Source organism: Parasteatoda tepidariorum, chromosome 2 (assembly GCF_982258835.1).
Source record: "Parasteatoda tepidariorum strain Cologne lab strain chromosome 2, Ptep-v5.0, whole genome shotgun sequence".
NCBI classification, from domain to species: Eukaryota; Metazoa; Arthropoda; class Arachnida; order Araneae; family Theridiidae; genus Parasteatoda; species Parasteatoda tepidariorum.
Genome location: NC_141756.1, coordinates 60,108,695 through 60,252,873, shown reverse-complemented (window position 1 = coordinate 60,252,873; position 144,179 = coordinate 60,108,695). Strand labels below are relative to the sequence as shown.

At 28.6% G+C, this 144,179-nt stretch overlaps 5 protein-coding genes and 1 long non-coding RNA gene across 8 annotated transcripts in view; 3 read left to right on the top strand and 3 right to left on the bottom strand.

Annotated features, from left to right (window-relative positions):
• The window catches only part of LOC107446192 (phospholipid-transporting ATPase ABCA3), a 65,817-nt gene extending 13,405 nt beyond the window's left edge, over nucleotides 1-52,412 (bottom strand). The window contains exons 1-19 of one of the 3 annotated variants that reach the window (XM_087157402.1): nucleotides 52,136-52,412; nucleotides 47,575-47,696; nucleotides 34,014-34,392; nucleotides 31,815-32,048; nucleotides 29,126-29,220; nucleotides 27,181-27,336; nucleotides 24,279-24,516; nucleotides 23,340-23,531; nucleotides 22,751-22,929; nucleotides 22,528-22,662; nucleotides 20,874-21,003; nucleotides 18,994-19,148; nucleotides 14,691-14,846; nucleotides 13,282-13,492; nucleotides 12,635-12,884; nucleotides 12,021-12,100; nucleotides 9,525-10,394; nucleotides 7,101-7,226; nucleotides 435-683 (exon numbers count right to left, since the gene is read on the bottom strand). In XM_087157402.1, the coding sequence (XP_087013528.1) occupies nucleotides 435-683; nucleotides 7,101-7,226; nucleotides 9,525-10,394; nucleotides 12,021-12,100; nucleotides 12,635-12,884; nucleotides 13,282-13,492; nucleotides 14,691-14,846; nucleotides 18,994-19,148; nucleotides 20,874-21,003; nucleotides 22,528-22,662; nucleotides 22,751-22,929; nucleotides 23,340-23,531; nucleotides 24,279-24,516; nucleotides 27,181-27,336; nucleotides 29,126-29,220; nucleotides 31,815-32,048; nucleotides 34,014-34,392; nucleotides 47,575-47,622 (3,883 nt within the window). In that variant the 5' untranslated portion in view covers nucleotides 47,623-47,696; nucleotides 52,136-52,412. Of the gene's footprint in view, nucleotides 1-434; nucleotides 684-7,100; nucleotides 7,227-9,524; nucleotides 10,395-12,020; nucleotides 12,101-12,634; nucleotides 12,885-13,281; nucleotides 13,493-14,690; nucleotides 14,847-18,993; nucleotides 19,149-20,873; nucleotides 21,004-22,527; nucleotides 22,663-22,750; nucleotides 22,930-23,339; nucleotides 23,532-24,278; nucleotides 24,517-27,180; nucleotides 27,337-29,125; nucleotides 29,221-31,814; nucleotides 32,049-34,013; nucleotides 34,393-40,498; nucleotides 40,624-47,574; nucleotides 47,697-52,135 lie in introns of those variants that run through there. The other 2 variants (XM_087157403.1, XM_087157404.1) reach the window with 2 other exon arrangements.
• An 8,292-nt stretch (nucleotides 52,413-60,704) lies between these two features.
• LOC147815799 (uncharacterized) lies at nucleotides 60,705-62,734 on the bottom strand. The gene is made up of 2 exons (XR_015431395.1): nucleotides 62,276-62,734; nucleotides 60,705-61,529 (listed from the first exon to the last, which is right to left on the bottom strand). It is a non-coding gene; the product is annotated as an uncharacterized LOC147815799 (long non-coding RNA).
• Nucleotides 62,735-63,563: 829 nt separating this feature from the next.
• On the top strand, nucleotides 63,564-68,264 carry LOC147815798 (NADH dehydrogenase [ubiquinone] 1 alpha subcomplex assembly factor 8). The gene is made up of 3 exons (XM_087157406.1): nucleotides 63,564-64,028; nucleotides 66,916-67,014; nucleotides 68,124-68,264. Exons 1-3 carry the CDS (start codon nucleotides 63,963-63,965, stop codon nucleotides 68,151-68,153), a joined length of 195 nt encoding a protein of 64 aa, XP_087013532.1. The 5' UTR covers nucleotides 63,564-63,962; the 3' UTR covers nucleotides 68,154-68,264.
• A 9,419-nt stretch (nucleotides 68,265-77,683) lies between these two features.
• On the top strand, nucleotides 77,684-87,366 carry LOC107444644 (ragulator complex protein LAMTOR1). The gene is made up of 6 exons (XM_016058856.4): nucleotides 77,684-77,890; nucleotides 80,818-80,878; nucleotides 82,891-82,964; nucleotides 83,047-83,127; nucleotides 83,396-83,597; nucleotides 85,229-87,366. Exons 2-6 carry the CDS (start codon nucleotides 80,831-80,833, stop codon nucleotides 85,319-85,321), a joined length of 498 nt encoding a protein of 165 aa, XP_015914342.2. The 5' UTR covers nucleotides 77,684-77,890; nucleotides 80,818-80,830; the 3' UTR covers nucleotides 85,322-87,366.
• Nucleotides 87,367-92,414: 5,048 nt separating this feature from the next.
• Zw10 (Zeste-white 10 kinetochore protein) lies at nucleotides 92,415-125,843 on the bottom strand. Its single transcript, XM_087157405.1, has 8 exons — nucleotides 125,667-125,843; nucleotides 120,409-120,611; nucleotides 117,218-118,126; nucleotides 99,071-99,231; nucleotides 97,564-97,739; nucleotides 97,286-97,483; nucleotides 94,566-94,837; nucleotides 92,415-92,841 (listed from the first exon to the last, which is right to left on the bottom strand). Exons 1-8 carry the CDS (start codon nucleotides 125,701-125,703, stop codon nucleotides 92,611-92,613), a joined length of 2,187 nt encoding a protein of 728 aa, XP_087013531.1. The 5' UTR covers nucleotides 125,704-125,843; the 3' UTR covers nucleotides 92,415-92,610.
• Nucleotides 125,844-126,116: 273 nt separating this feature from the next.
• On the top strand, nucleotides 126,117-141,617 carry LOC107446981 (ras-related protein rab7). The gene is made up of 4 exons (XM_016061774.4): nucleotides 126,117-126,395; nucleotides 128,712-128,909; nucleotides 134,600-134,818; nucleotides 139,874-141,617. Exons 2-4 carry the CDS (start codon nucleotides 128,730-128,732, stop codon nucleotides 140,093-140,095), a joined length of 621 nt encoding a protein of 206 aa, XP_015917260.1. The 5' UTR covers nucleotides 126,117-126,395; nucleotides 128,712-128,729; the 3' UTR covers nucleotides 140,096-141,617.
• The last annotated feature ends 2,562 nt before the right edge of the window (nucleotides 141,618-144,179 follow it).

Here is a 144,179-nt window from a genome sequence, read left to right as displayed (position 1 = left end):
TGTGAATTTTAATATTAGGGCTGGTATACACCAGTGGTTAGAAAAGTGGACTCCAGTCCAAAGGAGCTGGGCTTTGATCCTTGACTAAGACCCACAGAGTACAAGGGATATACGAGCTCATGAAATCTCTGGAATCAAAAGTCCTGTGGTCGGCTGCTTAACAGCACCTTGGGTACAAGGATTTGAAGAAAATCCTTCCTCTTCAGAACTGTGTCTAAATTGAGGAAGTGGCCTCACGAATGAGTGGTGCTGCCATCTATTCATGCAGCTCTGAACTAAGATGTACTTTCATCTTTGCGGTGCTTTTGTCAAATGAAAGACGCACATTCCTAGATTAATTCACAAAACTACCAATGGCTTATTCACGTGCTATTATAAACGTCAACATAATATAAATATAAAGTCTAAATACTAAGTAAATGGATTATAATTACTTTTGCAGCATTTAAATAAAGCGTTTTCTGGCCCTATGTTATCTGCGTTGCAGTTGTAATCAAGGTCTTCTGGTGATATTCCTTCACAAAATGCGTTTTTGAATGCAATGTTAAACAAATTGGTGATGCTAGATGCTAAGGAATAAAATGGGAATATTCTAGCGATCCAAATAAATATGCCAACAATATCTTGTGTTGATCCTGTCGTGATTCCGTATACAGCAGATAAAATAGATGATAAGGCAACACCTAAAATAATTTATTGTTAAATGCATCAATAAAGAAATGATAAAGACAATTTATTTCAACAACATCTATCTGCATCAATTTAACTTAAAGTAGGACTACAAGCAAGATTCAAAGATTATTTGCTACAGCTGATGTTCTCTTTTGTACTCTATGTGGGTTTTTTCTTTTTTTTCTGTGCCATTTTTGTCTGCAGATGTCTTTTAATCTGTGCTATAAAAATGAAATAAAAATATCGATAATGTGATTTACAGACAAACCATCCAAGGCGAATTAGTGTATAGTGTTCGCGCATGTGCGACTGCCGCGCCACCCTTTTTTTGTGAAAGATTTATATATACCTTGAGAACTTCATAAATGGCGGACGTAGTCCGTGTGTCTTGAAAAATAAAGTACTACAGTCCATTGAAGACCAGTGTTCTTCTTATTTACGAAATAAACTTAGAGCTATCGACTAGAGTGACCACAAACATGTGGTCCAGTCACCCGGAAGCGAATTAGTGATTTGTGGAGATCATTTACAGTAAATAGAGAAACAAAACTGTGTGTACAATGCTCGTGTTATTTAACAATGGAATTTATATTAGTGAGTGACAATAAAAAAGAAGCCGAAATTCTGAGGTAAGAGCAATTTCCCTTGTTTCATTCATTGTGCAAAATTTACTTTGAGTTATTCAGTTTGTCTATTTACATTGAGTTATTTTAGTGTGTTTAAAAAATGTCCCTTAATAAACTAAAAAAAGACAAATTAAAAGTCGTCGCGGACGAGTTAAGTTTAAAAGTTGAAGAAGGGGCAAGAGTTATTGATATAAAGAAGCTAATTGAAAATAGTGAGATTTATAAAAACGATAGTGATTTCGTTCAGAGTTTGATTGATAATATTCTTGAGGAAAAGAAAAACAATTATGAGTTAGAAAAAACTAAATTAGCTCAGTTAGAGAAAGATAACCAAACAAAACTAGAGTTAGAAAAAATTAAACTCGCTCAGTTAGAGAAAGAAATTGAATTATCTAATGCGCGAAAAGAATCGCACAATTCTTCGAAATCGGAAACTATTAGCGAGCTAGAGCCGCCGCACCGTCTCGAAGATTTAATAAAAAGTATAAAAACCCTTACCATATCCGTTCCCTCTAAACCTGAAGCATTTAATTTGTTTTTCCAATCCCTCGAGAAAGCGTTTAAAACGAAAAATGTGCCCGAAGAATTAAAATCCGAAATACTGCTAAATTTGTTAGGTGAAAAAGCGAAAAATTTAATGATTTATATAAGTGAACAAGAATTAGCAGATTACGATAAACTAAAAGAAATCGTGTTGAAGGAATTTCAACCAACACCTCGAGAATGTATTAACAATTTTAATAAAATGCAAAAAATGCCTCATGAAAGTTATCTTCAGTTTACTTCACGATTGAGTGCAGCATTCGAATACTACTGCCAATTACGCAAGGTTAGCGATTTTAAAACATTATGCGAGTTAATTATTTCTGATAAGATGTTTGGTCTACTTGACCGAGAATTAATGACTCATATTGCAGTAAGGCAGGGAGAATCATTTTTCAAACCACAAGAGCTAGGAAGAGAGTGCGATATTTATCTTTCTTCCAAGGTTAAATCAAAACAAGATACTATAAATTATCATTCCCAAAGGAATCGAGACTTCCGTTCTAATAGAAATATTTCTAATGTGTTTTTATCCGAAATAAATTATCCTAAATGTGTCATTTGTAAATCTAATGAGCATGCCTTGTATATGTGTTCGAAATTTAAAAATATGTCCATTAATGAAAGATTAGAAGTAGTCAAGAGTAACAAATTATGTTTTAAATGCTTATCCGCCAAATGTTCCGTTCAAACGTGCAAATTTAAGGATTGCTTTTGCGGTAAACCTCATAATAAAATGATCCACTTTCCAAGAGTAAACAGAAATAATAAATCACCCGCTATTGTTAACCAAGAATCACAGTTGAGTTTTGAATATTCCATCCCCCCTTCCTCCCAAGACGGCGCCAATGGAAATATGTCTGTAGTCGCCACCAGTTATGAAAAAAATAAATTAAACACAAAAACTGTTCTTTTGAGTACGGCTAAGTGTTTTATTAAGGATAAAAATTCCTTATGGCAGGAAGTTAGGTGCTTGCTAGATTCAGGCTCCCAATCATGTTTGATTAATCGCAATTGTTTACAAAATCTTAATTTGCCTTACGAAAAAATGAACACACAAATTCCTTGTTTGAATGATTCAACGATGAATATAAATAGGTGTGTTAGGACTTCGATTTCAAATAAAGATAAGAGTTTTGAAAAGGAATTAACCTTTTTAGTAGTTGAAAAAATAATTGATTTTACGCCGTCGAAATTTCTTAAAGCAGCAGTTAAGGTTCCTGTTAATGTTAGATTAGCTGACGAAACCTTTTTCATTCCTGATAAAATTGACGTATTGTTAGGCGCGGGGATATTCTATGAATTATTACGGTCGGGACAAATATATTTACACGAATCAAAATTAATTCTACAAAATACCGTTTTCGGATACGTAGCGAGTGGTAGTTTAATTGATTCGCGTACAACCAACGTGCATTGCGGATTAATTTTAGAGGATGATTTAAACAAAACATTAAAGAGTTTTTGGGAAGTTGAAAATTTAGACGTAGGGTTAACGAAAAGTAAAGAAACGACCTTTTGCGAGGAACATTTTGAGCAAACACATTTCCGTAATAAAGAAGGTAGATACGTAGTAACTATACCCCTTAAGGAAGAACCCTCGTGTTTAGGCGAGTCAAGGGATATTGCTCTTAAACGGCTGAATTCTCTGTGGTATCGGTTATCAAAGGACCAAGAACATTTGAGACTTTACAAAAACTTTCTTGATGAATACGAGAGGCTTGGTCACATGAGTGAAGTTAAAGATGAAGGAGAACCGGAAAGTTCCTATTATATGCCACACCATGGCGTGTATCGTCCCGAGAAGAGTACTACGAAGCTTCGCGTAGTATTCAACGCTTTTAGCTTGACGCATAATGCTACCTCATTTAACGCTATCCAGTATAATGGTGGGGTGATACAGGAAGACTTATTTAGCTTAATGACTAGCTTTCGAAGGCACACATACGCGTTTCAAGCGGATATAAAGATGATGTACAGAATGATTTTGGTGAACCCTAAACAGCATTGTCTTCAAAGAATCCTTTGGAAGGATCATGCGAATGGCCCAACAAAAGCTTATGAATTGAGAACTATCACGTACGGCACCGTGAGTGCTAGTTTTTTAGCAACAAGGTGTTTGAATCAGCTATCTCTTGACGAGGGGATAAATTTTCCTTTGGCAGCTCCTCTTCTACGTGACAACTTCTATATGGATGATGTGTTGTATTCAGCACCCTCTCTGGATGAAGCGAAGGAAACACGACTGCAACTGATTTCAATTCTCGATAAAGCCGGTATGAGTCTACATAAATGGTCTGCTAGCCATCCGGAACTTTCACCAAGTAAAAACGATTATGACTTTTCGAGCGCCGATGAAACAAAAACTTTAGGAGTCATTTGGCGACCATCAGAGGACTGCTATACCTTCAAAATATCAGTGGATGAGAACAACACTTTTACCAAGCGGTCAGTTCTGTCCACCATTGCAAAACTTTTTGACCCCCTAGGGATAGCCGGCCCTGTAATAGCCAAGGCCAAAATATTTATGCAGAAATTGTGGAAATTGAACTTTGACTGGGGTGATCCACTTCCTGCTGCAGAATCTCAGGAGTGGAGCGAATTTATTTCCACGTTGAAAGATGTGAACAACATTAAGGTTGATAGGTGCATTACAATAGAACAGTCTAAAACAATCGAATTTCATGGATTTGCTGATGCATCGGAGAGTTGCTATGGAGCGGTCGTTTATTGCAAATCTTTCAACTCTGCAGGTGACATAAATGTGAAATTAGTTGCTAGCAAATCTGGAGTTGCCCCACTTAAAGCCCTAAGTATCCCCAGACTGGAACTTTGTGCTGCAGTCTTGTTGTCCAAGTTAATGAAAAAGATACTTTCCGCATTAAAATTGCAAACAGACAAAGTTTACCTTTGGTCTGATTCCACGATTGTACTAGCATGGATTCAAAAGGGGCCAACGAGTCTTAAGACATTCGTGAAAAATAGAATTGCACTCATACAAGAACTGACGCTAAAGTCCCAATGGAATCATGTGCCATCCGAGATGAATCCCGCGGACTTGATATCCCGAAGATTGGACCCTGCGAAACTTTTAGAGACAAATTTATGGTGGAAAGGCCCTAATTTCCTTTATGACAATGAGTATCCTAGCCAAAACTTTCCTGTGTCGCAAGAACTGAGTGTCTTCCAAAGTGAACTTAAAAAGCCTTCAAGCTTAGACATTGAAGGTCCCTTAAAAGCCTTTACATTAACATCAAAAAATTTTGTGCATGAACTAATTGGCTTGAGTAACAATTATTTTACTATAGTGCGTGTATTAAGTTATATTTTTAGGTTTTCTAAGAATTGCAGAAATCCTACTGAAGGAGCTTCAGGACCTCTGAGCAATGAGGAGATCAACGCCTCCGAGCAGTTCCTGTTGAGAGTAATGCAAAACGAGGAATTTGGATCAGAAATTCGGAGTCTCAAACTGCACGGGAAGGTGTCTCCTACGAGTAAGATAAGAAATTTGAACCCTCTTTTAGATTCAAATGAAGTTTTAAGAGTTGGAGGACGATTAGGTAACACTGAATTGAATTTTCTTAAAAAACATCCTGCAATACTCCCTAAAAATAGTCCTTTAACTTCTGTTATTATTTCGACATATCATCTTAAATATTTGCATATTGGTCCAAATGGTTTATTAAACTGTGTAAGAGAAAAATTTTGGCCCTTGTGTGGCCGTTCTCTATGTAGAAGAATTACTCATAATTGTGTTGTTTGTGTTAAAAATAAACCCATTGCTGCTACGCAAATAATGGGAAATCTACCTAGAGAAAGAGTTGTGCCAGATTTCGCATTCAATTGCTCTGGTGTTGACCTAACTGGTCCGTTTATCATTAAATGTAAACATCAAAGAAAAGCAATTTCTCTAAAGGTGTATATTTGCTTATTCATATGTTTTGTATCTAAAGCAGTGCATATAGAGATAGTTTCTGATTTGACATCCGAGTCTCTAATTGCCACGTTAAAGAGATTCATCGCGCGTAGAGGCAAATGTGCCAAACTGTTTTCAGACAACGCGACGAATTTCGTTGGCGCTAACAAGGAGTTAAAAAAATGTTTAAATTTATTCAAAAATCCTGATGAAAAATTGGCTAACTATCTATCCGCTGAAGGAATAGAGTGGAATTTTATCCCGCCTAGAGCCCCCAACTTTGGTGGTCTCTGGGAGGCAGCAATTAAGTCGTTTAAATACCATTTTAAAAGAGCTGTAGGTAATGCCTCTTTAACTTACGAAGAATTGCATACTATAGCCACTCAAATTGAAAGCATTTTGAATAGTAGACCGATATCTCCACTATCCGCGGATGAAACCGACTTAGAAGTTTTAACTCCTGCGCATTTCCTGATAGGGAGAACAATGAACGCCATAATTGAACCGGACTTGACAAATTTAAAAGAAAATAGGTTATCCAGGTGGCAAAGAATAACCAAATTAGTACAATTAATTTGGAGAAAGTGGCAACGAAGCTACCTAAGTGAACTGCAGCAACGTGGCAAATGGAGATTCGAAAAGGACAATGTCAAAATCGGTAGTCTAGTCTTAATTATTGAGGATAATTTACCAGCTAATAAATGGTTAATGGGGAGAATAATTAAAGTGTTTTACGGCACTGATAAGAAAATCAGAGTTGTAGAAGTGAAAACCCAGCACGGGACCCTTAGGAGGTCTATTTCTAAAATATGCTTGTTACCTGTATCATAAAAATATTCTTATGTTTAATTTTATTTTGAATTGAATATTTGTTGTATGAGAAGATCGGTTGCAGTGTAAAGTATCATTAATTTGTTTTTTTTTTCTTATTTGTATCAATGTTACTAATTATCATCTAAATGCTTTGTAAAGATTTTTTAAATAATGCAAATTGTGCTTTGTTAAATTACATATTAATTGAATGTTGAAACATTGCAATGCCGGGCGGCATGTTCGCGCATGTGCGACTGCCGCGCCACCCTTTTTTTGTGAAAGATTTATATATACCTTGAGAACTTCATAAATGGCGGACGTAGTCCGTGTGTCTTGAAAAATAAAGTACTACAGTCCATTGAAGACCAGTGTTCTTCTTATTTACGAAATAAACCTTGAGCTATCGACTAGAGTGACCACAAACATACACTTCCATAAAATCCAGCCAAACTCGCAATTTTACTTTAGTATGAAAAGTTCCCTTTTAATTTTCAATTAAAAAGAATTTATAAATGAAATATCCAGCTCACCTAAAATTACACTCATACCAGCAACTATTGAAAATCCAGTGTTTCCTTTCTTAAATACCAATGATACTAAATAACTAAGGGGAGTAGAAGCAAATCCATAGAGCCAAAACACCAGAAGAACATTCACTGTTTGAAAGAATAAAACAACATTTAAAAGATTAGGAATTTTTTTTAAAAAGAAAATTGCATTATGGTTATTGAAGCAAATTAATTACAATTATAATTTGCATTTTTATTAGAAATGAAGCTGAGGAAGATTTAATCTGTTTTACAGCTTTTTTATGAGGAGTCACCAAAAATAACATGGGATGTCACCAAAAAATTTCTTATTTTTGCATGTCTTACAACACCTTATTTTTTGGATTTATATAATTTAATTAAAATGTGAAAAATATATTCAATCTTTACAACCTGTTGTGTATAGATACTTCGTCAAATAGGCCTGCACTTCCGGTGAAGTTTCGTGCGCTAACATTTCTACATTTGTTTTTAGTTTTTTATAGCAAAACTAGATTTCATTTTTAACAAACTGCTTTTTAAGCAACATATATATTGGTTCATCAGAAAATAATGACGTAACTAATGATATTTTGTAATTATGGTTACATAATTTAATTTTTATTACATTCTTTAAATAACGTTATATTTTCGTCTATATATATATATATATATATATATATATATATATATATATATATATATATATATATATATATATATATATATATATATATATATATATGGGTCATTCTCACAAAAACAGTCATTTTCATGTCCCCAGTATATTTTATGTTTGTTTTACAGCTTACGGAAAAAAAAATTCAGGGAAAGTGTCCTTCAGAATGCAAGCTAACAAAAGAATAAAAATAAAATTATCAATTTTTATTTTTTATTTATTTTAGGTAATTAAAATATACCAATATGTCATTCCCTCACTTGTCCCCACTGCTGATTTAAAAAAAGAAAAAAATTGTTTCTGAAATAATAATTTTTTTTTTACAAATTCGTGTTTTTTATTTCAGAATACTGAAATATAGAATTCAGAAAATCAATTTTAAATTTAATTTCTGATAAAAATATTAACACAGCACTATTTTAAACTTTGTCCCCAGTGTTTCGCGTCATTCCCTCACAACTTCATCGAGAAAGTGGAAAATTATATGTTGCTTTCTTGTATGAATATAATTGTATGTGATTGACTTCAGAAATTAATTATGCCTAACTGTTATTTTTAAATTTTATTGAATTCGTCATTCCCTCACTAGTGTATAAAGTGAGGGAATGACGCTGATGTGAGGGAATGATTCAAGATGAGTATATTATTAAATTTTTTTTTGTTCAATCGTGCCAGCCAATTTTATTTCCCTAACAAGTAAAAACTATTAAATATATAAGACTAAATTATAATAAATATTAGATATACATAGTATTTTATCATTTTCAAACTTTAGGTGGATATAACTTAGATAAAAACATGTATTAAAATAAAATATCATTCCCTCACTATTAGTGTCATTCCCTCACTTTTTAAATAGTGAAAATAATTAATTTACTTATTAATTAATTTGAAAAATAAATTAAAAAATTTATAAATTAATTTATTAAATTAATTAATTAATTATTATAAATTAATTAATTATAAATTAATTATTTAAAAAATTAATTAATTTAAATATTAAGTATAATTTATAGGATATATACTTTCTTTATAATGCCATTACATATTTCTATTAATATAAAAAGTTTCAGAGCTTTTTATTCACTTTACTTTTTTGGGATTTTATGAACTGAAAAATGACAGTTTTCGTGAGAATGACCCATATATATATATATATATATATATATATATATATATATATATATATATATATATATATATATATATATATATATATATATATATATATATATATATATACTAAATAAGCTGACTTTTTATTTGTTTTTCTACTCAGCAGTTTCGTGTTTACTGTTATATTAGTCAACCTATTTTTAACTTGTTTCTTATTTAATTACGTGGATTATGATTACATTAGCTGGAATTATATTATTATGTGGAACAGCATGTTATTATTTCAAAATCTAAAAAAGATGTTAAAGTTGAAAAAAGATGTATCACGAAAATTTAGAATGTAATAATCAAAGCAATCTATGGAACTATTCCAATTGATAAATAAAAAGTGATAGTTAATCCGAAAATTATATTCATTTTTATGTATAAGTGTTCAAAAATTAATTATTTAAAGATGGTATCCGAATCAAACCATCAACCATCATCTTAACTGCAAATGCTTGGATTATATTATATTATTTGCCTAATAAACAGATTATGCTAAATCAATATAAACTACCCTAGTATTTTAACTATAAATATTTGTTAAAAAGAATATATATATATACTTTTTTTTAATAAGATATACTTACGTATAGCTTCAGAATGTTGCCCAAAAAAGACATAGTTGTAAAATATGGCAAATGGTATAATAAGAATAATCGACACAATGAAGACTAATATGAAGTCCCACAAAAACATAGACAGCCAATATAACACATTTGGTATTCCAGTCATAAGTTGCAGCAGCTGCGCTTTAGTGGTTCGTTCATGAATGGGCACCAAAACAGCGCATGCTGACACAAAACCAAATGCTATTGTAATGAAGACACCTGCCATTGTACCCTCCATTCCAAAATTTCCTGTATTAATTTGATCCCTGTATCTCGACAACGGTGCATTTGTCAACGAAATAGTTGCTTCATCCGAACTGACTTGTTTTAAAAGAGCAGTGTGCGCTAACAGAAGTGACATAGGAAGAGCATGGTATGGTTCACCATTGTACCAAGCTGTTAAATTTAGAGTTCCGTTCGAAAGTTCGTCCACACTTGCTCCTACCATCATTTTTTTTAAATACCTTGTTAAATCTAATTTTCCAGTATCAAGTACATAATGCGTTGGGTTTTTGACCTCAGGATCATCCACATTGTTTGCTTTCAGTACTCTGTCAACTTTGTGCACGACATCAGTGTAATTGGTTGTGTGGGAATAGTAGAATCCATCCGTATTACCATAAACGCTGGTAACATCCAGTTTAATGGGATCAAAGTTTTCATTAAATTGATTTTGGATGCCTTTTATGGAAGTGAAGCAAAAGCAAATAAATAAGAAGGGTACAATCAATTGATTAATTAAAATGCTCCAGTGTCGTTTTGTGTAATGGAAACGCTTTTCAAGAAGAGCAAAGAATTGGTTTGTTAAGCTCTTGTTCATTGATAGCTGTCTAGCAGATCCATATACATCTGCAATAAAATAATTTTCATTAGAATAATTTTGTATTAGAAAGTATTCTCATGAAAGATTCACTTTGTAATGTATATAATTCAAATTTCAATCGAACTTATATGAAAAACATTTATTTAACCTAATTCTATTTATCAAAAATTATTTTTCCAATTTTTTTTCCGTTTTTATTTGGTTAGAAACATTCTGCAGTGTATCATAAGAAATTTTTTTGTTCGATTGCCAAATCTTTCATACTCTTTAAAAGAATTTAATTTAATATATAAACAATTGAATGAACAAATATATTTAATTTCATATTCAGGGTTGAACATACTTTATAAAACCAGTAACAATGTTTTATAATTCATCTGAGATTATTACTTATTTCCTGCTGAATGGGTCCCGTTGTCACACAAATACTCGAATTTTATGATGGAGTCTATACCAAACTTAAAAGCGGAGGCACTACACGTCCATGCAAAATTGAGTTTTGCTAATAAAATGCTAAAATATATTTGAAGCATATATGGCGTTGAACATTAGCACAACATTAGAACGTAAGAAAATAACGTGGAAATGCAAAGTTCTTGAATGAAATGTAGGATGCACGTAAACTGCACGCAAATGGATCAACGCAGAAACCAATCTCTAGATCCACTATGGATTTTTGATGTGTATTTAATCATATTTCGATAGTAAATTGACACAAAAGAGCTATCCACATCTACAAAACAGATGCAGTAGAAGATTTCAGATGTAGTAAGATTAATTGCACTCCTAAACAATTGTATTTTTAAAATTTGTATTATACTATTGTTGGGTAAAAAGCAAAAATGTTGATCAGCTTAATATTATTAGAATTCAAGCATTGAACAAAATTCAAATTATTTGGGACCCAACGCCTAAGGTACAGATAAAAATGATTTAAACTTCACAATAATTGAAAAAATATTGAAAATTAATATTGATTATAATATTGATAAAATATTAATTGTAAAAAAATATTCAATCATAATAATTGGAAAATCATATGATTTGTGCTAAAGTATCTGATCCTCTTTCGATGGATTTTTTTAATCCCTCATCCGAAACATAAAAACTTGCTGCAATCTGGAATATATTTTCCCATATTTAGTCTCTAGACCAGTCAAATTCTCGATTCATATAATTATTTTTCCTTTTTACATCATTCGTTACATTTGCCCCCTCACATCAAAAAAAACTTGACATCTTTAGAAAGCTCGTTAAACCCAAGATAATTTCAGATAAAAAAATTAATGTTTAATAAATTCGTGTAGTCTTCTATTTTTTCATTTGGAATGATGAAAAAGTTTTGAATTAAAAGGTATGAGCAATTTACATCCTCTTAAGAAGCAAAATTTTTAAATGATAAAGTTAGAAATTGAGTGAAGTAGATAGAATAATTTTTAAGATATAGTAATACAAAAAGAGTCTTTACATCTTAGTACATAGAAATAAGAACAGAACGTTTCGTTTTAACTAGGCTCTCTGAACAAGGAATTGCAGCAATGAGTAATTTATATTATCTGGAATGCAGTTAAAACTAATATTTCCTCAATTCTAATTCATGAAAGTTTAAAAATGAACAAAGCAGAATAGAAAGAGATGACATAAGTTTTCACCTTCATATTCAAAAGATACTCCATTTTGCAAACTTCTTTCACCTTTCTTGGTGTATTTGATATCAGACATATTTGAAACTCTGTGAACACAAGCAAATTTATGATATCAATTATGATGGTATGAATTTATTATAAAACTTATTACGTCATACGATAGCATCTAACTAAATTAAACATTACAACGTAAATTTATTACAACACTTTGCATCACATGTACAATAATAATTGTAATACAGATGTATTATTTTAAACAAACGGTGAAACTAAAGATATTACAAAGGTGTAATCAAGATACATAATTCAGTCTAAACTAATTTAAAACTCATATTTATTTTAAATTTTAGGTTATTTCTTTTGTTTGAAATTATTAATATTTATCTTTAAAATGATGAAAAATCATTTTTTATGAATTAAAAAGCATAACATATTTCGGTGAAGTATGGTTTAGGATTGATAACTTTCAAATTTTGTTACCAAATAAAACAAAGTAGTGTAAATCAGCGGAAAATGCATTCTACATAACAACTTAAAATATTTTTACTAATGTTTAACAATGCATTTGGGATTAATATTATTTTAATTCAAAAAACAAATAATAATAAAATACAGCTCACTTTAAAAAGACATCTTCCATTGTTGTTACAGTAATTCCACAAGAATTTACACCAAGTTTCTCTTTACCGTTTTCCAGTTCTTCGAACATTTCTCCCAAAACAACTCCAGAATTGGATGGTAGGTTATAAGTGATTTCGTTTTCCAGTTCTTTTGTTACTTTTATTTCTGGAAGATACCTTGTCAACATATCATTGATTTGTTCCACTTTAAAATCGGGATTTTTTACCATGTGTAAATGATATCCAGTTCCTAAATTCAAAAATAGAATAATTGATGTAAATTTTTATTAAGTAGCTACTATAGTCACAATAATGCATTGAAGATACCATTAATAAGTAATGAATGTGAGAACCGTGAAAGATTACCATCCTGTTATTGCCACCAATGATGCATAGTTACATTTGGTAAATAAAATTGAAGTAAATTGAAATATTAAAAAAAGTATAATACTAAAAAACTAGATTAATGAAGAAAAAGTAGATACTGAGAAAACAAGTTTATTACCGCCCACTTAAATTGATGAGTATCGGAGAAAATTGTTGATTATAGTTCTACTATTGTTAGTAATAGCATTATAGAATGAATTATGTCAAATGATACTGAATGATAATAAGCTAGTTATAGGTAATATAAAAGAGATTATTACCAAACTTTTTCTTTAAAAATATGGGTGATCCACAGCACTGTACTTCTCCTTCGGCCATGATGGCTATTCGATCTCCTAAAATATCTGCCTCTTCCATGTAGTGTGTGGTCAGTATGATTGTACGCTCTTGTCTAATATTCAACAAGGAATCCCAAACACTGCGTCTTGCTTCGACGTCCATTCCTGATGTTGGTTCATCCAGAAACAAAACCTTAAAAAATGAAAGCAAAATTTTAGTAAGGGAAATTTTCGTAAGGAATTGTATTTGGGTCGGTTGCTGACGTCGCACTATAGATACACTAATGGGCTATTAGCAATGGTCTGCTATTCATCTTTAATGAAAGTCCGTAGATAATAATGTCGCATGCGCACACTGCACTACCACGATTTAGAACCGGAGGACAGAAGGTATTTGCAATTACTATTTAGATATTTTGCAAGAGAGAATTCTCGGAATTTTTTCGCTCTAAAACCGCCAAGGACATTACATTAGTGTGGAATCTGAACCACAAAAACAAAATCGGACAAAGTGCAGTCCAATCAGACACCCAGCCCTTAAAACAGAGAATCGAAACCCGGCTGAGGTTGTGGTGTGCTGAAGATTAAACTCCCCTCACCACCGTGGTAACAACTAATTTATGCTAAATTATGCGTGGTAACAAGTAATTATGCAAGCAATTTATGTAAATTATGCTAAGGTTAATTAAAAATGCATAGATAATTAAAATACTTTTAATGCATATACATGATGCTTGGGTAGAATGCCAAAAAGTATCTGAATTCTTGACGCTGGGCTTGAATACCGGTGATTCTTATGTTGCGTTCGGCCCGCACTGATCACAATACTATCGAAAAATGTCAGAAGACAGATCATAAGTTAGAGTCTTATTGTTGTCGATCTAACCCTGTAATTTTCTAGTTTTCCAATAAATGTTGGGTGACTTAGTTTCTCTCTATATTGAAAAATCGTGAAATCCACCTCCACCGCTGTTTTTGGGTTTAAACTTAACGTTACATTTTATTTTAATAATTAAAAACTATAAGACCGAGAAGCTAGGAACTTGTTAGGTATGTACATAAATGTACAGAGCGTACAATGGAATAAAAATTTTTGCAGTTCACTATTAGTTCAAAATAATTCAATGTTAAGCTTGTAGGAAAAAAAAACATGTGGATTACTGTGAAGGCCATAGGAATGTAACTGCAGTGTTGAAATTTGGCATGCTTTGTAAGTTTATTATTATATTTACGAATGAAAATGAAAATTGGCTCGAATGTAAGTTGCTAATGAAAAACATCTACAAAATTCTCTATCTATTTTACTAACAATATTTTGATGCTCGTACAATTCCAATTTAATTAAGTCTCATTTATTTATCAGTCAGTCTTACAAATTGAATAAAACTTACATTTGAACCACCAACAATTGCATTTCCAAGACTCAATTTCCTTTTCATTCCACCTGAGAGATTTTTTACCAACTCATATCTTTTATCGGTAAACTTCAAAATTTCCAAGACTTTAAGAGCTTCAGACGCAAGATTTCTCCATGGCACCCCTTTTAACTAGACAAATAGATTGGAATAGCTTTAATTTTCATTTAAAAAAAAACAAGTAAAAATGTAACTAAATTCGTTCAAATAACAATAAATGTTTTTTCACATAAAATTTAATTATGTAATTTGCATCTTTCCAAAATACTACAATTTTCAAGATAAGAATTAAATTAATTGCTTATCTAGCCGAAATTTCTTAATTTTAATGATTATTCTCAGATAAGTTGTTAAAACTAATAAGTTTAGCAGCTTTTTAAATAATTGAACTAATTTTGACTACACTTGTCTGAAATATAAAATTTTCTTTTCCTTATTACCACCTACATTTTTAGAAAATAAGTCTAGTTAAGTTTTATAAGCTAACATTTTTCTCATGAATCTCCAAAAAGCTACGAGAGAACACTTAAAATAGATTTGGTGTGGAATAATTGCTCTCATAATTGAAAACAACATAAGCTACGCATCTACATAACATCTAAGAATATGTTATAACGTCTACACTCTAAAAACTGTACCTCTTAAATAAAAGGCACAAGCTAAATGTACCCTTTATTTTCTCGCGTTAGAGGCACATAACTAATGTGCCTTTAAAAATGAGAGGCACTACAAGAAATGAAAGGCACCAAAGCAAACGCGAGTCAATGCGCGGTACGAAAGGATTTTACCGGTTCCCTGTGCCTTTCAAATGGGCTTCCCTTTTTTTTTCTTCGGTACGATGTAACGGAGAAGAAGCGCATGCGCACATCAACGAAATATTTTATGACGAAATACAAATAATAAAAGCAGACGATAAAATTAGAACACAGAAAGTTGTTGATTTTTTAGAATTAGTTTTGTGTGGAATTTGAGTTTTCATATTACCCGTTACGGGTTTATCTAGTTTGTTTTATGATATTTTATCTATCCCGTTACGGGTGAGTTTTCATATATCTCGCTACGGGCACTTTATCTAGTTTCCTTTGTAAGATTTAACTATCCCGTTACGGGTACTTTATATTTGTTATTGTATTTGTTGTGGTGTGAAATAAATGCTTTTATAAAAAAACTGAACAGTTCTTTAATATAGCTTGATACGCTACAGCTATGTATTAATTGGTGGCAGCGGTGGGATCCGTTCCAGAAATGTTTTATTAAGTTTTTGACAGAATTGGTGACAAATATTATTGTTATTAAGGATTTCCTACTTTAGAAAAAATTAGTGAATGAGATGTTTAAAATTGATGCCAAGAAATGTGGAATTCGACGGTACTTCGAACTCTTTGAACAGAAAGCGAAGAGATTTAGTGTGAATTTCGATCTTTGGTTTTCGTGTGCTTTACAGCTTATTCCTGCTGAAAGGTCTGAAATTTATGATGATAATTATAATTACTTTAAAGAAAATCTCATTGCCAATTTTCAGTATGATCCACAAGCTATTCCGTGTAATAACGATCGCCAGAAAGAACATTTTAATGAGAAATGGAATTCGCCAAGTATTGTAAAGAAATTCAGATCTGAACGTGAATGTTTCTATTGTTGTGAAATAGGACATTTTAAGAAATACTGTAGACATCGAAATTCGGATTATAGAAAAGAGAATTATATCCGATTGTTGTAATCAAGTTTAAGCGCAAAAGTAATTTTTATTTTAATAATATTTATAAAACAAATGCATGTTTAATGATTGGGGCAAAAATGCAGAATTTCACGTTTTTTAAAATACAATAAAATAAAAAAAATTCTGAAACAAGCTTTCCAAAAAAATTGCAGAAGGCTTTTCATATATTCTGAGCTCAAATAAAATCATCGATTAAATAATATTAAGTACAGTTACTTCTAAAAAAATTGAAAGCTAATGTTCCCAAAATGGGAATGATGGCGCCTAACGGGTTAATATGTTTCGCCAAAATCTGGATTTTAAAAAAAATTCATTTCAATGGAAAGAAATCTTTTATTTTACACTTGTTAAGTCATTTGTTTAAGCATATTTCATGTTATAAAATATCCAAGTTGTCAAAATCTACATCTATCATTTTAAAATATTCCATGTTTTTCCAAATCTGTGCAACTGTATACATCATATTGCAACTGTTACTAAATTATGTAAAATTGTTCTTTATGTGTGAAAATAAAAGATATTAGATTTCATGATATTTAGTGTTTAATTTTTGATCCTTATAAAACTATTTTATGAAATCTCTAAATATTTAAAAAAATATCTAAATTTATAATAAATTTCCATTTTGAGGATGCTTTTTGGAAAAGAAAAAAAATCCATGAATTATATTGACTTGGCTTAACAGAAATAAATATTATCTTTTTGTACCTATATCTGATTAAAAAAGCATCATTGTAGTTGTTGAAGTATCATTAAACGCTACATAATTAAAGAAATGGTATAAATTTACATATTTTATAATTGTCTATGAAAAAGCCTTAGATGGAATCCCTTGAAATGATCACTTTCAAGTGGCCAATATTCAAAGAATTGAGAAATATTTTTCATTAAGAATTATTATAATTAATATCTTGGTAATAGTGTAAACCAAACAGAAAGTCCCTTTTTGTATAAAGTGCTAGCAAATTACAAATAGGTGAAAAAAAATGTGTTCAAATCTGGTAAATAACAGGTTTTGGTATCACTAAATGCTTGTTTCAATGAGCGGTACATAAAAGCAAAATCTAAGGTACAATGTACCTTTCAAGTTAAGAGGTACATCTGATTTTGCCTCTGAAATCAGAGGTACATTGTGCCTTTCATTTTTAAAGGTACGTTGTGCCCTTAAAATTCAGAGGCACAAACGATCCAAATGTGCCTCTGAAATCAGAGGTACATTGTGCTTTTCATTTTTAAAGGTACGTTGTGCCCTTAAAATTCAGAGGCACAAATGATTCAAATGTGCCTCTGAAATCAGAGGTACAGTTTTTAGAGTGTACATAAAGTTAAAAATTTCAAGAAATATCACAACTTGATTTTTAATTGTTGTCCATGAAAATTGCACATATCATACCTTAACTACCCGGAATCTAAGCATATGATACGAAAATAAAAAGAAATTATTTCACGCTTATAAACAATTCGATGATACAGAAACTAGTTTGAGAAAACCACCGGTACCAATATACATGTTGGGCTCTGCGAAAATAAGGCTACTAGAGTTTTTATGAAATTTTAAAAATAAACATTTAAAGTATTATAAAATAAAATAAAAATGTTTCTCAAATCAATTATTTATAGCTGACGAGAGTAAAAGAGGGTGACGAAAATCCATACAAGTCCCCAAAAACTTGTGATTTCAAACCAGCAGTTGGATTGGATGTGCAAAACCGTAAAACTTACGAAGTAAATCCGTAACCAAAAAGATTTCTTACTCATACATGAAAAAAAATTTCCTGCAAAACTTACAAAATAAGTCAATAGTAACAATGCTTTTAACAATACAAAAACAAGTTTCCTTCGCAAAAAGTACAAATAAAATTAGTAGTCTCAACGGATTTTTACCATACAAGTTTGCTCTGTCAAAGTTATGAAATAAATCTGAATTCGCCTTAGATACGGATATTTTATGTCTCAGCATTGTGGTCTGAGTGAGTCGGGAGCAGAATTCGTATGTCCTGTCAAAACTAGGATTCGAACTAGGAGTTTGTTCCATCCCCTTAGTCGAGCAGCTTGATTGCTTTTTTATGAAGAAAAATTTATCTTTAACGCCTTAATTATTGAAATCATATTCAAATGTAAAACGTTTTCAATATATCTAAAGAAACTATAATCAATATATCTGTAATAAGGTCATAATACCAATTTGACAATGAAATCGGATTGCAGTTATCGAATTATTTGATTTATTTATTTGCAGGTTCAAAACCATGAAAGAATGTCTGAGAAGAGCAAATATAGAACATAATTAAAAAAATATTTGAATAAAGGTAAAGTTATCAGAGGGTAAGCAAAACTGCAGGGTAAAAACAAGAATTAGAACTGGTGGTTTTAATCTGTTAATTATCAAGGAGAAAAATTGAGAAAAACCATTTAGTCAACAAAACAGCTTCAAACTGTCAAACATACAGAGAAAATCCAGAAAAACAGAGATATTTTTAGTGTATTCTACTCATTACAGCAGCTAATTTTATTTATTATTTACTCTATCATGTGAATATAAAGAAGCTTTATATTTACCCCAGCAAATATTTTTAAATGTTCATCTACAGTTAAAGTGTCAAATAAAACATTGTGTTGTGGGCACACACCAAGCCCCCGTCGAGCACCATGAGTATCAGACAAAATATCCACGCCGTTAATTGATGCTGAACCACTAGAAGGGGTATAAAGACCTAAAACAAGAATAAATAGTTAGGAATATCTAATTAAAATCCAAAAATGAACCTGGATACATGATCCATTTGTGAATCCAAATGGGAATTGAGTTTTTATTTATGGCATTAAAAAATACTAATTAAATACACGAAATGGGATACATGAATTAATTCAATACTAAATGTAAGTACAGTACGAATTAGTACAAAGAAAAACAGTTTTACGAATCATTTAATTTAATAATAAAAAGGGGTGGCGAAAAATACTCAAATCATTCATAGAGATTTAAAATTTGTTGCAAGTTTGACTTCAACTAATATTTTTTTTTACGTATGTAATCTTATGAAAACACAAACTTATGTTATTATTAACAACAAGATACAAACAATAGCAATTTTGAAGAAATATTATTTACACTAAAGCCCCGAATATTCGATTGCCGATCATCAAATCGTACGATTATTCGATACCTCTTTCATTGTATGTCATCCCGATTCACGTTTCCTTAATATTAGCTAAAGTTATCCAATTACTGTTTCATCCCAGATTTTGTGCCATAAAAACCCTCATTCAATTCAATTTAATCCAATTAACAGATACTGTGACGACAATTCCGAAGGAAAAAAAATGCATCAATAATTTATTTTCTTTTTTTACACATTATTGTATTTATGATAAAAAAATAAAAAAGCAGTGAGGTTTTTCTTAAATCTATTACTGTCGCTGATTGTTTTGAGTAATTTCGATCTTAGTTTAGAATATCGCTCTTGCAAGAGCGATTTAAAAAGGTCCCCTGATTATTCTGCTTCAATTTTTCGAGTCTTTGGACGTCGTATAATTGGGATTCTACTGATATGGTAAAAAGAGGCACGTGTGAAACAAAACATGTTTTACTTACTTTATTAAACAAAAATTGTAAATACGTTGCAACTTTTTTTTATCTATATACTAAACTAAACTCAGTGGCGCGACAGCCCATGAAGGGCCAGGGCCTACTTGCGCCCATCTCTGTTTTCTTAATCTTGGGCTCTGGGGTGCAGGAGCAGATGTTCCGGTCAGGTGGTCCGCCGAAAGCGGAACCCCCAGTGTTTAGTTCCCAAGCATGCTTAGTACTCATTTATCGACCCACTTATGGGATGAAAGGCTGAGTCAATCTGGCCCGGCCCGATGATCGAACCCAGGACTCGCGGTATGGGAGAACAAAGCTCTACTACTCAACCACGGCGTCTTTTTATGCATATATATATATATATATATATATATATATATATATATATATATATATATATATATATATATATATATATATATATATATATATATATATATATATATATATATATATATATATATATATATATATATATATATATATATATATATCACTCAAAAAAGAATTGAATCTTGTTCTAGAATCTAGAAGTTAAATGTTACTTAATAATGATGCACACAATTCAAAATTCAATCTAAGGAAAGAAGTTCAATATTGTTGCTTTTAAATTTATTCTCAAAGAATATTTTCAAAAAAAAAAAACATTTGTTTCATTATTCAGGGCAAAAAAAGAATTTTTTTTTTCAAATTTAGGCTTAAACTGGTTGAAGGAGACCTATGGGGACAAACATATTAAAAAATAAAAATATTTTTAGGTTAATATTACATAAAGTGTTTATTAATTCATAACCAATAATTACAGTTTATTAATTTATAACTAATTGGTTAATTAATTCATAAACAATCTTACCAGTAAGTATGTTGATGGTGGTAGTTTTTCCTGCCCCATTATGTCCCAGTAAAGCTGTTATTTGTCCTTGGTATATATTCAGAGACAAATTTTTGACTGCCATCTTCGTCTGAAAGTTCACTTGAAATCCCTAAGAAACCAGTTGACGAAATTTAAATAAAGTACGATTTTGCTGATATTAAATATATTCAATAAATGACGTGATAAATGATTTTTCACAATATTTTTTTTAAAAAAACTCAGATCTATTGACCAGAATCTTTTAGTGCTGCAATATTCCATTAGTGACGCATTAGCCATGCTCGTAAAATTCCTTTGCTCATAACTCAAATCAATCGTCAAATTCTGTCCCACACACTATTGTCTTGTTTCAACTGTTATACCCAGCGGATATTTTTTGAACCCCTGAAAGATTTGGATGTCACGAGACGGCATGTAAGAAAGAAGAATGTAAGAAAATATGGGGCTGAGGTTCCTGCAGATTAATCCATACCAAACCCCATGCTTCAAGTACTTTTCGATGAGTTTCTTGTGCTCAATCAAGCTCATTGGTACATAATTTTTTTAATTACATTATTCCATCCAGTCGTAAAACAATAATTGATTATACACTTCCAATTCGTCAAAAAACATTTGCTGACACTTCAGTAAATGAAAAATATCCATCTCACCTCGATAGTGTTGACCTACCATCTTCAATAGACTTCATTTACTTGATAAGTTAAAAAAGCACTGAGACCAAAGGTTTTAAAACGGATGGAATCAAAAATGCATCTCAAGGAGATACAAGCCAAAATAATATTAGACGGCAGATTTGAATTTAGTAAAACGAATAATAATGTGTGATAATTTTTTTCTACTTTTTATTCATTATACTGAGAACAACAGTCATTATACCTACATTTGTTAGTACTTATAATCAGTTATTTTTGTAACAATATTAACACTTTATCAGCTAAACGAGTAAAGTTTGAAACCACCCATTTTTTTAACTGCTATAACTTACTATTGTCAAACTGGGATATCTCACCGATTGGTCGAGTACTGATGGTTTACAAATCGAGGAGATCTCACCGAGAGGTTGGCAAATTGTTAAGATATTTGTATAACACCAAAACGATTGTTTTAGGGAACGAAAAATATAAATACTTATTCTTTGATTATTTATTTACTTACATAAATAGATGGATAGATGGGAAACAATTAAGAAAAAATTTTAATAAATAAAAATTTTACTTGACATCGGAATAATTAATTTTTTTCCTAATGGTAGTAATTTTATACATACCAAATTTATTTTATTTATACCAAATTGATTTTATACATGAGAGAAATTACTTTAGATATGAAGTATTTAAAAAGAATGATGTACGATAGGCATTGACTAATTGTATTTTATGCATTTTATTCAAATAACAACGCCAAATATACCATCAGTGTAAAATGCGCGAAGCTAGCACTGAATTAGCTTAAAGTCAATTTAGTTGCAAAATTATTGAAATACATTCGAAATGAGAAGGATAAAATGCTTAAAAACAGAATTATGGAAAAATAACAATAGAATGCATAAAATAATAAATTTATTCTTTACGTTCGGTATAAATGTAACAATATGTTTAATTAGTTTAAAAATTTATCTTGTAATCGTATTTACCTTAGATAAATTTCTAATCTCCACTCCCCGGGAAATTCCAGTAGGCTCCTCTTCAAAATATTCTTCATCCTGATCTTTCCCTTTCATTGCGTCTAAATCATCAAATTCAGGTTTCACACCACACCAGTAACTTTTCTAATAAAAATAATAAACCGTTAGTTTCCCTGAAATAAAGGAACTTCATACTTCTCAAGAATGTTTATAACTAAATATTACACTTAACTGTAAACATAAAATAAAAGGGCTGAGGAACACCAGGTTGCCATGGCCAAACCTTGTCAAAATACCAAAGCATAAAAGTATACAAACAGCACGACAGTACCATCATTCCCAAAACCATTGCCATATTTATATCAGGACTGATTGCGTAATCTGTAATATTGGACCAACTAAAACCATCCCCTGTAAAAAAAAATAATAATAATAATTTACTTCAATGATTTCAATAAGTACTTCAATGAAATCATTGAATAGCCAATTTTGTGGATTTGCAATAGATTTTAATAACAGGGAAAAAGCAAATTTAATAGAAACTGTTGAAAAAGTCCAATCATTGCTAAATTCAATGCAAAATTTTAAGCCACTTTGTTTAAAATAATAACAATTGAATGGTTAGCCATTTGCTTTGCATTACAACCAATCACGAGTTTGAAACTCATTTCAACCTCTTTGAACAAATTTATATAGAGAAATACGCAGCGCTGTTATTTATGATATAGTACTAGTACTGATGATAATAAGTATTAATAAATTTTATTAAGAATACATAGAAATGTGTTACACAATATTTTAAAGAAAAAAATCAGTCTTACCCCATTGTTTCTGTACAGATATCATGCCAAACACAGTTAGTAAACTGCCAGTTGGAAGCAAGCACATCGCCAGTTTAGCAGACAGAGACAAATCAAAGTAATTTGTTTGTATATTCATCAAGAAATACTTTTGCATTAATAAATTAAATGATGTATCCCATAAGATTATAAATGCTATAATTGCGAAGACAGCTAAAATTAGAAGAAGAAAAATCATCATCATAAGACCTCATTAACAGGAAAATAATCATTTTAAACACAGAAAAACTTTCAATTTTGAAAAAAAAATATTGCTTTAAAATAAATAAAATATTTATTATTAACATTAATTAATTAATCTTAATTAATTAATCTTAATTAATTAATCTTAATTAATTACTCTTAATTAATTACTCTTAATTAATTACTCTTAATTAATTAATCTTAATTAATTAATCTTAATTAATTAATCTTAGTTAATTAATCTTAGTTAATTAATCTTAATTAATTAATCTTAATTAATTAATCTTAGTTAATTAATCTTAGTTAATTAATCTTAATTAATTAATAATAAGAATTAGTGCAGCATTTTTAAAATTGAAAAAAAGTCGTACATATTTAGTTCACTTACAAAATAAAAAAGTCATAAAATTTGACAGATATAAGAGAGCTATGTATAAAATATTTATAAAGCATAAGTTCTCAATACATTCTTCTACGAAAATGTTTTTCATTAAATGTGGATCAGTAGCGAAAGGAAAGAAAAAGAAAAACTCTTGATTACCATGAATGAAAGGCCATGATTACCCAATCCATGAAGAAGAATATATTCTGTATATAATACTTTTTCATGGTTGCATTTGTTACAACAAAACTTTTGCCACACTAAGATTGAAAATATCTTAAAAACTGCGCATCTTGTAAAACAAATTTTATATCAAGAAAAAAAATGTTTCATACCTCGATTGAAGAATATTGTGAATGTCATGCAAAAAAGTATCACACTGATTATATAAAGCAGGAGTATCAGAAATATGAGAAAGAAATCTGTATTGGCTAAAAAGACGAATCCCGTTTTCAATGGAGACTTATAAATTATGGTGATGCTGAAAACTGTCAGTAGACCCACAATAAAATAGTTTAAAAATGTGCTTATCCAATACACTGTGTCTGTCATTCCCATCATCTTCATAAGTTCCTGAAAAAGTAACACAATAAAATTAATAAATGTTAGATTTTCGAAGTGAAATGTAGATATGCGTTAGAAGGTTTAATAGATAGTAGCGATAGCAGCACCACCCATCAAATTTTAAGTAAATGTAATTTGAAGTGCTCCAAAAATTAAATATAAGTGATCAATCTGTTAACATAGGATAAATAAAAGGAATTCAAAGCCATACTAAGATAGATGCATCTGAAACAGAACAGTCCCGCAGTGAACTGATCGTTAAGACTCGGTTCCCAGCAGATCACCGAAGTCAAGCATCACCGTCAGTGTGCGGGTGGGTGACCACTTGGATTAGTCTGCGTTGGGACGGAGGGTGTGCGGTATTAGTCCTCGTTAAACTGTTCTACCGTAAAGTGCTCGACTTCGCGTGCAGGTCGTCGGAATACCGAAGCGGGGATGCCATCCCCTCTGCAGAGGATTAAAATTGTGATGGTATGTCTTCCGATCATCCTCAGGGATGTTTCCCAGACCGTCGCCAATAGCCCATAGTGTAGCTCCAGTGTGACGTAAATGAACTAAAGCAACAACAACTGAAACAGAACAATGTATAATAGTACGACTTTAATTGGCAGAAGGTGAGGATAGTGAAAAACAATTATGGTCAAATTAATTCTGTTTATGGCACACATTATCCAGGAAAAGCAGCTGTGAACAAATTATGTAAACATTTTCGTGTACAGCCGTACATCAGTACGAGATCTGCCAAACATTAAACTCCATCATCTCCAATAAATCCATTACTGTTGTTAATGAAAGGATTAAAGATAATCTTAAGAGCGATTCACACAGCATTTGATTACCACAGAAGTGCGTGTGATTGTTTAGAAACTACAAGTTATATTAACTGCTCGTGCATGTTTCCCTCGATCTAAAGCATGTTTTCAAAAGGTGATCAGCGGTCATGGCTCAAAATCGAGGTTGACCGTGGCAAAAATGATGCAGAATGCAATCGAGGTTTTGTGGAAGCCTGTGGCGCAAATGCTTTACAATATAGGGCAGTAGCACGATGGGTTCAAGCATCTACTCTATTTTCGTCATTAAGCCCTTTGAAAACATGCTTTAGAGCAATGGAAACGAAACTCCTCACTTTAACGCCACACAACAACTACCCTTCTAAGCAAATCGACTGTTTTTTGCACTCTGCACATCGACGACAGCGCCACCTTACCACTCCCATATCCTATTTGCGCATGCCTGCCCTTCTGTGAGTTTCAAGGTTAAGTTGCCACTATTTAATTTACAATCCTCGTATATTGGCTGTTAAAGAATATAGCTCTGAGGAAAAAAGCTCAAAATACCAACATCAAAATGATATTAGAATCAATAGAAATGATTCCAAAATCAATGTAAACGTATAGGTAATTTAAAACACGGTATATAATAACACGGTATACCATAAATATTGAATCTTGGTATGGCATCATAATGGAAATGCTGAAATACGATAAGGCACCATCCGAGAAATTTTAAAATTAGCTTGCAAACTTACTGGAAATTTGGATACCAATTGGGAAATATAATAGGAAGTATTTAAGGTTCATACTGCCTTAATTTTAAAAATAATACCTTTTTTGAAATTCGGTATCTCAGAAACTTTTCAACCAATTTCGCTTATATTTTGTATTTCGCCATGTAAAATTACAATGGCCATGTAAAAAAAAATTATTTTGTATTCGCCATGTAAAATTGAAATTACAATAAAATGGTGTAGAAAATTGTATACTATATATCTATTCAAAAAATTTTCGATTATTATTAAAGAAAATAATAAAAAATAATGATTATTTCCTGAAATTTATTTTGAGCCTAAAATTAACTTTGGATAAATAAATTTTATAAGTGGGTAAAAGAATGTTTTAATTCGGTTACAAAAAAGTCCAGAGATATGGCGAAATACGCACAAAGAAAAGTTATTATTAAGGAGTAAATTATTATTAAGGAAGTTAATTATTATTAAGGAAGTTAATTATTATTAAGTAAGTTAATTATTATTAAGGAAGTTAATTATTATTAAGTAAGTTAATTATTATTAAGGAAGTTAATTATTATAAAGTTAGTTAGTAAAATTATTATTAAGGAAGTATACTTTGAACCGTTCAACTGACCAATCTATTAAAACCATATTTCTGAGATTGCGGCTACCCCCTAAATTTTGGGTGTCAGAAATCCGAATCCGTTGAAAAAAGGGTATGTTTATTCAGAGAAAATACGTTTTTGTGTCTGATTTCGTAACTTAAAACATCGTCTGCACTAATTAATTAGCATAACTGAAATCACCCTCTAAAAGTCACCAAAATCTAAAATCCAATCATTAGCCAATCATTTACCAAAATGGTAAAATCCAATCATTAGATCAAAAGCCATTATTCATACTTATAAATTTTTTTTAGAACTGTACACGGTGCTTTGTATTCCTAAAAATTTCCTGGTTTTGATTTTATAATTTTGCCTTCCTCACTAGTTATTCGCCAGATTTTGATTGTTTCTTTTACATGCTTAATATTGATTAGCAATCCAACTGTTCATACTCTTCAGTATTTTATTTTGTGAGGATTCCAAAAATATACATTAAGGGTGGTGATTAACGAGAAAATAATGATTAATAAGATATTTCTAATGCAAATAGACTCTTACTTTCGAACCGTTGGACTTTTCCTCTATGACTCTTCTTATCAGATTTAACATAAAAACAAAGTATCCATAGTTAATAAGCATAGGTGTAAAAGCAACAATATCTGGGCCAGATGAAGCTTTTCTGTGATCTGGAAAGGGAAATCTTTGCAACTTCACCTAAAAAGATTTAAATTAGAACTAAAATATGGACAGTAATTAAAACGTTTATGATACATTAAGTAAATTAGACAATTAAGAATAAGTAGTTTTATATCATTGGATGGAAACTAACAAGTAGGCAAAATTATAAAGGTAAAATGAGTAACCTTAAACCTATAACACAGAATTTTTTGAAGCATATTTTTTTATACTTCTTTCCTTATTTTGTATTAGTTTATCTCAAAATAAGTGAAAAATGTTATATTTAGCATTTTAATAATTTATGGTTGTAGAAAACAGCATGAAACATCCTTTCTTTTTTTTCGTAAAGATAAAGTTTTCCAAGCACGGCTCACTTCCAAATAGCAATTTTTCAAATGTTTACTTATTTGCAGTTATTTAGAGCTAAAAGAAGCAGTTATTCATCTGTAAAATTTCTTCAATATACAAAAACAATTATTGTCAAATTTTTGAATATGAATAAAATAAAAATAAAAATTTCAAACTTTTTTTTTTGAATTTTATATTTTAGTACAAGCGTAATTCCGAAAATATAACATATTTTTCAGTAACTATTGGATTGTTTTTATATAATTTTGCTTGTAATATTGGTGTCAGAAAAAAATATATATAAAAGGGACGCCAATGTACAATCTACGTCAAAGATTTAAACATTATTAACCTACACAGTATTGATCAATTTTAAAATTAAACAATATAATTAATCTCTTTAGACACTCTCATTACTCTTTAGACAATATAATTAATCTCTTTAGACACTCTCATTACTCTTTAGACAACATAATTAATCTCTTTAGACCCTCTTATTACTCTTTAGACAATATAATTGATCTCTTTAGACACTCTCATTACTCTTTAGACAATATAATTAATCTCTTTAGACACTCTCATTACTCTTTAGACAATATAATTAATCTCTTCAGACACTCTCATTACTCATTAGACAATATAATTAATAAGTTCCACTTTTTACAAACTTGGAATTTTTAAAACAAACTGAACCTTAGAATCGTTTCTACATTGACACTTTATACGCGTTCGGATACACTGGAACAATTCACTGAAACAATACACTGGAAAATTTACTGTTTATATGGGAATCACAGTGTTTTAAACCAAGAAGGTGAGTAAATAACACTCTTCTAAACAATTTGAAAGTGAAATCTATTTTCCATTGCGCATGTAATTCATAATATAAGCTTTTCGCACAAACTTAACTCTTTCTTTTGTACATTCTGAAAAAAAGTGTCTGTACCAAAAAAAGGAGTCTTCCTAGTATAAAGGAGGTTACTTTCGATGAGTAATGCTTAATTCGTCCTGACACTGATTAAATTTTTAAAATATATATATATATATATATACTTAGAAATAATTTGCGTCAAATATATGTCAAAAAAGGAACTTTAGTGAGCTGATCTAAAATTCTGAGCTTTTTTAAAACTGTATTACTTGATCTTATTTGCTAGATTACAAACATTTTTGAAAAAGCCAATAAAAAGAAACATCAATGACTAATAAATTAGGAGATGAATGGTTAAAAATTATTTCATTTTTATTTGCAATTGGTTTTACAGCTACTTGGATCTCATATTAAAGAATTCAAGATTACCTATATTGTTTAGTTTATTGTTCAGTTTATTACTAACTTGTATGTTTAGTTTATATATGTTCAGTTTACTGTTAACTTGTATATTTAGTTTATTGTTAACTTGTATGTTTAGTTTATTGTTAACTTTAAATGATTTTTATTATATAAAAACGTCTTATATTTTTATTGTAAACAAACCTTATAATCTATCGGGTTATTTGGATCCATTTTTGAATCGATAAAAGTTTCTTCAACAGATGCTTGCCAAGTAAGGAAAGTAGTACTTTTATAATCTGTAAAAATTATGAAAATTTTCATTAGTGTGTAAGTAGTGAGTTGATGCTGTTGGTATAGTACAATAGTAAAAATATCAGTAAATTTCATCAGTACATAAAGTAGGTAATCTATAATTTAAATAAAATCTGAGAAAATATTGATTATAATCAGTCGGACCTCTATATAACGAAATCGCTAAATCCCGATAATAAGTTCGTTATATGGAAAATTCGTTAAATGGAAAACAGTCTTCTGAAATACTTAAACGACACAAAACTGGTTATAAATTCATAAATACTAGAAATAATTAAAATAGCAATAACCTTTATAATGTTAAGTAGTATCTACTATTTATTTTATAAATCTTAATCATAGAGTTTGAAATTAGAAGTTATTTTAAAAGCCTTTTCCTACCTATCGCGAGCGGCACTATATATTTCCATATATTTTCATGAATTTCCTAAATCTAAATCTATGAAGAGAAAAGAATTATTCCGATTTCATGAAAGCAGTTCTCAAAAGGTTGCCGCATAACACAGTTCAAACCATAAACAACAATTAAAGTCTATATCACAGCAAAAATTTAGAGAAAATTATTAGTTTAATTATAAAATTTATTATAATTATAATTTATTTTTAATTATTAGTTTAATTAAAAATAAATTAATAATCACTTAATTATTTTTAATTAATTATTATTCACTAAATCATTTATCAACATATCAAATATATATCACAGTGAAAATTTAGAGAAAATTTATAATTTTATTTAGAAACAGGAATTAACACATACAAATTATAGTAAAAGTTTTCTGCAAATATCTTAAAAAATAACTTTTCCAGACCATGCTTTGAATTCTCCCCAGAGTCAATGTAAAACCAAAGAAAAAAACTTTTAAGTATATAGATGTTTAAAATAACTAATAAAAATAAGAATATAAAGTTTAAATAGGATTGTTATTTGATAATATTCTAAACAAACGGCACTCGCAACAATGTATAAGTTATATTTTACAGCTTAAGACATTTTTAGCAGAAGCGTTTTAGTGTTTTGAGCCTTGATTTTTCTTGTTTTTATGAAATTTTTTAATGCATGACTGAAAAAGAAATATACAAAATCGCACTATTAATTTAACAGTAAAAAAATGAAAGTAAATTCGTTAAACTTGTTAATCCATTCTATAAATAGTTTTTTTTTTTAATATTTTAAGTATTTTATCATGTTTTTAAGATATTTTTTCTGGAACAAAATGCTATTTTCTTTCACGTGAACTATAGAATCGTTTCGCGCACAAAGCTGACAGTTTTGCTAATAAATTTGTAGTTTAAGATAATATCAAGATTCCTGTAACTTGATAATATTCTTAACAAATGGCAGTCATAACAATATATAAGTTATATTTTATGGAGCAAAAGTTTTTTTAGAAAAAAAATTTTAGTGTTTTGATGCATGATTGAAGAAGCAATGTACAAAACCGCACTATTATTTTTACAGAAAATAAAATAAAGTAAATTATTTTAACTTACATATACATTCTTAAAATAGTTTTTTCTTCTTATTTTTAGTACCTAAGTATTTATTCATGTTCTTCTTAAATTTTTCTTGCAGAAAATGCTACTTTCTATCACTTGAACTATAGAATTGTCCAAATCTTGTATTGTACCTAATTCCGACAGTTTTTCAAATAAATTTATTGCTTAAGATAATCTGATGTCTTGGAATTCAATTAAAAGGTTTTAAAAATGTGAATTTTATTCACGTAGAAAAGTAGTGAATGTTTAGTGCATTTAGTGCATACAATACGAGAATGGAATTCAAAATTAGCTCTTTTTATCGTGCTCACCTTTTGAGAAGTGCCAATAACGTTAATGGCGTCAACGTTAAAGAGCAATAACGTTAATGATAGTCTTTACTAATTAATTAGCCTAATTAATTATCATTTTTCCAAAACCTCGAACATATGTAAAAGATCAATCATTAGATTAAAAATTGTTTCGAATTCAATACTTTTTATAATGTACAATATGAAAAAAACTAATTTTTTTTTGTCTCATATTTAACTGCTACAACTTTTTTTAAAATTGTGATCGCCTTACCTATTAGCAAAATGGTTGTTGTCTAATTTTTTTTTCCAGTTTGAACTATAGGTTAGAATTTCTGATTCTTAACTAAAGCAATAAAAGCAAAAATATAGTTCAAATGAATAAATTATCTTTTATTCACATCTGAAGATGTATTTATGGGATCTTTCTAGTCCCATATCTCAAAAATAAACTCACCAACTTAGTGCATAACAAAATTAAAAATGAAAAAAAGAATTCTAAAAAAATTATCTAGCAGCAGCGATCGCCATAGCAACGCATGCAATGACGACGCATGCGCACTGTTTACTATTACTCTTGAACATAGCTGAAAAGTGCGATGACGGCCAAATAAGGTGCGCGCGCCATCAAACCCAAAACAACTCTCATTTTGCCAATGGGTAAAACGGTAAAAAAATGCATTCTGCTTGATACAAAAAGAAAAACTTTTAAAAAATATACATTTCTAATCAACAGTTAATGACAATAAAATATTGTTCTTCATATAAAATTAGAAGAAGAAACTTACTTTCTTCGTGTGGACTATTATAATCTAGAGCTCGGTACTTCTTTGATGTTTGAAACCTATTCCAATTATTATAATCCGCATATCTAATTTTGTAGTCTAGTGATAAAGGTAATTCTTTTTGAGATGGATGAAAGCTGTTGAAAACTGTTCCTAGAATATTCACACTGTTTTTACCAAGTAGCAGATTAAGGCAATATTTCTGTAGTTCTTCTTCGCTATCAACACCTTGAGTTACTAGAATTGTAAAAGAAAACTCAGAATTTGAAAAAAAGATTTTATAAACATTTTTGTTTATAAGTTCATAAGCATAATGTTTTTGTTCATAAACACTTTTGATGTCCTTTATGAAATACTTTTGGTAACTTCATCGAGTAAAAAATCCTATTACCACAATACCTACAGTAGTACCTGCAGCAGTACCTATGTTTATATATTTGGTACTTATCAAAAGCCTCACAAATTTACATAACGGCAGACACCAATTATAAAAATTAATTAATCATGATTAACGTCAATAATAATATGGCAATTATATTACGATTCCTCATTTAAATTTGCTTTCTAGTGCAAATCTTATTTTTCTTAATGTCAATTACTGTTCGATCATTTTAAATTATTAAGTTTAGTTTAATAAAACACGTTTTAAAACTCAACTAAAGCAAAATAAGCACGTGATGTTAGAAGACTTTAAGGATACTAAGTTGCAGATGCATCCCTCATATACCATCTGCGTCAATCACTGAACTCGTAAAGAAATAATTAAAATTGGATAATAAAGAAATTAAATAATAAACTTGATAGTAAAGAGAGTACAGTTAATATTTTTATAGTATTTATAATAGAGCTTTAAATTAGCAAACATTACAAGTATTATCTTTTAAATATTTCAAAGAAAAGTAGAATTTCCTGTAGTGTTTAACAATCGCTAATATTGTTAAAAGTATTAGATTTTATTTATTGGCTATTTGAGTATATGTAAGCTGTATCATCGATTGCTATGGTGATATTATAGAATAAAATTTTTGTGCAAATAAAAATGTCATTATACCTCCGAAATCTTCATTAATTGAATTGAAAATACTAATTGAAAACAATAAGCTCATCAATTTAGTTAGCAGTTAAGCTTTTTTACCGTAGCGTGGCGTTAAGATCGTTTGGACTAGTATTACAATTATTCGAAAAAAAAGTCTGTGTTATGAAAGTCTATGAAAAAAAAGTTATATGCTCGCAGCGGAAGCTCTTTATATATTCGAGCGGATCCTCTTTATATATTTCCTTGTGTTATTAACGCATGAATATAATGAATTGTATCATTTAAAACCATAATCACATATAAATGAAAACAGTGAGTTATTTTTACTTTAGCTTTACTTTAGCTTACTATTACAATTTTCATTTTAAAATTACGGTGAAACAACCGGCAGCTGTCTGTCTTTCCATTTAACCATAAAGTTTACAATAGAGAACTTTTTAACCTTTACGGTTTTGAAACCGTTTACAACAAGTATGGATAAAAAAAAAACATTAATACGAAACATAAAGGTTTTAACCATTTACAACTAGCATGGTTTCAAAACCGTAAAGAAGTAATTTAACCGAACATTGGAGCTAGGCTTTTTGTTAGATAATAGTAATTAGAGTTAGGTTGTGGTTGAGTTGTGTTTCCTCAAATGAACCGAAAAGTAGTTTAATTAATTTATCTGGTTGTTTCATCTATCCTAAGAGATGGGAAATACTAAATTTTTTTGTTCCAAGCAGCTTTATGTTGCTTCCATTTATGCGTGAATGAGAGCATTGCACTTTAATAGTCCAGTGTCACAAATTAGGGGGTGCAGAACATTGGAAACTCGTCATGTGTTGAAGGGAATGGAGAATAAATTGCAGTGCCACCGCTGGAACTCGGACCCCCGTTCTGTGGGCCATGAGGGTGGCAGATTAGCCCTCCTGGCTATAATATACACCCAGCTGCTAGGAACTGTTTAGGTGGGGCTATTTGAAACGATAAAATTCTGGTTACTTAACAGTAGTGGGGAAAGCAATTAATAAACGATTTTAAGCTAACAGTTTGCGTACTATTTTATTTCTGGTTATTTGGCTGTTTTGTTTAAATATGGTAAAATAACAATTAAATAGATTGTTATTTAACCATTTTTCTGAGAAATTTCTAACAGTGTACACTAACGACTCGTTTGAACTTACCCAATTTCTGTGTCTGTGAATAATATTTAGGAGTACTTTCATTGTATTTTCTTACAGCTCTTTCCACAAAATCTTTCGTCACATTGTCTGCTGGAGTATACACGAAGTAAATGTCATAGTAGCCAGGAAATTCGAAAGGAGAATAAGGACTGTAAGTTCTGCCCTCTTCCCAGTCTCCTGATTTCTTGAATCTATCAAACTCTGTAAAGATATCTGGATACGCAGCTCTCTGTTCGGATTCTATCATTGGAAATATGCTTGCGATGAACACAGGAATGACGATTTCGAAAAAAGTGACGATATAATGTCGCTTACGTAGAAGAGCTCCTTTGTAAAGCAGTACGAGGAACTGCCGGAAGCTGCTTATTTTAGCCATTGTCTGAAACATAAATTATGATTAGCAAACTGTAAGGCAACTTCATAGTTCAATTACAGTACAAAATGAATCCATTAAATTATTCTAAAAAAGACAATAAATGCAAGATTTACATTGAGTTTTTGGTGATTTTTATCAGATCTTAAAAGCATACTAAAAGTTTAAATTATTTCATTTTCTAAAACGAATATCTAACAGTTTCTGTTTATTATTAGCACTTTCTCGCCCGACAAAATAATCACTTGTTATGACAATAAATGAACATAAATCCATACGCTTTTAGCTGTCATCAGCATTAAATAAATAGAAAGTTCACTTGTTATTAAAAAAATTGATTATTAAAAAAAATTAGAACCTCAAAAATAAACGTAATGTTTCTTAATAAAGCTTTCAATTCTGTCGGGATGAAATTTAAATCTAATCATTTTGCTCAATCACCGTATCAATTTTTTAAATTCTTTTACGTTCAATAAGATTTATCCTAAAACAATGATAGCGGACATTCAACAAAACGGCTGTAAAAATTAATGAAGTGTTTTTTGACAATTTTGAATTATATCTATTAAAGAAATTACTAAATTTGGTATTTTCAGTATGTAGTCTTCCATTTCAATCAATAAATGCCACTTGAAGCATTTTTCATTTCAATCAACATATATTACCTGCCCTCTAAGCTCAATGACCCCCACTATTGCTTCTAAATCATTTTGGTTTCTTGATAATAAACAAATTGTTGCATTAAAAGTATTATGCATTATTCTATTTTTAATTATATTTGTTTTATTTCATTCGCAATATATTTATTTAAATCCAAATTTTCTGAACAAATTAATGGTAAAGTAAGTAAATTTATTTTTATATACAATGCAGAAATTATATCGAAAAAGTGTTCCAATGACGATCCAAGGTGTTTTTACACAAAAAGCTTTATCTTTTTGTAAATGATGCGTGCGATCTTTTCTACTCTCCTTTAAACGCTTTTTTTTTTTTTTTTTTTCTTTTTTTTTGTGAGTGTGTGTGAAGTGGGGTGATTCTTTAACGGTGAAATCTGAATTCTTTCTAGACAGGCTAGTGATGCATGGTTAACGATGTACGAGGGGCATCCAGAAAGTAAGTTTCCCTATTTTTTTATAAAAAAGAACTCACTCTTTCAGGAGCATATTTATTGGCAACAAGTACAGGAATGTTTCTGCTATTTTTTAACATAGCCACCAGCAGAATTGAGACATTTGTCGTATCTAAAAATCAACTTTTGTATCCCTCTGTCGTAGAACTTTGCCGCCTGTGAATGGAACCAGCGTGTGACAGACGTCTTCAGCTTTTCATCGTTGCCAAAACGCTCATCGGAGGACAAGAATTTTGTGAGGTGCAAGAAAACGTGAAAATCGCTGAGAGCAAGATCGGGGCTGTGGGGTGGATGGTGAACTACTTCCAAGCAAATTCCGTCAAAACAGCTGCTATGCGTCGAGCCGTATGCGGACGAGCATTGCATGGAGGAGCACAACACCTGCAGTAAGCATTCCACGCCTCTTGTTTTGAATGCCGCGTCGCAATTTCTGCAGTTCCGTTGAAGACGTCTGTCACACGCTGGTTCCATTCACAGGCGGCAGAGTTCTACAACAGAGGGTTACAAAAGTTGATCCCACGATACGACAAGTGTCTCAATTCTTGTGATGGCTATGTTGAGAAATAGCTGAAACTTTGCTGTACTTGTTTCCAATAAATATGTTCCTCAAAGTGTGAGTTCTTTTTTTAGAAAAAATAGGGAAACCTACTTTCTGGGTGACCCTCGTGTATTGAATGAAATTATATTCAGAAAAAATTGGATTAATACTTTAGAACTCATAACATGCACAAAACGTACTATTTTGTATTGGCATTGCTGTCTAAACAAGTGACATTGCTGTCGCATATGACATTGCTATCGAAGCAAATGAAACATTGTTTCCTATGCATTTTTAATGCTGAGCTGAATGAGACTGTACAAAGTTGCTGAGGTCAAAATAACAAATAGTTAAAAAAAAAAGTGCATGAGTTTTAAAAAATATACCTATTTAAAAAATATAAAAAGTACTTCTTTTGACGTGTACTTAAGTACACACTTTACTTATTTAGGAACTATCTGAACCTATAAACTTTTGGATACAATTCTTACGCTAAATTGAATGATGCAGAAGAGTAATCTATAAGACAAATAGTTAAGAAATTATTAGGGTTTTGTGTAAAAAGTACACTTTTGTACTTTATCTAGGCATCATTTTAATTTCTTACGCTGACTGAACTCATTGTAAAATTTGTTATGAAAGTCAATATAACTTATTAACATGTAAATACAACTTATTTATTGTCCGCTTAAAAGTCTCAAAAAGGTAAATAAATATCATAATCATAATAAGGTAATATCATGTAATTACTTTATAATATAACAAAGTAACCTTACTTTGACTCTTAAGCCTTGAATTTTGTGTAATGAGAAAAATTGTAAAGGCAACAATAACAGATAATTTTATTAAGAAATATTGATAGATAATATTACTGGTAAATACCGTTAAACAATAGGTAAACGAATAATTTATCGATCAATACCGTTATTACTTTTACAAATGTTATGCTGATAAATGCATTTGTTGATACCTACACTCTAAAAACTGTACCTCTGATTTCAGAGGCACATTTGAATCATTTGTGCCTCTGAATTTTAAGGGCACAACGTACCTTTAAAAATGAAAAGCACAATGTACCTCTGATTTCAGAGGCACATTTGGATCGTTTGTGCCTCTGAATTTTAAGGGCACAACGTACCTTTAAAAATGAAAGGCACAATGTACCTCTGATTTCAGAGGCAAAATCAGATGTACCTCTTAACTTGAAAGGTACATTGTACCTTAGATTTTGCTTTTATGTACCGCTCATTGAAACAAGCATTTAGTGATACCAAAACCTGTTATTTACCAGATTTGAACACATTTTTTTTCACCTATTTGTAATTTGCTAGCACTTTATACAAAAAGGGACTTTCTGTTTGGTTTACACTATTACCAAGATATTAATTATAATAATTCTTAATGAAAAATATTTCTCAATTCTTTGAATATTGGCCACTTGAAAGTGATCATTTCAAGGGATTCCATCTAAGGCTTTTTCATAGACAATTATAAAATATGTAAATTTATACCATTTCTTTAATTATGTAGCGTTTAATGATACTTCAACAACTACAATGATGCTTTTTTAATCAGATATAGGTACAAAAAGATAATATTTATTTCTGTTAAGCCAAGTCAATATAATTCATGGATTTTTTTTCTTTTCCAAAAAGCATCCTCAAAATGGAAATTTATTATAAATTTAGATATTTTTTTAAATATTTAGAGATTTCATAAAATAGTTTTATAAGGATCAAAAATTAAACACTAAATATCATGAAATCTAATATCTTTTATTTTCACACATAAAGAACAATTTTACATAATTTAGTAACAGTTGCAATATGATGTATACAGTTGCACAGATTTGGAAAAACATGGAATATTTTAAAATGATAGATGTAGATTTTGACAACTTGGATATTTTATAACATGAAATATGCTTAAACAAATGACTTAACAAGTGTAAAATAAAAGATTTCTTTCCATTGAAATGAATTTTTTTTAAAATCCAGATTTTGGCGAAACATATTAACCCGTTAGGCGCCATCATTCCCATTTTGGGAACATTAGCTTTCAATTTTTTTAGAAGTAACTGTACTTAATATTATTTAATCGATGATTTTATTTGAGCTCAGAATATATGAAAAGCCTTCTGCAATTTTTTTGGAAAGCTTGTTTCAGAATTTTTTTTATTTTATTGTATTTTAAAAAACGTGAAATTCTGCATTTTTGCCCCAATCATTAAACATGCATTTGTTTTATAAATATTATTAAAATAAAAATTACTTTTGCGCTTAAACTTGATTACAACAATCGGATATAATTCTCTTTTCTATAATCCGAATTTCGATGTCTACAGTATTTCTTAAAATGTCCTATTTCACAACAATAGAAACATTCACGTTCAGATCTGAATTTCTTTACAATACTTGGCGAATTCCATTTCTCATTAAAATGTTCTTTCTGGCGATCGTTATTACACGGAATAGCTTGTGGATCATACTGAAAATTGGCAATGAGATTTTCTTTAAAGTAATTATAATTATCATCATAAATTTCAGACCTTTCAGCAGGAATAAGCTGTAAAGCACACGAAAACCAAAGATCGAAATTCACACTAAATCTCTTCGCTTTCTGTTCAAAGAGTTCGAAGTACCGTCGAATTCCACATTTCTTGGCATCAATTTTAAACATCTCATTCACTAATTTTTTCTAAAGTAGGAAATCCTTAATAACAATAATATTTGTCACCAATTCTGTCAAAAACTTAATAAAACATTTCTGGAACGGATCCCACCGCTGCCACCAATTAATACATAGCTGTAGCGTATCAAGCTATATTAAAGAACTGTTCAGTTTTTTTATAAAAGCATTTATTTCACACCACAACAAATACAATAACAAATATAAAGTACCCGTAACGGGATAGTTAAATCTTACAAAGGAAACTAGATAAAGTGCCCGTAGCGAGATATATGAAAACTCACCCGTAACGGGATAGATAAAATATCATAAAACAAACTAGATAAACCCGTAACGGGTAATATGAAAACTCAAATTCCACACAAAACTAATTCTAAAAAATCAACAACTTTCTGTGTTCTAATTTTATCGTCTGCTTTTATTATTTGTATTTCGTCATAAAATATTTCGTTGATGTGCGCATGCGCTTCTTCTCCGTTACATCGTACCGAAGAAAAAAAAAGGGAAGCCCATTTGAAAGGCACAGGGAACCGGTAAAATCCTTTCGTACCGCGCATTGACTCGCGTTTGCTTTGGTGCCTTTCATTTCTTGTAGTGCCTCTCATTTTTAAAGGCACATTAGTTATGTGCCTCTAACGCGAGAAAATAAAGGGTACATTTAGCTTGTGCCTTTTATTTAAGAGGTACAGTTTTTAGAGTGTAGTCAGAGATATCGATATTTTCTTTATCTAAGCTTCCCTTCAAGGGAAATATCTGTAATAGTTATACAACAATTATCTTTTTTTACGATGAATAAAGATATATGTATCAGGATATGTAGAAGTATGTGTACTTCAGTGGTTGCCTTTTTAAAATATCCATATAATATACTATTTTAATGGGTCATTATGCGAGTAGTTGTATCTATCTGACAAACAAATAACAAAGATTGGTTTGAATTAAATAAAAAATATAATAAATTAGAGTTGATTTAATACAGTATTTACCTAATAAAAGTGTTTATAAATTTTATTCATAAATTCACTTATAACTTTGTGACAGTTATTCATACTGACTTGCAAACAATATCGTTAAACTGATCAATTAAGAATACAGGGTAGATAGAAAAAAACCATCCCAATAAGGGACTGTATTATCTCGAAAATAACTGAAATCGTTCGAACAAAGATATCAAACTTGGGATTTCATAAATTTAAAACATTTTCTAATTGGAATGCAGCATGTTTATTAATCTTTTTTTTTTCTTTTTCCATTTTATTTTACTTTTGAGCTTTTTTTTTCGGATCACCCTGTATTTTCAAATGATTAATTAAAACGTTATCGTTAGCAAATCAGCATGAAATTAAACATTACTCTAATTGACATATTTAAAGAGATTAAAATACTCAAAAATTCGACACCTTAGTTTGTTTTTTTAATTTATTTGCAATGCACCAAATGAGAAATTATATATTTTCGTAAATTATTACTAAACAATGAAATTAATAAAATTCCCATTTAACGACAACTTGTTTTAATTATTATATTAGCAATTTATATGAAAAATGTACGGACAGAAGCCAGAATGTAAAATTTTTGTTTTGCCTAAATTTTAAAAAAATGTTATCTTAAATATAATTTTTTTTTATATTCAAGTGCAAATCTTTAACAAACCATTCTTTATTTATTTACAATTATTTAAGTTTCTTAAGTTATTTATAAAAATTTCTTCTTAATGCACGCCTAAATTATATTTTTATAATTTATAAGTCACTTACATTTTGAGATGTATTTCTGCTTCCAGCAAAAAACACAGTTCGAAGTTTAAAACGAAATGTACATAATCACAATGTATTAGGTTGTTACATATGACTGCATTTCCGTCTTGTCACATGCGTTATTTTTCTCTTTTTAAGTATTACTTTCACTTTGTTAGAACTGCAACTTGTCACGTGAGCTTAAATGAATAAAGTTGTAACCGGATTTCGGAAAAGCCAGCAATGGAAGGTAATTGTTTTGTAAAATTATTTAAGTTGTTTGACATCAAAAAATGTATACCATGAGTATTAAAGTATTAATAATTTTCTGTTAATTCTTTTTAATAAAAAAAAATGCGTTGCTTTAAGTTTTCTGCTTTTATTATTTTTCTTTTAAAGAAACATTCCTCTATTTATTTTATTCTTTTAATTCTGGTTACTTTTTAAAAACTGTAATTTATATAATCGGTAATTGTATAATCGATAATTTTGCAATCGGTAATTTTATAATCGGTATAGATTTATACTTATCAATTGTAATTTCATAATCTGTTATTATATTTATCACTATTTAAAAGAAAATTCTCATGCTTTTTGAATTTATAGGTACTACTATTGTTCGTCAATTTTTATCATCAATATTTATCCTAAAAATTAAAGAAAACTTTTAAAAATTGCTAGTTACAACTATTTTTGGATAATGAAGAATTTACAAATTTGCTAATTTCTTAAGTTTCAGATAACAAAAATTACATAAGATATAAAATTAACTTTACTTTCGTAATTAAAAGATCCCACATTAATCAGAAAAAATAATGGAAATGCATGTTTGCCTAACTTTTATTATAAAATTATATTCAATTCATCAATAACAAAAGAAGGGGAAGTTTAAAAAAGGCTATCACTCATTAGTCAACTGGACGGAAAATGAAAAGCGCTGAGTTTTAAGTAATTTTGCAAAAATTTTATACGAAGTTCTTTGCGAATACACGAAAATTCAGGATTAATCTACTAGATATTGCAAGACAAGAAAATACAAGAATAATGTTCACTGCTTAAAAAAACTGGTTTAGTTTTTAATTTTGGCTATCATACTCTGAAGGCAGTGGAACAAAATTGGCATCAATCGGGTTTAAATCGGAATCAATTGACTGGCCACCCTCTAATGAATGTAAATTACTCCATGTTTAAAAGTTAGTGTCACTTTTTTTTTTTTTTTGAAAATGAGACAACATACATCGAAGCATAACAATTTAATTTTACAGTTGCTGCTGAAAGAAAATGCTGCTTCTTGGAAGTTAACATTGAATTTTGTTTTAAAAGTAATTTCATCTAAAAAAAATTTCATTAATTCTCTATATATTTTCTAAGATTTCAAATTAATAATTTCTGAGAAATGTGAAAAATTAGGAAACATAATTGAAAAATAAATTATTAATTATTTTGATCATTTTTGTAATTAATTATAAAAGAATGTATAACAACAAAAATTCGATTAATTTTAAAAAATAACTTTTTGATTCTTATATGTATTTAGAACAGTTCTTGAGAAATGATGTATGCAAATTTTGACTTCTTAAGAGCTATTCCGTCGTTTCTGAGGGGTAAAAAATTTATCATTTAAATTACGTAATTAAAAATAATTTTAAATTATCTCTCTATATTAGAAAATCGTAAAGACAGCCACCGATGCCGCCATTGTTTTGTTCGTTCAACTTAATGTTACATTTTGTTTGCAGCACAAAAATTGTATGACTCCGAGACTTGAAACGACTAAGGTGTTACAATGAACTAAAAAATTTACCATTCAATAAATAGTTCGAGATATATCAACTGTTAAATGTATTAAAAACAAATACCATTCACCCCGTATTACAGGCACCAAGAATGCAAATACACAGATGAAATTTGTCATGCTGGAAGGGTCACTTTATTTTATGAACCTAGTACTGAAGGGTTTTTTTTCTTTTAGTGCTTTAATTTTAATTTTTTTTTTCTTTTTTGCGAAACATTACATTTTTCTTGCTGCTCAAAATCTATAAGACTTAAGAACTTGAAATCACTAAGATGTGTTGAAAAATGTAGAAAGATTTCGATGGAATAAAAAAAATTGCAATTCGATTGTTCGTTCGAGAATTATTAACTGTTAAATTTGTAGTGAAAAAAACATGTTGGTCATTCTATTTCCCTCTATAATGCATGCAATTACAGAGTGGGAACTTGATGTGCTGATAGGACTATTTTGAACTATAATTTTTGTGAGAGTTTTTTATTTTTTAATTCCTATTTGTTCAAAAATTATTGCAAATTTAAGTGCTTTTTCACGATTTATTTTTCAGATTTTTGCTTTATTGACTGCTATCAGATATTTGCTTATCAATCCATTGTTGTGGAAAATTTATTTTTTCCACCCAATATCTTTTTTTTTAATTTTATTTTAAAAGCTCGTGCACCTACCAAGATTAGCAAAAAGAGAGAGAAACAAATTACTTGTTGTCTGATACAGATCTCAAAATTCATAGTGAAATTTTTAAATTAAAAAATTTGTTATGAGTAACGATCAAACATATCCCTATTTGAATTGTTCTAATTCTTTTCAACGAGGGAAATTACTTCTCATTAATTACCACTAATTGAATTTCACAATCTGTATTCCTTAGGTAAGTTTTTTTGTTTTTCAAGAGCAGATGATTATTTATAAAATCCAGGTAATCGTTTATTTCGTTGAAATGAACAAATTTTTTTTCTTAAAGCTTAAATAATTGCATATTTTGAAACTAAAATCTTCTCTGTTTTTTAAAGCTATTGACGTTTAAGAAGATACAAACAATAATGAATAAGAATTAATTACGGGGGTGGGCGAGCAAAGCGAGCAAAAAGCTGCCTAGCAGTATAAAATAATGTAAGGTTCAGGTCAGTCTTCGTTAAATTGTATAATAAATAGATGCAAAAAAAAAAAATTTGTATTTTCTTCAGATAAATATATTTTACGATTGTGCGCAAAGAAAAATTTTATTTGCCTAAATAGTTCTAGAAAAATAATAAATACGTGATCATTTCTTACAACTACAGTGTGTATCGAAATGATAGGTCAAACCAAATTTTTCATATTTTCCATTCATGATTAAATGAGAAATTTCGGTAGAAATGATTATACAATAGTCGTTACAACTATTCCGGATACATTTTTTTTTATGCAAGTTTTCATTTTGATACTGCTTTGAAAAGATTGGCCATACTTATGTGGGTAAATCATTACAACCTAACGTTTATCTCAACAAAAGTTCGATATATGGCATTGTTTAATCTAACTTGCAAAGACATTTGAATATGTTTAAACATTGTATTTAAATGAACTGGATCATCTTTTATGCCATTTGCTGTTTGAGCTTTTGGATATTGATGCAAGAAGTATGAAAAAGTATAATAGAACAATAACTAAACTTTTGAACAGATCGCAATATGTTGTAAACATCATTACCGTCCTTAAATCATCTGGGCACCCATTAAAAGGGACATCCTAACAAAAAATATCGTAGAAAGAATCGTAGTTTAGAAATACAAAACTGTCTACTTCAGAAGGACAGCAAAAGCCCCCACTATTAAAATCTACAATCCATGGAATGGTAAATAACTTCGGCAATATAAATTACTGAAAGCGACCATCGGTTTCTATATTGATTCACAAAGAAAAACTATTGGAACTTGCACACTAAGTGATGTTTAGGAAAAAAGATTGGCATCTTATAACATTTAGTGAAGAAAAGAAAATCAACCTGGACAGTTCAGAAGGCAGGCACTGTGTATATAACATTGAAGCGATATTCTCAAACAAACAAGCTGCTGGTGGTTGTTTGAGCCGGATTCTGAAGAGCAGATAAAATGAATCGACAACTATAGTAAAATGTATAATCCATGAAAGGGTAAAGAACTTCGGCAATACAATTTACTGAAAGTGACCATTGATTCTTATATTAATTAAAAAGCGCAGGGCAATTCCATGAAAGTGTCAACTTTCAAGCGAAATTTTTTTTTTATGAATCGCATATTTTGATTTTAAAAATATATTCAGAAATAGCCAAAGTCTACTTATTCATGTTTCATTTTTGATAATTTTAAGTTTTTTGAATCTAGCAGTATTCTAAAGTAATCACATGGCTGACAAGTGAATTGTTCACATTTGTGCTGAAATTGTTTTCTTGAAAAACACTTATAAAATAAAATAAATGTATCTCTCTTTTGCAATATTTTGATAAAATTATGCATATAGTACAAAATTTAAACATTTAAAACATAGTCATTTCAAGTTTAATATATAAAATAAAAGTAACTTTTTTTGTGTAATCCCGTCACATGTTTTAGTATTTTTTTTTAAACTGCAACTAAATTTCAAAATGAAGCTGTGTATATTTTGGAATATAAAGCAGATACGGCGTAAGAATCAATGAGAGATTATAAAATTTTATGCATTTGATTATTAATTTCCAATAATTAATGTGACGGAATGACACATCCTCGGCGATAGAATGACAAAACGAGTCCTTGAGAAGCCTATTCAAAAATTAGAGAAAATTAGATTATTTACTTTTCAATTAACCTAATGGCTAAAACAACTGTTGAAAGACAGATAGAATATTGAAAAGGAACAAGATCCCCATAATACGATGGAAAAAAAGTCAGAGACAGAAAAGCAGATAAGAAGGCTTCCGCCACAAAAGCTGAACTTAAAAGCTTAGATGTTGTGCAGAGATTGTGTAAACAAAGAAAAAATCTCATTCTACCAACCTCTTCACATACAAATAATTTAAATTCCCCCTAAATCTTTGTAAAGCCGTAAAAAAAAGTTGCACACTCACTTCCAAAATCAACAATAAAGTTAAAAAAATTAATTCAGTCTTAATGTGAGAAGTATTTAACATTCAACTCAAAAGAAACTAGATTAAGTGAATGTCGATAAGCTGTTTATTTTGGTTAAAAAATTTAACTGTCAAGATGATATTAGTTACAAGCCCCCAGGTGGCATGAAGGATTCAGTCATAATACAAACTCTGACAGAGTAACGAAGAGTGCACTAAAAGAGGCTTTTCATTTGTTTAAAGAAGCAGATAATGATGTAAAGTGTGTTTCATTTTTGTTAAGTGTATTTTATTAATACCTCACAACACATGCGCCTATAAATACCACGTAAATGTGAGGTTGTTTTAAAAAGCCAAACAAGGCGTTGGATGCTTTAAAACGGCACCTAATATGCAAAAGAATTTTATGATTTCATAAAGTCGAAGCAACAAATTGCTGAAGTTTTGTTTTTGTCCAGCTATTCTATTTAACCCTTTCGCGCTGACTGTCACAAATACGTGCCAGTATAAAACCGTATCGATCAGGACAAAAGGATAAAACTGGTAATCAAAGTAATTCTTTAGCAGTTTATTTGTGGGCGGAGTTATAATTGTTTGATTTATTTAATTCACCATTACTTTGTTCAAAATAAAACTATTTAGTTATACCTTGAATTAACATTGATTATATATGTGATTAAACTGACAATAATTAAAGTAAAAGCAAAGTAAGTCTGTCAAATTAGAGACTCTTTAATCACTGTCCCATATTTCAGAAAAGGAACATTTATATGGGGCTCAAATTACTTTGATAGACCATTTAGTTGTTAAAGTTCTAAAAGGAAGACGGGACAAAAATTGATTTATGCATAAATTTCCTGAGAAAGAAGATAAGATGTGTAATTGGCAAGTTAGATATAAAACCTCTTCAGAGACAAGCTAATTTTCAAATTGTTGAAATTTTTACTAATTCTGTTTATCCGTTACATACACATTAATCCTGTTTATCTGTTACATTCTTTTAATCATTTGCATATTAATAAAAAAAATTTAAATAAAAACTTTCTTCCACTAAACTTTTTGTCATTCTGTCACGGTCATTCCGTCACAGCAAATAGATGCTAATAACTGCTAGCCAACCTGAGGTTAATTTTCCAAATTCAGATTTTACATTGCTTACACATTATACTAAAAGTAAAAAACAGTTCAGAAAAATAATAGCTGCAAAATTCACAGAAACTACCAGTTTTAAGCAGCATGCCGAAAGCTTGGTTGCCAAAATGTCATTCCGTCACACAAATAAAAAGTTCGTAAAATTAAAAATTAAAAAGATAGAAAATCCTTTTTTTTTAGTTTATGAATCGCATTATGCCAATAATAATGCCGTTGCATGAGAAAAAACAATGTTTACTTGAAATTAGATGCATAGAAACTTAAATGAAATGTTATTTTTCAAGTCAAAATGTCATTCCGTCACATATGGAATTGCCCCGCAAAGAAAAGCGATTGGAACTTGCACGCGATGGATAATAAATTTTCTTTCATGTGATGGTCATGAAAGAAAATTGGCCTCCTATAGCATTTAGTGATGAAAATAAAATGGACCTGAACCAACCAAATGACAGTCCATTATGTATAGAACATTTAAGCGATACTCTCAAAGAGGCAAGTTAGTGGTAATTGTGTGAGTTGGATTCAGACGTGCAGAAAGAATAAATAGACAATCGTTTGCTCAACAGCTGTTAGAACAACATTTTCTTAATCAAAGCACATTAAAGCCATTCTTTGTATGAAAAAGCTCCTATGCTAACCTCAAAATCTATTTTTGAATGCTTTCAGAATAATGACGTACATATCATAGACTGGTCCAATTACAGCCTAATGGAAATGTGAATAGTCATATGGGCCAATTATCTATAAGCTGAATCTATATCAGAATATATTTTTACTCATTATCTATAAGTAGAAGACAGTACAACTGTAGTAGAGGCTTAACAAAAGCTTTTTCCCCGAAGTCGGTAAAATTCGAAACAAATTGTATACAAAAACATGCAGAACCATGATAAGTAGGATTTAGGAACTTATTATTAAAAAAAAACTGGAAAAATGTCTTACTAATTGAGCCTTAACTTGTTTGTTTAATTTGCGGCACTTTCTACAAAATAAAACCATATTTCCTAGCATAACTTTCGGTTTTATAGCCCTAGCATTTTGATACACACTGAACTAAATAGATAAAATAGCATATGATATGATATTAACCTTTGACTGCTGTCGCGCAGGCACTCTGTCGTTTAAAGGTATTTCCATGCCTTATAAAACCTCACATGAATTGTGTCCTTCTTACGTGGAGGTTTAAGGGAATGTCACACCGGGCATCTATCCTGAAATGATATTTTTAACCCTTGAATTTGAGAATTAGACAGAACGGTTGTTTTTGTCAGTTTTTTTTTCTTTTTTTTTTCAAGTTACTTTTGTCTTAATGACTACAAACTGATGAAAAATTAAAAAATGATTTTTAAAAAAAACATTTTACTAGCCACAGTCAAATAGAAACAAAAAATACTTCATTTTACAACCGGCGTTGAACAGCTGACCAATTCTGAGTTAGTGACTTTCAATCAAAGCTTAACCCCGTTCCGCGCCCGTCAGGAGCCATCCGGGGAATACTGTAGACTCAAAGTACGCGCAGGTGACTACTCAGCGGGGGGAAAAGAGGATACAAAAAGGAAGGCTTGGTGACTATCCATGGCAACACCCCAGAATAATTGGAAAGAGAGGCAAAAGCAACTTCAGGGAAAACCCTGGTTGATGTCAGGGCTAAAGAGAATACAAGGGCTAGTTCACTCCGCTCTTAGAGCTGAAGCTACGATTTCCCTTCTCATGACGTCACTGTGTCCACAGATCTCGGAGATCGCAAGCAAAGATATGATAACTTTGCATCTTTCTCTTTGTAAAAATAAGTTAGACTTTTTCTGGTTATTAGCCTTCAAACTTTACGTAATTAACACATTATTTCCGTTCATAAACATAGTTCAAAAAAAAAAAACTTTCTTGGTTATTATATTAAAAAAAATACCCTTTTAAACTTATAAAAATGTTTTGCTAGTTGGTGAAAATGACACGATAAATACTTTATTTTAAAAAGTTCAGTTTTAACTTTAACTATTAAGAAAAATGAAAGCATATATCGACACTTTTTTTATCTACATATTCTTTTACAACGATAAGTTAAGTTAAATTTAGAATCCCTGATTTTAAAATATGTCGTTAATAGCAATTTGTTCATACTTAATCATTAGGAAACATCAACCTTAAACGCTAATTACTGAAACAAAATAATAATTTAGGTTCATAATGACATTAGAAATTTTGCAATTGTTTATAGACATTTAAATTTACGATGATATAATTTATAGAAATTTAAATTGAAGAGAATATAATTTTTAAAAAAATCATAAATATTTAGAATAACTACATTAAAAAATATGTTATGAAATTAGGAGAATTTCAACTATATACTATATATTTTATTTATACTTTTTACTTACATTTTAATTTTCTTTTAACTATTATTTAATTCTTTTCACCTGCCTTTCTTTATGAAGCAACGAGGCGGTTTCTATTTAGATAATGAATTTTTATAAAAGTTCTTTACGACAGAATAAACGTATTGCTGTTTTATATTAACTGTGTCATTTCGGAATCCATTCTTCACATAGTTGTTCATTTACTTTAGGGAACACGCGAAAAATTATACTTTTTCCTTTTGTTTTTATATCAGAATTTTTGCAAGTTGCAATCGCGCAAACTGGCATTTCGATAATAGTTTTATATTCTTGTAAATTCACTACAAAAACTGAGGAAAGTCATTATAGAAAATAACAAATGTCTTAGAATATCTCGCAAAAAGAAATGATCCAATATTAGTTAGAGCTAGTAAGGCCAAACGCTGCGTTCTTGAAGTAAAAGTGTGAGCTTTGTGCCAAAGTGACGTCACTAGAGTGACGTTGGAGGATCGGCGCGGCTAGAGATACTTCAAAGGAGTGAACCAGCCCTTCTATTCTCTTTAGCCCTGGGTTGATGTAGGCTGGGCGCCACACGCGCAGAGCAGCAACCTCACCAAGATCCAAAGATTCTCTACCCCCAACCAGAAGGCCGCAAGGAATTTAGTGAATCCTCAAAATTAACAAAAGTAGTTACTCAATAAACAAAATTTAGGAGTTTGAGTGTTCAGACATGCAGGCGATGCATCAGACAGAGAACAATAAAAACAGTGAAAACATTGAATAAAAGTAGCAAACTTATTGCGATGTTAAAAAGTGCGACAATTTGCACATAGCCAATGTAAACAGCGACAATTTCATATAGAAGAGTTACAGCGACGCAGCCGTGAAGAAATATTTCGAACGAGGGGAAATTCAAAACATGAAGAGTTAAAAAATTTGACAAAATTTTAACAATAAGTTAATTGAAAATCATTTCCAAGAAACACAAGTACAGTATTTGTAAAAGGTTACAAGATGGCAAAAAAAAACATTTCAAATGAAATTAAAATACTAAGAGCACACAGAGAATTGTTAGCAGTGAGATACAATTAATACACCTCATTAACAAAGACTAGCCATGGGACCCAGCTAATGCCGTCTATTCAAGTTCTCTCATTCCAATATTTTAATGATTCCCTGTTTGACTTTCTTCTGATTCCAAAATAATTTAAGTCGATTATAATTTAAATGTCCAGGGAAAAAAATTTCCCGAAGGTCTTTGTTGCAGTTTATGAAAATATTCTCCAGATTTTCAAAAGTATTGCAGGAGACACAGAGTGCTCCCTTGCCAAAAAATCTCACCTGGTGCTCTCCGTGAGACCCGTGGTTTGTGAGGAATTGATTTAGAAAAAAATTTGCTATTAATTTGTTGGTGTTAACCTCTGAAATTAATTAATAAGTATGTCTACCCTTTTCCTCACTGTCCCATCTTCGCTGCCATTCGTTGATCAATAGTTCTGTTATTTCCCTCCTAGTAGTCCTTTTCGTTTCCCACGTGCGCTTTTATCCAGTTAAAAGGGATGTTTGATCTGTATACGAGCATCTTTTTAATTGCATCAGTTATGTCATTATAATTGTCGGTGTACTCGAGGGCCTGTAGACCTTATGGTGAATCTGTAAAGAGTGTTACTGTTTCTGTTAGGTTTTGATCTAAAATCCAAGTTATTCACTGGTAGATAGCCCATAACTCAGCTTGGAACACTGTTGCAAAATCAAAGAGTCTAAAGGCATGATTTTCCACTACATGTCTGTCGGAATAGACGATAAAAGCGCATCCTGTTCTAAATTCATTTTGAGCCCTAAGTTAGGATCCGTCAGTGTATATCTCGATTACCTTTCCTGTTGGTTTGTTGTATTCGAAATTAATAATTATTATCTCCGCTGGATGTCTTATATTAAGTTTCGGAATAGTTTGATACTCGTAATCTTCCTCTTCATGAAAGTAAATATTGGGAATTCTTGTTTCAAGTTTTACGGTTAAATCAAATGGTAAAGTTCCAGCAAGGATATGGAGTGCTGCAGTTGGGGCAGTTCTGTAACATCTTGCGATTGAGATTAGGAGAATTCTTTCTATTCTTCTTTATTGTTAATTCTTACTTGATCTTGATACCATATTGATCTTGATACCATATTATTAGGCCTCATCCATATAGGATGAGGCGTAATACACTGTTCAAATAAATAAATTTTCAGATGTTTGGCGTGATTCCCCAGTCGATTCCAATGACTCAAGGTGACTTTCAACGTTCAACTTCATAGTCTTGTAATTTTGAACCCAATCCAGAAAACGTGGGAACTTTTGGATCAAGCATTAAGACAAACTAACCATCGTAGAGGAATTTATCGATGGAACCTTGGCATACAATGATCTTATAGAACTATCTCACATTTGCATTACATGGAGAGGAAATCCACGAAAACCTCCCACGGTTAGTCCGACGGGAAGGGGATTCTAACCCACGATCCGTCTATCACTGAGGATATTTCATGTGGTCGGTACGATCCGGGAACAAAATTTGTATCGACCAACCAACGCTGGGATTCGAGCGTGGGTCATCTCATTGGTAGGTAAGAGCTTTAACTCCACGGCGTAAAGAAACTTATTTTCTAACATTAAATTATCAGAATTGAAATTTTAAAAAAAAAACAGAGACAGATATGTATACAGCTAAAATTGCTCATAATTATAGGGGAGATTTACAATATGTAACGAAAATGCATTTCTATTTGGTAAAATAATTTCCATAGAATAATAAAAGGTTAGATTTTTTAAAAAAGTAAAAATAATTTTATTTAAAAGTACTGCGGAAAATTTACTTAGCTGTAATTTAAGACAAATGAATAGTGTAATTTAGATAGGACTTGATATAATTCAAGAAATGGGCTTCACTGCCGTCTACTGCGACTTGAAATACGCCCATCATAGTTCAAAGGTAAAATTATGAAAATGAACTAATAAGCTCAAAGCAATTTTTCGAGATTAAACAGACATAAAGGGGCTATAGTTGAATGTGAAATTTTTTTGTGGAATCCATTTTTGAACAGATATATGGCAGAAAATAATAACTATTTTTAAAAAAAAAAAGTATATAAGATTGATTGAAAAATAAATACTGATTAAAAGAAATGTTCAACCATTATTGCTTTGATGAGTTCTTCAAAACAATTAAAACTGCTCAATTTATGCAAACATATTTATAATTACTGCACACACATTAGTTAATTTATATTGGAAGTACGTTTTAAAATCAGTAAACAAAATGCTAAATACTTACGTTTTGAGAAGAAAAAAAATTTAACAATGCAATTGCAATCCTATGATTTCTTTAGCTATTTAAATGTCACACTACATAATATACATAATTTCCGGTTAAATAAGAACTTCTGAATTCAGTTAAACAATGAAGTAATCTTTGTTTTATTTTTTGAACGAAAAGGATCCTTGAATCGTGAATCGATTATTTAAAAGAAGCGTTATCAAAACTTCAAAGTATAGTGGGTAGTGCGCATGGTTTACTATCTTTTATCGGTATCAACGTGTTATTTCCAAACAGTTCTGAAATATTTTTTTTATTACAGCGAATCTAAAAATGAAGCAGCTTAGTGTGATAAGTTTCCATGGTAACTGATAAAATTTTATACATTTTTTAAAAGAAAATGAATACGATTAATGTTTACTTCATTCCCCATTCCTAAAAATATTACTAAAAAAATCACATGATAATTTCATCCATGCATAATAATGTTTGATAGGTTAAATTACAAATTGAAAGGAAAGAAAAATGTAATAAAAGGCAACACTATATTTTAACTCATCCTAAGAATGCTATCTAAGTCAGTAACGAAATTTATAAGCATTACTCAACGATTATTTATTTTGATTAAATTATTTCCTTCGCTTTACTAGCAATCACGTGTCACAAATTATATTTCTTCTTGAATCAAAAATATAGCTCGAATACAGTAATTCCTATTTCAACTACAATAACCTTTTTGGCAAGAAAGAAATACGGGGTCTTTTTAATTTTATACAAATTGCACATGTTTAACACTTTGACGCAGAATTTTTATCAAAAATAATCTTCATACTTTTTTCGTTATTTTGTATTAACTTAGGTCAAAATAAGTAAAAAAAATATTGTATTTAGCATTTGAATAATTTATAGTTAGGAAATACAACATGAATCACAGGAGTCTTTTTTTTTCTTCTTCTGCGTTAAAGGTAAAATCTTCCAAAAACAGCTCACTTCCAGTCAATCTCAATTCCTTTTTTTTTCAAATTCACATTTATTTGCAGTTATTTAGATCTAAGAGAAACAATTTATTCATCATTGAAATTTCTTTAATTTACAAAATCAATTGTTGATAAATTTTTGAATATCAATTTAAAAAAATTCAAACTACTTTCTTAGATTTTATATTTTAGTACAAATATAATTCCAATAATCTATAATAATAACGGACATATAAGGGACACCGGTGTCCCGTCTACGACAAAGGGTTAAGCTCCTAAAAATTGTAAGTATAACTTTTATCACCTCTTGTAAACTTTCAGAACAATTTTTAAAATTTTCAGACCTATTCATAAAATAAAATAAAAAGTGATGCGATATGAATGACATGTGATATGAATCCTTTAAATTTTATAACTAAATTTCACAATGCGCAGAAAGGATCTTCCTATTAGCCAATAAAAGAGGAGAATTAAAATTATTAATTTTATTACGATGCAATTAGGTACTTACTTATTTAAACATGAAAATTTCCATTTTAACGCATGTAAGATTTTTTTTTTCATTTGAAGTTTTAAAAATACGTGTTTGCTTTCAAATTATGTGCATTAAAAATTTTCATTATTAAAAAAAAAAATTCCTCCACACTGTAAAAAATAATCGATCAGATTACGGTAAAAAGTACCGGCACTAAAGGTACTAGTACATTTTACCTTTAAATTTATTTTTATCGTGAAATTTTTACGAACAAAAAATCTGGTGCGACATTATTTTTACAGTATTATTTACTGTAAAATTATTGAATAAATATAATTAAATTAATATTACTGTAGAAATTACGGTATAAGATATTACGTTATAAAAGGATTTTACTGTAAAATGGATTTTACAAATATACTTTTTACAGTAATTTGATTAAATTTTTTTCAGTGTACAGAAATCACTATGTTTACTAGCAATCACGACAAAAACCGCATGTAGAGATTTTAAAAATTATTTTATGTGATTCTTACTCTTTAAGTGATACTTACGTTAAAGTACAACCAGGGTCTTCTTCATTTAACATCGTTTTACAGGGTCCTTTTCGTTCGTTTCGAATAACATCAATATCTTTTTTAACTCGCTTAAATCCCATTTCTCAGCATTTTTATGAAAATTTCACATCAAATCTTTAAAAGATGCCGAGACGAAAACGACCCTGGCCGTGCTTTATAAGGGTAGAAACTTGCCTAGACAGAAATATCTAAATGGCATTGTACGTAAACTACGTTCATCACGAAATTCTTGATAGATTGACTCAAAATATTCTTTAGCACACTGCACGACATTTTCTCATTGCATATCTGTGGCAAAACCAAATTCATTGTCACGACAACATGCTATTTTTATTGGTATCAAAATTTTGCGTGATATATTGACACAAATTTATTGACTCCCTAGGTTAATTATTACAAGAGAGTCGAGAACAGGAAGTCACTTTTTCAATTTTCTTTAATATTTTATTAGAAACTTAAAAATCCCTTTGATATCAAAGTTCGAATTGTGAGCTTGAAAAAAAAATGAATTACCAAGTCGCTTTTCAGAAGAAAGTCGGGTGCGTGTAGTTATTTTTTAAGTTTCTTAAATTTTGTATATGAAATACATAATTTTTTGGATATCGAAGTCCTAAGTAAAAGTTCGAAGAAAATTTATAAATCACTAATAGGAAGAAAGTTAGAAATAGAATGTCATTTTTTAAGTTTCCTAAATTTTGTGTAAGAAATGTAACAATCCTTTTGATATCAAAGTTCTAAAAGTGCGAAAAAAGTTTTTCAATAGGTTCGTAATTGGAAGAGAGTTGGAAATAGGATGTCACTGTTTAAATTTCTTAAATCTAGAATAAAAAATAGATAACTCCTTTGGATATTAAAGTTCTAAATGAAAGTTTGCTATAAATATATATTAATAAATCACTAATTAGAAGAGAGTTGGAAACAGGTAGTCATTTTTTAAATGTCTAAAATTTTTAATACGAAATTTAAACACTATTTTAATATTAAATTCTTAAGTGAGCATGTTAATTAAGTCGAAAGTTAGTACAAATTTGGGAACTGGTAGTTACTGTTTCATAAATTTCTTAAATTTTTTTTAAAAGAGCTTTAAAAAAGATTTTTGTCTTAAAAAGTTCCTGAAAATATTTCCTACATGTTTCCTACCTCAATTTTTTAAACCATGCCTCTTTAATCATTTTTAATTTAAAAAAATGTGAATCAGGCAGGAAAATGACGATCCACTTATGAATTAAAAACTCTTTTAATATAAATATAAGTTTTTTTCGCTCTGTATTTATTTGTAATAGTTACACTTGTTGTAGTAGGTTTTCTCCAATATATATTTTAATTATTTTGCTTTCAAAACAGTGTTCAATATTTCAGAAACTTGTATCATTTACTGTAATTTTTAAGTGGAAAAAAAATATCTTCCATCTGCTAAATATGTCTAAAACGAATCATATTTTTTAATTTCTTGACTTGTTTTCAATTTACTATTTTTAAATCAATGATGATCATGAATTTTCTTTATTGTCTGATACCAAGGGGTGGAACTTTTTGAAATCTCTAATTTTTGAGGGAGACATATCTATCCACCTTCTACAGCGTTAACAACATTAATGTTCAGGGATTGGCGTATCCGTCAGAATTAAAAATACAGAAAAAGGTAATTTTATACGCCTCCAGCCGTAAATATATATATATTATTAGTTAACGACGCAGAATCAAAATACTTCTACGACAAGTGACACTTGATTGCCAACTTATACACACTTATACATGCTGTGTTAAAGACGGAGCAAGAAATTCCCACTATACATACATTTTATCTCTTTACCAATTTATGCGCAATTTCATTCATTCAATGTAACTTTGAATAAAAAGAAAAAAGGTTGAGTAATACATCAAATATACTCCCTAAAAAAATTAAACTCTTTCGTTTCCCGCACCTGACATTTATTTCTCTTTTATCAGCAATTCTTATCTCAGAAGAACAAAAAAAGAATCAAACAATTGTATCTCCATTATCTTTCTGAGTAAAAAAGAGAAAAACAAAAGTATTAAAGTTAGTCACAAGATAAGAATAAAATGTAACAGTGGTAATTTCTAACCTTTTTAATGAATGGGTTAGAAATTGTATAAAATTGATATTTAATTCTACAATAATATTAAAATATGAATTTTTCAAATTTCTCAACTTTGTGCCTTTTAATGTCAGTTTTAAAATTTCAAGCCTCACTTCTCTTATCTACAATATTTAAATATCACCAGGGAATCAGTAAAATGTAACTTTTGCAGTCATTGAAAATGCAGATAATTATGCGATAGATAAAATGTTTTGTTCAGTAATCAAGCCGAATGCACACTTAAGAACGGTTTAATTTTAAAAGTTACCTTAATGTATCGTTTTAGAATTGTTTAGCTCTTATTTTTTTCACGTACTTCTATGATCTATCTTCTGCTGATATTTTTTTTTTTTTTTTGTATAATTTAATGAGAGGCTTTCTACAAACCTGCCATATCAAAATTGAAAATGAGTTGATACCAACAGTTGCTTCAGTTGACGCAGAAGCATTTGAAAAAAAAAAAGTTTTTTTCAAAAAGTATAAAATTTATACAACGAGAAACAACTGTAGATTTGTTTCAAATACCTTCTCTCATTTCAAATTCAGTCATTTTAAATATTATTTAACCTTCAATAAAATAAATACAGTTTACTAAATAAATACCATAACTTAAATACGCAAAATATAAAAATTAATGCAAACTGACTTTAAAAAATACTCAATTCAGTATATAGAGAAGAAGAAAAAAGCAACATGTTTATGATCTTCTAAATATTCAAAAAAATATAATTTCCAAAAATCCTCTCTCAACTAAAACAATACGTAGAGCATCAATTAACGATCGTTCTCAGTTAAATTTAAATCGTATTATTATTTATGAATATGTTTAAGAAGTAAATATATTGTGACTAAATATTTTCATAAAATGATTTTGAGAGAAGTAAAAGAACTTCATTGACAATTGCAAAAATTTTTGAGAAAACAAATCTGAAATAATTATTAAAGATATAGTTTTAAAAATTAAAAAAAAAACTTTTCTATGGTTTTGTACTAAAAAGTTTAAATTATATGAATCGAGTTAATAGTGTCAGGTAGCTTTCCAGACACTATGTCTATTTTGTATAAATTTTATCTTAAAATGTGTTGCAAGAATTTTCTGTAAAACTTTTATAGAAAGCGATGAAAAGTCAGCTTTTTATTTGATTTTATTATTATTATTCACAAACCACCGCTTTCTTCATCTGCTTTCTTTAAAAATTTTACAGGAAATTCTTGCAGCACATTTTGAGATAAAATTTAAATAAAATGGACATAATATCTGGAAAACTAACCTAGACTATATCAACTCGATTCTCATAAGTTACATTTAATATTTTATTTCTTACTCTTTCGCGCAAAATCATAGAAAAGCTGTTGTTGATTTTTTGTTTTTTTCAAATTTTTAAAATTGTATTGATTTATACTTTTTTCATCTTAAGGATCCTCGACTCATTAAAAAATATTGTTCTTTGTTTTTGTTTTAAAAAATATTGTGTGTGATATATATATATATATATATATATATATATATATATATATATATATATATATATATATATATATATATAAGAACAAAAGATAGAGATTTTTTAAATATTAAAATATAATCGAATTAACAGTTAAATTATTGGTATTAATTAAACTGTGTTACAAAGAAGATGGTTAAAGATGATGTTGTAACAATTGATATTTTCCTGGAATTTGGTAAAATTTTAATTGAGTATGGACCAGAAATAGAATTAAGTTCTCGGGAAAGTACGCAGTCGGAGTTGAATTCGAATATTTCAACCACCGACTGCATAGCTCTAATCAAACGCTTCAAAATCGTACCAGAGATTGAAAGACATATATCGTCACAGTTAGTAGAGCTAAAATTTTTCCATTTATCCCCCTTGCCGATTGTGTAACGCCTTTTGATGAAGCATAACACTTTTTCAGCAGTTCATCTCAGGAAGAAAAAAAAGATTAGCTGTAATCACTATCATTTGACGATCTTTTGACGATCGGATTTCGTATAATCTAGATTACTGGCAATCCAGATTATCTACAGCTAGTGGTAACAGGGTATAACAGTTCTGGAGCTGTAAGAGTATCGATATAGCGTTCCGTGACTAGTACAGACAAAAATACTAAGTAAACATAAAAGAAAAAATTTAAAAATATGATAGATATTGTGTTTATACACAAAAGTAAATACAAGTATGCTAATTTTTAAAAAAAAACTATAGAGAGAAAATTTATAATGCTGCTATTTCAATGTCAGTAAAATATAATAAAAATAAAGATTTTTATGTAAAAAACAAATTATGTATATCAGTGGCGTACAGAAAGGGGGAAAGGGCAGCTACCCCAGGCTTCAAGTCGAAAGAAGCATCCAATTGTCGATACACTAAAACTCTAAATAAACTCTAAATCTAATATTTTAACAGAAAATTAATTTTTTAGGTAAATACCATGGAGTCTAGATGATACTCAAGCGAAATGGATGGTTGACCATGTAAAGATACGCGCAGGTGGCGCTAGGTGTTAAAATTCATCGTAAGACTTCCGGGTTACTACTTCCGACTGATTTTTACCCCTAATCTTGAAAAAATCACCATCGAATATTATTATACTTGTAGTGTTTTCAATATAATACGTTCTTTCAATCTTACTTTTAACAAAACAAACAACAAATGAATTTGGAGGACTCCGCAAGCTTGCTATGATGCTACCCAAAAATTTACCGATGTTGCTATTTTACACAAATATAGTCAAATAAGGGATGACGCTCAAATTATGGCAAACCTTACACTTTATTTATGCTGTGATATTATTTTGTTAAATTTGTTTTAGGCACTTTTAATTTTGTTTCTGCAATTTATAAATTCTAACGGTTTGTTAGAATTTATAAATTGCAAAAAACTCTTATGAATGGTAAAATTACTCGTAAATTTAAACGCAAATCACAGTAATAAAATTTCCTAGAATATCAAGCCTGTTCACACACCCCCTCGTAAGTATAACATAAGCGGAGGGATACACCGTAGGTTTTCTAAATCTCTTCCGGTTCGAGGAATCTCGTTATTGTTTACATTCAGTCATTCATCCATATGTTATGTTGAATAAAATATGATTTTCACAAACCAATTCAATAATTGAGATTTAAACCATTAATATTTAAATACTTTTATTTCTCTTTTTTTTAGTTTAAGAGCATTTTAGATTATTTTATTGAAAATTAAAAAAATTTGCAAAAGAATAGCTACTTTGTATAAAAATAAGCCAGTTATTACATTATTTCTCCTTTCGGATGCATCTCATAGAAGAGTTTTCCTAGAGAATCCACACACCTCTGTTCTTTATCAACATAAAAGTTGATACACAACAACGTTTTTATTTGGTTAAACTATTTATCCAAATTGCATATCAAAACTTTTTTCCTTATTAAAAACTATCCCCTTTCAACGGTCAACTGGAGTGCCGTTTTAAAATTCAAAATTTTAAATTCTTTTTCACCAGCATGAGTAATTTAAAGTGAGTTCATGTAAACTCAGAGTAAACAATGCGGTTTCAAATGCTGAAAAAATTTCAAAATATCAATATGCAAACAAATATAGCAAGATTACTTAGAATTATGCAGTAGGATAGTTATCTTGCAATAATTGATTGGCATTTTGATATTTCGAACACATTTTTTCTGCATTTGAAATTTCCTGGTTTACTTTATAGGTTTTAATGCATTCAATAAAAGCAATAACAATCCAAGGAAAAAATTTTAATTGATGTTAATTTATCAATTATTTTCTTGATTAATTAGATATTTTGGTTATTAGGCTAAAAAAAAGGAAAAAAAGTTTGAAATGCTGACGTAAACAATAGGCGATCGCAACACTCCAATACGCCATCTGGGCAGAGACAACACCTCCTAGAATGAAGGCCTCAGCACGACACACCCCTCTCAATCCTTAGTAGTCCAACGAGAATCCTTACCGCGTCTTTTCAGAAAAGCTTCGATCGGATACTATATATGAGTTTGTTTTTAATTAGAAACTTACCTTTCAAAAAATAAAATTTTTTAAGCACTTTTCGTCTCTACTGAAAAGAATGAAATTTATCGAACATATACTAACATTCTGAGAAAAATTATTTTGATTGCATTATCAATTGAAAAAAAAAATTAAAAAAAAATTGCACTCTAATATACCTTTTGTAATTTATTTAAAGGAATGAGACAATATTATTTGACAATTTATCTATGTAAGCATTTATTATTATTCTTTCATTTAAATATATACATAAAACAAGCTATATATAATAAATAATTTCATCATTGAGTAAAATTTTTTATGAAAACAAATTTTCATTTTTAAGACAGCTGATATAAAGTTATATCCTTAACTTTATTGAAATTTGAACACAATTTTAAATTAGTGTAGTATAGTAAAATTATTTACAAGTTACTAGCTTTTCACAGCTTTCAAAAATGAAAAGTGATGAAACAAGCAACAAAACTGTTTATTTCAAATACAAATATAGAAACAATGTAAGATTTCATTTTAAATCTCTTCAGCTTATTAAAAATATGACCACTTAAACATTAATTTATTAGTCTAGTCATACAAAATATTTTTCAAATAAACTCAAAAAGTATTATAATGCTACTTGTCTTAAAAGTTACAAATAAAAAACAGAAGCTGTATCAAAAATTGATTCTATATTTTAATGTTGAAAAAAACAAACAGCTCCTTTATTTTAATGTTTGTAGTTTTCTTTTCTTAGTTTCTGGTTCAATTTTAGATTGAGTTAATTTTAAGTTTAAGTTAGCTTTCTTTTTATTAAGTCGTTCAGTTAAAATTGAATCATTTAGCTTTTTACAATAATTGCTTAAACAGGTGTTAATGGCTCGAGTTACCAAAAATTTAACAATGAAACTGGAATCATGAGCAGAGCATTGATTGTCATTTAAGAATATTTCCTTTCTTTCCAAAACATTAATAGTAGTTTCAATAGACAAAACTTTATGATTATGCATTTGTAGAAATGAGCTTTCAAACTCCAGAAACTAATTTTTGAACTACTACATATGCGTACAAGATTATGTCAACAATTTCTTGCTTAGGGTAAACCAAACAACCTCTGTCTAATGTTTGAATGTAAGAGTTTTCAACATCATCTATCACATTAAATTTCTCTTCGATATCCGTTAATGTGATAGATTTCTCACAAGATGAACAATTTTTGTTTTATTTCACCAGTCTTTGGGTCAGTTTTCACCGTTTCTTTAACTATGACATCCGACGAAAAATGTTTCTCACACACCTAAAAACAAGTATACATTTTAAGTATTTTGTTTTTATTTTTAACTATTTCTTCAAAAAATATTATACTAAATAATTTATAGTTTTGATGTCATAAGCTTTTTTACATATTTGATGTAAAAAAAAAAATTATGTTCTTACATTTAGTTCTCACTCTTAAAATGTTCTCATATTTTTAAACTCAACGAAAAAAAAATTTCAGAAAAATCAAAGTATTTGTTGAAAGTCATATTTTACTCAATGAAATATGAGATTCAAATTAAATTTTCGTTTACAATTTCTATTTTTTCTTCACAAAACCAAGACTTCTAATGCACAATACCCAATGAAGTAAGAGACGCATATTAAAATTTAAGTAAAACTTTTAATTTCTGGTAAAATTTTAAATTATCACTCTAAGAAAAACAATATTAAAATACTTATAGAACTGTTGTAATAGAGGTTTGTGATTTTTTTTTTTGAATGATTTAAATTTTCGGTTTCATATTGTTTGAATTTTATAGCCTGCATTATGTTTTCACATTTTGTCAAACTATCTCACACAAAAATGCAATTAAAACAAATTTTAAAACTATGAAAAATTTGTACTATCTTGCCTTCTAAATTTAATATATATTTTTCTCCAAAATAAAAAAATGAATATAATTTGATTTAACTACCTGAATGATTATTTTAAAAAAGAAAGTGTTGATTTAAATCAACGAACCCCGATTTCAACAGAAATAAACAATAAGTGAGAAAACTTACTCCAGAATTCTTAGTGATGATAAAATCCTTCCGTGAGAGTGCTTGTAGCCAACGTCTTTGTTGAGCTTTTGGGAAAATTAAATACGGCAACTTTTGGACCGTTAGCATAATTTCCTTTGCAGTTTACTGCACAGCAATGGTAAGTCATGACACATTAATATATATTGCAAATATGTAATCCAACAGTAGCTATCATAACTTAAAACTTCACGAAAACGAATTAAAAATAACAAAACACGTGGAAGGGGAAGAACCGGCGCCAAAGGGAATGACTGTTATGGTCACCGGAATTCCATTTCGCCAAAATCAAAGCTATGAATGACGCCAATGCTAATGGAAGAATGTGGCAGCCATTCAGGTCTACTTCGTTGGACTACCAACGGATCGGATTTTTCATTTATGTTAACCCGTGCTGAGGCCTTCCTTATTCTAGGAGGTATTGGCAGAGACCGGTTTCATGCCTTTAGCCCTTCTCCCTTCCCTCTCCTCCTCTTTTCAGTTGTATGGATGGTGTTTTCAAAAGAAATGTAAACAATAACAATCTCGAGCTCGGCACCTACTCTAGTTTCGGTTAAAAAGTTTGCAGCTGCTTACTGCATGTTATTCTGATAGGCGATGTTTTCAAACGGATAATTTTGTTTTCAATAAAAGAAATAAATTAGATAATTTCTGAGCTCAAATCTGCCATATTTCGTAAGATATTAACGTTAATATGTAATTCTGGTGAGTTTGAAGTGAAAATTTGTTTTAGTTTTTTAGAGATATATTGTTAAAAAAGGTGACATGGTTGTTAGATTTTGAATAACTCGCTTTTTTCGCAGTATTGATAAGGCCTCGTTCCATAAGTTTATTACTGTTTGTTCTTGTTGCAAGCTGTACACCATCTTACGTTAGTGTTAACACTTTTAGCATTGTAAACACCAGTATTGTTAGCATTGTAAACAAGTAATAAGTAATCAAATACATTGTTTACAAGAATCTCAAAACACAATCATGCCAAATGGCTTTAAAATACAACGGAAACAGTAACCCGGAAATTTAGGCGGCACCGAGCTTGCAGCGCTCCCTAGTGTAGAAAACACCATCCATAGGAATGCACTACGATATTTTCCCTTTTCTTAATATCTTTCCTTTTTATTTAATAAAAATAATTTTTAAAATTTCCGTGAAACTTTTCTTTAGAACTATGTTTAAAATAGTTTTTAGTTCCATATAGTTTTCCAACTTAAAAGATTTTAATCAATATAAAAATCAGGAGAGAAGCTAACGTACTTCCTTCCTCTGTGACTTTCCATACGCTAATGGGGAAAACATGGGAAGTGTTGCCATAGGCAAAGAGTTCTGCTCTACACCACCTGCAGCCCATTTCGATCGCCAATGCTGACAAAAACTTTTGGAACCAATTTTTCAGTGCAGTTCAGTGGATGAAACTCGCAGATGAAAACAACAAACTGTTTAAAAGAATATGGTAGTTTAGGTTAAAGCTAACTTTTATTCCACAGAGATATTAAACCAAAGAAGATTTTTGTTTATATTTTAAAGGTTAAAATTTTGTGAATAATTTATGAAATCAATTTAAAATGCTTTGAGAATGTGCAGCTGTTTCTAATTAAGTAACCGTTAGTTATTTTTGATATACTTCGTGTTAATATTCTTCATTTCTCAATAATCGATAAATAAAATTCTGATGTCGAGTGGAAGAAATTTAAGATTACGTTCATATCCTCAAGCGTTAGCGTCCTGTTACTCAGAAGTATGTAGAAGTAATCAAAGTTTATGATTATCCAGAAATTATTGATTAAATGAAGTATTAGAATTGTATGCGAGTAAAAAAATGTATTGAAGTAAAAAGTGCAGTATCTAATTAAATAAAAGATAAATTTACTAATACTTTGTTATAAAAAAGATTTTAACAAGAGAAACAGCATTATACAACATGCCATCGCTAATATCAACTTAATTTTTAAAACATCAAATAAGTAATTGAATATATAGGAACAATAATTATATAGGTATAAAGCATTGATTTTATGATAAACGTTTTTTAAAAAAAATCAGTTGTATATTTTTTTTCAATTTAAATTATTATTTCATAATATTTTATATTTCATAATATCTATTATTTCATAATATTTAATGTGACATTTACAACTTAAATAAATTGTTTTTTAAAAAAAAGGGAAGAAATCAAGAAAAGCTTCACATAAAATTTCTCACTCTTCAAAAAAATGAACAGCTGGTTAATTATAATTCACTTAGTCAGAAATTTATTTCTGGAAAGGATCAGAAATATAAGACAGTGAAATTATTGTACAGTGTGCAAAATTAAAAAGTGGACATCCAGAATAACTTTTTGTCTAACGATGGTATTTTCAAGTGCTAAAACTCAATCTTAATGGTTCAAATACCTAACATTGAATATTCTATTTAATTAGAACAGCTGCTACATTAAGTGACAAAATGAAGCACGAAAATACACTTTCTCTAAATGAACAGGTTTATTTATTTATTTTATCTGCAATATAATCCCAATAGTTTAGGCAGAAGAGCACTCTTAAGTTTGGACCTCTTAATGTCAATTTCAAATTTAGCACATTCGATTAGATATTGAGAAAATCTTAAGTGAATGGAAAAAAATTTGCTCATAATTGTAATATTTATTTATATCCAACAATAATTTCATGAAAAAAATATTTCAATTCTCAAGAAATATTTAACCAATTTTGTTTAATTTTTTTTTTTTTTTTATTTATTTATTTTTCAGTTTTGTATCAATTCACACATTCCACTAGTAGGGTTTACCAATTGCTAGTTTAAGTGAACAAACAATGACCCAATGTTCTCCTTAAGCATTTTCAGAAGGGTGGCCTGCTCTGCTCACCCTTTGATCTCTATAAATGCATCCTCCTTGCCCCTTTGGTAAAAATAAGCTGCCATCCCATAAAAACACTTCCTTTTTATTTCATTTTTTTCAAAAAAAAAGGTTGTTTTCTCAACCACCTGTTTTAATGAAAAGTCCACTTCTTATTTATTTAGTGACTGATAATTATTTAACTTTTGACTTGCCTATATTTTGTTCCTTCATTTTAGTAATACTTTTCTTATGCTGTCTACTTATATAGTTAAAATTCACATGATATTCAGCCCCCAGAGATATTCGCATAGTTTATTTGATGAATTTTTTAATGATTTAAAAATTTTCTAATATTATTTTTTTTTTTAATAAACATCTTTTATTTAAAAATGCACATTTAAATGTTTTTTTTTCTCATAATTTTCAGTTTAAAATGAAAAAAAAATTTCTTCAAAGTTAGTTGTTCATCAATTAAATCTTTTTTCAGCTTACTTTTATTGAATAAAATTTATTATCTTTTAGCTTGCCTTTCATTATTTTTCAAAAGCTTGACATTTTTCTGTTATTTGGATAAGGCGTGAAAATTACTTTGTGAAGTATACACATAAAATAGTATAAAAGGGTAATTTGAAAATTGAGGATTAAATTAAGTTATTACATATTTTAATCAATTTTAACAGTGGTAAGTGAGTGCCCTTTTCTGGGAGAAAGCATCCTGCCCTTTTTTATTCCTAGGGAGAACTCTGGATGACCCCTTCTCAATTCCAAAAACAAATGCACTCTCTTCAGTTGCCCAGTTTAGGAAAAGTAATAAACTTGTTTTAGCAAAGAAGTTTACAACAACAATCATACAATGAGGTATTGGTTTTCATTCGACGCAATATTCACTTTGTCTTAAAGAGGATCCACTGTATCAGTTTAATTTATTTATGCCTCTGTTTTTCCTAACCGCACCAATATTTTTACCTCTTTCAAATATTCAGGTTTAATGAATAAAGCAATAAGTTAAATCAGATTTACTGTTTGTTTTTTTGAAAGAAATATGTCATAGCTAAATCAATTAAAGTCACATATTGTGCTCTTAGATTTTGCTTTAAGTGTTTCTTAATTTTTCAATAAAAGATAAAAAAAATTAAAGATTTGCATTTTTATATATTGTTTAAAGCAAAAATTTATGCACATATGCTCAACTTATAAAAAAAAAATTCAAACAAAATTTTATGTCCAAGAAAAAGTTACTTTTGTGTGTGATAAATTTAGCCACTTTTTGATTGCTACATTTCAACTATCTCACTGGCCTATAGAGACCCTTGTATGTTAAACCTTTTATAAATTTATCAATTAATATCACTAGCATGAAATGTCCAGCCAGGTGTTTTATTTAATTATTTCTCTATCATGAAATTTATATTTTTTTATACCTGTGAAACAAAATGTTTTTACTGCAAGAACTTTTCCTACTGAAACAAAATGTACCACAATGACACTTAAAAGATTGTGGTATGAATTTTTTTTTTTTTCATCAAAAATAAAATTAACATTACAAAAATGAATGCTGTTTGAAACAAAGTGTAGACTTTATTTGTTTAAAATTTTATATACTCTAACAATGGTTATTCATGAAGGAAAAAAAATCTTTAACTTGAAACAATTTTATTTTTATAACATTCTAGGTACTATGAATCCAATGGAATTAGACAAAAGTAATAATGATTGTAACTTTTGTTCTAAAATTTTCTAGCCTTTGAAAAATATTATTCAGTAACTTGTGTTTACTATTTTACAGGCCTCAGCTTATGCATTGTGTGTTTCCCAAAAAGATGATATAAAGAAAAATGATTGCAATTCAGAATTCCAATTGCTGAAAAAGTGCTTTCATAAAAATGTAAGTGATGCCTTAAAATATATTCACATTCATTTTCAATTCTCTTTGCAATATCTACAAAACATATAATGTAGATGTTGAATGAATAATGATTAGAAATGATTCATTATTCATCAACATGATTATAATGATTCACAAACCGATTAAATACTAATGTTTTCTGACTTTTTGTAACTTATAGGGTTGCCTCTTTCATATTAAAAATACTTAAAAATATTTTATACATTGTCAAACGTAAACTAATGTATGCATCTTAAAATAGTACCATAATTTTTTTGCATATTTATTGCTTTTTTATTATTTATGTTAACTGCAATATTGTTTTTAAAAATTCAGTAATCAAGCTACTTTATTATGATTTTCTTATTTTAAACCAGTGACAATGAATTTTTAACTTAGCTCATACTTCATGAATATCAACAAATAAAATTTTCTATTTCAAAAAAGTATCATCTGAAATTGGTAGGTTTTAGATTAATAAGTTATGAATATTGGTATTCTAATATTTTAAGTTAAAATAAAAAAAAAATTAATGTTCTATCTGAAGAATCAAAATTTAGAATAACTTTATAAATAAGCACTTGTATTCAAATCAAATTATATTATTTGCAATTAACGTTTGACTAGCAATTAAAATGTACTTTCATGTAGTATTTTCACACTTTTAGCAAATTTTATATATTATTTCTTCACATTATTATAAAAAAATAGAAGCTGTACCTATTTGATATGATTTATCTTTCAGTGTCATATTGTTTTTATTTGATAAATATTTTTAATAATTATTTTATTGTTGTCATTAGTCCCCTTTATATATTTGATGGCATTAGATCTGATAGATAGTCGCACACAGAATCTTTGTCTCTTCTCTGAATAGTGTTAGTTGAAACGAAATTCACAGCTGTAATTAATTTTGGTACTCATAGTTTTGAAGGAAAAAAAAAATTTTTTATACTATAGTAACTGACTTACTGTCACTTTCTGTATATGAAATGTTTTCTTCATTTGTTGAATAACATTTTGTGTTGCACGAAATTTATGCTAGTTTTTGTTCTGAATTATTACTTTGCTCTATTTTCTCATATTAGTAATTTGCTTCTTTTATTTAGATTAAAAACATAGTTTCAAAGAAAAGTTGATGTTCTCTAAGAGTCAAGAATTATTTTATTCTTTTGAAAGAAAAGCTTTCTTTAGTGTAATAAATGTGTCATAGCTGTTGGGAATAAAATACTGTATTCTTTTTTAAACAATTTTACTGAATTCATTTTTGTATGTCTTTTTATATGTTGTAAATATGTAAACTGAATTTCTGATTTTTTTAAAAATTCATCTAAAATGCTCTTTTTTATTATCTTATCTTAACGACAATAAATAAACAATTTTTTACTTGTTTTAATGTTTGCACATATACTGCAAATTTTTTATGTAAGTTAGTGAAAGCTTAGAAAAAAAAATAAACATTATTTAAAGCAAAACGAATATTTAATCATTTTATAGCTTACACAGTAGATAAAGCGAGTTATGGTGAGCAGAGAGTGGTAGATTCTTGACAATTTTTAAATTATGCAGTTTTTTTTTTCAAACTAGTTACAAGTGCAGGCGTAATCAGTTTAATGAAAGATTAATAAAATAATGCTTAAAAATAATAATACTAAATTCTTAACTAACTATTACGTATGTAGCACTCAATTTAAAATTACTGTTCTTCGTAATACAATTTAAACTGCAATAATAAGTAGTTTCCATTTTCTCAAAAGTTAGAACTAAATTTTATTTTAAAAGGATTCTTTCATTTCCCCTATGTTGTTGGATGTTTCAAACTAGTTATAATTTCCTCATTAAACTCCTACCTGCGACATCAATATTAACATTCTTTGATAAAAGATATAAGGTATCATCCTTTGCCAAGTCTTCATTCCTGTAAATTCGTCAAAATATCATAACTGTAAATTTGATTACTGCATATGATTATCTGCTATTTAACCTTCACATGATAAAATAAATCTAAAATTTATTTTTGTTTCTGTCAGCATTTGAGTTTTGTTCGCCTTTTCTTATTGTTTCTGTTACTATACTCACTTATGGTTTTTATGATTTTCGTAGTGTTATGCCTTCATCAACATAACATGAAAAGTTGTGTCCCATGTCCCAATTTTGAATCCGTTTTATTAAAAACAAATACTAAAAACTATTTTCGTATGAAGGCAGGTGTAAAAGGAACCTATTTACGGAAAATGTCAATGCACCGTTAAATTACGAAATCTGAAACAAAACAAAAAACAAATTGTAATATATATTGTTTTCTTAACAGGAAATGTAGATGCACACAAGTCATACGACAGTCCTCAGTAATTTAAATAAAACAATTTGAGTGGCTAGAATTTACTGCACAGTACAAGTATGTGATCTATGTTTTCTTATTGTCTAAAAAGAAATTTAGAGTAAGGAAACAAAATTGAAATAACAATTTTAATTTTGAAGGAAATAGAAAAACGAAATTAAAAATATGTGAATGAAGAAAATATTTGTGTTTTCTATATTAAAGGTGACATATAATTGGCACAATATGATACTTAACCTTATGCTTACGACAACCATTTGCTGTGATACTAGTGGACCTGAATAACAGGCTTCACTCTAGTAGAGGTTGTAAACAAGGCTTAACCTTTTGAATCATTATTATTATTTTAAATATTAAAGCAGCTGATTAACAGCTTTCAAATAATCATACATTCCAATTTACTTATTAAAAATAATTGCTTTTTTATGCTTAACTAAATAAATGGCAGAAATATTGAATAGTATCTGAAGTATTAAAAAGTTATAATTAAAACTAAATTTATTTGTAAATGGTTGTTTCTCAGGAATTATTCAACTAATTTTTCCCAAATTTTCTCAGGAAACATCAAAAAGATTAACAAAGATAAAGATTCCACTAAATTTTATTCATATATACTTTTTTTTCTTTCGATTTACTGGCAAAAAAATGTTCTTTTGAAACCCGTAAAGTACAGTAAAAGTTGCTTCTTTTTTACTTAGTCTACAAGTTTGTAATTTTAAACCTTTCTTATAGTACAGTGTGTTGGAAAAAAATAGGACCGCCCAGAATAACTTTTGATCTAAAGATCGGATCTTCATGTTTTAAAGCTCAATCTTATTGGTTCGTAGAAGTGACCTCAAATATGCTAATTAATTTGTGCAGACGATATTTTAAGTTATAAAATCAGACACAAAAACGTCTTTTTCTGGTTAAACACACCTTTTTACAGTCGGATACGGATTTCTGACCCCCAAAATTTGGGGGGTAGCCGCAATCTGGGAAATAAGGTCCCCATAGTTTGTCTATCCAAAATTTGAGCCCCTTAATATTAATATTACTTTTTGCATATTTCGCCATATCTCGTGAACTTTTTAAGCAAAGTGAAAAAATTCGTTTAAGAAAAGATAAAAGTATACCCTTTCGATTGATTAAGATTGAGTCCTAGAACCTGAAGATCCAATCATTAGATCAAAAGTTATTCAAGGTAGTTCCTTTTTTTCCCCTTTGGCGCATTGTACAACAATTGACTGTCAATCAAAATTTATATGAGTTTAGTCAAACAGTGTCTTTATGACTAACCTTTCTTAGAAGATTTATTATAAGCGTCTGGTAAGATATAAAAAGCCAACCATGATATTTTTTTTTCCTTTAAATCTAACAACTAGACTTTCACAAACTACTTCGAAGTCCTACTCAGAAGTTTTCTCTGGGTCGTACCACCAGGAAAAATATTCATTATAAAATTTCATGAATCGCGTGTAAATATTTATTTTTCTTTTGGTATTCCTGCGAAATATTTTTATCAGCTACTTTCAATAATGGATGGTGTTTTCAATAGAAATGTAAACAATAACAATCTCAAGCTCGGGACCTACTCTAGTTCCGGTTAGAAAGTTTGCAGCTACTTACTACATGTTATTCTGATAGGCGATGTTTTCAAACGGATAATTTTGTTTTCAATAAAAGAAATAAATTAGATGATTTCTGAGCTCAAATCTGCCGTCTTTCATAAGATATTAATGTTATTATGTAATTCTAGGGAGTTAGGATGTGTTTTAGTTATTTTCTTATTTATTATTAAAAAAGGTGACATGGTTGCTAGATTTTGAATAACTCGCTTTTGTGGCAGTCTTGATTTGGCCTCTTTCCATTTGTTTATTACTGTTTGTTCGTGTTGCAAGCTGTGCACCATCTTACGTTAGTGTTAACACTTTTAGTATTGTAAACACAAGTATTGTTAGCATTGTAAACATAAGTAATAAGTAATCAAATACATTGTTTGCAAGAATCTCAAAACACAATGATGCCAAATGGCTTTAAAATACAACTGAAACAGTAACCCGGAAATTTTACGCAGTCCCGAGCTTGCAGCGTTCCCTAGTGTAGAAAACACCATCCATTGAATTAACGCTTCTAAAGTAATAATTTTTTTAAAAAGTTTGCATTTTTAACAAAATTTAAATTTCATCTTTTATAATCTTAAATTTTATCGAATAACTCACTGAAATTAGTAGCATTTCCTCTTTACATTAAAAAAAAAAAAAGATTTTTTTTTTTTTAACATATTTAATTTTGGTCATAAACATCGCCGTGTTCGGTTTTTTATTCTGTCGATTGGCAAAATGAAAAGAAAAAAATAAAATTTTAACGTTGCTGTTCAAAATGAAATTCGAAATGCTGCATTATATTAAATGCAGACGAAAAAATTCTAAGATAACCATTAAAATAACAGTTCGTTATTATAGAAGCCTCTTTTTCAAATAGAAAAAATAAAATGGTACTTTTTACACCTTTTTTTTATGTAAATGTGTAATTATCAAACTTCTAAAAAATTTCTATTCTATGGATAGCCTAATTGCAATAAAATCCATGTACGTAACTAACAATACTTATTAATATTTTTGTTTTGTTCATGATATAGATGGGATAAAAATTTAAATCTAATAAACAAATGGAAAGAGGTCAAATCAGGACTGCCAAAAAAACGAGTTATTCAAAATCTAGCAACCATGGGCACGTTCCAATATTCGCACCGGTGTAACCGGTTGCACTGGTTTGCCGCACCGACCGTTCCAATATTAAAACCAGTTACACCAGTGCACTGCACCGATCGTTCCAATATTCAAACCAGTGTCACCAGTTACGCACGAAGTGCACCGGGTTTCTGGTCGGTTTGGTCAGTTCGCATGACGTCATTACCCTTATTTGTTTACAAACTTTATTATACTGCTGTTGAGAGATCGTCAAAATTTTGCTGTATTTTTGAATGGATTTTAATATAAATTTGTTATAAAAACTTGTTTTATCATTGAAAATAAATTTTCTTGTAATAAGTTGAAATATAATAATTATTATTGGAAATGTATTCTGTAGATGAATCGTCTTGATGTTGTTTATAGCAATGGATATCATTCATAAACGTGTTATTTCTGATAATAGTATGTTTTTGTTTTCAAGACTAAGAATTCATCTGAATTTTAATACGTGTGGTGATTAGATTTACTTGATAGATTCACATCGAAAGAATTTTGACTTGTGATTTTCAATAAACATATCGTTTTGTAAATCAAACAACTATCCAAAGCATTGATACATTTGTAATAGCGATAGAACTTTAAAATCAGTAAAATATTTATTGCTTCATATGCATTCATAAACATTTTCGTTCAATGTATATTGTTTTTAAAATAAACAAATCCAATCAATATTTGATTGTTAAATACATTTCTTTTGTGTTATAAATTTTTCTTATATCCTTTCTATATTCCATAAAAGACCTGGAACGATGAATATTATCCTAGCATAATAACAAATTACGCTTTTAGTTTTTACTGTATTATACATCATATGAGTTTTATTAAAGAGACTGACCTAAGTTGTTAAACTAGGCCTTCAATGTATTATGCTTATAATTTGTATTGTATGTACTTCTATTTCTTTTTATAACATTAAATCATTTCTGATAACCACAACATAGTAGTGATGATATGGAAATCTATCCTGATCTATACCTCCTTCAGCACACGTGCAAATCAATGTCTTAGATTAATAACAGATGATATTATATAAAAGTTTAGTCTTTGTAAAAGGATCTTAAATGGAGCCCACCAACAAAGGACGTTCATTGGCCTGTGTTATTAGAACCAGACTTTTAATGCCAAAGGTTTTTAACATTTATATTTCTTTCATAATTGTTAACTAAAATAAATTCTGAAAATCACAATATAATAAACATTTTAGTATTATATTATGACATTATAATTTTGAACAATATGAAGATTTTATATGTTATTGGTAAATTTTTAATTTAAGCTTTGATTCTGTTTAAAATTTTAAAAAAATCGACTTCTATTTAAATTTCTTATTAGTTCATTACTTTTGTTTCAAGATTTCTATTTCTTAATGATAATTATTTTTTAATTCAAGGTATTTATTACGTGATTATTGATCTATACGTAATATAAATATTTATTTTTTATAACACTAACTTGAAAATTTCTGAAACACTTATTAATAACTGTTGTTTTGTATACTTTTTTTTTGAATTATACTACTAAATCTAATTTTTGGCAAAAATTTTTTTAAAAAAAGACTGAAATAAGTGAATTATTGACTAGCTTGTGTCATCTTAAACTTTCGGGTTAATATTTGAACTTAGTTTAAAAGTTTGATTTAAAACATTTCTGACAAATACAACTTAATAGTTATGACAGGGAGATTTAACTTTATGTGAAACATCTTTGTATACACCATTATTTCACACTAGTTGCAAACAATAGTTAAGTTTATCTGAAACGATTTTAAACTTGATGGCAAAGGTTGCTGTCACTATGTGTAATTATATTACTACAAATTTAAATATTTCTGTCCAACATGGAAAATTTTTTATTACAACAATATCTGCAGATTAAAATATTAGTGAATTTCTTATTTTTGAATGTAAACAAATAAAAACGCTTTAAACTTTATCATTACTAGTTCATTTCTTGTTTTGTTGCAACATTTTTGTTTCTTAATTTTTTTAAAAAATTTAAGTTTTATATATATATTTTACAATAAAATGATATTGTTGTGTTAAAACATTTTTTTTACTTAAATACTATAATTGTATAGTTGTGATGGAATACTAAAGCTCCCACTTGTAGCAAAATTATAATAATATCTTTCTCTCTTTTTAACACAAACTCATTTCAGGTAAGTATGTTATCTATTTATAAATATTTCTCCCATGTGGCACCATGGTATTTCTCTATATATTAGCAACACTGTTTAGTGTTTCAAAGTAAATTTTAAACAGCATAAGTGCTTCACAGTAGAATTCAAGAAAAGTGGCTTGACAACTATTTTCTTTCTATTGCTAATACTATTAATGCTAATATAGAATTTCAAATAACTGGTAAAATAAAAAAAAATTTTGAAAAAAATAATTCAACAAGTAGCTTTTCATACCGAAATGTTAACTATATAAAAACTTGCAGTGCCTACATCGCCAAGCTACCACAGCACCTCCACATACCAGGCCAGTGATTCTCAAACTTTTTTTTGTTGCGGCACACTTATAACGATTTCGAAATTTGACGGCTCACAATGAAAAAAATTAGATTAAAAGTTGTTTAATTACCTATTTTACTCTGTGTTATATAGTTTGTGATAATAATTTTGAATGTGAAATAAAATATTATGTGCTACAAAATCACATTTATTAAGGGATTAATTATTTCTTTCGACCAATTTTTTATTATTTAGTAACAGATTTTTATTTTTTTGCTAGTTATTAATTGTTTGCTTGTTTTCTGTAGTTATTAACTGTTATTTTTTGTGGTTTCTTGTGAACTAGTTTTTTTGCTAATTGTTAGCTTAATATTTGTTGGTAATCCTTTAATTTTTTTTTATATGTTTGTTTTTTTAGTTATCCTTTGTTAATTTGTTTATTAATTGCATAGCTTACTTTAATGATTAGCTCTTACAACATTTTTTAAAATCACGTGTCATTTACAATTTGAACACTTCCATCTTATTTTAAGATTGTCAGAGACAATATAATCACCGACAAAGATGATCACACGGTTAAAGCGTGGAAAAATTACAAAAAGTATATATATACACTTTTCTTAAATTTAAACTTTAGTCATAATAAAAAAAAAGCATTATAATTTTTATTGTATCATTTCTAATATTAGGCGGCACATTTTAAGAATTTGGCGGCTCACAAAAGTGCCGCGGCACAGTGGTTGAGAATCTCTGTACCAGGCAGTGGATGCTCAGACTTTAAACCGAATGGCCCTTTTTTTTTCTCCTCGTAATTAATCAAATTTGTTTGTCCATGTGCTATTTGTAAATTAATAAAAATATTTGGCACTAAGCTTTACAGTTAGTTATGCATTAAATATTTATTTAGAGTCATCTTGTAATTTTATAGAAATAAACACCATAAATAAAATATGGTTTTATTATATGTAATTAAGTTTGGTAAAGTTTAATAATTTTTTCATGATACCTTAGAGCATGGCCTAAAATTAATTTATTCACATAAACCCGCTTTTCAGTTAAGTATTTTTTATTAATTGTGTGTGGGTAATTTTGAAAACCAGAATTTTCAGAAAATCGTTATCTTGTGAATGGGAAATTGAAGTGAAATATATAAATACTATATATTTTGGTTTTATTATCCAGTATTTGGAGGGATTTTTTTTACCATACAGTAATCTAATTTTTTCCTCTGTGTTAACTATTTTGCTAAAATTGTGATCAAAGTACATTCAACTGGGGCAACAGCTAAAAGGTGAAAAAAATTTGGTTAATATATTTTTTAAAACTAATTATGCTGTTAGGATTGGAGGTGGGTTTGAAGTATTAAAATATTTAAATACTGATGTGCTCTGCATTCGACTTGATTACCGTTAAAGTTTATATATTGTACAAGATAATTTTGAAAGGTGACATAGCTTCTCGCCAAAGGTGGCTAGTATAAAAATATCTTACAATATGTTCACTAATAAAAATTACCTAACTTCTTTTTTTTTTTTTTTTTTTTAAATGCTTAAACTGCAGCTAAGAAAAAAATCTCACAACTGGATTTTGATCTTTTTAGTCCTATCTAACATATGGTTATTTTTAATTTCTGTTAGAGGAACTGAGGAAGTTTCACTTTAAAATTTTTCATGTAAACAAATTAGCTTTCGTGAAAAATTTCACTATGAAAATATATTCATTACACAGTTGAAGTCAATTTGCTCATAAACATTGCACCACATACCATCTCTATCAAAATTGAAGCTGTGCTAATTTTTCTGAATTCTGGCAATCAAATTTTAAACTTATTTTGACTGTTTGTCATTGACATTTAAGCTTACAATGAGAAACATTTCAAAGATGCCATCTCATGTATTTGAAATGCTATCAAATTTACATTTTAAAAGATCTTATTATATTAAGATAAAGTTTCTCTCTTGAGAAAATTCATTATGAAAGTAAGTTTATTATATATTTAAAATCAATTAATTACGCTATTTACATGAAAAATTAAGCTTAAAGCAAGCTAAATATTTTTTTTTTTTAAGTTTAAAACAAATCAAAACTCACTCTGGGCAAGGAGGAAAAGAATAGTGTATAACGATTAATTTTTCGAAAATATGATTTCCAAAATATTTCAAAGAAAAACAATAAAAATTGTACTAAGCAGATTTTTATTTTTCTCTTTAATTTTGTTAAATATTTAAATATAAAACTTACTGAGATGATGGATGCATTTTAAAATAAACATTTAAATAGGAAAAATATGCAATAAGAAACAGAAGTTTTACTTTCTATCAACTAAACTTAAAAAATAAATAAGATGAACTGAAACTAATCATGATATTTTGCTTTATTATATGAAACAGCTTTACAAGTCTAGAAATATATATTCTTTAACAAGTAATGCAAAAATAGAATGGCCAAGAAATAAATACAATAGAACAAAAAATTAATTTGTTATCACTAATATATTTTTCTCAAAGATTCCGAAAGAGGAGAGCGTCTGCTTCTGGTTGCTAATGGCAACCAGAACTGACCTAACCGCACCGATCGTTCCTAAATTACGGTGTGAACTGAGATCACGTGACTAGTTCGCTTTCGTGTAACCAGTGTCACCGGTGCGAATATTGGAACGCAACCCATGTCACCTTTTTTAACAATATATCTATAAATAACTAAAACAAATTTTCACTTCAAAATCACCAGAATTACTTAATAACATTAATATCTTATGAAATTCGGCAAATTTGAGCTCAGAAATTATCTAATTTACTTCTCTTATTGAAAACAAAATTATTCGTTTGAAAATATCGCCTCGCAGAATAAACTGTAGTAAGCAGTTGCAAACTTTCTAACCGGAACTAGAGCAGGTATTGAGCTCGAGATTGGTATTGATTACATTTATATTGAAAACACCATCCATTAAAGGCATTCATATTAAAATTAGGAAATCTAATGAGAACCTAATTTGTGAAAGATATTTGTCCAAAAAACTCGTCATTCAGATTCTCGCTTAAATCTCTGAATTCGCAGATGCGATTTTTGTATACAGTGTGAATGGCATTTAAAAGAAACAGTCTATTGAAAATAATATTTTGCATATTTAAACATACTCTAACTGCAACTCTAACATTATAAGAGTGAAAACAAAGTTTTGTTGAAGAAGGAAAATAGCAAGATATTCAATTCATTTTAGTAATTAAACAAGCTGATGTAATGTATTAATTTATGCTGTTATATTTTTCATAATCTTCTGTTTTGAAGTACTTTGAATGCCTTGCCATTTTATGTAGCAGTTCTGAATTTATAAGGAAATACTGGGTAAGAATCACTGATGTTTTTATTTGCATGTCGATAAATTTAATAAGGTAATTTTATGCACGGAATTCTTTTGATTTTATACATTATTTTCTATGCTTTGAATTCCCATATAATCAGTTTTTCTGTTTGAAAGTAGATAAGTATATTAAAAAGGTAAATAATTTTTATCAATTGTTCTGTGACTATTTTTTTTTCTCTATTTTTAACTTGTTTGTGCCAGATTTTGTTATAACTTCGACTGTCAGCATTTATTTTTTTTGCTTTTAACTGCAGAATTATTTGTAAGACCTTGAACTAAATGAGAAGTATATAAATTTATTTAAAAGTTGTTTTATATATAATTAGTTTAATATAACTTTTGCACATATTACATCTGAACAGGTTTGTACAAGAATTGGAGAATAATTTCACTACTAATATGGTTTCAAATTAACTTTGTATCCTGAAATAATGGACTGACTGGTAAAGCTCAGTTAAAAATGTCATATTTACATATTTAAAAAAGAAAGATTTTAAGGTTCACTTTTAAGGTTAGGAACCAAGTTCACTAATTAAGTCTTAAAGCGTTTTCCCATTAGTATAATATGCAAACAATAATACAATATGTAATAATAATATGTAACTATTTACCTTTTGTAACTTTGGAAAAACAGTTGACTGCAACTGTTAAAAACCACTGTTTCATTAATAGTTTTTAAGCTAAATATTTGCGATATAAACGAATGGTGTTTGCGAGCATTTTTGTTAGTATTACTAAGAAGGGGCAAAATTCCCTTATCCTGTCTTGCAGTTCAATGCGACAGAAATAGATGTAAGAATTTGTTTTTTCTGCACTTTTACCGTGATCATATCATTGCATTTGCCTTTTCAAAGAAAGATTGTCTTCTTCAAATTCCTGATGAAGAAAAGATTTGATTTTCCTACTTATGCAATTGCAGTTTAAGGTCTCACCTTGTGTTTCACAACTGTGCAATCTTATATCAAATATTTGTGTTTTGTATTCACTTGATTTATTAAAACCCACTATTATGAGTAGTATTAAAGACTAAATTATACATTGGTATGCATAATCATGCAGATTTAAAGTCAAACATCTAGGTTCCTATTCACACAGTTTTAAATTCCAACAACAAGATAAATAATCGAGTGATTTCAGAGCTTAATATTGAGATTCAGATTTGTGTAATTTATAATTCATACAATGATAATTATGTCTCCACAATTTAAATAAAATCTTACATCAATATTTTTATTAAGTTGTTGATAACATTCTATGGATAAATGCTTCCCAAATATGCTTTTTTCTTGTTCAAAATTCAGGTATTTCTAAAATTATTTAAAAAGTAATTTTGCACATGACATTTTTTGATTTCTATTTTCAACTTCCTTGGTTTTTTTGCCATAATTCATTCTTGTGGTATAAATCAATATAGAGTTTTAGAAAAATAAAATTGTCTTAAAACATTTTTAATTTTCAAACAAATTTTGCCAAAATGAGGTAGCGATGAAAAGAATTGAAACTAAATGCAAGAGTCAATCAACTGTTTGCAGATAGTTTTTAATTTTATCTAAATCTATTAAAAGCTGTTAAAAATGAGGATCCTCAGATTATATTTATGATAATGTAATAAGAAATTAAATATTGTCTGCATCTTCCAAATATTTTTTTTATTTTTCTGTAATTTAAATAGTTTTATGTAATGTAATAATGTGTAATTATTAGTAAAAGAAATATTTCTGCAGGGGTGTGTCCAGACATTTTGTGAAAGGTCCGTTTTTGTAAAATTGTGAAAAAATTACTTGTAATTTGTGAATATAAAATAAATGTTAACTCACATTCTTTCAACCAGGATCCTGCTTTTGTGAATTTGTGCAAATAGCGTCCTGTTATTGCAAAAAAAAAATTTTAAAGGAGTTTTTAAATTGTAAAGAGATACAAGATTATGCTCAACACTGTAAAATTATAATAAAAGAAAATTAAATTTTAAAAGATGAACAGCAATTGCTGCTACTAAATTAGAGCTGCAACATACAAAAGCCTATACTGCTGAACGTGGAATATTTATTTTGGACGAATAAAGGAAGAGCTACCTGTCAAAAACAAAACTTAGTTCTGTTACACCTGTCTTTCTTCTCCCCCCTCCCCTAGGAAGGGTTTATTCGATTAACAAAACAGTAAGGATGATAAACAAATTTGTGAAGGGTCCGATTAAAAGATAAATTATATTGTGAAGGGTCTGTTTTTAAGTTAAAATATTTTGTGAAGGGTCCGTTTTTATGAAAAGATATCTTGTGAAGGTTGTTAACGGACTCAAATTTCTTCTAAACAGACCCCTGTTCTGTTAATGCAATTGTATTATTAGAAAAGCATTTTTTTTCTTTTTTTTTTCAGACTCATATGTCCTTTAAAAAAAAACTATACTAACTCTTAACTATTAAGAGCCTTGAAAACATCCAGTTACAATGGCAGTGTTTATATTCCTTAGGAGAAAAACCTGGAATGTTTTAGATTAGCTTAAAAAATGGTATACTGAAGGAAAATGTGGATAGAACTCAGTACCTCTGTTTCACCATGGCAATAACTCTAACTGCAATAACTACATTGCCACATATCATAGCATCCTCCTTAAAAAGAAACATTTTATTTTTTTATGCTTTTAAGATTTTATTGGTATTTTTTGTTCAATATTTAACTGATTCATTGCATAAATGTGTGCATTATATCAGGATTGTTCCACTAGTTAATAAATAAAAAAAATCCCATAAATTAAGTATGAATCATGTATAGGCCACATGTATCAATATCTGTATTCTGTTTTAGTAATGGTGCAAAGTGTTAACTTTTATTAAATTTAATTCACAATATTATTACTCTTAACTTTTTATTTAAATATGAATAATATTTTATTTGTGTGTTTCTTCTTTAGGATGGAATAAAATATGGGAGGTTGTTTCAGTTGTTTTAGTGGAGATGATAACAAATCCCTGGTAATTTTTATCTAACTTAAATGTTTCCAAATTTTTAACTTTTAAAGTGTTTTACTATTTGATTGTATTGATCATTGTACCATTTCAATTGTTTTGTGATATAATTCATCAATTTCTTATTTAAACAATTATTGTCTATTGTTGTATTTAAACTCAATTATTTAAAGTGGATTGACCTATAGTGTTTGTTTAGTAGATAGAAACATACTAGAGCTTGGAAGCTTAAAGTATCCCTTTGCCTAGTAAATGAAAGTTAATTAGAAATAAAGCTAATAAAAAACTAGCTTAAGAAATCTCATAGCTGTGTTTCAAATTAATAAAATTCAGTCATTAAATTTCAACATTATAACTTAGTAATTACATTGTAGTAATACTAATTCGTTTCAAGAAACGTAAATATTTTTCTTTTTAATTTAAGTTTTCTTTTTAAATAAAATGTTTTTTAACAAGGCATCTTCAAAATTAAATATAGTTCAAGGATTTATTTTAAAATTGAAAATGTAAGAAATTTATATGAGAAAAAATACATTTTCTCACTGAGGAACTTGAAAACCCTGCTATAATTTAATTTTATTGGAGAAAACAAAGTTTACAAAACTAAATTCTTTGTAATCTTCATCCCTCTTCCTTTTGTAGTCCGTTTTCAAGAATGGTTGCGCTCCTATAGTTGCACAATGTACAGCAATCATTAAACTTGTTTGTAGTCACTATAAAGTGATTATGTAGCTGTTAGCATTAATTTTTTGAGTGATTCATAATATGTTTATTATCACTACAGTAAATTCTTATTTTAAATTTTGGTCACGAATTTAGCCACTCAGTCTGTAATAATTCATTTATGTCTCTGTGACTGACTTAAGGTTATATATTACATAGTACCCTAATTATTTTGATCTTGATTGAATACTAAACATCTGTTGAACTGATTATTTGGTTGCTTAAGACCAATTATTCACTATTCAATTATCAAATTTTTTTAAATAATAATTTCACTTATTTTGAAGTTGACTTAAAAAATCCTAAAGCTGTAGCTCTTAAGAGGAAGCCATACCATGAGAGAAAATTTTCATCTCAAATTCTCTTTCACCTCCATTACTAATTTAAAAGTGAGTTCAAGCAAACCTAAAGTAAACCTTGAAGTTACACTCACTGAAAAAAGATTTCAAAATGCGAAAAGAAAAGAGAAAATATTGATTGGGAAAAACTTCTCCATTTAGTACTCCTAAGTTATCGTCTCATAATTGATTTTAATTTGGATATTTTAAAAATTTCTTTTTAGTATTTGAATCTTCATGGCTTACTCTAGGTTTGTTTCCATATTAAATTTTAAATAAGTTACGATAGTGAAAGAGAATTTGCTACGAAAAGTTTCTCCCGTGGCGCCCTCTTAACCAATGCAGTGGTCCGCAAAAGTGTCCTTAGTGGTTCAGCAAGCAAGTCTGTATTAAAATTCAATCTGCATTTTAAATTTAAAACTAAAAAGTCTTATAACCAAATGTGTCATGAACTGCACAAATCATGATATTTTTTAAGTTATTTCTTTAATTTTCCATATTATTTCCTTTAATGTTCATTTTAAATGTACAGTACAGAACCCGTTATCGGGAAATCAGAAAACCGGAACGAAATTCGATAAATTTTCCGGCCATTAAAAAAAATAATAATTTTTTCCTCATTAGATTTTAGGATTTTTCTTTCTTTAAGGAAAGATGTTTACCTTACTATCATTTTGGAAATAATCATTAGTGAATTACTTCGTTTTAAGATTATTTCCAAATATTATTTTTTTTTTAGTTGGGTTTAACAATAAGAAAAAACGGCTTTTGTATGCGATTCAGAAAATCGGAAAAATCAGTTATCCGGAATAGCGATGGTCCCGATCATTCCGGATAATCGGTTCCCTACTGTATATATCGCTGTTAAAAGGTGAAATCGGTTATTTAATAGAATAACTATGTATTTCATGAAATAATTCAAATATTTTTATTTAATAACTCTTATTTATTTTTTAGTCGGGTGAGCCAAATGAAAGATCTCAGTTGCTTGCAAACCCAGTGAGTAACTCAATTACTCGTCCTGGTTTCAGGTAAAAACTTTTTTTTTTCCCCTTTTCTTCTCATGTACAAAATGGAGGATTTTAAATGAATTTTTCCTTTAATTTTTTTCAGTCACGATATTTCAGATGTTTCATTTGGGCAAGTTGGTGATGAACAAGCTGCACTAAATAAAATTCTTCACCAGACTGCTATGTGAGTACTACAGAATTTTAAAATGTTAAAACAAAAATTATAATTTTTTAGTTATTGAAACATTTACAATTCTTATAAAAATTTTAGGTGTGTTATTTATTGCATTACTAATACTTTGAAATTAAACTAAATTGATAAGTTATGCTAATCCTATTTTTATTATTTTGTCTACTTTTTTATTTTTGACAATGCTATTTATTTTTGCTAATGTTATAAACTTTTTTTATTTTGACCTCTTAGAAGTAAATTTTCAAAATTTTAATTGCAGTGACATCATAGATGTATCAGCTATACCTACTCACATTGAGCAGAAAGACTATATCGATAGGGTCAAAGGGTATCAAAGAGGTCTAGCTAAATTGCATATAATGTGGCTAAAGAGAAACAGGTGCCTTTTGAAGGATGTACCTCTTCCTGAAAAAGTTACTGATATTGTAGATATGCAAATTCTGATTGCAGATATGTCATTGGTAAATATTTAATGCATTACCTTTTGATCAAATTATATGAATTGATGTTGTATTATAGTAGTTGGTATAGGTGTCTTGAAACATGTTAAGTGCAATTAAAACTTTCTTAAATGTACAAAATATTTTTCAATTTAACATTTAAATACAATACTTCAATTGAAATCTTATTATGAATGCTAAAACAATTCTGCTTTAGACTTTTTTTTTTAAATTTTTTCCTTCTGTCAAATGTATGTACTTCTACTTCAATTTTCGTGATCTCAGTATGTAATCTTCATCTGAATTGAATTGGTTTTGGTTTCTTGCTTAGCACTCTTTTGAGGGGTGGTCGAAGGTATATTTGTTTGTGGTATTTTACCTCCCTCCACAGAAACTGCTCCCACACTGGCAACGTGCTAACGCTTTCTCGATCATGCCATGTCTGTCAGTGCTACTACTTGAATTTCCAATTCTGTGCTCTTTCTTTTGTGAAGTTTTAGATGCTGTTTGGATTATTCACTATTTCTTGTTTTCTTTAGCTTATTGCATTATATTCTTTTTCTATCTATGTTTAGATCTTGAATGCCCCAACTTCTGCAAAAAAAATTTTTAAAAAAAAGTAATTAGTAATCCAGCAAAGTTGACTCAGCCTTTCATCCCTTGAGTGGGTTGATAAAACGAGTACCAAGCATGCTTGGGGACTAAACACTGGGGGTTCCGTGTTTGGCTGACTACCAAACCAGAACATCTGCTTATGCACGTCAGAGCCCAAGGTCAAGAAAACTGAGATGAGCACAGTAGGCCTTGACCCTCTATGGGCTGTTGTGCCACTGAGTCTAATTTAATTAGTAATAGACATTATAATTTGTTTAATTACCCCATATTTAATGGAATTTTATTTATTTTAAAATATTCTATGTTGTGTCACTATCACCTTTTTGTCACATAAAGTACATATTTCTTTTTCAAATGACAGAACATTTATTTGAAAATAACTATACCTATCTTAGCAGGAAACTTTTTCTTTAATTTTTAATGAACAAAAAAAAATTTTTTCTTCATGTCAATTCAATTTTATACATATAATAATGTTTGCATTGTAAAATATTAAGTTGTTAAAGTTATTTTAAACTTTACTCAAGTCCTATTTCTAAGTTTCTTGACTATTCTTCAACTTAATTTAAAGCTCAAACATTTAAAGATGTAAACAATTAGTTTTAAAACAAAAATAGATTGAGTGTGTATTCACAAACATAAAGTCGTCAATTATAGTTGGAAAGATTTAGGATCTAAAAAAACATGAATCATGGGAATCATGATGAAATTGCTTATAATGATTAAAATAAAGAAGGCAGATATTTTATTTATACATTTAAAACAGACGTGATTTTCTTTTGACTCTTAGCAGTATTCCAAACTTATTATTTTAAATTATGAATTAAATATAAAGATTAACAGTTTGTTGAACTGTCAATATAGTAAAAATAGCTGTAAAAAATTTAGTAGATATTTCCTTTTTTATACAAAATAATTTCAAATGCTTTTTTATTTATTTTTTCATGGTTTTAATTGATTTGCATTTTCAGACATGTAAGTTTATTTAAAAAAAAACATTAAATATTGAAATGACATATTTATTACTTGTTTTATAGATAAATGAAACTTTTAAAACTGTTCGTGAAGCTCTTGAAGATATTGAAGTTCAACCACAAGGAGATCTAGTCAGCAAGTTTGGTGCATCGTGAATAATTTGAAGCCTCTATGATCACATTATATATTAAGTGCTTGAGTTTCTAAAAATATACTTAATAATGCATTTATTAGGTTTTGTTTTAATACACACAACACAATATGTTAAATTTTCAACTGATTTGTCACTCTTAAAGTTTTGGCAATCAAACTTGATGTTTCCCATATTTTTAAATCAATATAATTATTTTTAAACACACAATTGTTTTATTTAAAGATTTTTATTTTTCTCTTATCAGATTTTATTACATTGTGTTTTGCACAAACTTGACAATTTTCTGTTACCTAGTGTAACAGAAAAAAATCTAATTTAGTTGAAAATATACATCTAGGTGGTAATAAAACTAATATTGAAAATTGGGATAATAAATTTTATTTTATACATTTTTATTGATCATTTCAATTTAAATTAATCTAGATTGACAAGTTACTTTAAATTTGTGAAATGTTTTAGGTCTAAGCGTTGAGTTATTATAGTAAATATTTCCATTATTTTAAAGAAAAATTTTATAAGATTTTTTAGTTTTTAATTTAAAACATAAATGTGCTACAAAAAAATTTTTTATTGCAGTTTTCAACCCATAACAAATATACGTCACATTTACTTGCCAAGCTTTTTCATTTGTAATTTTTACAGTTGATAACATATGTTTTTGAAGTCATCTCCTTTTGTTATTATAATTATGAGATGAAATTTTAATTATAAAAGACAAATGCTAAAAACAAACTGCATTTATTTATTATTATTAATATATAAAGGTTATGGTATTAACACAACACAAAATGCATATTTTTAATGTTAAAATGGTGTTGTTAAAGTTTTTTTTATATATAAATTTAATAAGTATGCATGTATTGTTGACATTTTTAAAAAAAGGTTAATTGATTTTGATAATAATTTAGAATGATGTTTAAAACTCATAGTTTAAGTTTTTGAATAATTTAGAAGATAGTGTCAGATTCCCAGTTATAAATATGAGATGACATTGGGGTGTAATGTACATTTAAAAAAAAAAAGCACTTTTTGATTTAATGAATGGATTTTAACGAATTAGAACTCAATCTTAATGGTTCAAGATGCTTACCTTAGATATGGTAATAATTTGTGCAAAAAATATTTTAATTTAAGAAGTTCTTTCTATTTTAAGGAAAGCGTTCTTCTAATAAAAGTGTTTATTCAGGAAAGAGCATTTTTGTCTTAATTTTGAAACTTAAAATATCATCTGCATTAATTGATTTAAACCATTAAGATTAAGTCCAAGTACGGGAAGATCCTCTTATTACATCATAAGTTATTCAGGGAGTGCTATTCCTATTTTGCACCCTTTAAATCCTCTCTCTTTAATACTCAACAGTCTGTTTCTATCTTCATAATGACCTAAAAACTCAAACTCTTGAAAATATTCCTTTAATAAAAAATTAATCTGTATAAATCCCTATAAATAATTAAAATGTGTCAAAAAATGCCCATTTAAAAAAAAAACCCAAATCTTAATAATATTCTATCAATATTCTTTCATTTAAAACCTTGTATGTTACAAAAAAATTACAAAATTAAATAAATTACAAAATTTAACTAATTGCATAACACTCACTCACAAATAATTTAGACATCATATACATTAACTTACATCATAGCTAAGAATCTCAATATGATCTAACAAAAATTTTAATTATAAATATACTTATGTTGATTAATCAAATTGTTTTAAACTTTGCAATGTTTGTTAAAAATATTTCTTGACTTTGGTTAAGAATAAACTTAATATTTAGAAGAAACTTGACTTTTTTATGATACTTCCAAACACACAATTTCAAAAAATAATTATTTGCTAAAAAACTTTTTTTTATCTTGCTAATTTGTCTTTGTTACCGCTGTCTTGTTATAGTTATGACATTTCTAATCAAGAATTTCAATGTTCTTGTTCTCTAGCTTTGTTAAGATTGTTATCGATGAATAAAGATGCCAAATAAGGTAATGAACTGTATATTTCTTAGTGTAATAGATCATATTCAGAAATAAAAACTATTTTAAGAATCAGTTTCTTACTTTATTTTTTCCAACAAAATACACATTATACCTGTTTTCTGAATAAAATACAGGGATGAGATTCTTCCGCGGATTCGCGGATTTCCGCTTTTCCTCAGATTTTTCCATTTTTCCCGCTAATTTCCGCCGAAATTTTTTTTTTTTTTGCACAAGTTAAAATATTTTATGAGGAATTTAATTTTCCGCGGAGCGAAATTATTGAAGTCCTCATTCCTTCCTCTGAAGTTTCTCTAAAAATCATTTCCTAGGGATAAAACTGGTTGACCTTTATACAGGGATGAGATTTTTTTCGCTTTTTTTTCTCGAATTTCAGCCTTTTTATCAAAAACTCAGATTCTCTAAAAGTTTCGTTTTTTTTATTTATTTATTTATAAATATCCCGTTTTTTTTTTTAAAAAAATTAAGTCGTTGAAGTCAAATTATTATATTTATTTACGATTTTCAAAGAAAAACAGAAAATTCAAACTACGTCCTAGCTGCTAATCCTTCCGCATGTTCACTTATATTAGCTATTTTCTCCGATTTCACGCATAGAAAATAAGATTTTCCGTATTTTTTATCCGTCGGCCGGATAGCTCGTATTATCGTAATTTAGACGTCGCTGCTTCTTGTATTCTGGAGAGAAAGCATATATTTATTTGCTCATTCAATTTATCTTGTAAATTTTTACTTATTGTGTAAACAAGAAACAACTCAAACAATCCTTTTAGAAATCCCAAGTCCCGACTCTGCAAATATCTCGATTTTTATTCACGCGATTTTAATATCAATAATCGATTTTCGTATTTACCTGATTTAAAAGTTGCGCATTGCAATTCTTATTTACGCTTTTTAAATATCGTACATTATGACTCGTATTTACGAGATTTAAAAATCTAATATCGTATTTTGTATTTTTGCATTTTTAAAATCGCGATTTTATTATCAAACATCGATTTTCGTATTTACCTAATTTAAAAGTTGAACGTTGCGATTCTTATTCAGGCCATTTAAATATTGAACATTGCGATTCTTATTTACGAGATTTAAAAAACCAATTTCGCGGTTTATATTTACGAGCTTTTAAAACCCTATGTAGCTACCCGAGCTTAGAATCCAATGTCGTGATTCGTTTTTGCGGTTGTAATATCGCGCGATTTTAAAATTATGCATCTTGATCTAAAAATTACGCATCATGATTTGTATTTTCGCATTTTTTAAATTCGATGTAGAGTTTTATATGCACGTGATTTAAAAGCCTCATATCGGGATTTATAATCACATGGATTACAAGTTTGAACAAAAATTAGACAAAAAAAGTGCAATTTATATATATATATATATATATATATATTCTTGGATTTCCTCTTTTTTACTCTCTGACTACTCTCATCCCTGAAAATAAATTCCTAACTTAAAATTTATGAGGCAATTAGAAGTTAAAAAATACACAATTTTAGGAATATATAAAATGGATGATATTTAAGGGCCATACCATTATTTCACTTTGTTTATAATTTCCTTTGATATTTGTCATGTCAATAACAAATATTTGGAAAAGTTTGTAAAATTTCTATCTTGAATTATAATCAGAAAAATAAATCAGTTTTCTTCAATTTTGCATAACAACCTGTTTCACACTATCATTAATTTAAATGCAATACAAGCTTTAAAAACGAAAAAAAGAATAAGGTAAATCATTATTTAAAATAGGAAAATTAACAATGTTTCCTATTTTTAAATTTCATGTTTGGTATGTTGCAAATTACTTTTTGTTTTACATTTTCATAGTTTTTCTTTCTTTTTATGGGCATAATTTTGTAATTACTTTAGAGTTCTACCTATATCGACATTTAGAAAGTTTTATTAGTTAAAATTGGGTGCTTGTCATTTTTAATTTTTCAGGATACTATTAATTGTCAATTTTGTGTTAGGTCACTTCCTTGTTTATATTTATGCTCTTGTTTTTGACAATGAACAATTTTTGCTCCAATGATAAGCATTGGTGATCCCTAGCTTATCACAGGCAGGGCAAATAACTTAGTTTATTTTTATTAAATTTGTCACTTTATATAATCTAGGTTTATTTTGAGATTGTTGGGTTGAAATTTTAGCTTCATCAGGAAAAAATTTTGATTTTGTGGCAGATAATTATTATAATTTTGATTAATTAAACAAGTTGTTAATAGATAACTGCCATGGTGTCCAGTTTTAATATTGTTATCTATACCCACTAAATTTCGATTCTGGCACTTTTTGTTTCTTTTCATTTTGAAGTAAGACAAGGAGGTGGACATCATGAATAATTTTAGAAACAATTGTAAGCCATTTTATAGGGACTTGGAGTTCCTATAGAGCCAAAAGAGTTTGAATCTGTGGGAACAATCCCATTGCAGAGCTCTAAGTTGTCCTTAATTTCCTTTTTTAAAAAAATGCCCTGAAATTCTTGTTTAAGTTAACAGAAAGAATAAATTTTATCTAAAAAAGAATGGAAAAAATTTCAAATTCTAAAATGTTATACGCTCATTATCATACTCTGTTTTTCACTGGAGAATCCTGGTTTTTAGCTATAACTTAACGATGTTCCATTTTTAGACTATTTTCTCTCTTTTTTTTGTAAATAAAAAAACTGAAATTTTTGTATAACCTAAAAATCTGAGTTTTCTTAAAAATGTTTCTTTTTCCACTTAAGTGCAGGAACTACTAATACTATTACCAATTGTATATCTGCGAATCCATGTTGGTATAGCAGGGGTGATTGTGAGCCTAACTCAAAAATCCTAAAAATTTCTTGAGTAAAATCATTAATGACCCACTTCAAAAAATTAATATCGTTATAAATTTAAATCATGGATATTTTCAAAACATGAAATTCTAAATAAATTATATGCAGCATTATTTAAATGAATAATTATGTATAAGTTTACTTCTATCTGTAATCACATTTATTATTCTAACAAAAAAAATATTTACCTAGTTCTAATATTTTTAAGCAAAATATAGTAGAATTTTTAAGCATAAATGTGATCGATTTCTTGAAACTTCTGGACCTTGGATTTCCGGATCACGGTTAGCAAAAGATCAGGATTTTTTTCCGGAGTACAATCATTTCTGGTATTGTACAAATTGCTCCCATTAGAGAATCAGCATCCTTAAATTGTCATTAAGTTTGGAAGTAATTTCGTCCTTAATTTTTAATATTTAGACTTCCAGCCTGGCATAGGCAAACCCTCAATTATACATTCATTACTTAAATGTATGTTTGTATCTTAACGGTAAAATATGAGTTTAATTGAACGCCACATTTCAAATCATGGGTTGCAAAAACTGTTTCAATTGATGTCTGACGTCACAAAATACTTTTCCTTTGTCAGTATTCATATTTATATTGAAATCACCATCAAGACAGTAATTATAATTTAATAATAAAAATACTTTAAATTATTGTTATGTATATACATTAAAAATGTCTGCTGGTGAAAATTAAAAGGATTCTAAAAAAATTATCAAACAGCAGCTGTCGCCATAGCAACACATGCACACTGTTTACTATTACTCTTAAATACAGTTGAAATGTGTGATGACATCCAAATAAGGTGAGCACGCCATTAAACTCAAAACACCAATTTTGGCAATGTGGAAAAGCCTTTTTGGTTTAAGGCAAGTTTCTTATGGTTTATTTAAAACAAAAGGTTAAATAATATTGTAAGCCCCTAAATTAAATGTAATTAAACCATTTGAAACTAATTTTTTTTTTACTATTGATTAATATTAATTAATAATACATACTATTATATAATTAGGAATTCAAGAAAGTATAATAATTAAAGCTATTGTTGCATTGATATCAATTGTTTGGATGGAAAAAAAAATTTTGAATCAATAAAAATTTTAATATTAAAAACAATACATTTTTTGAATTAAGAAATATCTAAAATTAATGAATGGTGAAAACGAAACAAATGACTAATTATAAACATATAAAATAGCAAAGGTATGTTTAAGTTTGAGAAAGAAAAGTACAAATAACTTTTTTGTCATTTATTTTAATATAATGGAACTTCAAATAAAACTTATTTTTCTTTGCCTACTTCAAAATAAAAAATTTTGAAAAAAGTAACTTTAAAAATATTTAAAATAAATTTGAAATATTTTTTCATAAACAATTTTTTCTTAAATTTATAGTACAAAAATTTCAATCTAAAAATATTATAATATGAATATAAGTGCATTACATGAATACAATACAAATTTGTTTACCCTAGTAATAAAAAATAACAACAATTAAACTGAAAGAATAAAATTTAGAAAACACCTCATTCCTATTTATACTTTTGATTGTAACAAGCGTTATGTATATTTAACAAGCAAAAAACAAAAATTGAAAAACTATAACTCTTTCAATAACTACATGAATCAACTAATATTAAAAATTAACAAAAACATTAAATCAATGGTCTACTTTATTTTTAGAATTTTTATGAGACATCAGGATTTCATTTTAAAATTGCTGGCATTAATTTATCCTACATAGGTATTTTTATGGATCTTCGATTCTATATTAACATTTAAAAATTACAGATTAATGTTTATTTAAAGTAATACAAATTCCTGTTAGAAACTCCAAACTCAAAATTATAAAAATTTAATATAACTACATATTTTTTCATTTGGGTACATTCAAACAAAAGAAATTTATATAAATAGAAAATGCACTTATTAAAAAAAAAAAAAAAACGGCTTTATTATTTGAAAAAAATTTATGTGGTTTTAACTGTGCTCGAATGGTTTAAACCAGCCAACCCTGTATGTGTGACATACTGGTTTGACTGCATTTGCACTTAATAATTAAGGCCTTAAAATTTAAAAATTTTAATAACTGGAATTTTCTAAAAACTAAACTTTTTTCATAAAACTATATTCAACTAAAAATTTAACAAAATTTTTTTGAACATTTTTATTAAAAAAATTAAATACTTGTTGTATTATTTTACAATAAAAATGACTTTCCTGAGATGCAAGTATGCTATTGAAATAAGGGAAAGGAAAAATTAAATAACTTTTGCTATAACTGATCTTTATTAATATTCATTCATTTGCTAAAAATCACTGATTCATTCATTTGCTAAAATTCACTGATTCATTCATTAACAAAAGTACAAAATATTATTAGTATTAAAGTACATAATATACATTAACAAGTACAAAAATATTTAAATTTACATTTGACAATATTATTCTATTGCATGACAGTTTTCATCTAATTTTTGCTAGTGCTGCTGCTCTGCGTTCTGTGTTTTGGAATAAGGCTCTAATTAGATGTTTTACTTCTTCAGAAGTAAAGTGGGTGGCGAGAGGACCTTTGCCACTAGACCACCGGTCAACAATTTCTCTCATGCTTGCACTTAAAATTAGTTGAAGTTCTTGGAATTTAAACCACCTTTTCACATAAAAGTGGACAAAATTTCTTTTATCTGAAGATGAAGTCTGTAAAATACAAAAAGTAATATGTAAAAGTATAGCAAAGAAAAAAAACATGTTTTATGTTTCCTTCAACGAAACTTCTAAGTTATTGTATCTTATCTATATTTTGCCATTTGACTAGCATATGTGTTCACTTGACTGTTATTGATTTATAATTTATTGTTTGACCTAGCATTCAAGTAGTGAGTATTCTTTTTACGTGTATATCAAGGTGGATGTATCATAATAATAATAATATTAATTCAATTTAAAAAACAAATATTTTTATAAATATCAAAAAACATACGTCATGAAACAAATACTACCCATGTTTTCAGATATAAGTTGCGGTTTTATGCTGTATTTTAGCTAAACAGTGCTATTTAAAATCATTGATGATATTTTCTTTAAACTAATATCTAAAATCAATTCAATGTATAAATAATATTGTTTTGAATTAGCATTAATATTTTAAGAGATATTCAGTATACAAAAATGAATGTCGCAAATGCAAAATTGTCAAATTTCTTTTTGCATACTCTATAAAAAACTAGATAAAATTCTTTAAATTTTATTCTTTTTAGTTTTCGTATTTGAAATAAAATTTTTTAAAGAATTCAAATCTAACCACATGGTTTTTTTAGTTTAAATTAGTTAAGTGTTTCTACTCCAGAAACCTGTACCTGTACAGTGCAGAACAAAAATACAAAGTTTTGTTTTCCTTCTTTCTAATAAACACATTTGTAGGGCTCGCACAAAGCATTTACAAAATGCGATAAAATCGTAAATTAAGTAAACGATTTTTTCTAATTGTTAAGAAAAATATAGATCACTCTTGATCTTGAAAATTACACCAATACGAGCAAAGGCTTGGTAAAAGTCCGAAATGGAAACATATTAAAGCGTACTTTGGACTTTTATCAAGTCACTTTGGTAAATCCTAAGTTTTATCAGTAAATCCTAGGCACAGTAATATATCTTTTTGGTAACAATATCAAAAAAATTATTCATGAATTTCACTATTAAATAAAAAGAATATTACTTAAGCAAAAATACAGGATTGAAAAAAATTTCTGGAATTTTATATTTCATCGTAAAATGATAAACTGATTACTTAGTATCAGTCGTCTCGTTTCAGCGTTAATTTTTAACTGGCTATTATTACCTTTTTAAAAACAGACAGATGGTTATTGTTGTTATTTTACATCACACTAGAGCTGCACAATGAGCTGTTGGCGATGAACAGATAGATGGAAGAGGGAGAAATGAGACAGTGTTTTTTGCTCTTGCTACCCTTTATTTTTTGTTTCTACCAAATCCTTTGTATTCCGTCAATCAAATAATTTAGAATTGCTTAAGGAGAAGAAGAAAAAAATATTGTAGATTGGTTGCAAGCAACAAAATTTCCTAACTCTTGGTAGTTATGGTAAAAGCGCATTTTAAACAGATTTGTACTAAAATTCTTAAAATCTATGATTTTTATTACTGAACCATAACTTTGATTTTGAAAAAATAATAATTACAGATGAATCATAATTTTTGGAATCCTTGCATGTAAGGATATTTAGAAAATAATGTTTTTGAAAATTGCCTGACCATCCACTGCCAAACTAAAAATGAAAATTGAACACAACAATTGACAAACGTTTCAACCATTTTTTTGTCAAACGTTTGACAAGATCAAAAATGCTTCTGTTCTGTTATTGGTTAATGAAAAAGAAATTTCACGCAAGGTGTATGTTACTTACCATGAATAGATCTGGGCTTTGCTTTAATAAAATATCAAAAGTACTATCTAAATGAGCAGCAGCTTCAGCCGCAATGTCCTCCATGGATGATATTCGAATAATCATTTCTTCAAAACAAGTATTTAACAGAGTTCCTATTGCTTTAAAATAAACTTCAACAGGCAAAACATCAGACCACACTTTTTTCAGTAACTGCAATTGATACAGACATTGACGAATAGCCTTTTCAGCCTTCATAACTGCTCCATCATCAATAAGCATACTACCACAAGCTATAATATAGGGAAAATCAATGTTTAAAAAAATCAATTGTGTAACGTTTTGTACAATTACTGAAGTATTCAAATAGCATATATATATATATATATATATATATATATATATATATATATATATATATATATATATATATATATACATACACACACACACGTAAAGTGTGCCAGGATTATAAACTTAAGAAAAGGCAAGAGACTTCATAAAAAATCAGGATTACAATCTCATGTCTTCGTTCGCCACGAAATGGTGTTGTTCACAAGAGCATTGGCGGAAACAGACCTTCATTGCTGCAGTTATTTCAGTTGTCATCAATCTTCCAAATTGGCGAGCAACCTTTCTGCTGCTCATTCATTTCCTTTTGTCAATCTGATCAGCCCGCTCCGCGTTTGAAAATTTTTGCTTACTTCTTTGTGGGCGATGACAGCTAAAATGATTCTGGCAATACAGGTCTGTTTCTTGTTGCGACATGTGTTTCAGTAGTTCTTAATTTTTTATTCTTTAGAGTGAATAAATGTATAAATAATTTTAATCAATTATTAAATCAGTGCAATATTTAGTATTTGAGCCGCTATGGCTCAGGGGATAGAGCGTTTGCCTTCCAATGAGGTGAACTGGGTTCGAATCCCAGTTGATACGAAATCCACATCTGGCTTGTACTGATCACAGTGCTGACGTGAAATATCCTTAGTGGTAGACGGATCACGGCTTAGAGTCCCCTTGCCACCAGTCTTACCGCGGGAGGTTTTCCTCTCCATGCAATACAAATGCGGGCTAGTTCCATCAAAAAGTCCTCCACAGAAGCAAATTTCACCCAATTCTTCGTCCATGAATTCCCTTGTCTTCTGGGTTGGGTTCAAAATTGCAAGGCTACAAAGTTAAACATTAGTAGTTGTAAATTTAAAAATTGGGTCAGCTGTTACATGACGCTTATAAAATACTCTCATGAACAAATCCAGCTTCTGGAGAACAAAGACCTTTAAGAAAATTGAGTTTCTAATATCAAACTCCTCTTGATGTCACCTACCTCACATTAAAAATAGTTTCAATAATCCTGGAACATACTGTATATTTCAAGATAGCAAAAAAGTTCACTTCAAAGATCATTTATGTGAGTTTTCTGTATGCAAACAGAAAACATATCATATTTCTAAAAGTTTCCTGCAAAAATTTAATAAGCTAGTGAAAATAAAATAAGTTAATAAATTTGAACACTACAGTAGGTTCCATGCATAACAAAAGACTTAGGAAACAGAAAAATGCTCATTAAATCCAATAACTGACTAAATCCTGATTCAAAGAAGTTAGTACAAAAAAAATTAAACATAAAAACAACTGCTTCATTTTACATAGTAAGTTATTAATGTAATTTTAGAATTACATTATTTATGTAATTATTTATAATTCTTATTTTGCAATAAAAATCTGAATTTTTAAAATGACGTGGAAATGTATAGCAATCGCTGCCTAAAAATAACTTGAATTTATGATGAAACCAGCACAGTCAATGCTTGTCAAAAAATGATTGTTTAAATGTGGGATTTTACACTCTGGTATCATAATAACCTCTTAGTAAAAGTATAGAATTTTCAAAATCACAAGGAAAAATATATCAATCACTGCTATTAAAGAAAAATTTAAAATCATTGAGATTTATGATGAAATCGGCGCAAATAAAGCAAATCAAAAAGTGATAAGTTAAATGCATAATTTAGAACTCACATTATTGTATTAAATGTATTAGGATTTTAAAAACCTCATAAAAATTAGCAGTTATAATTGCCAATAAAAGAAAAGTTTAAAAAAAAATTCGAAAATGATTGGATTTATGGTGAAATTGGCAAAAATAAAGTGAGTCAAAAAATCATTACATAAATTCAAAATCCCGAAATCGCAATATCTTATTAGAAATACAGTACAGAACCCGTTATCCGGAAATCAGAAAACCGGAAAACCAAAAAACCGGAACGAAATTCGATAAATTTTCCCGCTATTTAAAAAAAAAATTTTATAAGATTTTAGGATTTTTCTTTCTTTTTTGAAAGATGTTTACCTTACCATCATTTTAGAAATAATCATTAGTGTATTACTTCATCGTTTTTTCTTCTTTTTAAGATTATTTCTAAATATTTTTCTATTTTTAGTTGGGTTTAACAATAAAAAAACGGCTTTTTGTAGCGATTCAGAAAACCGGAAAAATCAGTTATCCGGAATAGCGATGGTCCCGATCATTCCGGATAATCGGTTCCCTACTGTATTAGATATTTTAAAAATCAAATGAAATTTCAAAGCAATTACGATGGAGAAAGGGATTAAGAAACATAGATTTACAATAAAATCTGTGCAATCACATATTTAATGAACTTTCACTCATTAATGTGTGAAATGGTTTTAGTCTTAAAAGTTTAGTATCCAATGTAATATAAATTGCATTGCATATGTACCTTGTTCTTGCAGTAGCTGCAGAAGTTGCTGCTTCTGTTGTCTCATCTGTGTCAAAAATGCTTCAGCTCCCAATTTTCTTATTTCCGGTATGATATCAATATAAGTGAGTTGAATGTTTTGTTGCAAGTCGTTCTCATAAAGGGAACCCAATAAACTTAAATTATGAGCCAGGTACATGCAATTGTTATGAAAAATGGCTGTAAATTAAGAAATAACTATCAAATAGGCATAATTAATAAATAAGGTAAACAAAATGATATTTTGTTTAATTTTATACCAGTTTGTTGAGGAATATTAGCTATTTCTTCTTTGTGGCAGATAGGTACAACCGAGCAATATAATTCACATATCCCCCTTGAAATGTAGTATAACTTTGGAGTATAGATAGAATCAATGTTTTTCGCTTCATCTTTAACTTCATATAGCAACATAACTAATTCCTTCATTGATTCACTGTGAAAAAATAAAAGGACACTTTTAATTATGTGTTGCAAAGACACTTTGCAATTAGAGAGTAATCAAATCCATTTACAAAATTAACGTAAAATCAGTCATTTAAGTCAGTGTTCCCAACCTCCGGTCCATTGATCAAATGGTAAATACGAAAATCAATGTTGATGATATAAACCGCATGAGCAAATCAAGACATTGAATTTTAAAATTGCATGAATACGAATTGCTACATAGGTTTTTAAAAAGGAGTAAATACGAATCACAATATCGGATTTTTAAATCTCGTAAATAAGAATCGCAACATACAATATTCAAATCACGTGAATAAGAATCGCAAAATGCAAATATGAAAAGCTACGTTTGATATTAAAATCGTGTGAATAAGAATCGAGATATTAGCAGATTCCAGGCTTTGGACCTCTAAAAGGCTTGTCAGAAGCAGCGTCGTTTGAACTACAAAAATCGGATCTATCTGGAGAGCGGGTAAAAAATTCGGAAAATCTTATCTGCTGCGTGCAAAAGGGGAGAAAATAGCTAAAATAAGTAAAAATGAGAAAGGATTGGTAGCTATGTAGTTTGAATTTTCTGTTTCTCTTTGAAAATCGGTGAATTTGCTGAAAAAGCGGAACACTTATAAAAAAAAGTGAAATTTTTAGAAAATCTGAATTTTTGATAAAAAAGCTGAAATTCAAGAGATAAAAGTGAAAAAAGCGGAAATACGCTAAAAAGCGGAAAAATCTCATCCCTGAAAATATCTGTGTTCTATTAAAATTTTATTTATTTAAAAAAAGGGGCCCCTGAAGGTAGTGACATAAATTTTTTAATGTTTGTAATGTATCATTGTCTTCGATTATCCCCAGATGGAACCGTCTCATTGCAAAGAAACAAGCTTAGGGTTCTCATTGATTTAACGCTCTAGTAAGTTAAAATGTTAAATCACTTTATACTTATTTTTTGCTGTTACTGTATTTTATTTTGAAGGCATGTTTAAATACAATTAAATTAAATTAATAAATCAAAATAATCTAAAATATAAACAATCAACGTTACCCCCCCCCCCCCACAGAGGGCCGCGGTAAAATTATCAGGCGTTGGCAAGTCTGCGGTGATAAAAAGGTTAGGGAACACTGATTTAAGTAATTAAAAAACTAAACTAAATATTTACACATTTTTGTGTTTAAAAGAATTGTTCTAAATCATTTAAAATTATTAAGTCTTGAAAAGATAATTCTATTATCTTACAAAGTCACGTTTAGACATAACAAATATCTAAGCTTTTAAAGAAGTCAAAGACTTTTAAAATACATATCATTTTATTTTATAATTCTAACCTGATTTTGCATTGAGGAAATGAAAATGTGAACTGGCTTAGTCCATCTTTAGTACCAGTCATGTCATCCACATCTCTAATTTTAGGGCTTTCTGGAACCCCAACTGTGATAGTTTGGTGAAGATTTTTTTTCATGCAAGACCTTGATCGGCTTAAAAAGTCCTAAAAAAATATTTTTAACTATCAAAATTAACTTATTCAACAGATCTATCAAATATATATGTTACCGGCAAAGTTTGAAGTCCGGCGTTTTATAGAATGCCTAGGCATTGTATGTAATGCCTAAAACTAGCCGGCAATGCATAAAAGGATTTATATTTCACACATTTCCTAGGCATTCTATAGAATGCCAAATGAGAAACCGGCAAAGTATAAAATAAATCTCCTATTCGTTTTGAATATCATGTGGCAATGCACAGACTTTTAACATGTGCCTCAAGCTCAGAATTTGTCACTTGCACTTAGCGGTTTTTATATGAAAATTTTGTTTTCTTTAATAAGAAAGCATAAATTACGTTTTGTACAACTTTCATTACACATTTTGAATAAATTATTTTTAATGGCACTCTCATTTACATAACTCATCATCATTTGAACTCTCATTACTTCATCAGGACATTTTTTTCATACTTTGCCTAAATAACATTTTTCATTCTATAAAATGCCTGGGTATTATATATAATGCCAAGGGAAAGTATGTAACACTTCTGATATTTCATACCGTGCCTAAAAACATCGGCATTATATACAATGGCTAGGCATTCTATAGAATGCTGGCATTTCATACTTTACCGGTAACATACACATATATACATCAGTGATGGGCATCATTCACGGAAATTTTATTCATGATTAAATTTCGTCAGAATAAATTTATTCTGAATAATTATTCCTACGTAATTTAGTCATTATTCATCATTCATTATGCAAATTTTTGAATGATGATTGATAAATAAATTTATTAGTCATGACTAATTTTTCTGATTAAATTTTTGAATAAACAGCGAAAAATGCAAGCATTATGTTATTTTTTTGCAAGTTGCGCATCGATTATAGCAATCGATTTCAAATGTAATTACGGATAATGATTGCTTAGTAATTAACTACTTGCAATGATCATGATTACAAGTAATCACAGTAACAAATAATTATTATTTCTTATTATTATGAGCAGGGTCGGATCTACTTAAGGGCTTTTTGGACTGCAGCCCAGGGCCCCGTGGATACAAAGGGCCCCAGTCCCCACTGAAAACAATAGGTGATATTTGGAATTTAAAAAATATCTAATATTAAAAAAAAAAAACTATTATAAGGTTGGCAACCCTGAGATCAATCAACACATGCATGTACACGTCTATCGAACAGAACGGGGAATTAAAAGTCACTTGCTTTTGGTCAGTGAATTTTTCGAGTCTATTTACGGGGGACTTCCCACAGAGCCGCCCAACGCAATTTTTTCCCCCACACTTCTGTTCTTGTCGTCAAAGTGACAAACTTGCTTAGTTTACTAATAACTGTCTTGACTACCAGAAATCCTCTGATCCCACTGAAAACTATATTGGTGTTCAGCAAGAGGACAGTAATACCAAGGCGGAAAGAAATTTAGAGAATATTAAGTTTGAGAAATATGTTGACCTGGGCTTGTGGTCAGAATTGCTAAATAATGATTTTATTAATGACATACTCTGACATGAAATGACTGACTTTCAAAATAAAGATCCGAAATATATATATTCAGCTTCAATAAAGAAATACAAAGAACAAAACAGAACATTTTGAAATAGGTATTTCATTAAGAAAATGAAAATGGTCAATCACAGGAAAGATCTTATTCATGTTATGTTATGTTATTCAACCAGGGTTGATACTGTTTTTTGTTTGACTTGCAAACTTTTTTCTAAAATCCAGGGATGAGATTAGCAAAAAGGCAAAAAAGCTGAATTTCCAGGATAGTAAATTTTACGCAAGCGCAACCCTATAATAATAAATTCCAGACAGTTTAAGGTAATAAATAATGTGCTGACATACAATTGTGTACTAATCTATTATTATATAAATGATTACATTGATACTTAACATTTAGTGAAAATAAAAATTACCAATTGAAAAAATAAAGCTGGAAATTATATTTTTCCTCAGTTCACATAAGAGACAATTATTACTTGAAAAACTACCTGGTTTAGCAAATTAAAACTACTGAGAATATACATTAATATTTCATTTCTTTTAATGAATACTGTTATGTGATTTATAGCAAATATATCGGTAATATTACTTTTTAAATTATATTGGGGAAAAAAAACTTTAACAATGGACCGAATTATTATGTTCATATTATAGTCTAATCTAACTAGAGCCCTCTGAAACATATCAATAACAGTGAAGTAGAAATATATAGTAACTCTTTAACATACAAAAATTGCTATTTTAGTTTGAAAAATTACATGACAATCAGCAACTGTTTAGATAATTGTTTTTTATTTGATAAGAATTTTGCATTTTATAGCATAAATAACAGCAATTATAAATAAAATTTTGATAATGAGTTAATCAACTCTTTTTCCAAAAAAAAAAATAATAAATTTAAATTAAATCCTTTTTTAAATGATTGCTTTTGTTTGCTATATCTTTTATGTTTGCTATATTTAGTCGTTAGTTCATCTTCAAACATCTTGTGACTAATCCTATTTTTTCTTCTTTGCAACCACAGAATGTAAGTTTTGAATATATTCCCTTCCAGTTTCTCTGATGTTGTAAAACTTGCATATACTAATAATCGTCGTGAGAAAAACAGTCACCTTTATAGTAACTAATTAAATAAAAAATTTACTTCTTACAAGAATCACGATAGTTGGTCGTAAAATTGCGTGAATATGAATAACAATTATGGATTTATGGATTATATCGAGATATTAGTAGATTCCAGGCTCGGGACCTCTAAAAGGCTTGTCAGAAACAGCATCGTTTGAACTACGAAAATCGGATCTATCTGGAGGGCAGGTAAAAAATTCGGAAAATTTTATCTGCTGCGTGAAAAAGGGGAGATAATAGCTAAAATAAGTAAAAATGAGAAAGGATTGGTAGCTATGTAGTTTCTGTAATTTTCTGTTTCTCTTTGAAAATCGGTGAATTTTCTGAAAAAACGGAATACTTATAAAAAAAGTGAAATTTTTGGAAAATCTGAATTTTTTATAAAAAAGCTGAAATTCAAGAGATAAAAGTGAAAAAAGCGGAAATCCGCTAAAAAGCAAAAAAATCTCATCCCTGAAAATCCCTTCTCAATACACAACTGGATTTTCTGATTGGAAACACATAGGAACTTGTTTAGAAAATCATGAAATTTTGGAGTAATGCAAAAAATATATGTTTTCTTTTCTACTTCGACTCAGAGGGTGGAACTGTTAAATCGTGAAACAAAACTCAAATTTAAGTTAAAAAGTTTAAGCCAGATCAGATGGTCTTGTCACTATGATGCTGTCAAAGCTTTGAAAAATAATTATGATGACATTATGAAAATTTTCGAAAGTTTCAGCGAAAATGATGAGAAAGTTGATTTCCGGAAAGAGGTACGAAATTTATTCAAAAAAATGGCTTAACTCGATACTGCAATTTTGATTATTTTTTAGAGAAGAAATTTTGGGGAGATTTAATTTAGTTAATAAAAAAATACAGAGCCCAGGTTTAGATATTTGTGAAAGCAACAAGCTAATTGTGTCATTAAAAGACTTCGTGAACAACATAAAGCACCAATCAGATCAGAAGCTAAAGGAATACGAAGAGAAAGCTAAAAAAATTAAGTACTAGTGTGGGAATAGACTACAATGACATAAACAAGAGACACATTACTCCAAAATTTTCAGATAAGTCTACAGATAAATTCTCAGTATACAGCGCAGAAAATTTTTAAAAGAGACAAGCTAAACGTTGCGTTGTAAAAGCTGATCATGGATTTAAATAAAAGGAGCCATGTCTATGAGATGTATGGCAAGAAATTCAAATTTTTTATGGATTTGAAAGACAAAAATATGGAAAACATAGATCTGGAAAGTGTACGTAATATTGTTGATTATTATCCAGATGACGTATACGAGCCTTTAGTGAATGAGTGCATTCAGTTAAAATCTTATTTACTTCAGTCCAAGCCAGAGCCTTACACCTGTTGCAGTGAAATTTTTATGCTAATTCATGAAAAGAAACCTGTTGATGTTTTCCCAAATTGCTGTACTATCTTAAAGATTTTTTTAACTTTGGCAATCACTAGCTGTGAAGCGGAGCGCTCTTTCTCCAGGATGTCATATAGAAAACTAATATAGGACAACAATGTCGAACCATCGACTAAATCATTTATCAGTTCTTTCCATAAATTGTAATTTAACGAAGGACTTACAATGTCATGAGCAAATAAAGGAATTTGCAGCACAAAAATGCAGAAAGGTTGCTTTATAATTTATATAACATAACTACACATAACCTATTAATTTCTTTAGCAATCATGTTGTACAGTTGCTGTTTGTATATACAAATAAAAATAAATAAATAAAAAATTAATAAAATTAATTATTTTATTGTCCTATTTTTTTCTATATACTTATCTACATCACTATAGAAAACAGTTTTTTGACAAAATGGCTATTAGGGCCTCTAAGTAGTTTCAGCCCACGGCCCCACAAATTCACGATCCGTCCATGATTATGAGTATTTATAATTAGAACAGAAATTGATTACAGATAATCAGAATTACAAATAATCAACCCCAGGATTGCAAGTCATCGTGATTACTTGTATTGTAATCATAAAGTAAGATTACAAGAAATCATAACTGCAAGTCATCATAATCTAACAATTACAGGTAATATTAAATTCAAATAATTGTGATATATATGATTACAACACGATTAGTGAGCATAATTACATTTTAATATGGATTGTAGCTAATTGAATACTTTCAAAACAATGCATAAATTGTTTACGTAAATGAATTGTTTACTTTACTATTGTTTGGTTAATTAAATTAAAACTTTTAAACATAGAATTACATACAAAAATATGTACACGAACAAGATTACATGTAATTAAAACATAATTAATAATAAAATATCGTAATTACGAGTACAGTGCCCGCCGCTAATAAAATCACCGGATAATAAAATCAGCCGCTTTATAAAATCAAATCAGCAAGACCCGAATCGTTACAATATTAATACATGTTAAAAACATCCTTTAATAAAATCAACACCGCCGCTTTTTAAAATCAAAATTTTGACTACATAATAAATCAAAAGTGCGATATTTCAGCTTCTTTTGTCCTTATTTATAAAATTTTAATTTTTCGAAGTTTAAAGACTTTTTTAGAAGAAGCAATAGTTACTCACAAGCCTGTGAAACTGGTGTGGTTAGCACTTTCCTGCGATATTCATAGTGTAAGAGTTAAGGAAAAATGTGGGTGGTAAGCGGCGAGTTCATAGAAATCAATTTAACAGTGTCAATTCCTTGACTTGAATGAAGTTTGGAGAAACCCATCTCATTCAACAGGGGGTCGAAGGGGTTGAATTCTTATCTTACTTTTTATTGAATGAACCATAGAAGGGAGAGAAAGAAGTTTCTTTTGTTATCTATCTTAACAGAGAACATGAATAGATTTCCAAAAACTGTCTGTGCGCATGTTCCATATTATTTAGGCGAGGCCATTTGAGTAAATTATAGTTAGAGCACATATCATTTTTAAGTTCGTTTGGTGCTAAATTTTATCAGCATGCCGAAAAGGAAGGATTTGAGTCTTAAAGATAAATTTGAAGTGTTGCAAAACTATGATAAGCTTCCTAAATGTAGTCAACGTGAAGCTGCAATTAAATTAGGGATTTCCCAAACTGCTCTTTTCAACATTCTGAAACAAAGGATAAATATTTCTGAGGAAATAAAAAAGAATGGAAATCTGTCAAGAAAGCGTAAGCGTGAAGGAAAATCGGAGGAAATTGAAATGGCTCTGTTAGAATGGTTCAAAAATGCACGCGAACGAAGAATTCCAATTTCCCGTGGAATTTTATTTCACAAAGCACAGGACTTTGCTAACTTATTTGGTGATTCTGATTTTAAAGCTACAGATGGGTGGCTAACCCGATGGAAAGAACGCAACAACATTGTCTATCGTAAATTGCATGGTGAAAAGCAAGATGCTGATTTTAGCTCTGCCGCTGATTGGGTAAATGACGTGTGGCCAACACTCATCAAAGACTATAAACCAGAGCAAATTTTCAACACAGATGAAACAGGATTATTTTTCCGAGCACTTCCTGAACACACACTGCTGTTTAAAAATGAATCGACTGGTGGATGTAAAAAAATGAAGGAAAGACTAACCGTGCTGCTAACATGCAACATGACAGGAACTGTGAAAAAAAAATCCTTTAGTGATAGGAAAGAGTTTAAAACCTCGATGTTTTAAAGGAGTAAAACACCTGCCCACCAGTTATGCCAACAGCTATAACGCATGGATGACATCCAGCATCTTCACAAAATTTCTTCTTGAATGGGACAAGGAGCTGAAAAATGAAAAGGTCGTTTTACTTTTAGACAATTGTTCTGCGCACCCTGCTGATGAGGACTTGAGTTTGAAAAACATTAAATTAGTGTTTTTGCCACCCAACACTACAGCTATTATTCAACCCCTTGATCAGGGAATCATAAGATCATTCAAGTTTCATTACAGAAAAATGGTTGTTCAAAAAATCATTAGTGACATAGACTGTGACAGCTCTTCGGAACTCTTAACTGCAAACAAACTATCGAAATCCCTTACGATTTTGGAATCAATGCATTTGATTCGTAACTCATGGGACATTGTTTCAACCCAAACAATATCAAATTGCTTTAAAAAGTGTGGATTAAGCACTGGTGATGGAGCTGATAACTGTTTCGAAGAAATGCTCAGCAATGAAGAAAATGATATGGACGAGAATTTTTCATGTTACGTAGCTATTGACGATCACCTACAAACATCAGGAGAAAAATCTGATTCTGAAATTGTTACTGACATCAAAAATTGCAAAGTTATTTCCAATCAAGAAATGGAGGAATCAGACTCAGAAGATGAAATAAACTCATCAGTGCCATCTTCAACTGAAGTCAGAAAAGCACTTAATGTATTGCGGCAAGCTTTAGAACAAAGAGGAGGAAATATCGAAAACTATAAAAACTTCTATAAACTCTCAAATGATGTTGAAAAGTTAATTTTAAATAGTGCAACTCAAGCAACCATTGATCGGTTTTTTGCAAAAGTTTTGTAAATTTAATCTTATATAGGGTTTTACTTTATTAAAATAATTAAATTAGTTGAATAAACCATTAATGTTGTCATTATTTCAGCTTTTGAAGTGTGTGCATTTAGAATATATTTTAAAAATGTGATTTTTTTCTTCAAATGCTGAATCGCCTCTTAATAAAATCAGCCGCTTAATAAAATCAAAAGAGCATAAAACGAAAGTGATTTTAATAAACGGCGGGCACTGTACATGTAAATAAAATATACGATTATAAGTAATTACAATTGGATACTATATGCTTATTCAGTTTGTATCTATGATGTACGTAGAATGAACGTACATATATAAATACAATTCATTAATGCACGTGAAATGCATGCAAGTCCGTATGTATGTAGACAAATATATATATGTAGAATCGCTCATATACGTATGTACGCCATACATAGTAGCATACGTAGAATCGCTCATACATAGATATATTTTAAACTCATTCAATATTTGTAAGTATGCATGTACAGTCCGCAAAAAAAAAAAAAACGAATCACCCTGAATAACTTTCGTTCTAATGATCAGATTTTCACGAACAAAGTGTCAATCTTAATGGTTCCTGGGGGTGACCTCAAATATGCTAATTAATTAGTGCTAACTATTAATTAAGTTACGAAATCAGACACAAAAACGTACTTTCTCTGAATAAACATGCATTTTTTTTACATATTTGGATTTCTTATCTTCAAAATATAGGGGGTAGCCGCAATCTGGGAAATGTGGTCCCCATAGTTTGGTCAGGAGAGCGATTCAAAGTTCGTACCCCTTAATGTTAATTTTGCTTTTTGCGTTTTCAGTCATATTTTCAAAACTAATGAAGCAATTCAAAAAAAATTGCACTCACTCATAAAACTCATTTACCCAAAGACAATTTCATGCAAAAAATAATTTTTAATAATTATTTATTATTTTTTATTATTTAATTAAAGTGAGGATGAAAAAATATTGAATTATAAGGTATGAATTTTTTTATACCATATTAATCTACATATTTTTCAATTGAAAAATCTAAAGTTTCAACTGTTTTTATTTATTAGAAGCTGAGAAAAATTAAAATTAATTATTTTTAAAAAAATAATTTGGCGACAATAAAGAAATAACTAATTGGGGCGATTAATATTAAAATGTGATAAACTTGGGAGGAACTTGACTTCGCGCGCGTAGCGTAAAATTTCATTCATATTTTTTTTGCTAATAATCGTTTGCTAATCTTTTTATTTTTATTTCTTTCACACTATAAAATACGATGTTTCTTTTTTAGTCATTTAATAATTTATTTGCAATTTAGTAAAGAATTTTGAATAAAAAACACTTTATTCAACAAATGTCTAGTTTTAAAAAAGCGTGCTTCTGATAGAATACACCAGATTGTGCTTATTTAATATGATTATTTTTTATTTTTTTTATTTTGTTTTTCAATAACTGATACAATTTCAATAATATACATACGTATGCATAGATTTGGAATAATATATTTATCAATTTCTTGAATATATATTTTATAAATATTAATAAAAATACGTAATCAACATTTTTAAACATCTCTCACAACATCGCAAATTTCTCAACATCTTATAGGGTAAACTAAACAATGAAGGAACACTTAAGCTTAGCTTGCCTTTAAAAAATTCATAAAAATTTCAAAATTTGTAATTTTAGCTAAATGATGGTTTCGACATATTTGTTATTAAATGCAAATTATGTAAAAAAAGTTAGATAACTTACATAATATTGTTTTAAGCTTTTGGTGGTTTAAATAATAAGTAGTAAGATGACCAAGTGAAGGAACAGTTCTTACCAGTGAATAAACACTAAATTTTCCAGAGAATGAACACTTAATTTTGATAATGTTTGATGCTCGTTAAGAATCCATAGGCCACACAAATGTCTAAAAACAAGATTTTTCTTGGAATTACGACATATAACCATAGTTAATGTGGAAAATTTTACTTTTTTTTCAGTCATGGAATGGAAAGTAAAATATGTTTGAATACATAATTTTAAAAAAATGTTTTTCATTTTTTTCTCACAGTATAATAGTCCGTTCTAAATTATGAATGTTTATCATTGTGTAATCTGATGACGTTTTTATTATTATTATAATTCGATCATTTTTTTGTTTAATCTTTTCCTCATATTTTTTAAGCTTTTTTTTAAATCTTTTTAAGTATTTTTTTTCTCTTCGTCATGAGTAATTTATTTCTTTTTCTTTTGATTTAACCTTCCTCTTTTTTCCAAATTTTTGGCCAATGTAAATGTATCTTCGAAATTTCTTTTGATTTTCCAGTTCCATTTCCAGAATTCCTCACTGGATAATAAATGAGAAAAAGGAGTTTCGAAGTTTGAGTAAAACCCATCTCTCATTGACTTATATCTAGTAGTTACTTATGAAACCAATCGTTTTTGCAACTAACAATGCCTCAAGAGGACTTATCTCAAAATCGGTTTTCAAGATACTTTCATTATTAATGTTAGTTGTCTCAGCTTCAGAGCCAAAATTTGATTATACAATTGTTCTTTTTGAAATAAATTCTTCAATATTGAGAAAAGCGCAGGCTATTGGATATTTGGGAGATTAAACTTTTCTGTCAATGTTCCTTTAAAAATTTGCAACATAGCTTGTGAGATTTCCTTCTCAAGCTTCTGAAGAAATAGCGCATCGTTACTCTCGAAGCATGTGTTTTGTTGATAAGTTGTCTTGCTCATTAACTCTTGGTGTCTGTTTTGCATGCAACGAATGTTTTGTTACAGTCAACGTTTTCTACATCGAATGAAAAAATATCGCATTTCATAAAAGCATTTTAACTTCATCAGTTGATGCCTCAAATCTTATTTAAAAATTGATGTAAAATTTTCTAGACATATTGTTTTACAATTCTTTTGTTTTCAAGATCTAACGAGATTTCCAAGAATTACGTAGAAAACTAAACCAGAAAATTTGTTTTGAGGAACAAAACTTGCTCAGTTTCAAATTGATATGAGATTTATACCTATCCAGAAGAAGCAAAATTAGGAATTTGATTGCATTTTTAATTAGCCATGGGTAGAAACATTTGCAATATATTTGTAAAATGTTGCTGCGGTCATCGTTTCATTTCATGAATAGCTTTTTCCAATGAAATATGTAGCAGGGACTGATTCTGTAGTATCTCTACGAATTCTTCTGTAAGGAAAAACTACCAATGGAGGTACTTTTTCTTTCCTAAGTACTTTAGAATATAAATCCTTATAATTTTTAAGGCCGCAGATTTTTCCCGTTTAAGGGCAGTATTCAACTCTTGTTTCATTCGCATTGTAAATGCAATCACTTTATAAAAGGATGCCAGTGCTACTTCCCTCCTAAAGATTCTCTGAAGTTCTTAAAACCAGTATTTCGAATATTATTCTCTAAGGGAAGTTTTGCCTTTTGAAATTATCTTCGCATTGCACTGAGTTATCGGTGGATGTCACCTTAAAAAAACTTCACCCATTTTTCACCTAGATAATTGTCTTTAAATGGATTTTTCCTACCAGTTCCCGTTAGGACATTAAAGACGGCAATAGGATAATAATTTAGCTAATTATTGGCACAAAATCCTGCAAAGATTCCATTCAAGCTTTTATTATTATATTTAGTTGTTATATTTAGTTAATAAACATAGTTTATTAAGGAGTCTAAGGTATGATGTAATAACTAATCACTACATTTATAAAGATAAATAATAAATTAATTATTATTATAATTCTTTAAATAAATTTAGCAATTAAATTTGCATATTTAAATGAAATAGTTATAGGAACTATTCATGCAACATTTAACTGCATTTTAGGAGTCCTCTATGTCGCTGAACTACTAATTATCCAAGTAAAATCATATTTCACACATACTATTCATTCACTGGGAAATCTATTCTCAGTGAAGGAACATGCCTGTTCCTTCACTGGTTAGAAGTTGTTTTTTTTTATTTTTAACATAATTTTGATTTATAATATGACAAAAGGTACAAGAAAATTAAAATTTTTCTTTTATTTTCATTAACTTGAAAAAATCCCAGTAAAGGAACACTTGTTTATACATTGGTTTTTCATCGTTCTGTAATCCAGTTAATAAACACCCCCTAATCTCAGTACTTGCTTATGTTATGATGCTTAAAATAAATAAAACGTAACTTCAATGACCATATTTTGAATTCTTTTTTTCACAATGAAAAGAAAAAGCATTATTATATGCAATTAATTGTAGTTTAAACGGATAACAACAAACACTGACCTTATAATTTTGTCAAAGAAACAAGGCGTTGAACAGATACTAACAAATTCAAAACTTTTTCCAGAGAAGACTCAACGACCAGATAACTAAATGCATTGTTAAAGGACTTCCTATTGTTAGGTAGTAAGCTACTCTTACCAATCAATCTAAATTAAAACGTTTAAAATCTTATTTCTAAGAAATATCTATGAAATGCTCCTTCATTTGTTGGTTTACCCTATATCATCCTAATCTTAAAAGAAATTTCCGGAAGTGTATCGCAGAACTATTTTACCAACTATTTAATAAAATTTTAACATTTTAAAATTCTTATTCTTTTTCCATTTTACGTTTATTATTTCTTCATTAATATACTAATAATTTTTTTAGAACTTTAATTTAGATTTTCTTTCATTTAGGTTTCCTTTTCAAATTATAGTCAAGTTTTTTTTTAAAGAATTATTGTCTGCTAGCTAAGAATAAAACCTTGTTAAGAAATTAAAAACATTCAGCTGTTTAAAATTATTTAATGCAAAACAGCTGATTATTTACTTAGCATACTATTTTTTTGAAAAAAGAATATAAATTATTGATTGTCGTCTTTTTTTTGTTTCTTGTGACTTCAACTTAGATTATCTAAAATAGTGTTGATGTTTTATAAGTCACTACAAAGTGGATAAAGATACCGAACATAAAAAGCTGTGGAATACGTAACCAATTTTTTTAGTGTCTTAAAATATCTCAGTATCTTAAATGTCGTCCTACTATCTTAGTTGTGAAATTAAATTTTTAATTATCTGACCACGTGTGATTCACTAATTATTTCATTATATCTTTTACTCTTTATGATACCAAGTAGATTTTTTTTCTGATAATATACTAAACTATTTTGTTTAATTTTTTACTTTAGCATGATTTCCAAGATATTATTGTAGTATAATTTGTTATCAGGAAAATGCCTTATTTTGTTAATCAGGAAATACTAAAAATTGAAAATTGTAAGGATTCCGAAGCTGTGCACACAATACACAATTTCCGACCTTATTTTAATAAAAAAAAATTTAAAAAAAAACGTGGCAAGTAGGCTAACATACTTTTTACAGAAACTGTGAAAACTAATTTTTCCTATATTTCGTCAAAAGAGGATAAGAATGATATTGCTCCAAGGGACCTACTCAATAATTTCACTATTTCCAGAATGAAATCTGTTTGATCGAAACATATTATTCCTTGAAAATTACACGAGGGAAAAATTAACTTTTATTATTTATCTAAGCTTACTCCATTTATTTAATGATAGCGGTATTAAGGTTAAGGATATGCGTCGGAAGCTCCGTTTATTATTATACTATAAATGCATTAAATCATGTAGCTTGAATAATTTATTTTAAGTAAATTATTTCATAATTTTAAGCAAATAAGGGTGTAAAAATAAACTCGATCGAAATACTCCGAAAGTATACCCTGAAATATATGTAGAATAAACTTTGGAATCGATATATAAAAAATACCTTTTCAAACAACTTCGAGTAGGACGGAAACGCTAACTTGTTTAAAAAAGTTGTCCTTGTTACTATTTAATTTCGATTCCTGGTACTAGGGGACATTCCATTTTCACATTCGACTTTTGAAATTTCAATTGTAAACGGAATTTTTTTATGACCTTAAACTAAAATTTTAAGGCTTGCAGCAAAAAAAAAAAAAAAAAAATTTTTTTTACTGCATTAATTTTTTTTCAAAGTAGTGAATTATTATTTTTTCAATCTAAGAACCTGTGCCTATAACATATGTAAAACTTATTTTAATATCGAGTGAAATAATTTAATATGTTGTGTAACTAAATAATCCCAAGAAACTGAATCGAAAATATAAAAACTTCATTGATTTAAAAAAATAATAGATGATAATAAAAATAGACATGTTTTGAGCGTCCAATAATAAAAGCCACAAGTTATCCAAGCCTGACAAGTCTTGAGAATGGGCGATTATATTTGAAAACTCGAAACATGTCGACTTTTACTTCCCTCTTCATATGTTTTGAAGACAGTTGAGTTTTTATCGTCAATTATACTGTTTTACATTTGGCTCTTGATCATTATTTTGATAAGGATTTTACACTAGTTAAAGTAAACATATTCATTTTAATATTTTATCAGGATTCCTATGGTCTTTAAAAATGTAAGAACATCAATATTGTAAAAGTTATATTTAACTTAAAAATTAACATTTTGACACCAGATATTTTGAGTTAATGAAATTAAATATTTTATCTCTTAAGTTTTTGTGCCCCCATTTCAGTATCTTAAGGATCTTACGAGCTCTGTTTAAAAAGAGATCATCAGATATATCTAAGAAAGCAAAAATAACCATAGTAGCAGTATTAGGTGGTAAATGTAGCTTATCGTAATTGAAGAATATGCTGTGCGACATTTTATGGTGAATTTGCGAACGTATAAGTTTCAGAATGTATCGAAACATGAGGATGCTATTTGCTGATCATATTTATCCAAAGGAAACGATGTAACCTAAATATCTAGTAGAATGAAGCGATTTTTTAAGCAATGAATCCTACAATTTGCAACATATTATTTCAATATCTTATTCTTAAACATAACATATTTCAATCTTTTTAAAATGCCACTAAGCATTCAGCAATTCCTAGAGTTATAGAAAAAGGAAATATCGTAAATTATAGAAAGCCTTGTGAATGCGCATTAGAATTATTATACAATCTACATTTTATTTTTCAAGCACTTTTTTTTTCTTCAAATTTTCTTGCCTAGAAGACTCGATTAAAACTGTAAAAATGATTATCCCTAAAATTTTGTATATAGCTATAATAAGTTATGCTCATTTTATTTTAGTATAAAATCCTCGAATAAATATAGTAAAAACAGTGTAATCTAAACAATATCAGATAAAAAGTTCATGTATTTAAATTCTAAAAACTATCATAAATAATTTATAAATCGATTCAAATTTACTTTTCAAAGGAGATTAAAATAATTTTTTTTTTGCTTTTTGGACAGAAATCCCCTAAAAAAATTGTTTATGGCCTGGAAACTTCGAGATATTTTCTATTAACAATAAATTAAGCCCCTCCGAGCAATCACTGAACATTATTTCAATTTTTTTACTATCAGAGTTTGGTTGCGTAGCAACCTAGTAAAATTAAGCACTCCTCTTTTGAATTAGTCAATGGGTTATCTTAAAATATTTATTTGCGCAGGCGACTTTTTTTGGCGGTTTTCTGGACTATCGCCAAATATATAAACATTTATTGAGGCCCAATTTACCACCCAATTTTTTTAAAATTTTGTCTACTCCCACTAATTCAAGGGTCTAGATTCCAAATATGTAAAAAAAATTATATGTTTATTCAGAGAAAGTACGTTTTTGTGTCTGATTTCGTAACTTAATTAATAGTTAGCACTAATTAATTAACATATTTGAGGTCACCCCCAGGAACCATTAAGATTGACACTTAGTTCGTGAAAATCCGATCATTAGAACGAAAGTTATTCAGGGTGATTCGTTTTTTTTTTTTGCGGACTGTACATGTATGTACACGCGTATGCATATAAGATATATGTATGAATGTACAGATTTAAATACAATGTAGGTATTTATACACCAAAGTTATTTGTACATACATAATTTTGCATACAGTATACATGTAAATATGAATGCAACTTTGTATGCACGTATGCAGAGACAATATATATGTGTACATATACACGTATTTATACACCATTTGCATTTTTTTTGCATTTTTGGACATTTTTTGTCTTTTAGAGCATTTTTTAGATTTATAGGGCATTTTTCTTTAAATTTTGGGGCGTATTTTGCATTTTAATGCATTTTTTAAAGTTTTTTGTCAATTTTTTCCAATTTTTATTATTTTTTATCAATTTTCATTATTACACTGTCTTCCAAACAATGAAGAAAATCTATAGAATATTAACAGGTGAAGCAAAATCTTTTCAAATTGAAGAAGAATTGTCAGTAAGTGAGACCGTCTTTTTCAAGTACGCACCTATAACATCAGTAGACGTTGAAAGAAGCTTCTGCAGGAATGAAAATTTACTTTCAGACAAGAGACTCTCGTTTACATTTCAAATTATCAAAAAAGATTTAATAATCCAATGTAATTCTGATATTTAGTAATATTAGGAGATGGAAGTTTTTATATCCCTCAAAGTTTCTCTACAAAAGAAAAATATTTTGGTGTCAATATATTTTCCTTTTTTTGTTACTTTAGGATATAAAACATATTTTTCAAACTTTAATGAACGTAGAACAAGTATTGCATTGCTTTATAACTTTTAAAAGACTCATAATAATTTTAAAGAGCAAAACATTTTTTAATTCAATATTTTTACTTTATTTAAGGCATTTTTTGCGCAATTTTTGAATTTTTAAGGGCATTTTTTGCCCTTTTTAAGGGCATTTTTTGCACTTTTTAAGGGCATTAGTTGAGATTTTTTAGGTCATCAAAATCCGGGCTCAACTCATCAGATATAAAAATATCAGATAGAAATTTAAATATTGATGATTAAATTAACATCAAATCAAATTTAACAAACATTTTGGACATTCAACAAAGCAATGTGTGAATGTGACATTCACCAGCGAAAGTTGACATTCTCCAGATTTCGGTCCTTCATAGTAACATAAAATTGATGCTTCCCTACTAGTGCCACAAACTTGCAAAAGGTGAAAGATGCAAGTGACTTACTATTAAAGAAAATTTTAAAAAAAAAAGCAGAAACTTCAAAATGTTAATGTAACATAAATAATCTTAATGATATGTTTTACTTAAGCCAACAGCTATGTGTAACAAAAGGTGTTTGAAACTCCTATCAGAAACAGTCACACAAGCTTCACAGTGATTCAGCATGGAACTTTTAATGTTCTGAAAGATTATCCTAGTTACAGAGACAAGCAAAAAGGTTTTTTATTTAAATAACTCAGTCTCATATACAAAAAAAAGTTTGACCTAAGCAGCATCAAAAATACAAAAATGTAATGAAATAATTATATGTCTTAACAATAAATGCCTGAATAAAATTAAATGTCTAAATAATTACAATATTATTCAGATATTTGTTGTAAAAGAGACACTGCCGAGCTATGTTTTTGTGGCATCAATTTGTATGCCCCTCCTTTTTTTCTCCTAGAAAGAAACCTAGATTTAATAAATCTTCTCAGCCCATAGACAGCCCTTGTCAGGCTTGTTCTGACATACGCTTCTGAAGCTTGGATGATGACAAAACTGGGGGGAAATTGTATCAAAATATTTGAGCAAAATATTTTGCGGAGTATACTTGCTGGTGTAAATGAAAACAATAACTGGAGAAGGAGATTTAACTTTGAAATGTACAAGATTTATAAACAACCTGATGTTATTAAATACATAAAAATAAATAGATTGAATTGGGTGGCTCATATGATTCGAATGAGTGATGACAATACCATAAAAAAGATAGATGTACTGATTTGATTTTCTTGCAATTAATGAAAAAAATGGAGATCAGATAAATTGCAAGTGATTATGAAGAAATCATCAGACAAAAACATTGGGCTGTCTGGTCAACTATGATTTGATTAATTTTTAAAAATCTTAAGCGAAACAGTTTTTGAAATTTATTTAAAATTAATAATCATTCTTGTTGTGAACTGTGTGTTTTCCCGAATTTTCTCATTCGCTTTTGCAGTTAAACTATCAACGTTTACCGAAGGCTTCCCTATCTGTGTTTGTCCATCATTGAATTGTCAAACCTGTTTCTCACTCCTTATATTTTAACCACAAATCTCTTAATGTTGACGACAAATTTCCAGTGGCTTATAATTTTTTGTCTTAAAAAACGTTATTATAGGAAGCACTTCACAAACAGTGTAAACATTTCGAATGCTCACTAACTCATGTAAATACAAATCCAGCTGTAATGGTGTTTGTGAACAGATAATCAACCAAAACCAAGTGTATATGTGCAATGAATTGCAACAATACTACTGCAATAAGGCTAAAATGAAATAGTACATTCTTTCTGAACATGCATCTTACATACAACTATATTACTTTTAAAATGCAAACAAAGAGGTACTTTTCCCTTTTGCCAACGCAGGTAAATTCAGTTACTTCTTTTTTATTTCTTTAGCTTTTCTTTTTAAATAGACATCATGAAAAAATAAAAATAAAAAATGCGAATTTATATAAACCTGGGGACTTTTCATTGCCAACTTTATCACCTGCACCAGCAAAATGGAAAAGCATCCGTTATTAGTTTAACCCTTTTGCGCCGAGTTTTTTCTTTTTGCAACGGAACAATTTTGGTAGCATAAACTATGAGTAGGGCAGCAATATGTGCGGTAGTGCCATCTATGTTCTGTGAATGAAAATACCTTCAAAAATATTGGCAGGACCGGTGGGACAGTCTCCCATTAGACAAAGAAGCGTTTCTGTCCAAAAAGATTTTTTTGAAATTTGTTTGGGATGCATGTGTCCCGTTACGCGCAAAAGGGTTAAATATAATGATTTTGATAACAGAGCATTCCTCAAAATATATCAATTCTAAAGAAAACCAAGGAGAAAAAATAAATAGAATACCTGAGCAATTTTGTTAACTGGCAGTATGTCAACATCATAGATAAAAGCTATTAACTTATTATCTGCCTTTAAGAGAAACCCTAACTGCAAAAGAAAATTACAGAAATTCTCTCCTTCAGACACAGCAAGACGAAAAGCCTCCATCTGCTTACTTTGTTTTGGAGTAGCAGGTTTCAAGCATTTTTCAATAACAAAAGTGCAAAATTCATCCCCAATAGCCATCCCAAACTCAGTCATGGCAGTAAATGAGTTTTCTTCAGCATCCATATTCAATGGTGCCTGTAAAATACCATTAAAAAGGAACCTTAATATTTCTTTTAATGTTTCAAAAACTTCCGGAGGTTCTGGTGCATGATCTTTCATAACATCAACTGTTAAGGTTGAAGAGTCTTCTGATACTGTTATCTTAACTATGTTACTTGCTACATTGTGACAAATCAAATTTATGAATCGCTTTCCAAACTCTTTAAACACTGGTTTCAATTGTTTTAAAAGTTTTAAAGCTTTAAAGATTTCAGAACTATTTTCTAAACTAGCAGTTTTATCAATTTTTAGAGATAAGAACTTTTTTCTACCTTCTAAGGAACTGCTAATAGTAATTTTTTCATGCCAAGCATTTTCTAAATTATAAATTAAATTCTCCTTGGTAACAATGAATTCAGTTGTTAAGCTTTTTACGACAGTAATATCATGGTCTTCAAAATTACTGCTGTTTCTTACTCTTTCAAATTCCAACAGATTCTTGGCTGATGTTAAATAAGACTGTAAAGATAGAGACTGTTTTGATTGTTCTAAAAAACTGTGCAAACTTGATAAACTTAGAGCATCTTCTTTTAGTTTCTTTATCTTTTTTAAATCGTCTACAACATTGTTAAACTCCCCCACGGAATTCACCATTTGTGGCTTTACCTAAAATAATAACAATAACTTAAATAAAATGAAATACAAATACAGAACTAATAAAGTTCCTATAAAAAGTATCCACTTGAAATAAACACTAAAATAAGCATACCAGTTTAACAGTATAATTTTTTAATATAAGATTTTCTGTAGAATTTAAAGGACAATCAATAGCCTACTTTATAAAACAAATCTGCCTTTACAAAATTAACACTTTATAAAATCATAATGAAAGCTTTACATTCTATCTGTTGAAAAATGTATTAACTTCAAAAGAGTGTCAATCAAGAATTGCTGACAAGGTGCTTATAAAACTTAAAATAATTTTAATTTTACAAAAATAATTCAGAAAAAAATATGTGTTTAAATTTGTAAAAACAAACAATTATGAAACAATGCCTGAAAAAACAGCTATCTAAACCATTTTTTCCCCTTAAATATATATGGAACATAAAAAGCTTCTATTAATCTTTTTATGTTAGTTTCTTTGCTATAAAACAACTCCTAATTTATTACTAACTAGGAGGCTTCGCCCCCTGCTCGCTCGCGCTCGCCAACCCCCGGAACTGCTTTTGCAGTTCATTTCGGATTGCTTCGCAATCCGATGCTCGTTTTGCTCGCTCATTGGATACGTTCTTAACGTCTAGCTTTTGTATACTTTTTTGAACACTGAAGTTCTGAAAACTTTTCACTGCAGAAAATTCTAAACCTGTGCATTTCAATATTAATTTGAAATTGCAAACAGTTCACAAATTTTTCTTAATCACACTATTCTAAATTTCAGTTGCTGAGAAAAGTAACTGTTGTAAGTTTTGTTTTGAAGTCTTTCCCACCAGAGGGCTAAGACCATGTGTTGTAAAACAATATGAAATAGTACTGAGCGCCGGATGTAAAGCATCAGCTTCGATGAAGATAATTTTGTGAGAATTTTTTTGTTAATTCGGTGAGAATTCACCCGATTAGACATATGATGCTCACTACGTGCTCTTGCGCGACGAAGCCTTTCAATTAAAACGTATTAGCATTTTATATAATATAGATTAGCCATATGATGCTCACTACGTGCTCTTGCGCGCCGAAGCCTATCAATTAAAAATGAAAACTGTTGCCAGCGAGAGAAAAGAAATATCATCGGTTTTATTGATACATACGTCCGTATTAGCGTTTTATATAATATAGATTAATTATTCAAATCGAAATGCTTTCTCACACTTTTAAAAGCCACATCCTGTTCTTAAATCTATTTTTGGCCCAAGTATGCATAAATTTACGTAAAGATATTTTTCCCTTTAATCTTCGTGGGAATCACTCAACCTATTTCTTAATCTTAGAAATTACCATTGGTTAATGGTAATTTCTAAGATTTCTCTCCTTTCCCTAAATAGAGACATTTTCCGGATTTTTTGCAAGATTTTCCCTACCAGAAAGCCTGATCGTCGATGGAGTTAACACTTCTCGCTCTCCACTCAACAAAGAATGACCAAATAAAAGTTACTTTGCTTTCATTAATATCCTGTATCTGTTTTCCTGCTCGGTCCGACTGCATCATTTTACAAGCCGAGCAGGATTATAAGAACTGTTGAAACAAGTGCAGGATAATAACAAATGATAAAATGCTTCTTCAAAATAGAATTCAAAAATTAAAATATACAATTGCCTGAATGATGAAATTGATGCTGAATCGACATTGATGTCTGTTTTCCTGCTCGGTCCGACTGCATCATTTTACATATATATTAAATATCTCTTATCGGGGGTCTGTCCAGGCCATATTTACTACTGTTTAACGGTACCTTCACAAATTCAACTTTAGGAAAAACGGTAGGTTCGCAAAATACTTTTTCTTACAATTAAATTTTTTTATCCTGTAAAAAACGATATATCCATATTTTTGTGTTGATTTTTTAATGTAATTTTTAATTTTCACAAATTATGTGTGAATTTTCACAAAATAGGTACCTCTCAGAAAAACCTAGACTGACCCCTGCTTATATTTTCTTAATTAAAACTTTTAAAAAATTCTATTATAATACATATATATTAGAAAAAAACTTCAAATAAAGCAAACGACCAAATTAAAACACCAAGGAAACAATAAAATATAATCAAATGGACACATAATAAAAGGATGGAAATGCACAAACATGCAAGGCAGCTTCATCAGGAGCACCATGCCATGCAGTCAGTGCAGGAGCAGTTTGATAGTGAAAAACTAAAACATACCTACAACAGGAAGTATAATTACCTATCATATTTAAATATTTCACTTATTAATGTACATAAAAATCTACCTCTCTGTCAACATAGTTACTAAGAGCTTCATATTCTTCAGTTATATCATCTATCTTTTCAATAAAGTCATCAAGTTCAACAATTTCTGGAATAAAATCAATGTATCGATTCTGCAAGCTTTTCTGCACATCTAACTTTATATACTCAGATTTTCTTTTTAAATGATAAACTTTATCAAACAAGTTGTCCTTCATTAGCTTACCTGGTAAAAAAATTTAAAAAATTAGTTAAATCAATAAATTTTTCAAAGCATAATTTTATACAGATTTGTCAGTAAACACCATACCTGCCAACTTTTAATTTTTCTAAACATGATTTTTTCAAATTGTAGTGAGGTGGCAATTGAATTACAACTGAAGGCAGAAATACTTTATTTTTACCATAACTCGAACTTTTATATAATTATCAGGCAAAAGCATGACATTATATATATCGCTCATGGGCTGCAATAGCGGCACAACTCAAAAAATCATGTTTTGAGATAAGTGGGTTTAAAGTTTTCATTGCTAAGGTAAATGCATGAGAAATGCTTTAGTTTATTTAAATGAAGATTACCTTCAAGTTGAATTACTAGTTGTGCTAGTATTGCTGCTGAAAAGAATGTGTATTTTCATATTTACACCTATTCTTAGCCCAAAACATATGTTTTTTTAGTTGTACCACTATTGCAGCTCATGAGTGATATGTTTCATTTATATGAGATGGTAATATTTCATAGAAAATGTATACATTTAAGATATGAAAAGAAAAATGTTGCAACTACTTTAAATGTAAAAACAAAATCTTACAAAAAATTCATAAAAGTTGGCAGCTATGAAACAAATTAGAAGTTTGCAACTATACAATTTCAAGGCAAAAAATAATATGTATCTTACTAACATAATAAGGTGCACTTAAATATTTTTATTTCTTCAACTAATTTATAAGAAATTAAACCAGTCTTTGTTAGCTTTTTAAAAAAAGGAGTAGATCCCAAAATACCCACAGAGTATTCAATTGGTCTTGAATGGGTTAAAATATAATAGCTATGACCAGGGCCGGATTGAAGATTGGTGGGGCCCTAAGCTACTGAAAATGATGGGGCCCTTATAAGTTCAATTCCATTTCTATACACCTAAAGTAAACTGTCACTATTTTTTATTGTTGAGTATTAAGATTATATTATTAAAAAATTTGATAATATTACTTTATTGTTAAATACAGTAGGGAACCGATTATCCGGAACGATCGGGACCATCGCTATTCCGGATAACTGATTTTTCCGGTTTTCTGAATCGCTACAAAAAGCCGCTTTTTTTATTGTTAAACCCAAATAAAAAAAATTTTTTTTGGAAATAATCTTAAAAAGAAGGAAAAACGATGGAGTAATACACTAATGATTATTTCCAAATGATGGTAAGGTAAATATCTTTCAAAAAAGAAAGAAAAATCCTAAAATCTTATAAGGGAAAAAAAAAAAATTTTTAAATGGCGGGAAAATTTATCGAATTTTGTTCCGGTTTTCTGATTTCCGGATAACGGGTTCTGTACTGTACATTAATTGTGATGAGACTGTTATGTAGAACTTTTCTTTTATTGCACATATTTTTTGAACGAGGATAAAAACTTACAAAAGAAACACATTTTAAGCACAGAGTAAAAATTTGGCGTGCTGGGCCACTATATATTTAACAGAGTTTCTTTTTTAGATTCATTTTAAATATATTTTATTTGCAATTTTTAATACTATTTTCGCGAATTTTTTTCTCAATTGTTTTTTCCTTATGTTACAAAATCTATAAGACTTAGAAATATGAAATTTTGATTGTGCGTAGAAAATATGCAAAGGGTTAGAAAGAAAACAAGAAAAGACAATTTGATTATTAGTTTTATTTTTCTTATAACCGCTGTTGAACAACCGACTCAATTTTGAGTTTACACCCTATCAACCAGGCTATCCCGGCCAAATTTATTAGTTTATTTTATAACAGTCATTGCACAGCTGAACCGATTTCGAGTTTACGACTACTAATATTCAACTCCGTAGCCTTGTCATTTTGAACCCAATCCAGAAGACAAGGGAACTGATAGATTAGTACCCAGAGGTATTCATTTGTTACGAGAACTTGGAGGACTTTGTGACCCTGACAGATTTAACATGCACCAGTCACCATTTTATACATGGGTATTCTTCTGCAGGCTGGATTCAAACTCCCATTCTCACGAACTCAAGTTCAATGCCCTATCAACCAGGCTGTCCCGGCCAAATTTATTAGTTCATTTTATAACAGTCATTGCACAGCCGACCCGATTTCAAGTTTACGACTACTAATATTCAACTCCGTAGCCTTGTCATTTTGAACCCAATCCAGAAGACAAGGGAACTGATAGATTAGTACCCAGAGGTATTCATTTGTTATGAGAACTTGGAGGACTTTGTGACCCTGACAGATTTAACATGCACCAGTCACCATTTTATACATGGGTATTCTTCTGCAGGCTGGATTCAAACTCCCATTCTCACGAACTCAAGTTCAATGCCCTATCAACCAGGCTGTCCCGGCCAAATTTATTAGTTCATTTTATAACAGTCATTGCACAGCCGACCCGATTTCAAGTTTACGACTACTAATATTCAACTCCGTAGCCTTGTCATTTTGAACCCAATCCAGAAGACAAGGGAACTGATAGATTAGTACCCAGAGGTATTCATTTGTTATGAGAACTTGGAGGACTTTGTGACCCTGACAGATTTAACATGCACCAGTCGCCATTTTATACATGGGTATTCTTCTGCCGGCTGGATTCAAACTCCCATTCTCACGAACACAAGTCCAATGCCCTATCAACCAGGCTGTCCCGGCCAAATTTATTAGTTCATTTTATAACAGTCATTGCACAGCCGACCCAATTTCGAGTTTACGACTACTAATATTCAACTCCGAAGCCTTGTAATTTTGAATAAAATCCAGCAGTCCCTGGAACAGGTGAGGGTCGTTATATTAATACTGTTTGAAAAAATAAAAGGAACATTTCGTAAGCTGATATTATTTAATTGATGTATATATTGAAAATATTTCTTCATTATTTTTGCTTTCTTTTTAATTATTTTAAGTACTTTTGTTAAATTTTAGTGCAAGAAAAAAAATAGTCATTTAAATTTTTGGCTTATATTTTTAAGGATTTATTAAAGGGTCTATTAAATATCAGAGAGAATAAATGTCATACGGGTTTAAAGTATCAGCTCAGCTCTTGATGGTGTATAGTGGCTAGGATGTGAAAGAGCAACTGTCCCGGGCATCCAGCCAAAACGAGCATTCAACATATCAATGGAACACACTAAAGCTTTATATCAATTAGTTTTAGATAATTACAATTGTAGAATAATTATCTTATTATAGAATGGAATGCTTTAAAAGACAAATATCTGTTAATGTTTAACATTTAATCAACGAAAAAACAGAACCAATATTGAAATCTAACGAATTTATTATTTTTAATTACTGATAAAGTTTGTGACAGAAAAAAAAATTAAAGCCTGGTAGATTTCAGAATTTTTTAAACACCTTCTAGTTATACTATTCAATCAAATAGGTTTGGATGTCTTTCATCCCGGTCTCATTAGTGATTCAGCATATTTCAATATCATTTTTGTTTCGTTCTTACTTAATATTAATTTGTTTGCGACAGTTAATTTGTATACCTCTTTTACTACATTTTCGAGGAGTTTAAAAATATGATATTGAGGTATTTAACTGAAACGAAATCTGCTTTTTTTGTATGCCTCTTTTATTATGTCATCATCACACCCACACGCAACTGTCTCTTCTAAATAATGCTATATAGAATGAGGTAGCAAAACAAACGTGTATAGTTATTTCAATTCTTATTCAAAAGTATTAGTTAATTTTTTTTTATTTATTTTTTTTTTATCTGACAATTTCTGTCCCTTTTTAGATATTTTAAAGTGCTATTTAAAACTGCTGCATATCACATGAAAGCATTAAATATATCATTTGTACAATTTTAAAGTAAAATAAAAGGGAATTCTGATCCTTAGAAACAGATATTAAATAATCTGATGAACGAATGATGGGGCAAAAAAAAAAACTTTTTTACCTTTTAAACTAAAAAATTCTTTATTTCTAAATAATTTATTAATTCTCAAATTGCTTGAAAGATGATATGTTCCCTACTAATGACAACGAAGTTTTTTGTTTTATTCAGTCATTTATTTATATTTATTATGTCAATGTAAAAAAGAAGAAAAAAATGCATTTTGGGGTTCTGAGAGCCCCAGCTCCGATTAAAACTTTAAAAAAAGAGGGGGGATAGTAGGATCTGGGGGCCCTTGTCATCTCGGGGCCCCAAGCTACAGCTTATTTAGCTTATACGTAAATCCGGCCCTGGCTATGACTGATCAAACTGATTAGAAGTAGAAAGGAAATTTCAATGGGAAAGAGTAGCTGATATGATTTAATGCGTCACTTAAACTAATAGGGTCTTAAGACTGAGCATGTGGGGTCACAACTGTGTCAACCAGAAGAAAAGACCCAAAGATACCGCTGTACAAAATATTTTACATTTGCAGTATCATTTTCTCTTCTTTCTTGCTAAATTCGAAAAGATAAAGAAAGATGACGGGAGAATGAAAAATTCTTTAGAACTGAAATAGCTTAATGTTCTTAGTTATGGATAAGGCAACAAATGTACATGCTTTGAAAAATGGTAGAAAGATGCATTTTTTTAAAATTGATCGTAAAATTAAATTTTTTTTAAATTTAGAAAAAGTGGTGTCGGGTTTGAAAAGTCAAAAGGTTTTGAGACATAAATGACTGTTCGCTTTGCGGATAGGACACATAATGGTGTTTTCATAGAAGATTCAAGGGGAATTAAAAAAAATGCTCGCAATGAGAGGCATTAGTTTTATAGCTTTAGTTTAGTTTATGTTGAGTGTCCGAAACATGAAGTTTGGCAGTAAATATATGTTGTAGCATGAGCGCCGATTTGATTTGAAAATGGGGGACACAGGGGTCATGTTCATAAAAATCAAAATGTATTATAACAAAATAAAATAAAAAAAACTTTATAATTTATAATACATAGTTTATAAAACAAGTTACAAACCAGCACTTTGATAATTATTAAATTCCCCCTAATGCAAAGTTTATTAAAGCTAAAACTTTTGAACTGTGAGCAAGTAATTTTCAGTATTAAACTTCTTTTCAAATATTTGAAGTGAGAAGAAAGAAAACAAGACACAATTCTAAAGTTTTACCAGTAGCCTGAAGTAATTCAGCAACCAATGAAGTCATTTCAAAATATTTTGTTAAATTTTTAACTAATATATTTTATTTTATACATATAACATATTGAAAATCTAAATTTTCAGCTATTTTTAATTTTTTTGGAACCCTCTTCTCACTATTTACATACGTTTTTGCGCGAAGACAAGTAACGGTTATAGATATAAATGTTTCGAATGTCAATTTAAATGATTGGATGTAGAGTACACGTGAATCCTCATATAATTCACGTGATTCAAACCAATCAAAGATCAGCATATCCCCGTGTTTAAATGTGCGCGATTCCAGTCAGAATGTTAAATTTGTCTGACTCTACAGTGATATAATAATTATTTTATTAAATTGTATATTTATAAACTTATCGTATCTCTTATTTATGGAAGAGGAAAGCTTAATTGTGTTTGAATCTTCCTTTAAATTTCAAACTTGTAAAATATACTCTCCACCGTAATGGCACGAGGGATGTCAAGTTAAATAAATAAATATATCACGTGATATAGAGGGAGTCAATCGATAATTACTTGTCAACCTTTCTTTTCTTTTGTGATTTGATTGACTACGTATTAATTATGCTCTGTTAGTTACTTTACTTTATAAAAATATTTGTTAAATTTTTAGCAGGAAATGAGTTTATGAATCACGGAGATCTGAATTGAAAGAAAAAAATATTTTGTCCTCAACTTTGAAGTCTTTGTTCGTATGTAGGTATTCAATTTTCGTAGAGGAAAAATGCCTTTTAATTTAATTAAATCTCTACGCATTTCCTACTATTAATAATATTTTAATTTTATGTGAAATATTCTGGTAATTTACTTTATTTATTGAAGGAATTGTCATTGCCCTGACTATTGAACCGTAACATAATAGGTATCTTTTAGAGTAAGAGTGACGTAATGAACCTTATGTGTACAATGAATTGTGTTGCATTAAATTGCTAAAGTTCTAAAGTTTATTATACTTTGTTTTGTGGTGATTAATTTAAAATTAAATTCAAATTTTGTCTATTTATTTCACCATACCCTTGACTTCTATTCAATGCTAATTTCTTGCTTTGTTTATTATAAAGCTTAGTTTGTATGTACTTCAAAATTTGTACTAAACTTGAAGTTATTTTAGATTAATTTAAACTAAAGTAATTAATATATTTTAAAAGTAAACTGTAATATAAATTTGGTTTTTGTTGCTGTGTTTACCAAAATAGGGTTATGTTTCTGATAACAAATAGCTTAATAAATTTTTTAAATTTATTTTTTTCCCTTTGAATTCAGTATTGAAATATGGGTATAAGATTCAGTAATAGTACGATCAAATTACTAAATAAAGTTGGATGTTGCAAATAGTTTTAACAAATTTTAGTTTAAAAGTTTTTTTTAATCATTCTCTTTATCTCTATCAGTATTTTTTGTTTGACTTCTTTGATTTCAGAAGTTCTGATTAGATAATGGAAATTTCGGTGAAATCAATTCATAAATGTGCATTTGATTAAATCCTTTTTGGTGCATCAGATTCACATGATTTTGTAGTAAATATGTATTAAAATTATTCATGTATTTCATTCTTTCATGTATTAAAATTATTAATCTATGTTCAAAAAAGTAATCACTATAACCAAACTCGTTTAAGAACAAATTTTTACACTCGAAATTGAAACTATCGAACCGAAATTTCAGACAATTTCTTCCAGCATTTGCTTGTTTGATATTTGTTTCAAATATTTTTTTTAGTTGTATTTCAACATTTTATCTAAACAACTAAGTATCTCTTAATATTGAAAATAGTTTAGCTTTATAAATGTAAGTTTGTTAGTTAATTTAGTAAAGCTTTTTTTTTTTTTTTTTCAATTGTCTGAAAATTTCATTTGTAGTTCGGAATTTTATCAAAATGTTTGACCTTGTAAAATGTTAACCTAAAAAGTTTTTGATAAATTTTCTTATCAGGTTGTTAAGCTTTCATATTTAGTGCAAATACTTGTTTTTTTTTTAATCATAACTGACTATTCTTGTCAACTTTATTTGTTAATTACTAAGACTTCTCCATAGTTTCACCTTATGCATAAGTTTATGAAACTTAGAGGCTATTTTGTTTTGTACTTTATGTGAAAAAATTTGAATGCTTTATATATATATAGTTAGTTACTATATTTACTTAGTTTTGTTTTATCTGAACATAAAAATGTATTTAAGAATACTAAATTAAAAAAATTGTATTTATAATTTTTTTAAATAAGAAAATATGATAAAAACCAAAAAATAGAACTTAGATAAAGTTTTGATTTAGGGAATATAGAAATTTTTTTTAATTACTTACTTTAGGAATGTATTGCAAATTAATTTATTTATTGTACTATTCTGTTTTTACTATAGTTCTATTCTGTTTTTATTTTGTTCCTTAGTTATTGTAATTCTGTAATTAAATGTTTTGATTCTTAAAAATTTGAAGACCAAACAAAACAGATTGAGTATATACATTAATTTGTGTATTTAAGTGAAATATCAATGATGCATTCTATTATTTAATTAAAATGAACAAGTTTAAATGATAAACTCTTTTGACAATAATTTTACTTTCAATGAATTTGAATGTTTTTATTTTAGGTTATATTTTTTAGAATTTATTTAAATTAGTATTTTCTTTTATAAATGTTTCAAATTATTTTTGGACAGAAAGCGAGGGGCAAGTTGTGCACCACCAGACTGACTAAGAAAAGCAGTGATAATTTTCACTATATATATATTTGATTTAAAATAATTTATTAATAATTTTATCTTAGAGCCTAGTCTTATCTTTGAAAACTAATTGATATAAAAAGCTTTAAAATGTGAAATGAAAAGCTTATTTTAGTGAAAGTAAATTATGTTATGTTTTACCTGGCCATTTATAGTAGTGATTTGTGTATGCAGAATATAAATTACTACATTATAATGAGAAGTAAAATTTGATGCATAAATTGTCAAGTATATTTTTGAAACATATTTTTCATTTTTACTGTTCTGTTTTAACTGTTTATTACTTTTCAGCAATATAATTTAATAAATATGACTTCAAGAAAGAAGGTACTTTTGAAAGTTATTATTCTTGGAGACTCAGGTGTTGGAAAGACATCTCTTATGAACCAGTATGTGAACAAAAAATTCAGCAATCAGTATAAAGCTACAATTGGAGCAGATTTTCTTACCAGAGAGTTGGTAGTACAAGATAGGCTGGTTACTATGCAAGTAAGTGCAACTTAAGATTGAAAGGCTGTCTTAATTTTTTAAAGTTAATGAAAAGTTGGTAAAAAATTAGTCATTCAAATATTCTGTAATTACATAATTCAATAAATGCAAGTCGTGGTAGCCCAGTGGCTAGAGCATTGGACTTCGTTCAGAAGGGACTGGGGTTAAATCTTTGAAAGCTGCTGACTGAGATCCATTGAGTATATGTGATATATGTGCTTGTAAAATGTGGGCATCAGAATTCCTGTGGTTGGTTGCTGAGCAGTACCATGGTATTCTCAAGAAAAATTCATTACCCTTCAGATCTATGTCTAAATTGTGGTCTCACCAATGAGTAGTACTGCTATTCAGAGTTAACCAAAGTGGACAAATTTAGAAAAAAAACATGAGTTTTACATAGATAGGCATGCTTAAAATAACCTTCTTTTTTTCGTAATTTACTTTACAAGATGAATAGATTTTACTTCAATAAAAAATAGCTGTTAATTTTCATTTGAACAAGAACTTCCTAACAATTGAAGATAAATCAACTTCATAATTTAGCTTTAATTCTTATATTATTTAACTTCATATATATATCTAAATGCATTCAACTTGTTTTTTAATTTGTTTGGAAAAGTGAAGTATTTGTTCTTGTGATGAATGCATTGTTGAGTGAAGTTAATATAAGCTTATGAATATTTTTTAAACGATCTAAAATTATTATGCTTTTAATAATCAAAATTTCCTTACAATTTGTTAATTTTTGATTTATGAATATTACATTTTTTAATTATTGAGACAGTTTGTAGTGTTTAAACTATAAATGATATCAATTTACATAATTTATAAAAATCTATCAGTTTTTAAATATTAAATTTGCTTGAAATTAGGCCTTTTCAATGTAGTTACTTTACTGAGAAGTCCTAATTTGGAGAAAATTTACCTTTTTTTTTCTTATTTCAGTATTTAGATTTTTTTTTAAATTAACAGCAAATTAAATATTGACTTGGAATATTGTATGTTTGTAGAAGGGGTAAACTAAAGTAGGTTTAAAGTTTTGACTTAAAATAGCAAGTTTCATTTTAATTCAAGAAATTAATACATATTAGCTAATTATATTTTAATTCAAAATATTTGAAATATTTGTTCAGTAAAAAAACAATTGTATTAGTGAGCTTTATATTATGAGATAATAAATATTTAAAAATCACTTTGTGTGATCTATCATCATGAGTTTATGACTAATATTGTGGTTTACTCATGTGGAAACAATGAATATCAATCCTTTGTGATATCAACCTCACAGGAAATTATGCTTTCATTTTACCATTTTAAACAGAGCTCAAGGACATTGACAATTGTGCTCCTCGTGTCTTCTGTTTATTTTGTTATTATACAAAGCAGTGTTTCTTAATAGATTTGTGTAATATTTCTAATTTAGCATGAGTATTATAGAAATAAATTGATGTCTTTCAGTGTAAGAATTGTTTTAAATATATTACAATTATTAGCTTGGATTATTTAAAAAAGAAATTTTCTTCATATTTTTAATCAATGATTAAACAGTATATATCTAAAGTACTTATCAATCAATTAACCCACCCTTTGCAGAAGCACATATTGTGTTCTTTTTCAAAAAGTGTTTTGTTTCTCAGAATAATTTTTTATTTATTTAATTAATCATTCCTGACTTTATTACAAAATGCAATTAATTTTATATATTTGAGTTTTTATGTAATATTTTTAATGTTGCAGTAATTATGTGTACATAAATCAATGTCTTTGGTATTCATATTATTATGGTATTCAGCTTAAAAATTATGTCATACAAACTAGGAATGAACTAAAAAAGTAGGCACAGCATTGGAAAAAGGGGTGTTGACAAAAACTAGTTTTTTGACTGTTATAACCGGTGAAAACCTACTTTCACCCCTATGTTATGGTATAATAGTTTTTTTTTTTTTTTTTTTAACAATTTTGCTACTGTTTACATAATTTTTATATGCTGTTAAATATAAATAATGAAAAGTTTAAAAAGAGAAATCTGGGGCTGGGGGTAAGTCATCTAATTAAAATGCATCAAATGTTTTGATTTTTTAAATTAATAATGAAATAAAGCCTAAAAATTTTGACAATTTTTTTAAATCTCCTATAAATAAATAGGAGATTTAAAAAAATTTTATTGTACTTAAAATATATGAATTTCTGGTAAATAAATAATAATAATGATAAGTAATAATAATGATATATAATTCTTGATAAATAATTCTGATAAAAAACATAGAAAAATACATTATTATATTTTTATCATGTCTTGTAGAATATCTTTAACTTTTTTTTTTTAATATTATACCTTACAATTTAAGATACGCTTTTTATTTATTATTAATTTTTTAAGTGCTGAGTACAAATCCTTTTTCCTCTTCAAAATAGAAAACCTTTGAGGGCATGTGGGAGAAACTAGTTAATTATTAGTTTTTCCATTTATTAATTTTTCCATTTTTGAAATTACATGTTTAATAAAACATGTAGTTACATTTTGACTATAAGGTGATAAGTCAAAGAACTAAGAGTGTGAGAAAAATAATTATAGCACTGCATTGATGTATCTCCCATAGTTTTCATGCAAGATTCTGGCTCCATATGGCAGTTTTTTGGTGGAAAACAAAACAATTTTCTTAATAACTAAATTAAGTAAAAACACGAGTCTTCTTTAAATAGTAAAAACAGAGTTCTCCCTAGGAATAAAAAAGAGAGCGTGGCTCTTCCCAGAAAAGTGCATTTTGAAGTGGCAGTGCACTTATTTAACATCTGAAAAATAATATTAAAATGTGTAGTATTATGTAATAACTGAATTTGATCCTCAGCAATTTTTATACCCTCTTATACTGTTATATGTGTATATTTTAAGAAATAATTCTTCAAAATGAGAGAAAAATTTAATGAATGTTTACCGCATTCTTTAAAAAAAAAAATAAAAAAAAAAACTTGATTTTATGGACTTGACTTCATAATCTTATTCCAATAAATTATGGTAAGGAGAGTACTAAGTATGAGGAAAATAGAAGTGTTTTGGTTTTCCATTATTACATATAAGCAGTGTTTTCATCATAGAAAAAAAATGGGTGAGAATTTCTCACCCTTTCTCAAAAGCAGGGTGAGATTTCAAAAAGTTAAGTGAGATTTCTAAAAACTAAAAAAACACAAAAACTCTTTAAAAAAATTATTTTTTTAATTATAATAAATTTTTAACGTCTTCTATTTTTTAAAGCATTGAATATTTTTGGTGCATCATCATAGAAGATTTTGCCTTTACAAGGTATTTGTCCATCTTACATAAGTGCATAAAAAATTTGAATGTCTTACATGAAGAAACCTTACTTACGGTGAACATGTGATTGTAGAGAAATGTGCTCTGAAAGGGGTTCCGTGGTTGTGTTCTGTTGTTCGAAAAGGTTCTAAACAATGCTGGTAAATAGGGAAGCTAGATAATGGGGCAGATGATGAAAATAATGAAAGATCTAGGAAGAAAAGTGAAACGGATTTTTTTCTAAATGGCGTAATTCAAAGCTTTTTCCAAAATGCAAGAAATTCGCGAATTTTGAAATTGATTTATAGAATGCGCGAATTTCTCGCGGTAATCATTTTTTAATGCGAGAAAAGAAAAAAATATGCGAGATTCTCGCGTTCTCGCGCTGTAGTGAAAACACTGTATAAGGAAAAAGTTTAAAATCTATCAATTTTTTCCTGCTGAAGTACTAAAAGATTTATCATTTTAGTAGTGATACAGTAATTTTTCTCCCACTTTTAATTCTTTGATTTATTTTATACCCAACTGTCAAACCATACAAAAACTAGAAGTTCTATAGGTGATTTTTTTTTTTTTTTTTTTTTTTTTTTTTTTTTTTTTTTTGTATCTCGGTGCAAAAAATAACTTTCTAAAAATTTTCAAATGAAAGCAATTATTTCATTAACCATAGTGTATATCAAAGTCTACAGTAATCAAAAATTGAAAACTAAACTTTGAAAATCAAATATTTTTGATAATGAATAATCACCTGGATATTTAAAAAATTATTATTATTTAATTATCATTATTAATTATTATTTAAAAAATATATATTTTAAATATGAAGAGAAAGTTTTAGATAATATTGTTATACCTTTTTTCTTACAATTATTTATCTGCGCCCTACGGCAGAATCGCAGTGTTAGGGCAACATTATAGCAGAATGTTAGAGTTCTTGTTTAAAAAGTTTTCCATTGGGAAGTAAAGAATTTTGCTTTTCTTTTCTGTAGAAATTTTCAAAAGATAATTATTTTTCTCTCCAGAATTATATTCAAAAGATACTTTTCCCCTGTTTGGAAGGTAAAAAAATATGACCCATTTTCCCCTCTTTTTTTCTAAATTTAATTGATATGAAAGCGATCCATTATTTTTAATTTATTACACTAATGAAAATTTTTTATCACTCATTTGCATACCTGCCAAGTCTCCTGTTTTTTGATGAAGACTCTTGTATTTTACTATTATCTCCTTTTTACCAGTGCATTCTAAAGTCTCTGTATTTATTGAAGGAATTTATTTAATAAAAATTTGGTGATAATGTATCCACTGATGGCAAAAATACTTCTTATTCCTCAACAGATTGCCAGTACTGCAGTATGTTGAGTGTTAATAGTTTAAGTAAAAATATCCTAAGTGGTAGACGAATCATGTACCATCATGCTAACCATGGGAGTTTTTCATGGTTTTCCTCTCCGTGTAACGTAAATGCGTGTTAATTCTCTCAAAAAGTCCTCCATGAGGACAAATTTCTTTCGATAATTGACCCAGAAGTTCTTTTTTTATTTCTGAATATGGCTCAAAATTACAAGGCTGCAAAGTTGAACATCATTAGTCATAAACCCAAAAAATTGGGTTGGCTGTTCAACGATGGTTATAAAATAAAATGCTAGTTTATGTAATTATAAATGATGGTTTGAAACAATCATTTTTAGATTACTATTTATAAACATATTTTTTACCTCCCTAAATGTAAGAGCTTACATTATTTCCTATTTTGAATTTCTCTTTTTGATTTGCATGATGTAAAGCTCTGCATGATGTATTCCTTTCCTGATTAGTCTGCTGTCAGGATTCATCAAACACCTCCTAGAAAAGAGTAGGCCTCTGCATGGGTTACCATAAATATCCTTTAGTAGTCCAAACGTAATGACATATTTCGTATTTTCAACCACTGTGCAGCTTAGTATCCCGAATGTAATGACATCTTTCTTATTTTTCATCAACTGCGTAGTTAACTTCGTCACATCGGACTACTAAATTGATTCGTGCTGAGGCCTTCCTACTTCTAGGAGGTGTTGATTCAACTCACTACCCCATCTCTCTCACCAGTGATATGAGCTGCACCTTAACTGACTGTTCCTCAGAAACACTTCCTGTTTTTAAATATTAACATGAGTATAATATAAAAGATAGAAACTAAAGTGGTCGCCATTAAGTTGACTTCTAGATCTTATTTCATTATAAAATGTGACATTCCCCTCACCTAGTGTTGAATTTTTAACTTTCAAATTTCTGTAACTTCTTTTAGTGTTTAATGTGTAATTTATAAATAATTTTTGTACTTTGTGTTAATATACGTTTGCATCAAAAGTATTAAATTTTATTTATTTTTATGAACATTATGTTTGTATATTTTTAGATCTGGGATACTGCTGGCCAAGAAAGATTTCAATCATTGGGAGTTGCTTTCTATCGAGGTGCAGACTGCTGTGTATTAGTGTATGATGTCACCAGCCCAAATTCCTTTAGATCATTGGACAGCTGGCTTGATGAGTTTCTCATTCAAGCAGGTCCCAGGAATCCTGAGAATTTCCCATTTGTTGTCATTGGCAACAAAATAGATCTTGAAAATAGAGCTGTAAGTTAAATTTATAGCTATGTAATAATTTAATTATGTAACACGGAAGTATATCTCTTCTAAATTATTTCAATATATTTTTTACATTGATTTATTGTTTCCAAAAATTTCTTTAATGAATAAATCAATATAATGAAATCTAAATAAAATTTGCAAATTACATTTTTTTTTTTTAATGAAGTAACTATTTTATAAAAATGTGTCCAAAATAGTAAAATTCCCAAATTAAAAAAATGGAATTGTAAAAGTATTACGTTAGTAAATTTCTTTTTATTAAATATTCTGTATAATTTAATAGGGCTGAGGAAGTAAACAAGAGATTAGTCAAAATGAAAAAAAGATAAGATTGGCTGAAATGAAGTTTTACCTAAATTTTAAAATTTATTAAACTAAATCATACTAAGTAATCCATATATGCATAAAATTAATGACTATTCTAAATAGTAATAAGAATATTACCATTTTCCCCTCCCAGTAGCAAAATTAATGCAACAAGCGCCATAAATTTATTTTTATCTTGCCTTCAATAACTAATAAATGCAAATATCTAATTGTGGCTCTGTGCATATCAATACAGAGGTTTCTGTAATTGTTTTCAATTTATAAGATGCATATTGTTTAAATCAGTCTAAAGTAGTTGCAAAAAAAAATAAAGTTTAAATTAAAAAAGAGGATTTCAATAATTACCCTAAAAAACATTTGAATGATTATCAGAAGCAGAATTATATGTTATGTTCTGCTACAAGACTTCTGATAATTGCAGTTCTGCGAGTATTCACCAAAAACAGAAAAGCTTGTTAATGGAATAAATATGATTTTTTTAAGGGACAAATAATTTTATTTTGCGATCTAAAATTACTAATCATGGTGCTTCCTTTTAAAATATCACTATGTTTTAATGCTTACATAATGGAACAAAATATATGTAACATTACATCAAGTGATATAAAATATAATGGTCTTCTGAATTTCTTATATTTTTTAACATTGGGATCTGTTTTGTATGTGTTTGTGTGTTCAAACATTTTGTCACCAAGTAGTGAAGTTGTCTGACACACTTGGCTAGCACACTCCAATATATAATGTCATAGCTTCAAATTTGGGTTTGTTTTTTTTAAAATTATAATAGATTACCTTTATTGAAATTATGTTGGCATTGACCTTATAATAATCGTAATGGGATATAAATAAACCAGTTGCTCATATTTTTGTTATACTATTGATATTGTGTTGTCTATATGTCTTATCTCACATCATATTAATTTTATAAATTGACTGTTTGATGTTTCGTGATATATTCTTCATTGTATTGTACTTCTCTTTAAAATATGTTATAGCCATATATTTTTGTCAAATTTTTAAATTCAAGTTAAGTTGCTGTTCACCTCTAGTAGATTAATCTTTGTAGTCTGTCTTGAAATCAGTGTTTTTCCTCACCATTGTATGGTTTTACGCTCTCTTGGGGGGGGAAATGTGTGTATTTAGTATAAATGTGGGTTGGGTAAATACCCAGTTGTTACAATGTTTATAAATTGTTCTTTAAAAAGGTTATTATCCTTGATCTGGATGAATATCTTAGATCAAGGTATTTGTGCTTTTCAGTCATTTTTGTAATTCTTTCATTTGTTTCAATTATAATTCTTAAAATATTAAAAATATCTTCAACGAGCTTGTAACTTAATATATTATAGTTACAGAAAAAATATTTCCAAAAATTATTAACATCCCAATGGATGGGCCGTATTTTTATGTAATCAGATAAAGTCATTAAGTTTGGGAAAAACCTTAAATGGCTTCAGAATTTATCTTTTAAATGTATAAAAATACTGAGTTTTACAATGGGGTTACACATTACAAAATATAACCAAAAGTGTTCATTTATATTTTATAAATTTAATTTGTAAGGTAAAATTTATTTATCCTAATTATCTAATTTTTAAAAATATATATATATATATATATTCATATCCTTTTTATTTGTAAGAAATTTGTCTTTTTTAAATTTTTTTCTTTTTAATATTGATCATATTTTATTTTTTAAAGAAAAGAAAAAGATTTTTTTTTTTATATTTAGTAATATTTTTGAGACTTTTATTCTTGATATAAAAGAAATATATTATTCAGTTTAATTTTTATTTTAAATTGGTAATTTTTTGAATTATGAGCAATACACAGTTAAAATTCCAAAATATTTAGAAATTTTAACTTTTTGTAATGCATTTATTAAAAAATAGGTGTTGTTTAAAAATTATTTATGACAGTTATTTCTTAATTTTATTCTAAATGAAATACATATTGATTATTCTTAAATATTAAATGTTTTACTGCTTTTTTCTGAATGTTTTTAATTAATATTTACTTTAAAAAAAAGTATACTTGCGATTTGGTATTATAAATACTGAGTTTTGTAATGGGCTCGGTAAATGTAATCAGTGCCTGAGTTTTCAGAGGTAAGTTTTGTCAAAAGTGGTAAATTTAAGTATTGAGTATAATATTAAGTAACTGCAAATATGTTCCTTAACTTAGAAGGTTAAAATATAAAAGTAAAGCAATTCAGCAGTAGCCCGTTTTAAATCATAGAGGTCATGATGGTTAAAGCTCATAAGTCTCACCTTTACTTCCCAAATAGGCTGGTACCTATCAATATGAAGCTGGGTGGGTTTCATGCTACCACTGGGACTCAGTTCTTCACAATAACAGTTTGGTACCTTACTACTGTGCTATCACGGATGCACGGCATGTACTGTAATAAAACAAATTTCTTTAATGTTAGTAAGATAATAAATTTTTATGAATACTGAATTTCTAAAGATATATTTTTTGGTTTTATTTTTCAATTAAGATCTTTAATGGAAAAAAAAAAAGAATCTTTTCATTTTTATAATTATTTAACATAGCATCCTGCTTTTGTTAACTGTATTTGAAAAAAAAAAAAATTCCGACTAAATACTTAGAATAATATTTAATTTACAAATGAATTAAACAAACTATTTTTCAATTTCCTGTTCGAAATAATACATTTTGATCTGAAAATTTAGTTATCTACATTTTTGACAACTAAAATATAAATATTTGCTTAGAATTATGTATTGAACATGCAGTTTCAATTAAAGCAGTTTTATTCGATTTCATCAAGGTAGTGTTTTCCACAATACGGGAAATATAAAATTTATAAAAAGTTACACCATTCTCGAAATTTTAAATTTTTTTTTTTAAATTAATAATTTGTTCAATTAAGTAGGGTAAAACTTAAAAAGAATACATAATCATTGAATTTTCAATGGAGTTCATAAATTTTCTGGTATTTAATAATTTTGGCTTTTTACCTTTATATCAGAGATTGTGCTCCGGAAAAAATCTGGTTTACGGAATTTTTCGCTAATTGCGATCCGGAAGTTTCCGGAAATCCAAGATCTAGAGAAGTTTCAAGAAATCATTGATCACATTTATGTCTAAAAATTCTCTTATCTTAGAAATATTACAACTATAATCTTAGAAATATTACAACTATAATCTTAGAAATATTACAACTATAATCTTAGAAATATTACAACTATAATCTTAGAAATATTACAACTATAATATTAGAACTAGAATTTATACTTTCATTTTTAAATATTTGTAATCTTTCATTTGTAAATATTTTTTATTTTAGAATAATAAATGTAATAATAAATGTTTAGAATAATAAATTTCTTTTAGAATTAGACATAAAAGTAAACTTATACATAATTTTTCATTTAAATTATGCTGCATATAATTTATCTAAAATTCCACGTTTTTAAAATATCAATGATTTAAATGTATGAAAACATTAATTTTTTTAAAATGTGTCATTAATGATTTTACTAGAGAAATTTTCAGGATTTTTGAGTTGGTCTCACAATCACCCCTGTTATATGTAGTTTTTCTTTTAACATAAATTGTTCTGTGATTTACATCGCAGTTTTGAGCTCTTTCTGCTTTAGGGATATGATGTATTATTTTTTGTGTCCTTAACAGTACATTTTTGTTTTTCGTGAGCTAATGTTTTTTTAACTTACTGTCTTGCTTTTTCTTTTTGTACTAAACAGTTCTCACATTTGCAATGCTGTTTTATAAGAATTCTAACATTGTTTCCCAGTCAGCAAACATAAAGTTAGTTTCTGTAAAAAGCAGTTAAAAACAGAAAAAAAACTTGTTTAGTTTATATGTAAAAAGTTATTATGAATACAATTAATTCAGGTTCTAAAATATCACGAATAATATTTCAAAATGTAAGTTCTAACCTGTACAATTTTACTGTCAGTAAAAAAAAAAATTTGTTGCTAGTCTGCACATAAAATATGAAGTTTTTAAATAAAATTTTAAGTAATTTCTTTGTGAAAAAATGTGATAGTTTTTTACTCTTCAGAAACATTTTCTTGAGTTAATTTTTAACCTCCCAATTTTCCATAATGGTGGAAATAAATTACAGCTATATAATTAATTTCATCCCCTTCTGTTTTCACTGACTAGATGCCTAGGATAACATGTTTCATTAAAATTGAGAGAGGTTTTACTATAAAAGTAGCTAAAAACTATCCGTAGAAGTTTTTTATTATTATTTTTTTTTTATCTGCTATTTCTCCTCATGCACATTAATGCTTACTTTTACTAAGCTATTAATGCATGTGTTATTTAAAAAATTGCTTAATCTTGTTGTTTTTTTAAGCAATAATTTTTTTTTATGTATTTTTCTAATCCTTAGTTTATAATGTTGAGGCTATAATTTCTTGAGAAGTTCTTACTTTCCTTCTCATTAGTTCAATACGAATCTAGTTATATGTTGTTGTTTTTTTGTTTTTTTTGTTTAATGTATGCGATTTGATTTTATTTTATATATTACAAAGTAGTGCAAGGTCTTTTTCACAAATTGCCACTCTTTTCCCCCAAGGTTCATAACAAGATACAATTTTTTACTAATGTCAGTAATTTTTTAACTGTTGGATAAATATATTTTTATTGTAGAATTTATACATAACTAAAATTTTAGTTGTTTTATTATTTTAGTTAAAATAATCCTATTTATTTTAGATAACCACCAAAAGAGGTCAGAGTTGGTGTCAGAGCAAGAATGACATCCCATTCTTTGAGACTAGCGCTAAGGATTCTATTAATGTTGAGCAGGCATTCCAAGCAGTGGCTATGAAGGCATTAGCCCAAGAACAAGATGCTGAGTTGTTCAATGATTTTCCTGACCAAATCAAGCTCACCAATAACGAAAATAAATCTAAATCTGATAACTGTGCATGCTAATATTGTATATAAATGAGGAGGGAGTATTTATTTGTATCTGGAATATAATGTTCTGTTAATTATTTTTTCATCAATGAAATGAAGATAATTTTAACTTTTAGTGTTCATCTGTAAAATTTGCAATACAGCTTTCAATCACTGTTGTATTGTTTTAATATTACTTATGGAAATTTACACACAATTATGCATTAAAGATATTTGTAGCCTTAATTTGAAATGTTGGTTTTAATTATTTGCATATGTCTATCTTGCCATTCTCAAAAAAATTTTATACAGAATGTTCTTTAATGAAAAGTTTTTAAAGTATTAAAATTTTGTAAAAAGCTGATCACCTTTAAATACTTGATCTTTTTGAAATTTACTAATGAATATAAAGGGGATATAAAAGATGTTTCAAAATTAAATTGGTTCAATGGCATTTGGTACAAATTTTCATATTTGAGAAAAAGTCTCATTTTGGTTTAAAAAACAAATTTTAACCTTCAAATGCTAAAAATATTGTTTCAATTTTAGAACAGTACAGTTTAGAGAGAGAGAAAAAGTGTCTAAATAAACATTAAATTCTGTAAAATCTTAGAAGTTTTTAAATTTGATATTTTAATTGTAAGCTAATTTTTATTTCCGTTAGTTCACATTATTTGACCTGAATTAATTGTCTTTTAGTAATAGGTAATTATTGCAAAAGTAAATTATAACTTATTTGAAGATTTAAATTTAACATTTCAAACCATATTCAAAATCAAACCCTTTAGATTCAGGAATTAATATTTTTATAAAATGTTAAAAATAAATGTCCTTCTCCCTTATTTAATTTGTGGCCTTTTTGCAAAATATTTCTTACAGTAACATGTTTCACACAAAAATCTAAAGATTGAAATAAAAATCTTTTTGATTTAATAACACATAAATACGCCCTTTTCATGTTTTGCTTGTGATTGTTTGTTAAAATATCCATAGAGCTTTAAATATAGTATCAATGTATCCAATACTTTAATATGGAAATGTATATTTGGGAAAATCAGTTATCTGTTTATCGCTGGCATTAGCCAGACTTAAAATAAGTACTCTTAATATCATTCGCTGGATTGTTTTTGGAATTGAATACTTATGTATATAGTATGTTAGAAAAAGCTATATCTGCTATGGACCCTGGTACATGTACTTTTCTAGCCTGGTCCCTGGATTTTATCCATGGAAAGAACAAGAACTGTATCAGTTCTTTTCATATTAGATATTTGAAATTAGTCTGCATCCAACTTCAGATGTTTTTATGAATATTGTCTTTCCCCAATTATAGTTACACTTTTGAAGCTGCATTTAAATGATTTATCTTGTGTTATGATAGCTTTGCAGTTATGGTATTTATATCAGGATTTTTTTTTTCAAATGATTTGTAAGGAATTGATAACTTTTTAATTGGTTTTCTCATTTGTTTTATTAATTTTAGTACATTAAAAATATCAAACTGAATCTGTCATTTTTATTTTATGTTTTATAATAAAATACATTTAACTTTCTAAAACTGTATTTCTTTTACGATTATTAATGCAATATATATGAAACTTCATTCATATTGGTGTTTCCTAAATATATAATTTTTAAATAGCTTTTTCTCCTAACTTTTACAGAAGACTTTGAAACATCTCGTTGAAATATTGTAAGATAGTGCATCATTTTTCTAGAATTTGAAAAAACCATTTCTTTAAATAACATATTTAGCAATTAAGTTGTTTGTTTTTTTCAAAGTTAGTCAAAGAAATGAAATTTATTCAAAGTTTTAAATTTATTAAATTTTTTCCTTATTGAAATCTGAATGCACTTGATTATGCTAAATTTTTCAATCAAAGGAATAGATGTTTTTTTTTTTCTGTAGCCCAACTTTATAAATTACATTATCTTTACCAAAATTTTACTAAAAATTTCAAATCTACTTAATTAAAAAAAAAAAATTATTAGGCATGAAATATAACATTCAAAACTGAAATCTGAGTTGACAATTTAACTAGATATTTAAAGACTAAATTTGTTATTTCTATTTGCATTTTCAAAATACTAATCAATTGGCTGTGATAATGAAAATTTTCAAAACCTTACATTTTAAATATGGACTATTTTACACTGAAATTTTTTGTATTGTTAACTTAACTACATCAGCACTTCAGTTATATTTTTTTTCTATTTACATTTAAAGAATTGCATTTTACAAAATAACACAATTGTCATTATCAGAATATCTATAGACAGGAATCATTGAAAAGTACTATAACTCTTAAAATTTATATCAATGAGCAATATTTAATTTAAAAAAATGATTTCTGCTAGTTACAGGTTATTGCAACTTACATGTATAATTTCTAGTGGCAATTTTTCTAAATGGTTACAATGTGGTGGATTTAATAACTGTAGTGTCTACACATGGAAAAAATTTCAACATTAAACTTAGCAAGTACTGTAAAAATGAAATTACTATGTTTTATTTTTACTGACTCTGCATTTAACTTTCATTTTTTCCTTTTCTTAGTTGTAAAGTTCACTTTAAAGTATCAAGCAATGTTCTGGTATCTATAGATTTACCTAATTGAATGTATGATTACTGACATTGAATGAGGGTAGACATTCTATAAATTGTTTTTAATTCCTAAATAGTTTTAATTTGGTTTTCTTTATACTGCAAGTTTCATTAAAAAAAAAAATTAACTCAATTTTCCATAAAATGTATCTTAGTAACCACACCTCTAACTTTGTTTTTAGGGGGCACAAATTTATTATTTAAATGCTTTCATATCTCGATAAAAGAGAAAATTAAAATTATTTATGTATGAAAAAGCAGATTTTTTTTTAAAATTATTTTAAACGTGTCCTACAAAAATTTTATTTTACTAAATGGCAATCGTGAGTTTATAAAAGGATAGGTTTAGCATATTTTGAAATTTTAAAGATTCTACGATTTCACTATTGCATGTTTAATTTAAAAAGCAGATGATTTTGTAATCCAGTGATTTTTATTAGCAACTGTAACTGTACCTTAATGTAGAACTCTTTTTTTTTTTTTTTTTTTTTTTACTACAAAAATTCTGTTACTTTTCACTACGATTTGTGTGCATTACCCTGGCTGTTATGCTTTTTAGTGTTAAAGAAGTAATTTATATTTTAGAAAATTCTTCATATTTTAATTTTTTTTAAACCATTTTATAAAATTTTTTACTAAGACCATACAAGTTTGCAGCCATTATTGACTGTTGTATTTTAATTGATACCTAATGTGCTGTTTAAATTATAGTAGTTATCAAATTGTGAAACTTTCCAAATTTAGATTTAATAATCAGTAAATCTCTTAAGTTACAATAATTGATGATGTGCTTATCAAAGGACTTTTTCAATTTAAGGTTATTTTTTATGGCTCTGTCATCATATGAATTTTCTTTTTTACTAAGTATATTTTATTTTCATAACTGCTATGAATATGCAACAGTTTTTTTTTCTTTCTTTGTGACAGGTTAGGTTTAGCCTATCACTGCAATCTATGCTAATTCTAAAAATAGTCATAAATGTCCAATTTTTTTTTAAATGAAAAGCATTAATTCTAATTTTTTAATGTTCAGAAAGTTACTCCAGTTCTTCATTATCTAGGTTCATAAATATTTGCAAAAACTAAGAATTATTCTTTGATTTTGCCAATTTTTATTTAGGGCAAATTCTTGTCGAATCAGTGATATTATAAATAGTATATGGTGTATTGATTTGAAAAGTTTAATAACTTCTAAAATATTTAAGTCATTCGTATGTTCTAAAGTTTAGCTATATTTTTTTTCTCCAGCAAAATGGTATAGTAGTTTAAAATTAAAGCTTTGCTTCCAGTGTAAGGCATTTAAATTGCTGCCTTTCTAGTTTTCTTGGTGAAATAGCATCAAAAAACACTTTTTCAAAAAAAATTTCTTCGTTGATAAAATAATTTTGTACAACTTATTCCCAAATTCATTGATTGACTCATTGTTACCTAACTTATATGAATTGGTACCAAAGAAGAAAAAATTGGATTCTTACAACTATTTGAAATCTATACTAAAAAAACTTATCATACTTT

Excerpts from the sequence above, each read along its gene's own strand:
- LOC107446981 (XM_016061774.4), top strand. The coding sequence starts at position 128,730 with ATGACTTCAAGAAAGAAGGTACTTTTGAAAGTTATTATTCTTGGAGAC. Across the intron at positions 128,910-134,599 it reads ATAGGCTGGTTACTATGCAA|ATCTGGGATACTGCTGGCCA; the intron begins GTAAGTGCAACT and ends GTATATTTTTAG. Across the intron at positions 134,819-139,873 it reads TAGATCTTGAAAATAGAGCT|ATAACCACCAAAAGAGGTCA; the intron begins GTAAGTTAAATT and ends TATTTATTTTAG.
- LOC107444644 (XM_016058856.4), top strand. The coding sequence starts at position 80,831 with ATGGGAGGTTGTTTCAGTTGTTTTAGTGGAGATGATAACAAATCCCTG. Across the intron at positions 80,879-82,890 it reads GAGATGATAACAAATCCCTG|TCGGGTGAGCCAAATGAAAG; the intron begins GTAATTTTTATC and ends TTTATTTTTTAG. Across the intron at positions 82,965-83,046 it reads ATTACTCGTCCTGGTTTCAG|TCACGATATTTCAGATGTTT; the intron begins GTAAAAACTTTT and ends AATTTTTTTCAG.
- Zw10 (XM_087157405.1), bottom strand. The coding sequence starts at position 125,703 with ATGACTTCATTGGTTGCTGAATTACTTCAGGCTACTG. Across the intron at positions 118,127-120,408 it reads GTAACTATGTTGACAGAGAG|GTAAAGCCACAAATGGTGAA; the intron begins GTAGATTTTTAT and ends TTATTATTTTAG. Across the intron at positions 99,232-117,217 it reads CAGTTAACAAAATTGCTCAG|GACTTTTTAAGCCGATCAAG; the intron begins GTATTCTATTTA and ends ATATTTTTTTAG.
- LOC147815798 (XM_087157406.1), top strand. The coding sequence starts at position 63,963 with ATGTCGAGTGGAAGAAATTTAAGATTACGTTCATATCCTCAAGCGTTA. Across the intron at positions 64,029-66,915 it reads TAGCGTCCTGTTACTCAGAA|GCCTCAGCTTATGCATTGTG; the intron begins GTATGTAGAAGT and ends ACTATTTTACAG. Across the intron at positions 67,015-68,123 it reads AAAAGTGCTTTCATAAAAAT|ATTAAAAACATAGTTTCAAA; the intron begins GTAAGTGATGCC and ends TCTTTTATTTAG.